Here is a 144179-nt window from a genome sequence, read left to right on the forward strand (position 1 = left end):
ACAGCATTGCTGATCGGTGGTAGCGAGTGGAACCTACTAGAGAAATCTGGCCAACCTACAATCTGAAACAGAAAAACACCCTTATAAGTCTATCGAAACACGAACTAAGGCATATAATATCTCTTATCACCGGCCACTGCCTTTTGGCCACTCACGCACGTCGGCTCGGGGTTCCTCAAAACGACCTGTGCAGATACTGCGAGGACGAAGATGAGGAAGTCTCGAGCAGGCATTTGCTGTGCATTTGACCCGGCCTAGCCAGAAGTCGACTCACTCTTCTAGGCTCTCCAACAATTGATAATTTTTCAGTACTCTCTGACCTGAAAATCGAATCTCTCATTAAATTCTCGAAACGATTTATATTTTGAACCAAAATCTATAGTCAAAATCTCGGTTAGGGGGGGAAATCATATAATATAATGAGCTCTAGGGCAACACAATGGAACCAACTTGCGGTCTATGTGGCACTCCGATGCGGGGTCACCCTTAAACCAACCAACCAACCGATAATAATAATAATGATAAAAAAATAATAAAAAATAATTAATAAAATAATTAATAAAAAATATAGTTATAACAGTAACAAAGAACAGGAATTTAGGACAGTAAAAAGAATAAAATAATTTTTTAGTATAAAAAGGATTTTTGTAAAATTAAAAATTTTAGTAGACTGATACCATAGTTTTTAGATAATAAAAAAATCAATAAAAAAGTCCATTGAAATAAAATAAAAAAGTCAGGAAAATAACTCAAAAAACTTATATTCAGTTTCTTAGCATTTGTCAAATTTAATCGATTTATATTATTTATTTATGAGAAAAATAATTATGAAAAATTATATTACGTTGTGAAAAACATTTTAGCGAAAGATTATGAGCCAATTCTTTTTTTTGTAACCGATATTTGAAACTATTGTTTTCATAATCAGCACAAATTTATCTAGCCAGCTGATCTGGCTATTCACCACTTTGGAACACTGTTGCTCTCAAATATTAATATTAAAATATGCTTAGTTCATTCTCTAATCAATACAATAATAATCTTAGTTTCAAACTTTATGCATGATTTTATAAAAATGCGAAAAGTTTTAGCAAAAATCTCACAGTTTTTGATAAAAGTGTTTGTTTTGAGTAGTAAAGTCCTCCACAATGTCAAACAAAACTAACACTTAATATTGTGTGGCGCAGAAACTTGGATGATGACAACATCCGAAGAGGCATCCCTTGAAATGTTTGAGAGAAAGATTCTGCAGAAGATTTTTGAGCCTTTGCACGTTGGTGATGGCGAGTCCCGCAGGCGATGGGACAATGAGCTGTATAAGCGCTACGTTGACATAGACTTAGCACAGCGCATACTAATCCAGCGGTTCCCGCGGGCTAGGTCATATTCGCCGAATTGATACAAATGCACCGGTTCTGAAAGTATTCGATGCGGTACCAACTGGTAGCAAAGGAAGAGGAAGGCCTCCTTTACGTAGGAAAGATCAGGTGGAGAAGGACTTGGCTTGACATGGTGTATCCAACTAGCGCCGTTTAGCACGAGAAAGAAACAACAGGCGGGCTTTATCGAGCTCGGCCAAAATCACGCCAATTCAAAGGAAGAAGGAGTTTGAAAAAAAAGTTTAGGTGTAGAATTTTATAGCCTTATAAGTTGTATCATAATAAAGTACAAGTTTGAAATTTTGATAATTTTTCCTCCTAAAAGTTTTGCGCATTTTCTTCAGTAACGAAATCACGACATTTTTTATATAATATAAAGTAAATGCAAAACGACAATTTTGAGTGACTTCGAAATTATACTTTTTGTACTAAAATTTAAGGGAGTTATAAACAGCGCATACAAATATTTCCCAAAAATTCTGATTAAAAATTTTAAGACTTTGATGATAATTCAGTAATATTTTTTTTTCATTTGCACAAATAGTGAAACTAGGTTTTATATGGCTTTCATAGGAGAATGAACTATATTTTCCCGAAAAAACAATTAAAATTTAAAAATAAATAAGTAAATAGTCAATATTTGGTACTTTTATAATAAATTCGGTAGATGACACTTGCATTAGGACAGCTAAAAAAGAGCTTCTTTACATATCAAAAAACATTTCTATTTCCCTTAAATGTTTCCTCATCCATGCCGAAGTCCCGAACCACCGTAGTTTATTACATTTAGTTAAGTTTAAAAATCCAATTCATTGCAAAAACGTGTAAGCGCTAAATGACGCTGCTGACAGCGCTACAACTCAGAGCCAACCGGCCAGCCAACCAGCCAACCAGCCAGCCGAATTGTAGCCACTAAGTACTTACTTAGCAAACCAACCGTTATTCATACATACATATGTACATACATATTTATTTTAGTATTATTGATAAACTGGTCAAGAAACGGCACCGATTGCGGTTTAACTCATGCACGTATGAACGAGTATATGACAGCGCTTGGATCCGTTTTGCCTTCAAATTCACCGGCCAGCTGCTCATTAAGTGGCTCATTATGTGAGATGTGTGTCGCGTCGCTAAATGAGCGAAAACGAGATTTTTAACGCCGACGATTACGAAATATTTCACAAGATGCTGGAAGGTAGACACACAAATGGGCTGAGAGGCAGTACGCAATTTAACGAAAGTAACAACTAAATAAGTGAACTCGCGCCGTTGCATGAGAAATTCGTGTTTTCTGGTATTGCATAATGAAAATATTTGGCAGTAAAATTATTGATTGATTGAATGGAGTTACAGAGAAGTAAGGATGCATATGTATAGATGATTCACAACTAGCTGCGGCTGTTACGTGATTTTACAAGATTAAGAAATCGGTGTTTAATGTATGGGAAAATGAAGACACTGGTGAGCAAAACTGGATATAGGTGATTTATTTTGCGGAAAAATCGCGTTGATTTTTAATGTTTCTTTCCCTTTTGCTGATCGTTTTTTGCCTTTATTCCATATAAAAATGAATTTCTTTAGGTAGAAAACACGCTGGACTGCATTTTTGTAAATTGCACTCTCGAATAATATGACCCTCATCATTTAAGATGTATTAAGAATTGATATCTATCACATGCACCAATGACAAACGCAGACAATTTCTTCGGAGGGATTTAAAGTATTTTCTTTCTATATTATAAGTTCTAGCAGATATGCGTTTCGTGCTCCTAAAGCTCTTACCTGTGTAGGCCTGTGTCCTCCAATGACAATGTGCCAATCTACCATCTCTTTTCAAGTAAGAACCGAGCCAGCCAAAGCAGTACTGGCAGATAAAAACAAATTTTCCACTCTTTTACGCTTATCTATGCGAAGAAAACAGGAAGGATAAAAAGCTCGAAAAACTTTGTCACAAAAAACTCTCAAATAGAAGAACTATGCAGAAACCGGAGTTCTAGCATAGCAGTTGATGCTAAACTTCCTCGTCACAAGAGCCCTTGAAATAACTCTTAGCAAGTGCATCTCATCTCCTTGAAATAAAAGGATTATTAGTGAAATAAGAATGTCCACACCTATGCAATAGAGGCACCAATATTTTTACTAGGCGTTATCAACATACCCATTTCTCTGAACTTCGGACAAAACTCACTATCCGCAAACAGGGGTTTGAGGGTCGGGTGGGGGCAATATTTCTATGTAGGAAGGATTGGAGCGATGAGAAAATCTGCACCCAGGCTGGCACGTCTGTCCTCACTTATGGCTCCAGGAATCAAGAGTCGGGATAGGGATTTTTTTTCAATCAGCCAATTTATCTATGTCCTTTGAATTGACGAATAAAAAAAAAATAAATAATTGGCGCGTACACTTCTGTTAGGTGTTTGGCCGAGCTCCTCCTCCTATTTGTGGTGTGCGTCTTGATGTTGGTACACAAATGGAGGGACCTAAAGTTTCAAGCCGACTCCGAACGGCAGATATTTTTATGAGGTGCTTTTTCAAGGCAGAAATACACTCGGAGGTTTGCCATTGCCTGCCGAGGGGAATACTTTTAGTGTTTATCAGTTAGAAGTCTTTGCGATCCTGCAGACATGCAAAATACGAGGGAGATACTAACATTTTTTCCTATAGTCAAGCCGCGATCAAGGCTCTGACGACGCCATGGTGCAGATCGGAACTAGTAAACACCGTAAAGAGGAGATCAAATCTCTTGGGTGTGCAGGTAACATTTTTTTGATCTGTGTTACAGAACATAGGAACATAGAAGGAAATGAAATTGCTGATGAGCTAGCCAGGAAGGGAACTGAATTGGTCTCAGAGACCTCCTACCTGGTCAGCGGCAGCCACATGACTGTTGTTAAAGGGGAATGGCACAACTTATTTCTCAGGAAACTCATGGAGTTTCATTCCTTCATGTGCTATTTCATAAATACTTTGGCCCCAATACAATAAATGGTGAACTCAAAAAGTTCTGTGAACTCCACGTTTTTCAATTTCCAAATTAGTAGGCGGGTATTTACCGGTCATTGGACGATCGGCACGCACGCAGAAAAACTAGGATTACCATTTTATCCCAATTGCAGAAGCTGTGCGGACCTTTCAGGGAAGGATAATGTTGCGCACTTTCTCTGTAAATGTTCGGGTTTGGTAGCTAGACGATTCAGGTCACTAGGGGCTCCTTTCTTCGACTGCCTGGGGAAGTGCGCCAACCTAAGTCCCATCAATCATCTGTATTGCATATCACAGGCAGTATATATCTTCCTGCTCATAATGGTTTCAAAACGGCGCTTTAGTGCTACTTGGGGGTGCCAGAGTGGTACTTCAACCATTTCACCTACCTACCTACCTTATCAACATAGTTTTTTTACAAGCAACATTTTTTTAACAAACATAGTAATTTATTCAAAGGCACAAATTTTCAATGACCAATGTTCGTAATTTTTAATTCATCAGCGCTCCTTAGCCAGTAGTCATTAACCATTAACCATTAACCCTTAAGAATTGGTAAATAGTCATTACCCAATGCTCATGTCAAAAGAAGTACTGAAGTGGACAGCATCTAAGGATCATAGGTTGGTAGTCGCTAGCAAGTGTGAGTTCGTTATTAGTCAGTAGCCTTATCTGAAGAAATATTGGTCAGTAGTCATTTTCGACTAATAAAGATCAGTGTAATAGTCCTTGGTCAATAGTCACTAGGCAAGAGATGTCGATCAGTAGTCACTAGTAGATTGTCGTCAATAAAAAAAATCAATGGTCAGTTGTAATTTCTTAGGAAATATTGATCAGTAGTCATTTCATAAGGGTCCTTAGCCACAAGTTACTAGTCATTGGTTTAATACAATTGCTTAGGCGCATATGGAAAGTAATAATTTTCCGGTAGTAAATGCTTCATTTGTCAAAGGTCATTAAGATCCTTGATAAATAGTCACAATTATCATTAGAAAATTTGTCATTAGTCAGCAGAAATTTTCAAAGAAATATTGATCAGCACTTATTACACTAGTCTACAAGGAAAAGTATCCGAAATAATTTAAACTAATATCTGCTTCTCTGTCCATGCAAAATTCGGATTGATAACTAAAATTAATTTATTAGTTTGAGTTTTCGAGATATCCTAACCTAAAAGTGCAAAAAACCCCATTTTTGCCCATATTTGAGGTTATGTAGCCTTGCAGATGTTTTCTTTCACCAAAATTAAAGGATGGCATCTTTAAATACAATCCTTCTTTTTTCAAATGGCGTTTTGTTTGCTCAAATATCATTTTTTTTCGCAGAGATATCGCATTTTGAAATTTTCATGTTTCGAAATTTTCCTACACCTGAAAATCGATTAAGATAACATAGACATGATATATTCGATTACTAATTTTCTTGAATTGAGTCTTATTTTTCTTAAAATTTTGTCTCACACCATAAGTGTGCTGACTCACCACATCCCTACACTATCTAACCTTTGGGTACCGAGTCACACACAGCCCTAACCCCTAGAAACCACCCCTATCATACCGCGAGCAGGCTAACCTACATAACCGCAAGCAGGCTTTCCCACAAACTCCAAATTTACATACTATTAATCCATATATTTCAGGCCCTCAAACCCAAGAAAATTAGTAAGCGACTATATCATGTCTATGTTATCTTAATCGATTTTCAGGTGTAGGAAAATTTCGAAACATGAAAATTTCAAAATGCGATATCTCTGCGAAAAAAAATGATATTTGAGCAAACAAAACGCCATTTGAAAAAAGAAGGATTGTATTTAAAGATGCCATCCTTTAATTTTGGTGAAAGAAAACATCTGCAAGGCTACATAACCTCAAATATGGGCAAAAATGGGGTTTTTTGCACTTTTAGGTTAGGATATCTCGAAAACTCAATATAATAGAGCAATTCTGAGGCCAGATTTGGATTCAGCGCATCATAAACCTTCGGAAATATATAGTCTGGTTTCTGGGTCTGAATGTTGGTTAAATTTTGTCGGCCTGTGTTATCTAAAGGTCATTGGGTATTAGTCTTTAAGACTGCAAATTGGTGACTAGTTAGTAGTCAAATTTCAGAAGCATTGATCAGTTTAAGGCTCAATGGTCACTAGTCATTAGTCATTAGTCATTAGTCATTAGTCGTTAGTCATTAGTCATTGGCTTATAATCATTGTGAAATGCCAGTTGACTTTAATTATTTCCTATGGCAACTGTTGGATTCGTCAACAGTTATTGGAATCCTTGATGCAAAGGCTCGCGTCAATTGTCATTATGCAGAAATCATTATTATTATTATATTATTATTTTTGACTTGTGTGAAAGAGCTTTAAGAAATAGAAGCTCTGAGGAAGTAGATTGGCGACATTGGATCAAGCAACGTAGTCAGCAAAATGCCTGAAAGTGAGGACAGCTGGGACATGGTAAAGAGATACATCGAAGGCGAAACCTCACAGACACATGCACAAGAAGACAAGCCTATAGCATGAAAGCTGGCTACAAATACGGTGGACATAGACGTGGGTGAATCAAATTGGTCCTTTATGGATGCCTTCCTCTGGAATGGCTTCCTTCTGGGCACTCCCCAAGTAATGCAGGAAGTAGTCCCGGGAAGTGTGCCTCCCTAGAAGAAGAGGAAGGATTATTTTAATGGCCACACCACTCAACGCAGTAAACGACGGTCGCTGTAAGTGCGAAGGCATTTTGAACACTATCTCACCCAGCAAAGAAAACAAAAAAAAAAGTATTATTATTTTAATTTTTTTCCTTTAACTCCTATTGGAAAATAAAGCGTCAACTACGTCTCTTCGCCAAAGCACACAGTTTTGAGCTATATATCCTTCTACGTTAAACCAAGAGAGTTAATTTCAGCTAGTGTTGAGCATCCCCAGATGGTACATGGTCTACCCTCTCCTCAGATATCTTGTTGGAAGAGCTTCCAACGTAGGGCTTGCCTAACAACATTGTCACCATTTTTCCTAAGCGTATGCCCTATGTGGCCCTGTAGTTCACCATGAAGCGGAAGAATAAATTTGTGTATATATGTCCCATCCACTTCCCACTATTTTTTCTGGTTACCTGTTTTTAGCGAGTCCGAATAGGCTATTGCATGGGTCAATAAAATTCGCAAAATACAGGAAGTGGTTGGCAAAAATTTGCAGGCACCTCGTGATTGTCGCGGTTACTTGCCATGTGGTGCAGTAAAGATTGGTCAATAAGAAGTAGCCAGAATTGCCAGAGTTTTAAAAGTCATTGGTTACAAGCCTTTAGTCGGTAATAATTAAACAATAATGAATTATTGGTAGACAAGTGGAATAGTACTGAGTTAAAATCAATGCCCAATACTCGCCACTAGAAGTCATCCATCGTCGTTGCTCAATAGTTGTTGTTCATTGCTTATTTGTCATTCAAAGAAATCTTAGACATGGACTTCCATTGTCGGTATGCCATTATTCGTTTTCAAAGTATAGGCATTTATGGCAATGGAATTCTATTCATTTACTCTGCCTCTACTTCAGACCTTTGCTCTAGACAAAAAGGAGCATTTGGTCTGACATCTAACGAAATAAATTATCTATTGAGGTCTTCTAGCTTATCTTCTCTCTTAAACTAAAATCCATTAAAGAAACAGACAGCAGGTCATGACTACACGCAGGATTTCGCATTATTGCGTCGTTTAACTATAATATTGACAGATAATATAACAATCTTTTATTTTTATTTCCAATATTTTCTCATTTCTTAGAAACATCAAAGGCAAGAAATGATTGAAAATATACCATTTAGTAGATTATGATATTTAAGTTCAGGCACAAATCCTGCGTGCAACCACGTTTATCAATCATAGGCAGCATAACAATGAACGATCGTACATACACTAGCACTTACATATAGTAATTTATTCTACCTTGCAGCCTGCGAAATCCGCAGCAACCAGCACTGGAAGCCTTGACATGATAAACGACTGAATGAGTGGCTGAATGAATGATTGTAGTGCAAAGCAGCCGAAGCCTGAAGTAGATGTTGCACTAATAAAAGCAACAACTGCAACCAGAGCAAAACGAAATGATGGGCAACAGCAGCCACTGCAACTGAAAATAGCCAGCAAAAGTGAATAAAAAATGTACTCGCTATCAGAGTCAGTAGGGAAAGTGCCAGCAACTTTACAGTGACCTTAAAATGAATATTCATATGTACCTATACATATTTACATCTACAAGTGTGTATATATTTGTATAATTGTGCGCTTGTTGCATAAAACACTGACCGCAAATATTCCTGACTTGTTGACTTTTTTCGTTGGTTTTCTTTTGCTCATACAAATGGGTCGTAGTGGTTCTAGCCAGCAGGTAGTGGTGACTGTTGCAATGCCTGCGTACCAACATGCAAATAGGGAGAACAGTATTTGCATTCCAGCAAACACACACACACATACACACATGGTATGTATGGGGAATGTACATATGTATACGTGCAAACAAACATTGTTACAAAATTACACGCCGCATACGAGTTGGTAAATACTCCGTTCAGAAAGCAGCTAAAGAACAAGAAGAAAAAGAACAAGAAGAGGGAGGTGATGGAGAAGAGCGAGAAGATGCATATACCCCTGTAGAACAGCAAATGAGGAAATAGCAGCTGCTACAGCAGCAGTATGATTGAGAAGAAGAAGGCCATTGACTTGGACGCAGTAGGCAAATGAGAGCTACTGCACTAGGACTGTTAATATTTACATGCATACCAGCAAGCACGCATACATACATACGAACATACATGGAAAACAAATCCATATATAAGCACTACACACTTCCCGAGGCTTGTATGTTTATTATTGGGCGTTAATAGGTTATTAGGGTGTCGCCTGTAGGGGGCTGTGGTGAGTTTATGAGAGTAAGCGAACGTGAGCGCATAGTCGTGGGTACGTGTGGAGCGAGCGAGAGAGAAAGGTAGACAATTGTTAATATATATTGTTCCGGGGTTGTGGAGAATGCAACCCTTAGCGTTAGAGCGCACAAAAAAGGTGAAAAGAGAGGTGAATTAAAATTGACGATAGGCGACGCTCTTTTTCGCAAAAAAGCTGGGAATGCAAAAGAGAAAGACAAATTCAATAATTATGGAAATATTTTCTGAACAAATTTGAGTGGCGTACACTTATATATGATTTCATTCGACATGAAAAAATTGAAAAATTTTAATTAAAAAAAAAAATTGTACTCAACTACTTACAATTTAAGAAAATTATTATTGGAACTTTAATTTTTAAAGCTATATTAGTAGTCCGGATATAAAGAAAATATATGCTATAATATTTTTTCTAATCTCAGAATATTTCTTCATATGACTAACTTTAAGACCGAATATCGTTGAAAATCGCTAAGCAGATCTGTAAGTGATCCAAGTATGTGTCTAAAATAGTAGTACACATTTTTTTCTGAAATATGATTCATTTGTTGTCTTGAGTTTAATAAGAAATAAATTGAAAAAGTTAAAAAAAAAATATTTTAAGTTGAATATTTTGGTATTTGGAGAAATTGAAACTATTTTTTTTATTTGATATTCTTAATTCATGTTTTTTTTTGTGGTATTTCAAGTTTCTTGGATTTAAATTAAATTAAAAATACTTAGTTTTTCTTGGACTAATAATATTGGAATATTTTTGTGATTATGTTTTTCTTTAGTAGTCAAATCTTTTTGGTCCCAAAATTGACAATAAAAATTATGGTGCATTATGCTAATGAAAAAAATTATATTGTTTTAATAAAAGTTTGTCAACTAAAAAAAAACTTGTTTTTCCTACATTTTACTACTGACGAAAAAAGGAAATATATGTAATAAAAATAAATATAAAAAAATTAAACTTTTCTTGTACTTAATATTGGAACATTTCTTAATAATTTTTTTTTTTGGAATTAATTAATTAAAAAGTTATGAATATCAGATAATAAAAAAGAAATGTTAAACCATTTTTTTTTTGAAGAAATTTATTTTTATTTAATTTGCTTGGTTTTAATATTAGAAACAACTTGTTTTTAAATTAAAGTTTTTAATAAAAAAAATTTTTTAATTTAAGTTTTCGTGGTCATAACATTGGAAATAAAAAATTACTGAAGAAAAACGAAAATGTAATGATGGACATTGATGATATGGACATTTTAGAAATGTAAAAGAAAAATACACTTTTCTTTCTTTTTAAATAATTTTTTGATTAATTTTTTCCTGAACTTAATATTGGAACATTTCTAATTATTTTTTTTTGTTTTATAATTAAGTTTTTTGGACTAATATTGGAAATATATATTTCTTCAAAATATATTTATTTTTTTAATAAGTTTTTTTAAATAAATTTGTTTTTGATTTTTCTTGGTCTTAATATTGGAAATGAAGAATGTGAACATTTTACTGCAGAAGAAAAAAAAAATCTAATTAAAATAAATTAAAAAACAATATTTTTTCTTCGACTTAGTATTAGAAAGAAAAGATATGGAAATTCTAGTAATGAAAAAATGCTTTGTTTTTAATAATTATTTATAAATATTTATTTTATTAAAATTTAATAATTTATTTTTGCTCTAATATTGAAAAGAGAAGCTATGAGCATTTTTTAATTAAAATTTTTTAATTTAATTTTTGCTTAACTTAATTGTGGAAATAAAATATATGAACATTTTAGTAATGAACAATGTTTTCTTAATAATTCTAATTAATTTTCTTTGTGGTGTAAATATTGCAGGTAAAAATTATGAAATAATAAAATTTTTTTTTTCTAGTTTTATTAGTTTTTCTTGGACAAAGTCAAATCAAATATATGGTCATTTTACTACTATAATTTTTTTTGTCAGCTATCTGGTCTTAAATTTAATTTAGAAAGTAATTCAAATCATTATTATTAATTTCTTTTTCAAAAGCATGATAAAAACCAAATTTGCTTAAAATCACATCGCTCATAAATTATCTAAGAGAAAAATGCCAGCAAAAGCTCATGCCCTCCTGAATGCCACAAGTGTTGCAATGAGCGCGAGAAAATAGTGAGAGTGCCAACTCATGGATGTTGGCAAACCAAAACACTCTTGACACGAGCAACAGCGCCAGCTGTGGCGGCAAGTGGCAAAAGTATACAGCGCAATGCTAATAATGTTTACTTCATTTTTGTTTTGTTTTTATTTATGTACTTATTTTCTTTTTTTTTGCAACAAAATTCGTAAAGCTGCAAATATCCAAAAGCAGCCAACTGTGGCAAGAGTAGAGGAGCCACATAAACATTTTACACACTAGTTGCTTAGTTGAGAAATTCACCACATGCACTAACACAAACACGTGAATTGGATAACGTAGCTCACCACTGCTGGACTGCTCGAGTGGACCGAGCAAAATCGCTCGCATAGCTGCCAGCAGCTGGTGCTTGGCATTTTTCACAAAGTATCGGGTTGTTGAGCGTTGCGGACGTGTGTTGACCTGAACGCGGGCGTCAATCGGATATTAAAGTGAAAGAAAAATAAATTCAATAAAACTTAAAAACAGCTAAGTAGCAATTTGAGGAATTGGACAAATTGAAAAAAAAATTTGTAAAAAATACGTAAAAGGAAATAAATAAATCATTAAAAGAAAATAAATAAATAAAATTATCTAAAAAATACAATAGGTGTTTAGCTAAGAACACAAAAAACAAAAACAATAACAAATATACATTCAACAAAGCGATTAGCGGCTTGGCGCTTGTGTAAGTGAAAACTTTATTAGCAGATTTACTGAATTGAATTCATTCACGCTGTTCGCTTATTCTTTGCTCGCAGCCACTGGCTGGCTGTGTGTCGTTGACAGGCCGACTGTGAAGCGCGCCATACAATGCATTACATTTTTTTTAATTTTTTTGTTAAATATTTTTGCCAAAGACCAGTTTGTGTGTAGGGGTGTGGGAATTTGTGCGGGAAAATATAAAATTTATTTTGCATATGGCCAGTGTGACACTGATTGGTATACCGCCGGCACTGCATGTGAACTTTGTGCAATTTTTGGTGATTTGATGGAAGAGAAAATTGTATTTTATACCAAATTTTTTGTAGAAGAAAAGGATTATTTTGAATTTTGGTTAACAAATTTAAGAAAACATTTACAATCAGAAGGTAGAAAGATTATCGATCTGTTAAAATTTTCAAATAAGTAAAGTATTCCAGCAGCCAGAAAAGGCTTAGTGGACTATAACAGAAATAAACTAGATTGAAATAAAAAAGGTGGAACCAGAATAAAATAAATATACCTTGAACGCTGCTGAATCCAGATCTGCTTACGCATGACTGTTACTCGATCAAAACTAATAGAATTTGAGTCTTTTCTGGTGGTGTCACAAAGCATGATGAAAGTAAATCTGAAAAAAGAGCCTAGAAAGAAGAAGGCTAAGTCTCTTAAACTGATATTAAACCGTGGTGCTGTGCCAAGAAAGTTCTTACTGGGAATGTAGAATCTTAAGATATTTAAAATTTATAAATCTCCCTGAGAACAAATAAAAAACGCTTTAGAGCATTCTCACAAGTCACTACAGACTGTAAAGGTAGGTACACAGGCTTGGAGTATTGTCTAATTCTGCGTCGCATCCATAGAGATATTATCAGTCATGGTGCTGAACTGTGATGAGGCGAGAAGAAGAGTCGAAAATCTCCTAAATCTTGGTCTGATAGGAACAAAAAAACATATAGTCAGCACATAGCCCACTACCAACTTAGGTTCTTTTAAATAATTGGGTCTCGTTGAGAAATTGTGAGTAGTAAAGGACATAACTCGAAGGGTATACCACAACTTCAGATATGTATGTCAGTGATTGTATGAATCTGTGGCTTAAATTCAATAAATAAGTTTGAGCATACAGATAGCTTTGTTTCATTTTTATGCCAGCTCCCTCCAGTAAACAATCCTAATATTATTTCTTCCATAAATCGAAATCAGAATTTACGACAGTGAATAAAAATTTTGATTATTTAAAAAAATTCAATAAAAAAAGTTCATTCTAATTTAAGTCAACTATCTACTACGGTATGTAAGATATGTAAATAATCAGGTCCGACGAGAGGGGGTGGATCGGGGACTTTTTACCCCGGGTCCGCAGTTCTCAGAGGGGCCCGGACTCGAGATTATACGTACTTATATAAATTAAACATAATTGAAAAGGACCCACATTTGCAATTTTCCCCCGGGGCCCGGATATGCTCTCTACGGCCCTGTAAATACTCAGTTATGTATTACTGAGTTGGAAACCAAATAAAACAAATTCCGGAAGCGACCATCCCCCAACAAAAAAGAGCAAACGTCAGAGTTCCGTCCTACCAAGATAAGGCTTCTCATATTATAAAAATTTGTCAGCCATTCGGAGGCGGCTTAAAACTGTGGGCCCCTCCATTTGCAAAACAACATAAAGATACACTCCACAAATAGGAAGGGGAGCTCAGCCAAACACCTTACAAAGAAGGTGCACGCCAATTATACATAACAACTCTACACACACACTAAGATAAAAATTGGAAATCAACTAAAACTAATTAAAATTAACTAAAATATTACGAGTTAATTCTGAAATAGCTGAAGTGCCTTGTCTTGCCTTTAAATTCCATTAGCTCAATTTTATTTCACACATCTCTTTTAGTGTTTGCAGCTTAAGAACCTTTTTTACGTACCTGTCCAACGAAATTCTTACTTAACCGGTTTTCACTTTGCGCTTATACACTCACCCCATTAGAAATTGGCACAATAAAACAACAAAAATAAATAAAATAAAACAAAATAACTGTAAACAAAGGCAAAACTCTTGAAAAAAGTCACGACTTGCCACTTTAAAGTCACATAAAAAGGCGCGTGCAGTAGCAACCGTGACCGTCGCCACAAAAACCAACAGAGCAACACCTACGCAATTTTACGTTATACCGCCACTCGCATTTCGAAGCGCCCACACTGTGGTAAACAATTGCCGTTAGAGTGTTAGCACCCTTGTGGCATTACTGATATTATCATATTGATTATTTTATTTTTGTTGTGTGCTTTTCGCTTAAGATTTGTTATTGTTGTACATTTACTATTACTCCCAGTAGCGCGTGCATCCACGCTTGTCACTCAACCGTCGTTCAGAAATGTATTTACTCGCATATCTACTTGTGTGTATTTAGTTAGGGAAGCGTTGGCGTGCGGTGCGTATACGTAACTTGTTGATACTCGAAAATGAGAGAAGAGACTCTAAGCCAGTAGCGTACGATTTGTGGTTTTCAAAGCGCGATAAGCGTATGTGAATATATAATAGGACTATGAATAAGTTCGTGCGGTTTTACAACAGATGGCGTAACTTGATTATTATTCCATCGATCCACATTTCCAAACATTCATTGGAGAGCTACTGTCGTAAGGCACAAACGTCAGTATAAGTTTTTTATTTGAAGCGTAAACAACAATATTTTTACCACACTTGAAAATGTCGAATTTCGTGCCAAATAATGTGTTTTTGCGGGGAATTCTTCTTCATTATTTTAATATGAAGAAAAAAGCAGCCGAAAGTCATCGTATCTTGGTGGAAGTTTATGGTGAGCATGCTCTATCTGAGCGAACGTGCCAGAAGTGGTTTGCACGCTTTAAAAGTGGTGATTTTGGCTTGGAAGACGAAGAACGCGAGGGTGCGCCGCCAAAGTTCATGGATACCGAATTGGAGGAATTGCTCGATCAAGATCCGGCTCAAACGCAAGAAGAGGTTGCAAAAACTTTGGGAGTTGATCAATCAACCATTTCCAAACGTTTAAAAGCCATGGGAATGATCCGAAAGGTAGGCCATTGGGTGCCGTATGAATTGAAGCCAAGAGACGTTGAACGCCGTTTTATGGCATGCGAACAACTGCTTCAACGGCACAAAAGAAAGGGTTTTTTGCATCGAATTGTGACTGGCGATGAAAAGTGGGTCCATTACGACAATCCAAAACGTCGGGCAACGTATGGATACCCTGGCCATGCTTCAACATCGACGTCGGCGCAGAATATTCATGGCCTGAAGGTTATGCTGTGTATCTGGTGGGACCAGCTGGGTGTTGTGTATTATGAGCTACTGAAACCGAATGAAACGATTACGGGGGATGTCTACCGACGACAATTGATGCGTTTGAGCCGAGCACTGCGAGAAAAACGGCCGCAATACGCCGATAGACACGACAAAGTTATTTTGCAACATGACAATGCTCGGCCACATGTTGCACAAGTGGTCAAAACATACTTAGAAACGCTCAAATGGGATGTCCTACCCCACCCGCCCTATAGTCCAGACCTTGCGCCATCCGATTACTATCTCTTCCGATCGATGCAACATGGCCTGGCTGACCAGCACTTCCGTAATTACGATGAAGTCAAAAAATGGATCGATTCGTGGATTGCGGCAAAACCGACCGAATTTTTCACAAAGGGAATCCGTGAATTGCCAGAAAGATGGGAAAAAGTAGTAGTAAGCGATGGACAATATTTTGAATATTAAATTTGTAACCATTTTACGTCAATAAAGTTTCAAATTTCGAAAAAAAACCGCACAAACTTATTCATAGTCCATTATATATATATATAAATGTGTGGAAGTAAAGAAAAATAAAGTATAACAAAAATAAAAATATTTATATTAAGGAATTTTAATATTTGGTAAAACAATTATTTTCGTCTTCAGAGCAGAAATATTCGGTATTGTTCATGACTTAGACAATTGTGTATATGCCAGGTATGTAATTGTGGTTACTGAATTAGGTTTGCTTAAGCGGACCGCTGTTAAAACTAATTCATTTCGTCACTACATAGACTACTTGTGGTCTTAATGCTATCCTTACATGCCTTTAAATCGGAAGCGCTCCTAGTGAGCCTGTATGAAAACTAAGTGGCAGAGCAGTAATCCAAAGTGCATTTTTCGCAGAGATAGTCATTTGAAAAGCAAGCAGAAAATGAACTCTGCGTCTCTTTATACAGTCGGTTGCATAATTATAAACGAAGAATTATCTTACTTACCTTTTTTACTTGGTGTTAGAGAAAATATTTTTACATGCATTTTTTGGGCAAAAGTGTTAAGAGAAAAAAGTTTTTAGATTATTCAAAATATCTGTTATTTTCTCACGCGCGTTATGTCTGGTATTTCAATTCTTTTTAAGAACTTTAAAAATCCGATTCGGCGTTGAATCAAGTAACTTTTGGACTAGTAGCGTGCTACGCGAGTCCAAGGATTGAAGAATGGCCTCTTTCAACTATTTCTTTGTGGAGTACAGTTTATTTTTTCCATAAATCCCTCTCGCGTTCCCCATGATATGGATCTCTCGAAAAATTGATGGCCACTCTAGAAAGGGAATAACATTGTTCAACACACCAACTCAAGGTGGCATGAGATGAATGACAGGCCGCATTATTTTGCTGGAAAACAAGATTTTCAACTGAATACACATTGAGGAATGGTAGTAATTTATTCGAAAATAAGCTCATATTCTCTTCGGGTCTAGTGCGTGTTGATGGAAAGGGGATATTGACATTTCCAAGAATACTCCCAGGCCCTCACACTATCCGATATCCACCGCAAATTTTTTTTTTTTTTTTTTTGAAAATGATCTTGGCTCTAAACGCAAAGCTCACCAATGCTTACTAAATCCATCTGGCCCATCTAAGTTAAATTTATTTTCATTAATTGGCAAAATTTGAAAAACCTATACGTTTTTGAAAAGCTATTTTATTTATTTTGGCCTACCATATTCCAAAATGATCTACATATGTAAGACTTTAAGTACTTTTCAATGCATCTACAAAATGGAGGTTAAAAAAATTGGGTGCAACATTTAATTTTTGCTGCTGAGAGGCGAAGGTCAGAAATTTATGATTTATTATATTTGCCTTTCTGAAAAGTGTCAACTTTTATCGAAGTACTAAACTTTTTTTTTTTATTTTGTTGAAAATTAAAAACAAATCGAGAGATAAAATTCAAAAAACCCGATAACTTTTTCGAAAAATTATACATATTTTCTAACAAAATTTGTCAACTTTTTTCGAAGTACTCACCTTGTTTTTTTTTTGTTTTTGAAAATTAAAAAAGTTAATTCAAAAGGTAAAATTCAAAACTTTCAAAACTTTCTCGAAGACTTACATATTTTTTCTAAAAAAATTTTTGTCGACTTTTCTCGAAGTATTGAATTTTTTTGGTTTTTTGTTGAAATTTAAAAGGAAAAATCAAAAGATCCTTAACTTTTTCGAAAAACTACACATTTTTTCCAAAAAATTTTATGGCAACTTTTCTTGAAGTACTGACATTTTTTTTATTTGTTGGAAATTTAATAAACAAAATCGAAAGATAAAAATCAGAATATCCATAACTTTTTCGAAAACTTACACATTTCTTCTAATAAATTTTTGTCAACATTTTCGAAGTACTCAAATTTTTTTTGTTGAAAATTTATAAAAAAATTCAAATATCCATTAAGTTCAAAAACCTAGTTTTTTAGTAACTCCCATACTTCATATCGTTCACCCTGTATATTATAATGAACGAAGGTTTTCCGTCTCGTTTTGTAATCAACGGAAGAACCGCTTCTTCCTATTAGTCGGCCCATTTCTCGAGATGACTTTTTTTAGAAAGCAAAGGCTAAAATGTTACCTTTTTCCAATTCTATAAGTTGTCTGCCACGCGGCATTTTAATAAAAAATAAATACTAATATAAAATGGCAATACACCTCAAATGTCTAGATTTTGCTTTTATAATTGCGTAACACTTACATTTGTTTACTATCTTCTTGCCTCCATTTAGCAGAGAAGCTATTTAGATTCACACAGTAAGGTATTAATATATCAATCCCTGGTATGGGTAGAGGCACTCAATGACACACAACGGCAGAAATTTAGATAAATGTTCTTTCCAATGCCTTGAGATAAAATGCAAAGATTATTTGTGCTTATACAAGTAATACTAAAATTTTGAGACTCTGAAACCTTAAGCGGTGGTTAAGCCTCTTTACATAAGGCACCGACAGGAACAAAAGTACGAATATAAGAGTTTCGTCAAGCAGACATTGAGGCAACAGTTTGAAGAAAAGCCTTAATTTTTTTCTATTAACAGCTCTCAGCTATAAGATTTAAGTGCACTTAAGAATCACCAGTGGTATCAGTTTTGTGATAGAATTAGTATCAACGGTTCATTGATTACCAAAAAAGATTCATATATCACTGCTTGCATTTTGCCTTCTTCTGCTGCCTCCTTCCTCTCGTTTTCTGAAATGAGGTGCGCCAATACACGGAATCGCTAGAAAGCCGTTTCCAGCCACCTGTTTTCTGACAAAGATCTCTTGCAAGCAATTAAGCTACTTTCCATTCCGTCATTCTGATTAAAGTAGAGAGATGTGGTTTCTAACCACTTTTGCAGCATGCATTTATTGCTCACACTAGCTGGAAGTGGCCGCGGCTTAAGCCAATAGGATATTTTAGCAGAAGCAGGCATTGCCGCACAAAGCGTAAGCTCAATGCTTACTCAAGTCTGTTGACGAGCTACAGTACTGGTTTATCATGTAAACCTTACCTTTCAAAATAAATAAATAAAAAAATGCATGTGCCTTGATATTTAAATTCTTCAAATATATCACTCACATATATGTATATATAAGTCATTATTTATAGGGTTGAAAAAGGAGGAAAATATGTTTAACAAATTTCTAAAAAATTAAGAAGATTGAAGATCAAAACCATCCATGTTTCATTTCTCGCTTTTTTTTCTTATCAAACTTACATTCTGTCAAAAAAGTACCCTGGGGATTTTTTAATAAACGCAAAATAATTGTTTAATCATCAAAATTTATCTTGTTGCCTTCAAAATGGGCTCCATTCGAAGCAATACACATAGCCCAATGATTAGTGCAGTCATCAAAGCACCTTTTAAATGCATTTGGAGAGATCGTCTTCAGCTCATTCAGCGAATTCTCCGTAATGGCTTCTATTGACTCAAAGTGGCGTTCGCAGAGCTGCAATTTAAGTTTTGCGAAAAGGAAAATGTCACAGGGGGCTAAATCCGTATTCACCGGTTGTTGTTTGATGATATTTGTCGAGTTTTTAGTCAAAAAAGTGTTCACAGTATGAGCCTTGTCAGACGTAGCGCTATCATGGTGCACGATCCATGAGTTTTCTTTCCACAAATTAGACCGTTTCCAACGCACATTCACTCTCACACGCCGCATAACTTCCAAACAATATTCTTTACCGTAGAACCATTTGGAAAGAATTTCGAGTGCACAACTCCACGATAATCAAAGAAAACGAGTAGCATGACTTTCATTTTTCACCGATTTTTATGTGGTGTTTTGGGTTTCGGTGGATAGCGCAATTCAGCCGCCTGTTGTCTAGTTTGCATGTCAGACTCATATACGCACACCTCGTCACTTGTTATGATGCGTTTGATAACCGTTGGGTCCGAATTCACTTGCTCAAGCATGTCTTCGGCCACCTTCTTCCGATGAATTTTTTGAAAGTATGCGCATCATGCCCAATTGATGGTGTAAAATATTGCGAATTGATTCGTGAGATACGAGCTACCTCCCTCAAACTTTAATGATAGTTTTCCAGCATAATTTCCTTTGTCAACGTTTTCATCCGTTGAAGACGTTGATGGGCGACCAAATCAGGTCAAATCTTCCATGACTTCTAGGCTCTTTGCAAAAGCCTTATAGCACTCATGGACCCTTGTATTTGATAAAGAGCACTCGCCGTAGGTTTTCTGCAACATTTTCAATGATTCGGCAAACGAAATTCCGTTCAAAAAACAGGCAAATTCTATGTTCCATATTTTTATCCATAGTGAAAATCGCAGAGCACACCTGCGGTTTACTCATATAATTAAATGCCAAAAACAAGTTAATTGACAGATCACACTCAAACTCTGTGGTACTATAGAGGGCAGTTGTATCAACATACCAGCAAAAACATTTGATCCTTTGACAACGACGATATGTTTTTTCAACAAAGCGGTGCCTATGCCTAAACAGCCTACGAGTAATTAAGTTTTTGCAAACGAAATTCGCGGAAAGAAAAATTTCACGATATTATAATTCATTTGCCACCAAAATTGGTTGATTTGATGCCTTATCTGCTGTCGGAAAATGTTTTTTAGGAGAAAAAAATTCTTGAAGTATCATCAAGAATCATTTTTTTTTTTTTAAATTTGACGTTGGCATATTTTCTTCTGCTGCGAAGTAAAACAGTAAGCATCTGTTATACTGTTGAAAATCTTCTTCTTTCTTTTGATGTGAAAGTAGGAGGGAAAGGTTGGCAGAGTACATTCTGACTGAAAACTCCCCTTATAACTTTAGTCTAGACTTCCGTATCATTCCTATACTTTCGAAGCGGCGCTAGCTACTATCAAGAAGGTAGTCATTGAGTCATTGAACTATTCAGTCCTTAAAAAGGTAAAAATATATTCTGTCAGGAGGTAGCCAAAGTCATTGCCGTTGCATTTAAATATTTCGCTACCTCAAAAAGTTCCATTATTACCCAGTTGGCTAAGCAGACATCTCATTGGGTGATTTCTTAGTGCAAAGAGAGGGTATGGGTGCCCTTATGTAATAGTTTGTAACTTTGAAATACTTCAGAACTTCATAAAAAATATGAAAAAAATAAGTAAATATAAAAATTTTGAAAAAAATGGAACAGTAAAGTTTTCTTAATACCTACTATCAATTTTTTTTGCCTGTTTGTTATGGCCGAGATTTTCTAGTTGCTCATCAAAAGTCAAACCTTTTTATTTAAAAAACAAATATTATTTTATTTCATTAAATTAGAAAAAAAACAAATATGTTCATAAGTCACTCGATTGCTGTTATTTAATTGACTTATTTTGAAATCATTTTACTTTCAGGTAAATTTATTTGATTTCAGCCAGCTGTTGCGTACTAAAAACGGAGAGGGCAATTAAACGCCGATAAAAGCAAATACAACCTACAAAACAGAAGGCCAAGTAAAAGCAAAATAACAATAAAAGAAAAACAAAACCAAAAGCAAACATAAAATACTGTAAAATAAAAACCAAATATAAAGAAACATGCGTTAAAAATTCCAAAATTACAGCTGTGCAATATCCGCATATATTGAGGAAATACCATCACTCCAACACATACACCAAAACACACTCAAGTATATGGCAGCTTAAACAGCTGTAGGCAGTCAACAATAACTCCTACGCAACGCAGAAACTACAAAGAAAAAATTGTGTGAAATTTCACAGAAAAATTTCGTTGAAATCAAAAAAAAAAAAAAAATTATAAAAATAAAAAAAGAATATTGCCAATATTCGCAATCAAATGAATTAAACAATAATAATAAAATATGCCAAAGTGATTTGTATACAATACTGTAACCAAGCGTTGCAGAGTGCGAGTAAAATGGCTAAGTAAACAAAGGTAAGGAAAATTGCGAAAAAAGTTGTGAAAAAAACAATAAAAATAAACATTGTGAGGGAAATAAAAGGAAATACATAAAAAAATCGATGGGCAATAAAATCGATTGAATAAATATAGCTGTCTGTGTGTGAGTGACGATATTTAGTGGAGGAAAGATTGCGAATAGCTGAAGGTGTGTCATAAAACCTAGTTTAAATAAAACAATTAGGAATAGCGAGCGAGAGTGTTGAAGATGTGTTGAAAGTGGCAATCTCCGTAATTAATAACTAAAAATAAATCAAAATGAAATGTTAACTGAAAAATAAATAAAAAAAAAAAACTGCTGTATATAGTTGTGAAGCAAGTTTTCAGCGTGAAGAAGTTAAAATACAGCACATTATAAAAGTCATAAAAAATCTTATAAAAGCTATGAAGTGAAAAAAAGTTTTTTTTAATCTAAAAATCTGGGTGTTGCAAAAATAAAGCTTAGAATTTAAGAAAATATACAAAAATGTTTGAAAAAAAAGAATTTTAAAAGCCAAAAAATTCTTGCGTTGAATACAAAATATTACGAAAAAAAACGCCAAAAAACAAAATAAGAAGAAACGCCATAAAATTCAACTCACCATTTTGAGAAAAAAAATCAGTTTATCGCAGCAACAAATTTAATGGATTAATAACTGACATTACGCGTACTCACAAATTCAATAAAAAAAAACCATACTCTAGTATAGCAACTTTTTAAGTTTTAAGAGCAAAGCAAACTCTTGAAACTTAAACTCAAAACTGCAATAGTAACAACCACCTTTAACACCACCTAAACACCAATTTGCCATCATGTCCGAGACGCAAGACAACAATGGCGATCAGCAGTTGCTGCAGGAGGAAGCTGGCGGTAGTGAGAATAAAATGAAGTCTCGCCTACGTAAGGGCGCACTAAAGAAGAAAAACGTATTTGCGGTTAAGGATCATTGCTTTATACCGCGTTTCTTCAAGCAGCCTACATTTTGCTCGCATTGCAAGGACTTCATATGGTGAGTTGTTAGTATGTAGAAATTGTTCAAATATAATTTAATAAGGAATAAGTTAGAAGAAACTTGAATTGAAAAAATGAACTATTGCTTACTTAGCACAAAAAAATATAAACTAATAAGTAAAATTAAGCCAGTGTAGCGATTCGGGAAATAATCGAACACTCATTTGTGTTGAAAGCTAGTTTTATGTTCATCATACGCCATGTACTACCTAGCACTTATCGACAGATAGCATACAATAACTGAACGCTTCCTAAAATTAGTATAGCGGGAACGTAAGTTCAGCCAAAAGCTAATATATAATTATATAACCCGCGTGCGCTTTAAGTTCAAGTAAGCCGCATTTCTTTACTCACTGGAAAAAATTTCATAAGAAGGTCAACTTTCGGTGACTTCAATACTAATTCTCTGGTTTCTCTTCAGTTCTTGAATAAATCTGTCACTTTTCACTAAAAACCCTACGTTAAGCCCAAACGTGCCCTTTTCTACTCTTATTTCATATAGGGTGGAACCTCACCATTGCACCATCCCGCATTCACACATCATCTGGAAGTAGGTCCCAGTGAGACCGTGCACGTATGGTTCTAAGTTGAATGGATAGGTTAGATTAGGTTAGCCTCGTTGGCAATAAGCCGCGCATAGACCTTTTGGTTCCTAGCGATACCAAATTAAATGAACATGAATACTGGAAGTAGACATCATGTGGGATGTCAGCGCTTTTGGCGAATGTAAACAGAGCTGGGAGACCCGCTTTTGGAACGTTCTCCAGACACTCAAAGTTGGATGGATATTTTCGTGGAAGAATATTCCACCTGGATCTTAAATCTAGGCTTCCATATCATTGCTATACTTTCAAAGTGGAGATAACCACTAACAAGGAGGCACTCATTTGGCTGCTCATTAATGTTATATCCTTTAAGGAGCTAATAAGTGTATTCTTATAGGCAAATTGCAGTCAAAGCTCTTACAGTTGCATCTGAGAATCTCGTTACCTCAAGAAGCTACATGACTAACCAGTTGGCTGGGCAGACATATTAATACATGTTTTCTTCGTACAGAGAGAAAGTAAGGCTACCTGTGGTCTGCTTTTAGCTAGGTGGGACTGAAGCCAGATAAGCAACCAATGGGCAAGTACACTAACATGCAGTAAAGTTGGAAAATTATTATAAAGAAAGCTTATAAAGGTCAGAATGCCGTAACTCTCTATAAGGTGAGAATCAGCTTAAAATCGAGTTCCATCTACGATGTGGAAGATAATGAAGTGGAATTATCCCGGCATCAGGTATTTCTACTGTTTCCTTTGAGCCACCCCTGAAAAGCCATTAGTTCTGGATACTAATGGCCTGTGAAATTTTTCTAATATCTAAAATCCTCCATCGTTCAAATTTGTCTTTATTCGCATACTCTTGCCCTTTCATACTCTTTCCCTTTGCTTGTAGCACAATTCACAGCTTAAAGTAATCGTTTAAGTGCACCCGTCTTCTGTAGAGGACAATCATCTCACTTAATTTAACTTAGTAAAGAGCAGCACTTTAATAAATTCTTGAAGGGGTTAAAACCTTTTAGTTTTTTAACGATCTGAGCAAATAACATAAAAGGTACAACTTTTCACACATTTTCATTATTAATCATGAACAATTGGCTGTTTTGGCAACGAGTAAAACCACCTTTGTATGTAAAGGCGATGTGGTTTTTGACTGGCTTTGCCCATTTCAATGTGCAATTTACTTCATATCAAGAATACGATATGTACGAAATTCCCTTTAGATATGACAAATTTACTTTAACGAATGGAAATTCAAATATAAATTTAGTGCTGGGTAGCCAACGTAGTTGTAGCTAAATTTGTTGGTGCTGACACTACCATTCCGAAGTGCACAGGTTCAAATCTCTTGACATGAAACCCTATTTGAGAGACACATTTGTTTCTAATAGTCATTTTTTCTAATGGCCACTCCTCTGTAGGCAATGGCAAACCTCCTTCGATTGTATTTCTGCCATAAAAACGTTGTTCCTAAAAAACTAACTGCCATTCAAAGTCGGCTTAAAATTGTAGGCCCCTCAATTTGTGGAAAAACATCAAGGCGCACACCACAAATAGGAGAAGGAGCTTGGCCAAACATGAAATAATGATGTTAGCGTCAAATATAAATATACAGATGAGGTTTCAGTGGTTTGAAAAAATTTCGAAAAATAATTCTTAAAATAATAAATATATTTTCCATTTTATGAAGCTTCCGTTTTCATTCAAAAATACTCAATAAGCCGTTTGAGAGACAATGTAAATTTAAAATCGCAATATTTTGATAACAAATCTGGTCTTGGACCCGTAATCTTTACATATTTCACAGTCATGGACTTGGGAGTAAAACAGCGCCGAATCTAAAGATCTGTAATATTGCTTAAAAGTGCTTTAACCGAGAGGTAATTTCAAACCCAGCTCTTCAGGAAATAAAAAAAAAAAAATAACTGAAAAACCCCCATGTGAAATATTTTCAAAAATATCGCTACTTGAATGATATTTGCATCCAGACTTATTTTTTTATTATTACTTCACACCTAGATTGATTCAAAGTCATAATTTAAGTCTCCTTACAGTTGTCTACATTCTAGCATAAACTCAACGATAAATGAAGTCTTTAAAATAGCTTCAGAGGAATACTAAAACAGTAGTCAAACAATCTGAGTCTTAATCCTAGGTTAAAATAAGAATTAAAGGTGATACTTAGCGTTATCGTGTGGATAACCTTAGGCAAGCGCCCGATTACATCTCCAAGTTTATCGATTTACTATACGACTTGGGTTGGCTTAAACTTCGCCCACGGCCAGAATTCTTGAAAACAGTGAGCCCCCACAAACAAACAAGCAGAAGATTAGGTGAAAAAACCGCAGTTTGCACTTAATATCCCTTCACCTTTAATATTTTGCCCTTCAGTGTCTTCAACATTTCCTCTTTTATGCGTTATTTAGGCGCTGCAGCCGCAGCTCACTGCGTAGCCGTTGGCCTTTAATAATATTATGTTATTTTCAGTATTATAAAAAATGCTTTAAGTCTATGCGGTAGCTAAAGCAGAAAACCAACGCTCGCTTGCTGATGTTTTGAAAGCCATAAAACCATAAAAATAAATAGAAAAAATATATAAAAAAAAATTAAAAAAATATTTATATTAGATAGGCCTGCACTGCCTGCGCTATCCGTGTGCTTTTGCACGTGCTTACATATTTGTTTTTGTTATTGAATGTCAACCACCAGCAATGTTGTAAACTAATATTGCAAATTGGTTTAAAACTACTGCGGTCGACAATACGTATCACCTCGTCAAACAAAAGATGATACGCTAGCTTGTGGTCTTGCCAGCTATGGTACATTGTTGTCTATCTTTCTGTTCCGCCAGCCCACACACACTCACACACACACCACCACCATATTTCATCGCTCCAAAAGTGTAGGGTAAATCGACACTGTAACCCGTCATTCAAATAAATATACACAATTCAATTTTCACGCCCAGCTGGTGGTAGTAGTCGTTCATTGCATGATGAGCAGGGCGGCTGCCTATCAGTCTGGCTAAGTATTGTGTAAAGTGAGTCAGTCACATATTTACTGTCGCCCACTTTTGCGTCGCTGGTGTTAATTGTTATTTCCTTTTGTTATTGTTACTTTTCGCATTTTGTGCCTTTATTGGCTCCATTTAAAAGGTAAAGTGGAAATACGAATAACGCAAAAAGCAATCATGAAAAAAGTGTGCGTGTGCGCGTAAGGTGAGAAAATGGGGAATGACGGATTTCGCGGAATTGTGTCAAAGTGAATGATGTTTTTGACGAGTAAAATACACAGATGCGCACACCTCCCCATCTATAGAATAATAACGTGTGGGAGTCAGTGTGTGTGTGTGTACCTTTCACAGTGTGTAATCTAAGTGCTCCCACGCGTTCTCCTCACAGCGTGAAAATAATTCATTTGATCATTCACCTACACCCTACCTCAAAACTGCGAAATAGCGCACGTGCGAAACTTGTTTCGTTATGCAGGTTGCCAGTTTTGCCATTAGCGCGAAAAATTTTAAGTATTTCCACTCAAAATTTACAGCTCATAAAGTTCAAAGTTTAATGCGCTGTAACAAATAGTTTTCTTACATAGTTGACAAAATGAGAAAAAATTAATAAAATAATTATATTTGTGGGGAAAATACTAACTACAGGTAAGATATCGATAACAGTGCTCAAAAATATATCGATTATTTTTCAGATATAAAGGGTTTTTCAATAAGGGTGGGTAGATGTTGAAATGGAATAAAATGGCGTTTGCTGTGTGGCACGTAGCGCCGTCCTGCTGGAACCACATGTCGTCTAGGTCCATATGGTTCAATATGGGCCATAAGAAATTGGAAGGGGAACCACGTCTACCGAAAAATGGGCGCAATGTTTGCGTTAATGAACACTCATTTTGATAATAAAGTTTTATCATTTGAAAGTGCTGTTCAATCGTGTAACTTGCCATGATGATTTGGCATAATCAACTGAATAATAAAAAAAAGATTTGACAGATGTCACCAAAACAAAATGGCTGCCACAGGGCGCCAAAATCTTGATCCCGAACCCTGATCTTCCTCTATGAGGAAACACCCACCCCTATGTGGCCTCCCAACAGCTCCAGAAAGGACTTGAAAAAATAACACTGGTTTCATTGAAAGAGTGGCGCATTAAGCCAAACAAAGCAAAATCGTCCCAAGTCACTTTTACACTAAATCGAAAAACTTGCTCGCCCGTTAAGCTGGCCATAAACAGAGCACAACTCCTAGCTATTTATGCCAGTTCGGAGAAAATCCCTTGTGTATGGCGGAATACTAGCCCAAATCCCAAGTAATTAAAAGTTTTCATTTTCCTGGGACTTGTTGCTAATATGTGGCGCAGTTTGGGGATTTTCTCATTTTTTTACTGACCGTCGTCGAGGAAAGTGTAAGCGGAATAAATATAAATATTAATAAAAGATTTTAGAAGAGTTTATAGTGTTTCAATGAGCCATCATTATGGCAAATAAAAAGTGAATCATTCAAAACACGTTTTTTCTTTTTCTCGTTTTTTTTTTCTTAATGCACATATAAATAACTGTAAGAGCAATCGTGTCATCCGGTTTTTTTTCGCATATTAACAGTACGTTGTTATCACCGAAATGACGGACTAGGCACAAATCGTTGGGAATTGTGCCCTGTTTACGTCCAGCTCTAAGCTTAAGGAGGTCTCTTATCACTCGGCTTCAAAAAATAGATTTTTTTTACCGCAATCGATAGATATGTTATAGGAAAATATGCCCTCAAAATTTTATAGCAGAATTCAAAGTGATTTCGGAGTTACAGGCCTGTGTACCGTCCTTCGTGTGAATATACTGTCTATCTTCTGAAAACTTTGAAACACGTTTTCTCAAAACCATATCTTTGAAAATGGCGTGTAAGTTATCGTTTCAAACGATGAAAGTTATCGTTTCAAACCGATAATCTATATAAAGATAATTAAAATGCGCAACTAACTAACTAACAAAATACAAAAAAAATTAATTTTTAGTGTTATTTAACACCTTTTTTGAAAAAAAAAATAGTTTTCAATAATTAATTGTGGTTCATTCATATTTTTGTACAAGAGTAGTCTATTATATGCGGGAAAACCTTCTGAATAAGACAATATTTTCCTTTTGTGTTTCAGGTGAAAACTACGACCGCAATCTTACACGCCGTTTTCCTAGCGCGCAACGAGAAGCTGTGCGAGATCCCTCATATGTCCGCCATTTTGTTTTTTTATTTATGTTAAAAAATTGTTTAATACTCTTCAAGCATGCCTTCAAATAAATGCAAAAGATTATTCCTGTGTGTCGCTTTTTGCGCCTCGAAAAAAAATTGAGAAAAACACCTTTTTTTGAAGTCACTGATAAGAGTCCCCCTTAATAATATTTATTATCATCCCCCAAACTAACGTCACAAAATATCTCGGCATGCGTCTCGACAGCAAACTTATATGGAAAACCTATAGTTTCACCAACGAAAGGCTCTGGGAATATAACTCAGAAACCTGTATTTGTTATTACATCGAAATCTCAAGTTTTCCTTGAAAGTAAGCTATCACTTTACTCAGCTATCTTGGCACCAATATGGACATATGGCATTCAACTTTAGGGCACCGCAGCTAATATAACTTAAACATTGAAACACTGCAAAGATTCCAAAATCCTCAGAATTACCTCAAACGCCCGTTATTATATCACAAATGCGCAAATTAATCGTGATCTGAAATTATCCACAATAATTGAAGAAATAAGAAATAATGCCACACAGCACTCGACCACAATCGCACGCAAACCCTCTTGTCACAGATATGTTTGCAAATCCCATAACCTTCACCAGACTCAAGAGAAGATCTACAAAAGACTTCATATCATAATAAATAAGTCTATATTATTATTTATTATAAATTGCATAAATGGTTACACTACTATTTCTTTAGAACACTGTAGGTATTTATACATATTTACTTTCTTGATAGACATCAGGAGAACTGCATTTTTAGATTCAAATTAGATTCACATGTCTCGGAAGAAAAGAACCAGGTTCATTTATTGTAACTACAAGGTATATTTCGCTCTGCTTTTTGCTGCATAATAATCCCACTCTAGGGCTACGACTCCAGTACTAACTCAGGTTAGTGCCGTTTGAAATTTTGCCGCAAACGCAACAAACAAAAATGAGTGAGAAGTACATGAAACGTTTCGAGACGGTATTTTTATGCACGCATTCGAAAGGGCCGAAATTATCTTACGCCGCGGCTGCAAAAGTAATTAAAAAATCAAAAAAAATTGTTGTGATGTGGAATCAGCTGTATAAGTTGTACAAAAATGTTGATGACTTTTCCGAGCGCGACTTGAAGTGGGTGACGCCAAAAGAGCAGGATAAAGTGATGGTGCAACATTTTATCCGGACCCTTCTTTGTGACTACGCCAAGCACGATCAGTTCTTGCTAAAAAGGAAAGAGATGTGAGTATCAACACCATCGAACGTCGATTGAAGGAGGCGAACATATCCTACCGTCCCACATCATCAAAACCACTGCTCTCAGAAAAACACGTTGAGAAACAACAAAACAAGAAAATGACGTCACAGTATTGAACTGGCCTTCCCAGTCCCCAGACGTCGACCCCATTGCAAATGTGTGGAGAACTATGAACAATCATCTTGCCGGAAGGCCAGTCCATGATTTAAAGCAATTCGTGCATCAAGTTCGCAAAATCTAGTCCTGTTTGTCGACGAGCTACGCAGAAAAGCTGGCTCAAAGCATGAAGAAGATGCTAGGCTATACTCGACAACAATGAAGATTACACGGGCTTATTGAGGAATTGCGACTAGTAGTTTCGTACTTACTTCAAATAAAAAAATTTTAAATATAATATCTTTTATACAGGGTGGCGCACGAATCGTGCTACAAAAACAAAACGTAATAACTTTTTTTCTAATCAATGTATTTAACTTTTTGTTTTTTTATTGTATAGATAATTCAATTTTATTTTATGTAACTAATTAGTTTTGAAAATAATAGAACGTAAATGACCTCCATGCTCATTCACGCATATGCGACACCTGATGAGAAAATTGTTCATTGCGCACTGAAGGGTTGAAGTCGGGATCGCCTCAATTATTGTTGTGATGGACTGCTTCAATTCAGTCAAATTACTTGGTTTTGCTTTATACACCTCTTGTTTGAGATAACCCCATAAAAAAAAATCTGGTGCAGTGAGGTCAGGTGACCTTGGGGGCCAGCGGAAAGTGGAATTTCTGGATATCAATTTATTTCTAAATTTTCGTTGGAGCTCCTCCATAACCGGTCTGGCTATATGTGCAGTTGCTCCATCTTGCTGGAACCAAATGCTGTTAAAAGGGATACGTCTTCGCCGCAGTTCTGGATAAAAAAACTCCTTCAACATGTTTAAATAACGGTCCCCATTTACAGTCGCTGTTACACCGTTTTCTTCGAAGAAGTATGACCCGACAATGCACCTTGATGAAACTGCGCACCACACTGTGACTCGTTCTGGGTGCAGTTCCATCTCATGAAGTATTTGCGGATTTGATTGACTCCATATACGGCAATTTTGCTTGTTTACATTGCCGTTTAGATCAAAATGGGCCTCATCAGACATAAACAAGCAATTTATGAAGTTGTTGTCTTCTTCGGCCATTTCAATAATTTTTTGGCAAAATTCCAGGCGAATAGGCAAATCCAGAGGGTTTAATTTGCTTATGATTTGAACTTTGTACGGAAACAAGTTTAAGTCTTCATGAACTATCCGCTGCAATGACCGTCTGCTAACTCCAATTTGCGCTGACAAGTTACGAGTCGAAACTCTTGGATTTGCCTGAATTGACGATGCTACAGCCGCGATTGTGCCTTCGACCCGAACATGGGGATCTCGATGGTACGGTCTGCGTGCGATGCTTCCAGATTCAGCAAACATGTTCACCAGCCTCATAATGGTCCATCTGCTCGGGGGAGTGCCGCCAAACTCCCGCCTAAATTCCCTTTGGACGGAAATGATGGACTGCAAAGCATGGTACCGCTGCACTATCCAAATCCTCTTTTCGGTATCCCAAGCCTCCATTTTTTGTAAATCTAAATACTAATCTGCAAAATAAAAAAAAAAAAAAGCCGAATACTCACACAGAAAAAAAGTTATTACGTTTTGTTTTTGTAGCCCGATTCGTGCGCCACCCTGTACTTTATGAATAATCGCGGTTCCTTTCTTCTGACACAGATTGTAGCTTCAAATGGACATCTTACAGGTAAAATATGATGCTCGATGCTGTCTGATACATTAGAAATTATTTGCTTTTATTTCCCATTGATAGTTTAAAAAAAAATATCTACACATAGACAAAATTAAATATGCGCGCTAAGTATTTGACATTTTTGAGACAATATTATAAATATCGATTATTTTATGCAAATTATCGATATTTTGCCATAGCGATATATTTTAGTAAATCGCTAATTTCTAGTAAGGGAATAGTGACATTCGTTATATCTCAGGTGTGCATTTATTTGAACACGAATATGAATAATTCATAAACATATATGGATATTTCCGTTTATCAGAATATTCTTATAAATTCAACGAAATTCTGGTGCCAGAGTAGATTTTGCTTTATTTCAAATAACTAAGACGAAAAATATCGATGTGCCTTAATGAATTCTACTACTGTCTGATACAGGATTCAATATATTCATTTCGATAATTCTTGAAAGAAATCGATATTTTGGTATATTGGTATACATCTACTATGACTAAACTTGTAATTTTGGCGTAATTCGCATTCAATGTTTGATAAAAATAATCGATTTCGTTAATTTGTAATAATATCGATATTCTTATATACTATATCGTAAGATTTTTACTGTACCCATTACTTTGGGGTAAGAGCATAATCTAAGTGATAATCGAGATGCTAAGGATGAGAAATAGAGATGTTGACAATTCTACAAAAATCGAAATTTTAATATATTTACATATTTTAGTGAGGTCTAATAACTTTTTGTATGAACTTTGTACCATATAGTAGATATCCGCAAGGATTGGAAAACTATTTATGTACTAGAAAAAGAATTTCAATAAGCATTTATGTGTATACGAATATTACGTTATTTCACACAATTTTCGATTAAACATATCGTAATCGATAACTCTACGAAAAATCAATATTTTAATATAGCGATATTGCTAAGCTACACTTACTTCCAATAACCCGGCTTGTACGATACTCAAAATATACAGGACTTAAAATGCTATGAAAATTTCAAAACCGTAAAAAACTTACATTTTTATGTATCGATATATTTTAAGCATTCCACTGTGCTCTCCATCGCAAGCTCAGTTCGTGAAGGCACTAATTTTTTCACATTCATTGCTTCTATTATTTAGCTTCACACACATATACATACAAATAACTACACATGTGCCGCCTCCATATCTATTTCTGTGTTTTGTTTCGTAAATTCCTAATATCGATTACTATTTCCCGTATGTTCGCTTTTTTGCCGTGTTTTGTCGTCGCCCTTCATCACTACCATTGTGGGTTTTTAAAAATTTTCTGTTTTGCGTTTTTTTTTGTTCTTGTTTTGGATTCCCTGAAATGCTCTATAGCTTTGCTCGCTTGCCCGATATTTCACATGTACATCGATTTTTCTTTTTCTATTTCCCAATCCACCCGCACACTCAACTGCACGATATGTACATCGAAAAATTGCACAAGGATATGTACCGCCGTTCTGTTATTCACTACCAGGCAGTTTTTAGTGCCTTTAGCATTATTTGTACAGGCACATACACACACACACATACGTATACCACAATGTGCACTTGCCTATTAGTAGACTGTAATGACTAGAGGTTTTGTGGGCGTACTTATATGTTTCGCTGAGTGGAATGTTTTTAATTTTGAAATATAGGTACCTACAAATGGCATAAATGACATATATAAATGATTTTTGGGCAGTTTGTGGGGAGAAGGAATGTAAAAAAATATATATTTGTGTATATGTGCAGCAAGAGCTAAACTCACCCAATCTTCTGAAATTTGATTGCACAGGAAATTTTCATTGAAATTTTCGCCATTCCCACAGGCTAGATTGAGTGGACTTTGCCTTCTTCCTATAGCTACTACGAAATCTTCTAAATAAGGCTCCAGCATTGACCGCCTAATGGCGGGCTATCCAATGACATAAGTTTTTGAGAGTCACAGCTAATTCTGTATTCTTCAAAGGCTTCTCAATAAATCGGATTTGATGTGGAAATTTCGCTTGTTGGCGCAACCTGACAAATGAAAATAGATTTCGACACAATTTATTTTTTCACAAAAACCAACGAATGTAACTAAACTAACATTTTCACAGAAGATTTTATTACCAAAGTGTAATTTTCGAACGAAATTGATTTCATTTCAATAATTGCTAAAGCCACTAATGTTCTTAGGTAAAAAAATCAAGTGTCAAAATTGTGAGGATATTAGATTTTGACCCTATTGAAAACCAGACTTCTTATTGAGAGCCCTTTTAGTTGGTCCAGGCTTTTCCCAAACTTGCAATAATAGCAAAACTAGCGGAGCTCGTATCATTGGACTGGATTCTTCAAGTTCTCTCTCAGATACTTTACTCGCACATTCGTCTCTTACTCTTTTACCCAGCACACCGTGTCCATATCTTTTACCAATATTTATGGCCAATATGATTGAATTATCGCTGAATAACTCTTGAAAAAATCTGATAAGGAATTTAAGTGACTTCAAAGTATCACATTTTCTTTGGTCATTCATATGGGGAGTAGTTTATATTGTAATCTGTTAGATAATTTCATGGCATTTATTTTTTGAGTATGATATCCGACATGCAGTCTGTGTCAGAAAAAAGGAACCGCGGTTATTCATGAGGTATAAAAGATTTATATTTATATTTTTTTTACTTGAAAGTATGTATAAAACTATGAGCCGCAATTACTCAATAAGCCGTGTAGTCTTCATCGTTGTTGAGTATAGCCTGGCATCTTCTTCATGAACCAGCTTTTCTGCGTAGCTCGTCGACAAACAGGACTAGATTTTGCAAACTTGATGCACGAGTTGCTTTAAATCATGGACTGGCCTTCTGGCAAGATGAGTTTTCATAACTCTCCACACATTTTCAATGGGGTTGGCGTCTGGAGACTGGGAAGGCCAGTCGAATACTGTAACGCCATTTTCTTGTTTTGTTGTTTCTCAATGTGTTTTTCTGTGAGCAGTGGTTTTGATGATGTGGGACGGTAGGATAAGTTCGCCACCTTCAGACTACGTTCGATGGTGTTGATAGTCACATCTATTCCCTTTTTAGCAAGAACTGATCGTGTTTGGCGTAGTCACAAAGAAGGGTCCGGATAAAATGTTGCACCATCACTTTATCCAGCTTTTTTGGCGTCACCCACTTCAAGTCACGCTCGGAAAAGGCATCAACATTTTTGTAGAAATTATACCGCTGATTCCACATCACAACAAATTTTTTTGATTTTTTAATTACTTTTGCAGCCGCGGCGTAAGATAATTTCGAGCCTTTCGAATGCGTGCTTAAAAATACCGCCTTGAAACGCTTCTCACTCATTTTTTTTAGCTTGCGTTTACGGGCACTAACTTGAGTTAGCACTGGCATCGTAGACCTTGAGTGAGACTATTATGCAGCAAAAAGCAGAACGAAATATATTTTAAAGTTACATGAAAAAAAAAGGTTATTTTCCTTTAACACAGATTGCATGTCCGCCGCGACTACGAGTTAAATGGTCCAACCAATCAATTCAGTTTTTGACTACTTTTTCCAATAAATCTGGCTGTATAGCGGCTTGAATATTGCCCCGCAATGCTTCAAGAGTTGCTGATTTGGTGGTATGAACCAATGATTTAACACAAAGAGTAACTCAAATGTGTTAAAACGTTCGCCCATTGGGACCAGTGAACAGAACCACTTCTGGAAAAAAAATTTTCACAAAATTGACTTTATAAAACTTCGATTGTTAAGCCTACTGTAGGGCAAGTTGTGCCATCTCATTGGAAACAAATGTCGTCAATGTTTAGCTGATAAATTTTGGAAGCAATAATTCAATCAGGAAGGCTCAATAGAGCTCGCCATTCAGCTCGCGTAACAGCAGCTCCTTCATCATTTCGAAACAAATAAGGATCGAACTTTGTGAACATATTTTTTTTGAGTTGCCAAACCTTATTGAACGGGAATATCAACACAGTACGGCATTTTCAGCTATCAAGCCATAAGTATCGATATCGATAGTTCTCATGCAACTTAAAAAACAGCCGATATTAGACACTTTGATTAGACATTCGGCATTAGGAAGCATTTGGTGGCATACTGAATTGAACGCTGGCAACTAAATCACTGATTACTGCATGAAGCATCGACTCGACATGCTTCCAAATAAACCGTTATCTTCATACTTACACCCGTAAGCACACATGGACACGTGACTCCATTATTTCTGAGGTAATTTCGTGCATCTAAAACAACTGCGCTAACCCTGAAAGTATTCGCGATACTTGCTTATGGAAAAAAAAGAGGTTGTCTGTAAAGTCGGTTTACTGACGATAGTTTAATGTGACAACGTCATAAGAAAATACTGATGGAACGGTTGCAATTTTCAAAACAAAATTTTAATTTTATTTGTTTGATAGATACTTTGTATGGATATAGAGGAGGAGGTAAATGGAATTACAATAGAATAGGTCAAGTTACATTTACAAAAACGTGAAAAATGACGAAACATTTATCAAATTCATGAAAGATATCTTCAATTTCGATTGTGCATCAGACGTTAATAAGTCAACAACACTAAGAGGCACCATCATCGATATGCCTTCTTCAAGACACTTTACACTCGAAACACTCCCTTTCATATCCTACTTTTTCTATCATCGTCCTATTCTCTACAGAGAAATGGTTCATTACCATGGACACAGGAAGAAGGCATATGCAAATACAAGTATGTGAATTTATATACAAATGCGCATATACATACATATATATGCTCACTCAAGTAGGACAGAGCCAGATGTCGAACGTTGCCGAACGCGGGGGCCGATTGTGCTCTTCGTCGTTCGTTCCGCGCTCTCGCTTGCAGTTCAAGCACATTAGCTTACATTTGCTTGCGTACGGAATAGATTCGTATATTTGATATGTCCATATGACTTGTATGCATCTTTACATATAGATTTGTTCTTTTTGAAAATTGCGCGCAATTGTATATGTATATGCATGTTTAAAAAAATAAAAAATAAATAATTGGCGCGTACACTTCTGTTAGGTGTTTGGCCGAGCTCCCCCTCCTATTTATGGTGTGCGTCTTGATGTTGTTCCACAAATGGAGGGACCTACAGTTTCAAGCCGACTCCGAACGGCAGATATTTTTATGAGGAGATTTTTCATGGCAGAAATACACTCGGAGGTTTGCCATTGCCTGCCGAGGGGCGACCGCTATTAGAAAAATGTTTTTATTAATTTTGATGTTTCACCGAGATTCGAACCAACGACCTCTCTGTGAATTCCGAATGGTAATCACGCACCAACCCATTCTGCTACGGCGGCCGCCGGGCATATATTAGTATACAACATATCTTATAAGGTATGTGGTTAATATTACCATACATTTTTTCCTTCATATATAATAATAAAATTAACACAACAGGTATTATTAACAAACTTGGTTTTACTTTAAATTCTTCAAGTAAATCAAATTAATAATAATCAATAAGAAGGCATATGCAAATACAAATACGTGAATGTATATATGTACATTTGCGCATATACATACATATATACGCTCACTTAAGTAGGAGAGAGCAAGATGTCGAGCGTTGCCGTTCGTTTGCTTTGTTCGTTCCGCGCTTTCGCTTGCAGTTCATTCAAGGTAACGGCAATGAGCAAGGTAACGACAAATGCGCAAGGTAACGACAAATGAGCAAGGTAACACTAATGAGCAAGGTAACGACACATTTTTTCGTGCGTGCAGCCCGCTAAATCGAATTATAAGACGTTATCACGTCAAAAGATAGAGTAAGAGACCTCTGGAATGGACTTGAAAGAAATCAAGCTCACTTATACTTCAGTCTTTAGTCAATAATAAAAGTTACAGGAAGTCCTTCTATTCTCAAAATTGTTCACCTTCGTTTCACTCTCATGTCTCCTTTCAATTTGTGTTTCTCAAAACCGCAAATAAAAAACGCGACATACCAGTACTGCGTATGCACACACATACGTACATATACCACCAGATATCTGTGTTAATGACAGCGGGAGGCATCTTTTATGCTGTCACGAATGTTTGTTATTTAGCCGCATAGCCACCTAGCAGCGAATAGCCGATAAATGACATAGAAACCAAACAAATTTGAAATGGCGTGCAACACAATAAAGCCATAGAAAGTAATATGCACCGAGTTGAGAATGCAAAGCAAATAATTCACATATCTACATACACGCATACATATAATACAAAAATACGATGCAAAATAAATAGGCAACACCATAGACAGTCTAATAGTTCTGGTAATTGAAGCACTTGACCCTGTGGTAAAATAACAGGTGCGAGGCCCATTACCGGTTTGATAGGGAAGCCAAGCAAGTAGTGAAATTTTGTTCTGCAGTAGAAAGTGTGAACGAAAACAGACAATGCGATAGATGAATGCCACAGTGAATACTTACATGGTGGCAAAATAATGGCAAAAGATAATATAAGTGAAATAAATTTTGGAAGAAATTACTCTGGTGAGAAAAAAAATGCAAGTGAATGACCAAGGTGGCAGAAAAGTTGGAAGAAAAGACTTTCGGTTAATCGTCGGTATTATTGCAGAACATAATCCATGGGGTCAACATATGATTACCACTGGAAGCATTGAGGACCCAATTTGCCTGTCTTGCTTAGAGAAAGCGGATTGCTTTGAGCCTTCCCGCTGTAAGTATTCTGGATTTGCTGGAGCAAGGCTGCGAATTTAAATTCCGGGAACGAGTAAAATTCGTTTTTCAAACTGGAGGATATTTCCAGATTATCCAAAGAGTTTGGAAAATTTTCAGAGGTCTAGCTACCTCTTTTTCTCTGTTCAATCCTGTCTTTTTCCTTCTGTTAATTCTCTACTTTCCTCCTTGATTATCTATCCTTTCACGTTGGCTGGGTCATGTCAAACGCTCCGGCTCTGAAAGTATTCGATGCGGTACCAGCTGGTGGTAGCAGAGGAAGAGGAAGGCCTCCTCTGCATTGGAAAGATCAGGTGGAGAAGAACTTGGCTTCACTTCGAGTGTCCAACTGGCGCCGATTAGCACGAGAAAGAAACGACTGGCGCGCTTTGTTAAACTCAGCCAAAATCGCGTAAGCGGTTATAGCGCTAACTAAGACGAAGAAGAAGAAGTCAACTATTTTTTGGCTTTATAAAAAGTTAGGATAATCTGCTATAAACCTAGTCCGAAAATTCCAATAGAGATATCATCACTCCACTGAAATTCAGTTTTTAAATCTTTGATGACATTCTTCAAAACCCTTTATTACAAAACTTCATTTAAGAGTACTCAAATTGCTGCCGATTTTGTTCAAGAAATATTTAAATTTACGAAATATTGAGACAGAAGTGGTTTGCGTTTTGACCAGATATTATTTATTAATGAGAAAAAGCACCACTCAAAACAAAAAGAGTTTCCCTTAATATTAACATCCATTTGTAATTTCACTTACAATAGGATAGAGGACTTCAAGCGTAGTCCTACCATTACCGAAAGCGATGAGTGTCCTTCTGAGACTACCTTACTTACATACTTAGCGGGCAACTACAACCAATAGTCGGTCTTGGCCGCTAGCAAACGCTATTTCTGGCGAGTTCCATCAGTACCTTTCGAAAAGAGCACCTTCTTTGCTGGAGCGTTATTGTCCATTTGCTCAACGTGACCAAACCAGCGCAGCCGCTGAATTTTAATTGGCTTCACTACGTCGATGTACTTAACTCTTAGTTCTAATACGAGTAACCACCCATCGCTGTTCGTCAATGTCCAGGACTCAGCACCATACAGCAAGAAAAAAACGCTCTCTTCTGAGATCACCACTTTAAAAAATATCCGCAATTGCGAAAAATTAATTACTTTTGAGGCAACTGCAACCATTGGCATACCCATTGAACACCTCAAGAATATTTTCTAGAAAATGTTAAGCAGTAAAAAGCAAACTTCGCGATGGGCGCCACATTCTCTCACTACGCACGCGTCTTAAAAAATTTGACAAATTTACATACATTTTTATTTCTACTTTTTTTAAATTCATTTTTTTAGAATTTTTAGAAAATGTTCAAGTTTGTAGTTTGGCATCTCATTGAATTTAGTCACTCAAGGTGTTGCTTGTTTTGTTTCATGCAGAAAAATTTCGAGCATTCGTTATAAGGAAAAGAGCTGAATATCGGCACCAAAACAAATTTCAAAACGAACGCGATTTTTGGGCCACTTATAACTTGCCCTTTGTGGAACTAAAATTTCATATCTTATACATTTTTCTGAAAAACTTTTCTGTAAAATTTTTCTAAAACTTTTATTGAAATTTAGATTAAAATTTTTGGTTTTTCTTTTTCCTTGCGCTTTGTGGGACTAAAATTTCATAGGCTATAAAACTGTGTACCCAAAATTTTTCTTTTTTTGCTATTAAACTGTTTACCCAAAAATTTCCTAAAAACTTGTATTAAAAAAATTTCTAACATTCTGGATTTTCCTTTTAAATTGTAAGTTATAATTTAATTTTGTGGCAGAATAGGCTACATTTTTATAACAAAATGTTTAAACTAAATAAAAGATATAAAAATTGTTAAAACTTTTTAATAAGGCAACAGTTTTCATATAATTTCGAGCCTTTGTAAATGATCAGGCACTTCAGCTGATCAGCTCTAATGACTGAATGCAGAGTGAAACCTTCTCAGCCAGAAATAGTTAAGTAGCATAGAATATATTTAAAGAGCGGATATGAGTGTGTATAGAAACATTTACTTATAATTAGAAGTAGCTAATCCAAAATTAGTGCAATAATTTACCTTACAAAACTTTTGACTAATTTAGCGTGAAAAGGACGAGCAATGGAAACAACAAAAAGTTGGTCAAACATACAAGAACAAACTTACAACACACAACAATAGGAGCTCCTATAACAAATAAGTTGAAAGTGTCATGAAAATGAAAACAATACCGCAATTACTAACAAAAAGTTTTTTAAGTGTTTGTTTAATACACAGAATTGACAGGCAGAGGCCGAGAATTCTGCTCTAAATTTTATATATGGAGAATAATGCTAGTAACCTTAAAGTGGTAGAATTAATTATGTTTGGCTATATAAACAGAATTATCACGAGAACAAATTAGAGTACGGAACTCAGAAGTTTTGGGTCTCTTTTTCTAATATTCCTTCTAATCTTTCTATAATAATACATGAAATGTGGCATACTTATACCTTAGCTCTCAATTCCTTGAAGTACTCTAATAGCTTTGGTTGGCTTTATGGTCCATTGTGGAATTGCTGAGTTTTCCCGCAATGCCACGCTTTTGTATTTGAAATATTTGGTATATTTAACGAACTATGTATTTTGGAATAGTATGCCTCAAAAAATATGTTTGAATATATTTGTATTCGCTCTATGCCCCCTTCAGCTTTTCTATAATACTCTATATTCAGTCCGATAGAAATATGCCCTGCCAGGTAGTTCTCCTGAAAACTCATTTATCCGACAAAGTTTTCAGGATTTATTTGTTTGAAATTTTGAAATCTGAAAAGTCGAGCCAAGAGGCACCGAAGGATTTGATAACTCCTAAAACACTCAGGCAAAAAAGTCCATTGTATTTAAAGCTCTGGAAAGTGAAAGGGTAGGTAATCAAAGAGGAAAGGAGACAAGCACCACAAGGAAATAGATAAGATAGAATAGTGAAATAGAGGTTGGTAGACCTGTGAGAATTTTCCAAACTCTCCTGTATAAATACCGACTATCATCCGAACGTCTTTTTTTACCAAGTTTTTGAAGAAAGTTTTCCGTTCGGGCTTGTCACAAAATACTTTGGAGATATGCGGCGTTCTAGACCGAACCATCGCTCCTTACGTAAAAAGTAGGTATACACATAATCGCTGGTGCCCACCAGGAACTCAGAGAGAACATAGGTTCGAATCTCGGTGAAATACCAAAATTAAGAAAAAGTGGCGGTCGGCCCTCGACAGGCAATGGTACACCTCCGAGCTGCCATGAAATATATATATATATATACATAACCACTGAACCACTTCATGATTCCTGCAGAACTGATTCCGATTATTGACTCTGATCCCTGTCGGGTAACCTCTGATCCACAGTTGGCCAACTCATCGGAGTTTTAATGGACTCCGCAGTGTCCTGGAACCCATATAAGTACAACCTTATTCCGTCTTGCAACAGAATTATGTTTCTTCTTACTTATTTGAACAATCTTTGAGGTTTTCTTCGCGTTGTTAAGAGCCTCTAGTGCAGCTTGACTGTCACGAAAGACTCCAATCTGTTTCCTGCTCCATCGTCTCTCCATTATCCATTCTGCTACTTTCAGAATGTCAAACATTTCCATTTGGAAAACAGTTGCCATTTCTCCCATAGCCTACTGATAGTTATTACTATCGCTTAAGTAACATCCGACTCCAGAATATATTTCATTCTTGGAGCCAGCGGTAAAGAAAATATCCTACAAACTTCTTTGAAAGCACTTTGGATTGTTCCATTGCACATGCAATGGAAATTTGACATCAATTTCCTTCCGAATGAAACTATGGATATAAGGTCGTCCTTAGGTGCCAAAAACAGTAGATTCTGCTCATATATCAGCTTAAAGATTTCTCTGTATACCAAAGTTCCATCATCCTGCCCGAAACCATATTTATGGACTCTACACATTGCTTTTATTGTTTTCTGTTGTATCTTGAGATCCAAGGGGATCAAATCAAGCATAGCAATTGGGACATCGCCAGAGGTTGTACTCATGGCAGCCGTAGTGCACAAACACAACATTAGGTTAGGTTAGGTTGGGCAGCCGCATCACACATAGAGGGCCCGTATTTTTTTGAAGAATTAATGGAAGATATAAAATGATTATCGTGACAATCTGAAAAATAATCCAGAAAATCTGAAAAAGTATAATTCCTATACTACATACAATTGTATATAATAGCATTAATGTGTTTTAACAACAGGAATACACTCTAAAGTTTACAGCTTCTTTGAAGATTTTTAATTTTTCATTAAAGCGAAGTTGAAGTTAAGCCCACAACCTGCAATTTACTTACCGATACGCCGTGCGCAAATACGCATAGCAAAAGCAGCTTTACAAAGCCCAGTAAAAGCAACAAAATGGTTGAATAATAACAGCATAGCGAGAACGAATTTGTAGTAAAAGCTTTTGTTGTCTGTTTGACTAAGAAATTAAACTTTCTTTTCAAAAAGGTGTCACATTTCACACTCGAAAGAGTTCTTAAAGTATTCACAATGCTTAGTGTGAAAATAATAGGATGTGGACGAAAGGGCAATATTTCATAGGCTCATGCGTGAATAACGTACAATACAAGCGAGAGAAAATAACCATAAAAAAGATAGGAAAACTCAAACAAAAAGTAAATTTATTTGGCGAAATAAATCAAAAATGTATGTACCTATGTTCCTGGAAAAAGGCAACTCTCCTGAATTTGAATCATTTCAAGTAATCATTTCCTGTTTTCCAAAGCGCATCGAACCATTAAAAAACACACACTCAAATTCATTGAAGGACACAATCCCAAATCCGGCAACAAATTATCGATTCTCTGCTTGTTATTTTTAGGTGAGTGAAAAATCTGGCATACATTGGCCAATTCAGCCAGCCAAGGTTAGTTAGTTAGTCAGTCAAGCAGGCAGTCAGGTAGATAGGCATTTAATCAATCAGGTTGTGTACGGGTATATCAAAGGAATAAAAAATAAACAAATCACTCAGCCTAGAGCAGCTTTTGATTTGCAAATTAGTGACTTATTTATATGCGAGAGAAGGTGAAGTGATTGATTGGCGACTAACCAAAGAAAACCCCCCTAAAAAGCGAAAAGAAATACTGTGTCGGATATTTTTAACTATTCTCTTTTTCTGCACAAAGATTAATGCGCAAAAGCCCGGTTTGGTTTACTGATTTTTACTTACAAAAAAGTTTAACAAATTCAAATCGGAATTACTCGCTCATTTCCAAAAGAGGAAGTTACGTGAGAAGGCCTACGGCGGGGTTGCGTGAAGTAGATGGTGAAATATTTTCCAAGTATTTAAGCTTTGAGCGATTTTACTCGATTTATAACAACTCCCTCTGTTGTGATTAACATTAATTAATCACTTTTTAAAAGCAATCCCTACATTTTGCATGCACCTGAATAGGTTTTCCTATTTTCCCAATTTAACATGAACAGCTTGTACAGTTGGGTATTACGTGCTAAGCTCAATTACCTAGCAAATTATTTGCGTATTACAAATATATAATGCAAATAATTGTGTTTAGCTTGCACAAAAACGTTAATGAACACAATTTAGAAAAAAATTATATAAAAATGTAAATAAATAATATGAAGTTTAGTAGATGAAGTGTAGAGGCTCAGAAAAAAGCGGGCAATATATAGAAAATTAAAAGGTTAGACGATATGGGCACGAATCAGCCGAAATGCAAATAGAAAATGAAGTCACACGCAGTCATGCGAGTACAACATATGAAGAAGGCAGAGCGCAGTTCAAAGCCTAGTTGAAATAGAGAATCGAGTATTACACCGAACAGATTTCAGAGGCGATTTTGATATGAAATTATATCCTAAAATAGTTTATCGAGCCCTCCACGAAGTCGACCACAATTCAGAAGTGGTGAAGCTACAAAGAAGTCAAACGTAAGTTCAAGGAAGATAAGATAAGTTCAAAAGAGATAATCCAATATAAACTCTACCTGGTTTTTAGTAATTTTAGTAAGAAAGTATTTTCCAAACTGCTGCTTCGAAATCTTAGACAAAGTCAGCTGCTGTTCCCAACTAGCCCAGCTACAAGGAATACAAGGTGAGGTTCAAAGACAAAAGGCAGCTGGCCCAAATCTCACGAAAAGTAAAGAGAGTGACAAATATTACATCCATCGAACTTATCTGGATCATTTTGGAAAGAGTACCTCACGAAGTCAATTCAAAAGTGGCCAGATATTAGACAAAGCAAAGAAAATTCAGAGGCAGAGAGTCCAGTCTTTTTTTTAACAATTTTTGCCAGACATTGCTTTCAAAATGCTACACCGACTGCTACAATTCATAAATAGCAAAAAATATAGAATTTTTATAAAACAAAAGCAGTACAAAAATGAGTCGAAGTGTAAGGGTGAGTAAAAGATTATACTTTATATGAGAGCAATTCCATATCAAGCAATCCAACTATAAGGTCAGTCCATAAGTTTGTGCGTTTTTTAAAGGTGGCTTTAAAATTAATAAAAAAGATGTTTAAAGTATTTATTAATCAGTAATATATTTTCCTTTATTATTTACAATGCCTTCCCAACATTTAGGCAAATTTTTAATTCCCTGCTCAAAAACTTGTTTGTCCTCGGAGCCAAAATACGCTTCGATATCCCTGTTTATAGCTTCTTTTGAGGAGTAGTTCTTGTTATCCATATGGGATTGAAGTCCACGGAAAAGGTGATAATCACAAAGTGCAATATCCGGAGAGTATGGTAGGTGCGGCATAAGCTCCCATCCGAGCTCGTTCAGCTTGCCTAATGCTATCCTCTCCGTGAACAGTGTTTATTTCTGCAGCAGCAGTTGTTGCATTTTTATGTGCTTCTATCCGCGATTAAAATCACTTGTTGAATGCACAATATACCAAAGAAAATATAAATAGTTCCGTTATATTCCGCGAATAATTTTTTGTATTCAAAAAACGTACAAAAGTAAAATTATGGGTCAAATACGCACGAACTTATGAACTGACCTGATATTTCAGACATTGTCGTAAACTTTTCTGAAAATTGGTTTATTTGTAGGCTGGAGTGGAGTAATAAAAAGTATACTGAAAAGCATTTGATAATTTTGTGGTTTGTTTATTGTCGACAATTATGATTTTGGATAATTTTTTTAATGAAATATCTTCGAATCTTTCTAACGTCTAATTTTAATTTTTTAAAATTAGATATAACACTTGGGCTGAAAAGTACCGGCCCTATAACAATAACTTACGAACTAATGAATAGAATATCATGAAATTTTCACAGTTGTCTTTTTAAGGTTAGTACTAACTGAAGAAGAGGGTAACGCAATAAAACTAGTGCCATGTACGTGTTAGACCCGGAGCTTTTTAGCACAGGCGTTACTTTAATTTACTAAACTATTATTTAAATTTGTTTACTTGTAGGTTTCAGTAAAATAAGAAGTAAACTCAATAAAAAAAGGAAAAGTTATAATTTTCAGTTATAGCGGCCGCCGTAGCCGAATGGGTTGGTGCGTGACTACCATTCGGAATTCACAGAGAGAACGTAGGTTCGAATCTCGGTCAAACACCAAAATTAAGAAAAAACATTTTTCTTATAGCGGCCACCCCTCGGCAGGCAATGGCAAACCTCCGAGTGTATTTCTGACATGAAAAAGTTCCAAATAAAAATTATCTGCGTTCAGAGTCGCCTTCAAACTGTTGGTTCATCCATTTGTGGAACCACATCACACGCACGCCACAAATAGGAGGAGCCAAAAAGCCAAAAAGGGTGTACGCGCCAATTATACATATACATACATATATAGTTTTCAGACTTATTCAATGTTGACATGTTTTGATTTATAGATTTGTTAAACGAAATATCTTCGGTTCTTTCTAACATTTTAATATTTCTTTTAAAATATACAATACTTAAAAAAATTGTTTTGCAAAAAATTTCAGTTTTGGGGAAAAGGTAAAAAATTGCTTTTTTTAAAAAAAAAAAATATAATTTTGGGAAAATTAAAAAAAAAACTGGAATAAATTTTAATTTGGAAAAATTTTTTTTTAACATATTCATCTTTCTAACATTTTTTTTGAAATAAAATATGCTTAAAAAAATTTTTTTGGAAAAAATTGTAATTTTGGGAAAATTAAAAAAAAAAATTGAAATAAACTTAATTTTGGAGAACAAATTTTTTTAACATTTTCAAAAAATTCCCCACTCAGAATCTCTTTTGTATATTTTCCTTTAATAGCTGAGACTATTTGCAGTAATCCCAGAATGTTTCATAGTGAAATTCCTGTAGCTTCTCGAGTTGTACTCACATTCGACTACGTACAGCAACTCACTTCAGAATACCGGTCCAGCGAAGCGCTGCCCTGCATACGATTCCAAATTACTTCCGGTAGCAAATCGATTGAAGATTCGCTATGTGCATTTAGAAGGAGAAGCATCTGCATTAGATTATAAATAAAGGAAGTAGCAATATAATCTTTCTTATAGCTAGTTAATCAATGTGTGAAACAAACCATCTTTATTCTTGAGAACTAAATATTTTCATTAAATGCCATACATACTCGGAGGTGCCAATTTAATCATGCCATTTTGTTTCTGAATACTTTCTCTGCTAAATAAAAAAAGATTTTGAGTAGCGGAAATCTTTATTTTGACCTTTACGCGCTCGATTGCTTGTCTTTTTGTATAATGCATCTGTCTGGCTCACAAGTGTCAGATGTGATTGACACGCCATTTACAAGAATTATAAATATCCCGATAGGTTGACTAATTTTGCGCCACCTTATATGTCAACTATTTTTCACTCAGATACATAATCTTTGTTACTGGCTACATTTTTCTAGGACTCTGTATGAATATGCGCAGTGTATCTGTTTCGTTACTTGCGAGCTCGACTAGACAGGAAATCTTTGAGCTTCCTGCTACTTGCAAAGAGAAGGTGGGAGCTTTTTCTGGATATCTGTTATCTGACTGTATATATTTCCACTTTGAATCAGCTATAAGCAAGGACATTTACATCTCAAATCGCAAGGTCTTTCTGGCCATGGCCAAATCGCAAGCATTCGAGGGTGTCTCTGAGTTTATTGAAATGTCAGCTCTCGACAGTGATGCAGATCTCAACTGGGCATTCTCCAAAGAAAATCCACACTGCCAGACTCAATATTATTTTGATTCAGCTAATCAGCTGTACTGCTTTTCCGAGGATGGGGTTCAAGCATTTTGGATCTCACTTTTTAGCTACTTCTGTAAGACGAGCAGCTTTTTAGCAACAACCACTCAAAATATGCACTTATTTATGAATTTTTTTTGGAAAGATGATTCATGTAAATTTATTTATCCAATTAGTATACTGTAAACTCATATTTCAAAAATATTTTCAAAAATTTTCACAAGAAAATATACAAAATTGAGCCGTTGACAGCAGATCTACGCAGACGTCTCGAAAAAAAGGCAATTTGCCGTGGACAGTTTTTCTCAGCATTGGATCATCTGAAATCAAAAAATCAAAGAGTTTTCATTAGGTAATCAATTGTCCGAGGTAACCCTGTCGAGTTTTTATTAAAAAAAAACTTGTTTTCAATTTTTTTCAACATTTGAAGCAGAAGTGCGATTTTTGACGATAAATCGCATAATATTGTTTATTGTAAAATAAATAAAAATTGAAAAAAAAAACCTCTCAGGGTTACCTCGGTAATTATGTAGAGAAAGTGTGTACAAAATTTCGGGAAGATCGGTAGAGTAGATTCAGAGAAAAAGTGTACACCGACTTGAAAAACATCGTTTTCCAGAAAATGTGTCAATGGTGTTCGACCATAGCAGGTAGCCGAGTCGGAGCGGCTAACGGTTATAATGCTCTAACTTTGTGAGTTTTGCACCGACTGACTTAAAATTTGGACACAACATTCTTGAGATTATGTACATTCATTTTCTCAAATAAACCAAAATCGATTTTTTTTTACCCTAAAAACCCTACCCGCCCCCTTAATTATAATTATTTAGTATACCGAGGAATCAAACCAGCTGCTTAGGAGGAAGCGATTGTACGTCTTCCTCCTGTAGTATGTACGAGCATAGGATTCTGTGTCTGCTGGGGCCTAATGCCTTACAGTACCATTACCTTTGTCCGATTTTTTTTTATTGGATACGCCTTTCCCGCTCGATATGTTCACAAAAACTCAGTAGCGAACTCTTGGAAGATGCAACTAGGAACTTAGGACTTGAACGGCGGCTAAAGTTGAAGAATATTGAAAACTTATTTATTGAAACATAAAAATTTTGTTGATAATGAGCTGAAAATGTGTGATGTATGAGCAATTCATACCAAGGTTCACATGAAGAAGTTCCTCCGCATAAGGAAAAAAATTGGATTTTCCACAATATTACAGATTTCCCCAAATAAATGAGCTAAAGATAGCAAAGTGGCAGTTTAAAGTGGTTAGAAAATCATGCTAATTTAAAAAGAAAACTGCTAGCAATCTTCTGCGCTTTTTGCGTTAAAAAATTTAGAGTATTGGAAGGCAATGTAAAACAGATTATGAAAGATCAACGCAAATTTTTGGTCACTTTTTGTTACCCCTTTATTATATGTACTAATATTATATAGTCTATAAAACTAGATATCCAAAAGTTTTCTTAAAATTCTTATTATAAAAGTTTGAAGTTTTGAAAAAACTTTTAAAAAAGATTGCCAATTAAGAAAATATTTCGATTTTTTTGTTTTAATTTTGTTCAAACTTGAAACTTTAAGTTATATGCTGTTTGCTGTCGTATGAATTATATTTCTCTGACACAAAAAAAGAAAATAACAATTACAAATAAGCAAATAGAAAAACAGGTCAATAAATTCTAGTCGTATAATTATTTTACGTAGTGTACGAGTATTTACATCTGTTCATCAAAATGTTTATACCTCACCAGGAATGTGTTTTCACGCATTAGAACTAACTGGCATTCACTTGCGTTTTTCTGAGTTGTGATAGAGAATTTGAAGAGTGCGCCCAAATCCATGTGAACTTAAACGCCCACACCTGTTAATCCAGTGGCTGCTAAATACTACCATAGACTACCGAGCAGCACAAACCACTGCAGGCGCAGTTGTGTTGAGCCGAATATGTATGTATGCAAATGTTTATGTGTATGCAATTCTATTTATTTTGTTTTTTGCTAGATAAGCAAAATATTTTATTTACAAATACACATACACAAACACATGCTCGCATATATGTATATTAAAAAACACCAGCCTACATAAATAAGTAAATAATAGACAGTCCCACGCAAGCGGCCACAAAGTTGGCGTACAACTTTTTCTTTTGTAAATATGTGCATGTATCTATGTATGTGGTTGGGCAACCTTACCGACACTTTGAAGATTTCAAAATGACACCAATGTATCCCTGAATATGAAGTGATGTCATATTGTTGTTTAGCGGCACCCAACAAAAGCCTTGCAATGGCGTATGAAAACTTCCCAAAGCCTTCGGGGAATTTTACCGGAGTGTAATTTTTGGCAGGATATAAATCTAGGCCGTTATGGTGGTTTAGCCCTAAGTGTCTTAAGTCACTATAATGCGCTGTTGATCAGCGTGTCGCTCAAAGTTTTGACATGCGTAGAAGTTGACGGCTGTTAATTTATGTGGCATTTGTTAATTTATGTTGTATAGTCTAAGGTGGAATTTGAAAAAAAAAAAAGCATGGATTTTTATGCCGCAGAAGTAGTTGTGGTAGAAGTAATACACACTTTGTTTGTTCATTAACTTAATAATGGACTTACATACACCCCAATCTTAAATATAAGATATTTGGCTGAACAATTTTCTTACCTTTTTAATACCACAAAGAGCTGCATTATCTAAAATATAGAAATTATTCCCTTTGAACAATTTTCAAATCTTTGCTAAACTGAAAATCCTCTATAAAACGCTGTAATGCTAATTTGCGAAATTAAAACTTTGGAAATTTGTTACTAAAAACTTTATTTTATCACTGTCTAGACAAGATTGCAAAATGTTGGTGGGCTGGTGCTGATGGGACACTATCTAACCTCTCATCACGCAGCCAAAATGGGATTAGTCCAGAGCGATGCGTGTAACACATGCAACAAAGCGAAGCTGAAGGTACTTTAAAACACTTACTTTGCCACTGCCCTGCTCTCTGTAAGACTCCTTCCTTGAAGGATGTGACTGGCAAAACGCTGACCGGCTTGCTAAAGCTCGCGAAGGCATGCATTATGAATTATATAAAATGATATTTTCGACTCCAGATACATAGCACTGGAAACACAGTGGACACTGAGCGTCTAAATGAGATCTTTTTGCAGATCAGCCAGCACTACATAACGTAACCTAATCTACCGATGTGGTCAAGTCAGGCCCTTCTATGATTAATTTATATTCTACCTGCCCTAATTACTTTTATCACATCCATACGATTTCTTTTCATACATACCCGTTGCAAAATTATAAGCACAGTGCTATTTATTAATAAAACTACCAGCGGACCCTCTGCCTGCTTCGCTAGGCATATCAAAATTAGAAATGAATAATGAACACTCGATTTAAATTCACTCTATGTGTATTTATTCTTTTTTTACAACATAAAATTAATGTTAATTTTAAACTTAAACTAACGCAAAGCCCTTTCGTAAACTACAATTTTTGTTTTGCACTGAGTTGTGGTATAAATAAACAGAACTGATGGCTTTCCTACACATATAATTGTCCGTGGAAGAAACATGGATATTCTAAGTCAATTCCGCATAATTCCAGCGATTGTCCTTGTGCTTTGTTTATTGTTTATTTCTTCGCGGGCGTGGCATTTCTAAAATAAAGCGATGAAAATATAAGTAATATAATTTTCTTTTTTCTATTGTTGAAATTAAATTTATAATTCTTTTGGCCGCATAAGTTGATTTCAAATAAGTTAAAACAAAATAATTGAAAAGTAATGAATTTAATCAAAAAAACATGAAAAACTTACAATGTGCATTACAATCGCTAACAACAACAACGAAACCACCGTTTTCTTATTTTCACTGATTATTAAAATTTTACGCACAATATATTTTATTTTTATAAGTTTTTTCCCAAAAAAAAACAACAATGAAAAACACACTTTAAAATTGTTGACCACTCACCAAATGGTTTTGATACAGCTGATTATGTTGACCTCAGTATATCCAGTAAACAAACTGTGGTGAAAGTCCTTTATAAGGAAGTTGTGGTGAAGTTTTAAGTACAACACAATTTTCTGTACGCAAGGTTGCTCTTTGGCAAAAATAAAGTAATCTTTAGAAATCATAAAAAAAAGTAGCAAATTTTAGAGTAATTTCTTAAAGAAAACCTAATAAATAAAAGTTTACTTGAATAAGTAAACACCAAAAGTATACTAAAATGACTATTTAATGCGTTGTTTGATACAAAATTATATTATTGCTCAAAACCCTCTGCGCGCTGTCGCTGTCTTTTTGTTTCTGCATCGCATCGCGGTGAATTCACGTTTTTCAGAAAGTTGGCAACAGAAGAAAATTGAAGAAAGTAAATATAATATTTTGCTCTTATTTGCTATTTTAGTTGTTAAATGCAAATGTGTTTCGGGTTCTTTTTAATGTTGTAACTACTCTTTGGCTTTGAAACTGCTTACACTCACAAAATAATCCAACTCTTTTAAACACACATACAAATATAATTATTTATTTTGGTTTTTCCACTCGTCAAAGCAGCACATAAGGTTGCAATATTTAATTAGTACCTAATACAAACTTGTTCTCTCTTAACAATGATAATATTACTATGTGAAATCAAGTAAATATGCATTTTTGTATTATATCCTGGGCATTTGTCTTCAGCGCTATACCAATTGTCGAACACTTGGAGCATGAAATTTACAGAAGTATTGTAACAGAAATCCCTGAGAGCGCTATTTTAGTTATACCTGCTTTTAGGCATTTATCTCGTAAACGTACATTTGCCCATATAAAATTGTCTACCTAAATGCATGAAAAAAGTGTTAGCATAACTTTTTCGAGTATATATACATACAGGAGGATTTATTTTTTACATTTTGCTCGTCGGCTTTCGCGTTTTCTTTTCGTGGCTTTAGACTTTCACCACAAAAAAATTACGCAAACCCATGAACAAAGTTATACTAATAGAAACCTGATCTTAATACTCGAGCTACCATCAAATTAACACATTTTATTTTTTAAAAGAATATTTATGGCGACTGTCGATCCATATTGATGGATTTCAAAAAATGTATGGATTCAACCGCTGAATAATTTCATATATTTTAAATCCATCTAAACTTTTACATTTGCGCATTTATATATATGTATTTAACATTTAATTTAAGTAAACGTTTCAATATTTGTCCAAAAACTTTGAACTTTGAAAAATACAGGCTTATTAATGGAATCAAATATATTTAACGAATTTTTATTTTATCTAAATCATAAAACGTTCCAATGAAGCTCAAAATATTTTTCCAGTTTAAAAAAAAGCAATGTGCTTTGATGCCGTGTCACGCATGCATAAAAAGGAAAGAAAAGAGAGACCAACTATTGCGTTACGAATAATACAGTCGCATACGTCACTCGACATCGATACAATGTTATTCATGCCTGTGTATATTCTATTCATTTGCGTGTATTCTCATTCCGTATAAGTAATGTCCGTATAAGGGAAACACGCAAATATTGTATTTTTCACACTTACACAACGCGCGCATACTTTTACCGATTTCTTTAAAACTTCACATAAATCATCTATGGACCAATACCAATAATCTGTGAAAGTTTGATTGAAGTCGGTGAATGCGTTAAGGCGTGAATCGGCAACTAACGAACACAAAAAACCGTCTCCATTTATATATGTAAGATAGTTCATACTACGACGAAAGCCATAGGGCAGATAATTTCAAAGTTTGTAGAATCTTCTACTACTATTTCAAATCACAAATATATCACAGAGGATGTACACAAGTATTCAAAGAGAGGCTTACATATAAACATAGCCTAAAATTATTTTATATTAAATGTAAATAAAAATTGTGGAAAGTAAATTGCCTTCACTTTCAAAATCAATTGCTTATTTACAAGAGTAAATACTCGGGGAGTATCTAGAAACGTATGTAACTGCTCGATTGTATACAGGCAATGAATAAATGCGTACATAATCATAACGCCATAGGCATAAATTGATAAACTGTAAAATATATAGGCATACATTTGGAATTCATATTTGATCCTGGCGGATAAAATTTCAATTATACCAAACTAATGAAAATTTTATCGATTTGCGAGACTAACAAAAACCCTATAATTTTTCATATTAAATAATAATGAACGCCATAATACAAGATTTCGCAAATTATTTTGTTGTTGTTCGAATTATTGTTTAAATTCCCCTTCCATTCATTATATGTAATAAACTCATTATCTATTCAAATAAATGCGTAATTACTTGTGTGTATGTGCGTAAATATGTTTGCATGGAAACATAATTCAACCGGAAATACTGCATCAAAGTATGAAAAATAAGAGATACATAAATATATTTATATTAGGCTGTATCACTCTTTGTATAAAAAATTGGCATCACTTTTTCATTGGAATTTTAAAATTTATTATATTTTAGGAGTTTTGGCAAAAATATTTCCGAAGAATTTGAAAACTTATGTGAGCTGAACCGAGTTGAAAATACTTCCAAGAATCGAAATTTTTCAATGCCGCTGATAAAATCTCTTAATATTTCTTTACTATTCGTTATACAGACTTTTAGAGTACAAACCCTTCTAACATTAAAGTGATTGTTTTAAGAAACATTTTTAAAAACCAGTTTAATCTATAAAAAACTTTATTTTTGAAAGTACTTTAAAATCGGCGCAGCTCACCTAAATCTCAATATTTTACCAAAATAATTTGGCAGTATTTCTGTAATATAAGAGGATTTATAATTCTGATGAAAAGCAATCCAAAATACACTCAAATATTAATACCTTATGTCCAGAAAGTACCGCAAATGTTTAAATAAAACAAAGCAGAGTCAAATTTTAGGCAAATTCATTTTATCTCCTTCTGAATTAACACACATATACCAACGTTTAACCCAGTCCTCCATGAACCCCTGATAGGCCGACGAAGGGCTGACCTTCAGTTCCTTCGTCGCATTCTCTTTGATTTCCTCTATCAGCTGAAATCTCCTTCCACGAAGTGGTAGCTTCAACTTGGCTAAAAATTCAGTGGCCCTGATTTTACCTACTGAAGTTAGATTGCTGTTGTTGTTGTTGAAGTGGTTGAGCATTTCTACGAAAGTAATCTTAATCAGCGAGTAGCTCCGTTTTATTACCTCTGTTCTCTTCTGATTTGTTTTTAAGTCAGACCCATTTTGTGAGATCCAGATATAATAGCCAATTTTCGTTTATGTCTAAGATTTCGTTAAATTTGTTGTAGGAAAGATAAACTAATTTGTACCGAAAGAGCGAAGTCTTGTTCTGGCTAAACCTGGACTTTCGCATAAATAGTGGAAAAGACTTTCTTCAGCCCCTACGTCTCACAGCTTCTGCAGATGTGATTGAAAGGAAGGTTGAGTCTGGCTGCATGATCCCCTAACTTCCAATATTTGCAGTATATATATGTAATTGGCACGTACATCCTTTTTGGGTATTTGACCGAGCGGCTCCTCCTATTTGTGGGGTGCGTCTTGATGTTGTTCAACAAATGGAAGGACCTATAGTTTCAAGCCGACTCGGAATGCCAAATGGTAAGCTGTTTCATGGCAGAAATACACTCGGAGGTTTGCCATTGCCTGACGAGAGGCTACCGCTATTAGAAAATACTTTTCCTTCATTTTGGTCTTTCATCGAGACTCGAACCTACGTTCTCTCTGAATTCCGAGAGTTAGTCACGCACCAACCCTTTCAGCTACGTCGGCCGCCGTAATATGTGAATTATTTGAGCAAGAGTATCTTAAGAGGTGATTCGTCCTCTGGACATGAAGTTAATTTCTTCCACCTTCCTTCAGCTAAAACATAGTAGGCAATGGATGTATCTATGGTAACGAATAGGGTAGCAACTACCACCGCTTCTGCATTTGTAGTGTTGAACCTTTTCTTGCCAGCTCGTCTGCTTTCTCATTACTCTCTATTTTCCTGTGTCCGGGAACCCATATCAGAGTAATTTGTAGCCAATGAATTTGTAGCCAAGCAATTCTCGTTCCTCTCTACACTGTGAAACTAGTTTGGATGAAACGGTATGGGAATCTAAGGCTTTGATAGCTGCTTGACTGTCTGCAAAGATAACAACTTTTGCACCAATTTCTTTCTGGTGTTTCAGTGATTTGCAGGCTTCTCTGATTCCTAGTAGTTCTGCCTGGAATACGCTGGCATAGTCAGCATGGATAAGTTGAGCGGCTCCAAATAGAAGCCAGCTCCAACGCCACAATTCATCTTAGAAGCGTCAGTGTAGATTTCGACATCGAATCTATCAATCACTTTCTCTTGCCTCTATTCGGCTTTCGGTGGAAAAGCTGAAGTTGAAGCTGAAACTGAAGTTAGATTAGTCCTAGGTAATTTTTTTAATAACTTTATTTTCTCAAAATTGGAAATATTCCTATACTTAACATTTTTCGTTATTGTTAGACTAATATGAAGAAAAATATAAAAGTTGATAATATATTAAGGCGTATAAAATTCAAGTTGAAGCGGTGTACAATTTTTTATTTTTATGTGGGGTACAAATAGGTATGCCTCTTCTACCAATATCTACGAGTGTTTGCTATTAATGGAGTAATTTTAATATATTCCGTCGAGCCAAATTTCAATACTTTAGCATAAGCGAATGCGGAGCAATTTGTATTTGATGTGGTGAAGGTCGTTCAACAGTTTTAGCTTAAGAACTAGTCGAAATTGCAGCTGGTCTGCTTCAGTTGTTCTATGATAAAAGTAATCAAACAAAAATTTATTCTAGAAGACTCGTGAAACTCCTGCAAAGAGGATGCCTGTAAGGTATGAAAATTTTGGAATCGCTTTTTTCTGCCGTGCCGAAATTCTTTCTTTTGCGATATACAAAGAGAGAGTAAAATCACATCTTAAAATACATACAAAACCAATTTTATATTAAAGGAAATTTTTAGCTAATAAACAAATTTTTAAATCACAAACACAATTTATTATTAAAAGAAACTTTTTTAGTTTGAAAACAAAAAATTCAATCACATCATAAAATTCATACAAACCCAATTTTGTAATAATAAAATTTGTTTTAGTTTTTACTAAAGCAAGAAAAACAGAAACAAATAGCGCTGAAGATAACTTCTTCACAAAAATGGGCATGATCGATAAGTCGGCTGTCGGCGCTTTTGCCTAATCGTAATGTAAAAACAAAAACAAATTAAATCTACTTCATGTGAGTGAAACTATCACCAAAAAAATAAGAAAGAAAACATTTTTTTTTATATTTAATTGCATACTGCAGATTATTTTTCTCACCATTTATATTTTATTTACTTTATTATAGGTTTTTGACGTACGAAAAAATGTATGTCAATAAAAAGTTTAGCATCTCAGCTCTAATTACTGATTGAATAACATAAAAGAATATAATTTGAGATGGTTCAAGGGGTTTCCTTCCCTCCACCATGTGGCAAAAAGTACTCTCTAGTTAAACGAAAGCTTTAACTGCTGCTTAAGCTATGAATCTAGGTTAGGTTAGACCTGGTTGATCCCGTAGATGGCATATAGACCAGTAATTGATCCATAGTAAAACCAAGTGTTAGTATGGAGAGTTTATTTTGTATTTTTTCTTTAACACACAGTTTGGATAATTTAAGTAGGCTGCTAATTTTTTTCACTGTCATACTATCTAATGTTGAAAATGAGGCACAACCTGAGCAGTTTATTCGGGGTTTGCAAGGTGCAGGGCAGTGGCAGAGTAGGTGTTTCAGAGTTTCTCTCGCATTGACTTCGTTACATATGGTGCATGTATCGTTCTGCACTAGCTGAAGTTTGGGCTGTGAACCTTAAATATCTCCAAACTCATTGCATATATTAAGCGGCTTATGTACTCTCAACACTTTGCACCTTGAAGAGTTAGAAAAATAAAAAATATTTTTTCAAAAACTCTAAACCCCAGTATCCTCTTACTAAAATAAATCGTTGGGCTAGCGCTATTGAAAACCGCCAAACTACATCTACCCTTACGCGGCTATTTTTGGTTTTGTTTTTTTTTTTTTTTTTGGTTTTTTTATGGAACCCTTTGTTTGTGTTTTTTTATTTCATTAATTATTTTCAAAACAGAGCTCATGAACCAATATCAGTCAGAGCTTCACGACTTATAAAAATTCGACAAATTTTCATCACATTTTCAAACTTTTTATTCAGAATTAAAAAGAAACAAATTGCATTACGTTGTTTTATAGTCCATTGAATTTTTGTATAATAAAATGCAAGTTTGATGTGGCTTTGAATTCTCGTTGACTTTCGTTTATTCTACTCCTGATAGTATTTCGCATTTTATTCATAAAAAAAATGTTGCTCATTGATTATATGGTGAAAACGCGCAGTCAAAAATTATCAAACGCAACGAAAATTTTAAGGCACTTCAAACTACTTTTATATACTTCAATGTTTAATTTACTTGTTTAAGCAGTTTGGGGGAAAAAATTAAAAAAAAAAATGTAATATTACAATTGAAATTTCATTTTATAAAATTCTTTTTATCTTTCAAACCAATTGCAACATTTATCTAAGCAAAAATATTACACATGGCGTATGAGTAACCTTACCCAACCACTTCAACGTCGCCTTGCAATTTTATTTTAACAGACACACTCAAGCTCACTCGGGAAAGTTTCAATATTTCATAAGGCTTCTGCTGCTTCTTCTACACAGTTGGCCAATTTTTAATAACTGTGCTCATATGAGATTTTCAACTCTCTTTTTTTCTTGTAATTTTCCCGCACTTCCACTAATATCTTTGCATCACACGTTTTTTATGCCCACTTCAACACTCGCTGACTATTTCCCTTTGAAACTCATTGCGTTGTAAAGTTTTTTCATTAAAAATGGATTTTCATTAAAAATGGATGGCTAGGGATAGACACACATACACACATATATGAGTGTTAACTGATTGGGAGTGCGATGTGAGAATGCACTGAGCGGGAGAAAAAGCAATAAACGTGTTGAACTTGAAAAATATTCTGCATATCACATACGAGTACGTACGAGCTTAAAAACACAATTGTAATAGCGTGTGTGAAAGGCAAATTGCGAATGAGTTTTTTCCACATTATTACTACAATTTGTTTCGTACGTTTTCGATTTTTTTCCATCCTTACCACTTATAGCCATTCTCACGATCCGCATGATTACCTACACGCGTGAATTGTCAATGCGTTGTAAAATTTTAAATACTCGTAAAATTGCAAATAACAACTTTTGAAATAGTCAACAATCGTTGCAGAATGAAATAAAAATGCAAGCGATGTCAATGCAAATTACAGCAATAACAATAAATATGTGTAAAGCAAAGGCGCATGAAGTGAATGTCTTTATTTATTTTCATTTTTTTTCTGTTTGTTCTTTCAAGGCCTGTAAAATATGTACGTATTGTCAACTTGCAGGCACTAAGTTTGTAAGCAGCTGTCGAAATATTCAAACAAAGGTAAATGGAACTGGGGAAAGCAAGGAAAGGCTCCTAGTTTCATCTACCTTTATTCAAATTCATTGAAAATCGTAAAAATATCTGAAATATCTAAGAATAGCTAACAAACTCTTCGAAGATGTAAGGAGTTACTAGGACATCCTCAATAGATCCAACTAAAATTTGTCTTCTTAAGCCTTCAAAAGAGGTTGAGCTCTAAGATAAAGTTTTCAATTGTTCCATTCCTTCTGTACTTCTGCACATGGAAATTGTGAATTATTTCTTTCGATCCCGAAATAGCAGATTAACCGTCGGTAAACGCCCAGAAAGCAGGTAACTGGGTGCCACATCAATTGAAGGAAAGAGATATCGAGAGATGTTTGGTGAGGTTTTCTGCATTGCATCGTCACTGGCGATGAAAAATTGATCTATTATGATAACCATAAGCGTCGAAAATATTGGAGACTGCCACGTGAATCAGGTCCATCGGCAGCGAAAAAAAATGTTCTTGCCTCAAAGGCTATGTTGTGCATCTGGTGGGATAAGATGTGTGTCTATTGTGTATCTATTATGAGCTCCTTAAACCATCTGAAGCCATCACTGGCGATCGTTACCGACTACAACTAATGCGTGTGAATAGAGTTTTCAACAAAAAAGCGGTCGAAATGGGACCGTAGATATGACAAACTGTTTTTGCTGCTTGGCAATGCCAGGCCACATGTTGCTAAATCGGTATAGAAATAATTAAAGGGACTGAATTGGGAAAACTTCTCCCACGCGCCAAACATTGCACTTTCGGATTACCATCTGATCCAATCAATGCAGTCAGCCCTTATTGGAGAACGCTTCACTTCTTACGGGAGCATCGCAAACTGGAGAAACAAAGATGGAGTAAAGTTGTAGCTTCCAATGGCACATAAGTCACATAACATCTTGTATGTTAATTGCTTAAATAATTCGTAACTTCGACTAATAACGAACGGAAACTTATTACCATACCCAATAAATTAAGTAAAAAATATTGTAAATAGTTTTGTAATAATTTTGGGAAAAATAAATGAATCTATCTGTCTATATAAAAGGTAGATTTCTGAGCAGCTATCAGTTTTTTTTTATAATTTCATTATAATTCAAATTTCTACTAACGCTTGCTGAAAACTTTCTAAGTTTTCATATGGGCCATCATTTATTCAGCATACATTTGAGAACTCCAAATCAGATGAGTACGAAAAACCCTTTAGTTCACAAAAAAAAAAACAAATATATTCACTACACTAACGAAATATAGCACAGGGACTTATTGAAAAGTTATGACAGTTCATTTATTTCTCACTTAATTTTAATATTTTTTTTTATGAAAACTATATTTAACTCTCTTACAAAAACTAGGAATATTCAACTTTCAAACTTTCTGCAAATTAAAAAAAATTAACAAATTTCCATACTTATAGCTTACTGAATTTCAACCCTCGGTTGGGCACCCGTGTGTAGCCAGATTCCCTTTTTTGACTTTGGACGTGAATTTAATATATTTATATTATGTATTAGCTAACGATTTGGCTGTCCCGGTAGCTTCCTGAAATTCAATTTTCTATCAATTTGTGGATATAACCTTTAAAACCTTTAAAAAAAGTTAGAGGGTATGTAAAGTATAAGTTCCAAATTGCTAAAAAGTAGCGTTGATTTTTGACCCTTCTTTTGCCTCTTCTTCTGTCTTCTTCTTTTTTATATAACTAGTGCTCGAAACTTTTTTATATGGCAGAAAACACCCAACACAGTTATCAAAAAATATATATTTATATACATATATATAGGTTTTTAAAACAGCTTCCAATAAAAGCACAAAACTGGACACATTTTCATTGCAAAATATTGAAAATTTACTGTGTGATAGCGTATCTTCGGAGAGGCCTCGAAAAAAACTTGTTTTGCGGTGTAGATCATAACTCGCAACAGAATCATCTGACACAAAAATATTAAAATGTTAGAAACCGATTTTTGCTTAAACCAATTGGCTAAGATTAATAGTTATGGGAAAAAGCTTTGAGGGATATTCAATTAATTACGTTAAGAAGAACTCTGGATAATATGAAATTTATTGGTCCAGTAGGTTTTGAGTTATAGCAAAAATATTATTAATGATATATAAAAAAATTATGAAATATGTTAGTTAAAATATTGACATTAAACGACAGTTAAAACAATACAATATTTTGCAATATTGGCTTAAGACAAGTTTAATCCTGATATATTTTTTATTAGGGCTGTCAACAATATAAAAAATTAAATTGTTAAAAATTGTAGTATTGGCGCCAAAATAAATCTATTTTGCTAAAACTAGACATATTTTTGAGGATTAATACTAATAATCTATAAAATTAAAAATAGCTTCAAAATAAATGCTGATCGTCATTGGAGGTATCGGATTTTAAATTGAAATAAAACAACAAAAATTCAAATTGATTGTACATTTTTTATTATTTTTGTGTATCATCGTCCACGATATTTATTTTTTAAACATAATACTTTTCAAATTTTTGCCGCAACTGCGCCGTAATTCGACCAACACCATCAACACCAATTTTGAACGACTCGCTAGAGGACTTCGGTCGGTATTTCGGGAATAACTTTAGTAATGTTGGCTTCCAATGCCTCAATCAAAGCTGGTATATCCACAAAGCATTTAGACTTTACATACGTCTACAAATAAAAGTCCAAAGATGTGATATCACACAATCTTGGTGGCCAACCCACTGGCTCAGTAAATGCATTGTTGCACGGACTGTATGGCTAATAGGACACTCCTGTAGGAACCAATTGTTGTGGAGATTGTTAGCTCCAATTTTCGGAATCAAAAAATCGTTTATAGTAGCGTGATTGAGTTCAAGATTCACTGCTGCATAGGCGCCAGCCTCATCTTTAAAAAATGTGGGCTAATTATTACTCCAGCCCATAGCTCGCACCAAACGATTGTTTTCAATGGCTGTTCTTGGATGCGATTTTGATTGAACTTCAGCACAAATATGTCAATTTTGCTTATTGACGTAGCCGATAAACTAAAAATGGGCCTCATCACACCACAAGTTGGCCCGAGCGCGCGATAAACACTTTTCACTTAGCGTCGATTTGAGTAATGTATTTGCACGACATGTAAACGTTGTTGAGGTGTAAGTCTTTCCAAGATGAAATGTAAAAGAATATTGAAAACAAATGTGCAATTAATCCAAATACATTTCTGAACAAGAAATTCGCACTGGAGTAACAGCTGCTTAAATACTCATAGCGTCGTTAAGTTTGCTCTTCTCTCTCTTCTCTTTTTGTTCCTATCTGCTAGAAATCTTTGCAGAAGACCCTGGGCAAACAAATTGGTAAATCGACAGATGCCACCTTTTCGTCGGCGTTAGAATGTAGCTGTAAGCACGAAAAAAATCTAGGCAGTTAATAAGTAATGAGATCTTCGCTAAACTTATAGGGAAATGAAGAATAATATTGATCACGACCATCAGCTTCATTCAAATCAGTAAAGGCCTCTCTAAGTCTTTCGAAAGCAAGAAAAGGTTAGGAAAAGGAAGGCTATGAAGAACATGACCATCAGCTTCATTCAAATCAGTAAAGGCCTCTCTAAGTCTTTCGAAAGCAAGAAAAGTTTAGGAAAAGAAAGACGACCCTCTGTCTTGTGATTTCTTCTCTCTGGTGTTGGATATCGAAATTCTAGCTGCCCAGCTCAACTACCACGGCGCAATAAATCGAAAGATTCATATAACTAATTATTGATTTATTTTGAAAAAAAACCTAAAAACCTAAAAACTTTCGCTTATCACATATAGAAATTAGCCTCCTCCTCTGCGCGTGTGTCATATATATATATTTCAGCACAGTCATGGAAAGTATTGTACTTTTATCAAACATAACTTTTTAGTTTAAACCATTCGGCTGAGATATTTACTTTCTGCAAATGTCGCCTTATGTGCATACCAAGGAAAGAGCATCTGTAGAAAGTTTGACTTTTTTTATTTTATAAAAGTGAATGCGGTTGGAGGTCATTAGAAGTGGTGAGAGGCAATGCGGTTCTCGCTTGTACTAACGATATTCATTTTAAAATACACATTTTCATTAATGCAGTAATCTCAATATTCCTTCTACTCAACATTTGTGTCCACAATTTCACCAAAGAAACTATCGTTTGCTTTTTTGAACATTCGAGCAGGAAAGTTCAATTTGTGTGTGAGTGTGATTTTTGAACTTCTCTGCGCGGACATGGAAATGTACCAAATGTCATTAAAGCGAAGCTATCTCAGTTATTATCTACTAAAACTACAAAGTTGGCAATACATACAAAAATGGCATATGTATATATGTATGTATGTGTGTGAGTTGTTTACATCGTTCGCATGCCATTAAGCGGAAAATCAGATTTTTAACCAGTGAAGCATGTGCAACATGCAAGTGTGGAGTACATGAATATTGGCGATATTCAAGCAAGATTTTAAGTAGATAAGGGGTAGCCATAAGTACGGAATTTAATGATTTTCTGAAAATTGCATTGGAATACGGTTACCAGCTGTCTAAAAAACATTAGAATTAATTAAATGTGGTAGATAAATAATAAACTTACAACAATATTTGTAACAAATGAAACCTGTTTGGGAATACTTCTATAAAAACATTTTTTTGCATAGGGTTGCCGTTTTTCTATATATTTATGTGTCTAAAACAAAGGTGAGGTTAGCCTGGTTGGCAATAAGCCACGCATAGACCTTTTGGTCCCTAGCGATACCAGATGGAGACTGACCTCTATGAATACCTAAAGTAGACATCATGTAGGATGTCAGCGCTTTTGGCGAATCTAAGTAGGGCTGGGAGCTCCGCTTTTGAGACGTCTTCCAGACCCTCGAACAGTGGGGCTCCCAGGCATCTTAGTCGCGTTTTTGATAATGCCGGACAAACGCACGGAAGGTGTTCTAAAGTCTCCTCAACATCCTCTCTGCATTTTCTGCATTTGTCCGTGTTAGCAATCCCTATCTTGTACGCATGTGCAGCCAATAGATTGTGACCTGTTAGCATACCTATGATAGTTCTGCATTCCTTTCTCGAGAGCGTAAGTACGAATTGAGTAAGTTTTTTGTCGTTAGTTCTACACATGAGTTTTGCTGTTTTGCATGTGGTCAGGTTAGTCCACCTAGCTTTCACTTGCCTTTTCATTGTATATTGTGTTTAGCGGTCTCGGTATGTCGTTCTCTGGTTCAAATGGTAGTCTCACAGCACTTTTTGCTATCTCATCTACTATTTCGTTCCCTATAATGCCTTTGTGAACAGGTACCCAGTAGATATGCAGCCTACTGTTTCCGGCTAGCCTTTCTATGGCCTCCCTGCTCCGTCGAACATTTTTGGACTTAATAAAATATGAGCTTATTGCTCTTATTGCTGCTTGACTATCCACGTATATATTAATTGTTGAGTTCTTTCTTGTTCTAGTGTAGGCTAGCTCCGCGGCCTTCCCCACAGCAAAAACTTCCGCTTGGAAAATACTGCTGTGGTCTGGCAGCTTGATAGACTGCCTTACTCCTAGTTTTGAGCAGTAGATGCCCGCTCCCACTCCGTCTGGAGTTTTCGAGCCGCCTGGATAGATGTGAAAGGTTCTATGGCCAGGCTTCATGCCTTTGTGCCACCCCTCCTCTTCAATTGTAGTGCGGAACCTTCTCTCCCAATTAAAGTACGGAGTCATGTAGTCCGTGCCACCTGAGCTCCACTTTCCCATTGAGCTGTGACCGAAGGTTCTGCAGGTGAATACCCCCGCAGCCATTAGCCTCCTCGCGGATTGCGCTGCCAAGTTTTCCGCCATGAGGTCAATAGGTGGCATGCTGAGTATCGTTTCCAGCGCCGCCGTTGGAGTGGTTTTCATCGCTCCTATTATGCACAGAGCAGCGAGTCGTTGAATCCTTTCCAGTGGCATTAAGTATGTCAGTTTTTTTGTCGCAGTCCATCATACTAAGGTTCCGTACAGCAATATCGGTCTGACTACTGCTGTGTAGCACCAATGCATCAGAGAGGGTGATAGACCCCAAGTAACGCCCAGCATTTTTTTAATATACAACAATCTAAAACAAAAATTAATGATATTTAACTATAGCAGCTAAAAATTATAAAACAATATTAGCTCAAAAAAAGCAAAACTGTGTGAAGAAACTTGAATTTAGGCATATATTTGTACAGGATTGCCAACAAAATAGGAAAAATTATGAATCATGGTAATCACGATACAATATTGATGCAAACCAAGAGTTTAGCTTTTAAACAAAAATATATTTGAATAGGGATGCCACCTCTTAAAAAATTAAAATATTACAATTTTTTTTTACGAAAAGTTAAATCGAGATATATTTTGAAATAAGATAAATATAAAAAATAAATAAATTGCTAAAAAATTAAATATGTTAGTAACAGTAGTGACGCCAAAATAAATCTTTTCTACTAAAGCTAGACACATTTTTGAGGATGACTACTAATAACCCATACAAATAAAAACCGTTTACAACTACTACATTACAATATTCGTAATAAATTTAACCTGCTTGAGAAAGTTTTAATAATAGCAACTTTCTAAAAAAATTAAAATTAATATGAATGTTTAATATACTCAAGAATAAGATACTATAGACGGTCGCCGTAGCCAAATTGGTTGGTGCGTGACTACCATTCGGAATTCACAGAGAGAACGTCGGTTCGAATCTCGGTAAAACACCAAACTTAAGAAAAACATTTTTCTTATAGCGGTCACCCCTCGGCAATCAATGGCAAGCCTCCGAGGGTATTTCTGCCATGAAAAAGCTCCTCATAAAAATATCTGCCGTTCGGAGTCGGCTTAAAACTGTAAGTACCTCCATTTGTGGAACAACGTCAAGACGCACGTCATAAATAGGAGAAGGAGCTCGACCAAACATTTAACATAAGTGTACGCCCCAATATTTATTATATTTCAGATTCTCTATTCAAACTAAGCTCCTTTGAGAAAACTTGATTAACCCAAATAAATTTTGTAACATGGTTGCTATCCATCTAACAGGTAATAATTTAGTTAGTAAGATATTTGAATCAAATATTTGTGGAATATGATAAGTAGATATTATATAATGCTATAAGTAGCAAACTAAAATTGTTGGAAAAATCTTTATTCTACAAATATTCCCGAATAGGGTAACCACCTTTAAAAAAAAATTAATTGAATATAATTTTAAATGATATATGAGATACACTATCAGGGTCAAATAAAACCTGTGTGAGCATACTTTAATCCGGATATAAGTTTGCATAAGGTTGCCACCTATCTGAAAAATTATAATTTAGTTAAATACTAAGATATTTGAATACGGACATCACACGAAAGGATTTTGAGGGCACACTATTGGTCCAGATATATTTTTTCACAAGGTTGCCACCTAAACTAAAAAACATAACTTAGTTAAAGAAGTATTTGTATGCGGACATCAAACGAAAGGAGTCTGAGTTCACACTATTAAGCCGATTATACTTTCGCATAAGGTTGCCTCCTGTATGAAAAGTAATAGTGAATAAAATATTTCAATACGGGCATCAAAGCTGCCTTAAAACACATGAACGCTGTAAACTTTTTGAGTAGGGTTGCCACTTTTTAGTAATACTATTTTTTTTAAGGATTTTAAAATTTTTCTTTTTTGATAGCTGACACCTGTTTGAGAAAAACTTAATGCAGATATATTTTTGAACAAAGTTAACACAGACTTAAAAAAAATAAATTTAGTTAGTAAGATATTCAAATACGGACAGAATATAAAAGATATACAATATAAAAATATTTAAATCCAAACAAAATTTTGTAGTAGAATTAGGTAAATTTTTAGCATTTTTGTAATAACAAATTTTTTTTAATGCATCTTTTTTTAGGTTCATTGTTAAAGCACAAACGTTATAGCGTACGATTTTAATTATTATATTACCAAAGTCCCGGACTAGACCAACATACGCTTTTTCGTTCATTCGCAGAAGCTTCTTGTCTCCAGTTACACCTGGTAAAATTGCTTGTATACAATTTTTGTTTTTCACACTCAATGACATTTTTGACAGATTTTCACAAAATTTTATCTAGAAATTGGGGAAAAAATTATTCAAATTATTAAAAAAAAATTATAAAAATTATAAAAAAAATTGCTCGCTAAATTTTACTATGGCTTCCTGATGTTATTTTAACCTTTTAACTACCAGTGTTGATGGATTTTTACAAAATTTCTTTCGAGAAAAAGCGAACTAAAGTATTTAGTAACGTTGTAGTTAAAATTTAGTAGGAAACCAAAAACACAAAAATGGTCGGCAAATTCTAATATTCTCCTCCTAAAGACAGGTATTAAATTCGGACTGAATTGGTAGATAATATTTTAAGTAAATTTATTGCATTTGTAAAAGGAGAAGGAAATTTTGCTCATTTCAAAAAAAATTGTGATATGGTTTGGTTGAGGCTCTAAGCAACATCCCCTGCATTAGTCCACACTTAATTAATGGTTTCATTCGATTTACCAGGCATGCCACCTACTGTAATTGCAATTGAAAATCAACACGTCAATTTCGGTTTTTCGAAATACTAACCAGCCAGAATTTTGTATCCAAACACGAGTAAAAAAAAACTGGCGATAGCCAAAGTGAGTATATTCCAACTCCTCACCTTCCTATAACTCCAACGTATGTGTGATTTCACTTCAAGCTTTTACAATTCCCAATTTGATTGGCGTTTGCAATCACCATCAGAAATACTCTTCCCAGTTGTGCTCATCAGATTCGTGCACGAATTGCTTCTCATATGGGCAGTTAAACAAGTTGTTTGTGCTAAAGTCGCCCAAGCACACAATCACTATTGTATTTGCACAGAAAATGGCAAGACTACAAATACTGAGTATTGTGGGTTTTTGTTTTTTCCTTTCCTTTTTCTATTTAACCATTAAACCAGACCGCCATATTCTGCTTGCCGCTGAAAACAATAAAAGCAAACATTCATTTAATGGAAGTTGTTTTGCTATGTTGAAAAAAGAAAAAAAAAACACAAATCACATTATCACCGAAAGCATTCACTCATTCACCTGACAACTTGAAACTTTAATTAGCCGTTAACATGTTTGCTTTCCAGGTCATAAAATATTTCCTTGTTCTATAACGAAAATTTCATATACAATTTTCGACTAAATGCAAGCTCATTTCCAACTTGTTTTTCCCAGCTTTCTAACGTGAAATTTACTTCCATTTTTTCATAAATTTCTTCCGATTTCTGTTTTTTGTTTTTGCTAATTATCCTGCACTTATCTACCACATGTGGCATGTGCCGCCCAAGGGGCACAACCGCAATAGTCAAACACGCGAGGAATTTTTTTCGTTTCTTTTTCGGTTTATGCCCCCACTAAACATGCAATATCGCTATCTACTATGCGATCAGGTTTTTTGTTCTTTTAGACTGTTTTTTTTTTGCGCCCACACATTTCGGTTAGGCTATAAAACTGTCACAGCGCCACAGAAAATCGTAAAAGAGATGAAAGGGAGCCAATGAATTACGCACAGCGCTGCTCTTAAAATCTGCTACCAAAAGCCAAGTCGTTATTACGAAATTGCTGTCCTGTAATGAGCGTTGAATCAGATCCCCCTTCCCATTTCTCTCTTACAAATATTTACTTGTGTACCCGCTTTGTGCTACCTTTCAATGCTGCACTTAAAAAGTTGCCATTGGCCTTCTTGCTACGGTACTCTTCACCACAACCTTCTTGCAATTTTATGTTGAATTAAATAGCGTTGCATATTTATAGGCGTTTTAAAAATTGAATCTTCAATTTTGTATACTTATGAAGATGTGGGTGTAGATGTGTACGCTGATGACTGTTCATATACGTGGCATTGGTATGAGAGGAAAAATTGGTGGATTTTCTTGGTGTAGCTCTTGCTTTTTTTAATCTTCCTGCTAAGGCGAAAAGCTATGTGCGCTTTATGAAGCGGAAAATATTCGAAATATACACTCAGGGTAGATCCGAGAGCATTCAAAGGAGTCAATACACAGATAATAGTGACAGGGCGGACCTATGCCTTCAACGTCTTTGTAGCAGTGAGGAAAGTTATTAGATGGAAACTTCATTTCATGTATCCCCAATCAACAAATCCATCTTACTGATCTAACCCCTAATCAAAATGCAGATACAACAGAGATAGCCAACCATTTTTGATTCCTTTGGCTAGATTTTTCTAGGTATCGCGAAGACTTTTTCTGTGCTGAAACCAAAGCGAATTCATACAAGGTGATTTGTAACACCTAATCAGCTAATTGGTTTTTATTTTTTTTTATTTTTTGCGAATCTGTATCTTGACACTCCAAGTTTGTTTACATTCTTTTTCAAATTTCTAAAATCAAAGTATCATACTACAAAAAAAAAATGAATTTAAATGTTGTTGTTTTACCGAAGTCGCCTTGTATGAATACGCGTTGGTGCCAAGAGTTATTTGCACTTTCCCATGATATTAGATCTAAACTATTACCTGGTAGGAGAATATGAAATATCAGCTCTTCCGCTGCACAGTTTCCGCCGTCTCCAAATAAGTCGGTGCGTGACGGTAGTGCACGGGTTCCAAACCCGGCAGGCAGTGACTAGCCCCTGAGTGTATTTTTGCTATGTAAAAATTCCTCATGAAAAAATTAGCTGCCGTAGGGAGGTGACATAAAACTGTAGGCCAATGCATTTGCGGAAAACAACAAGACGGGCACTACACTTAGGAGGAGGAGCTCGGACACACATCCACAAAGGGTGTAAGTGGCAATTATTTATATATAAGTATAACACCTATGGTGTTCCTTGGTGTAAGAAAAAGTTATTATTACATCGCTCAGATCTAAGTATCCGACGCCCAAAGAGTTGAAAGTAGTCAGTGACGTCTCCAATCGTTATCGCTTCATCAGTGCAAAGACCTTATGGCTCTGAGCTATGGATCTATGGACGAAGAAGATAAAAGTTCAGTCTATTATTCGTGTCTATGGTACAACGATTGCGGCCGTGAAACACTCAATAGTTTGCTCTATCTCACATCGCTTACACAAGAACGCTCAAGACTAAATTACAGCAACACAATAAAATTTTACAATTCATCGGATGAGAATTGCAAAGGGAGGATTTCTGCTGTCGCATACACGCATACTCCTTGTTCAAAACTCAGACACATCATAAGCATATCAGCAGCCATATTTTCGAACAGACTGGCGCGATTCACAAATATATTCGACACCACATCTCCCGTAAAACTTAGTTCACACCTCTCAGGAAAGGCAAAATCCTGTTATAAAATGCATAAAATGCAACAAAAATACATTCCTTTTTCGACCACCTTTTATCTTAATTTTTTGCACAAAGAAACTAATTTACAATAGCAAAAAGCAAATCCCAACTCATGCAAGCAAGTGACTCATCACCACCCAAGCTAAGTAAGCAATATTGTCAACTTCAAGGATTTCCTTCAACATCTGAATTTTCACGCTATGAATATCCTTGAAAGTACAAATCAAAGAGAATTTCTTAAATGTGCTCGCTGAAAAGGACATTTAAGCGATTAACCTTTTTTAAATGCATGGCGAAACCCCGCAGTAGCTGGAGCAAACTCAGCAAATGCTTTAATGATAGCCATCAGTTTAGCAGATATGCGAACGGATACAAACACAAAAGCTATCTGGACACAAGCACATTCAAGTAGATACTCAGGCATACATAGATATTTGAGGACTATCACAGCAAACGCTTAATTGCTAGCATTCCAATGTGCGAGGGCATAGCAAAGGGCAGGAGAAAATGCAAACAAGCAACGCCATTCATAAGCAAAAGATGCAAACAAACAAATATTTATAAAAGTGTGCATATTTGTGTGTGTGTGTTTGCAAGATAATGCCGATTGTTTTTGTTTCTACGATAGAAGTGTTGGTCGACTTGCTAAACGTCCATTAATTGCAACAACTAGCAGGATACACCCAGTCAGACCAGCCTACTCGATGAACGTTGGCTATAGAACTGAGAAACCTGAGTGACATTAGTGAGCACTTACTGGCAGGCAGCAGCAAATGATTACGAAAGCGATGACTCGAAAAATTTTCATAGCAGATTTAGTAAAAAGCAGAGAAAGTAGAGAGGAGTAAAGAGATACAAAAACAAGCAGCTATCGACGATTGCAGTATGAAAAAACAAGAATGATATAAACTTGCCCGCATGAAATCGTGATTTGCAGTGGGCAATGCTGCATGAGTGGCAACCTGGCGATACTCCACCTATGTGCACACAGTTTTGAGTGCTGCTGGTTGGTATAGACCACCTTGATGAAAATGTTCCCGGAATATATTCAGAAAATTTAAAATGCAAGTTTTTTGCTCATTCCTCAAAAGTGATATGATCGCCCTCAAAGTGCTGCGCCTCAACTGCAACGCACTTATGCCAGCGTTTGATCCAGCCCTCGAAACATTTTGGGAACTCTATTTTAGGTATAGCCATGACAGCCGTTTTCGAATTTTCCATTACTTGGTTTCGGCAATTGCAACGCGTTCCCCATAGGGATTTTTTGGTTCGATCAAATAGAAGTCAAGTGAATTCGCTCACTGTTCTATGGTATTTGTTTCGTTCTTGGATATGGATCTTGGAATTCACGGGTAATGATGGCACTCTGCGTAGGCGCGTTATCAAGTTGCCAATTCCACGAGATGCTTTCCCACAAACCCTTTCTTTTTTGGTGAGTTACTTCTCTTAAATGTCTCATAACGCCCAAATAATAGTTCCTTTAACTGTCTGACCCTCTGCCAAATATTCATGGTGTACAATGCCGTTGTAATCCATAAAAACTGTGAGCATCGCTTTCTTTTTTGACTGAAAACGATGTGTTTTTTTGGTCTCATTCATGCCTTCGGTGCTCTCCTTCACTCGCCTGATATTTGGATTAAGTATCTGGGTCCACGTCTCGTCTCCAGTAATGATGTGTTTGATGTATGTTAAGTCGATTTCAGCCTTGAAAATCATCCCTTTGGCGATATCAAGTCATGTACAACAATGTCCTGAACGCATCAATGAGCAATGTTCAAGACCTTTGCCATGTCACTGATGATAGATTTGCAGACATTTTTTTCTAACTTTTTTTCACTTCAAAGCTGTTTTCATCCGTTTTCGATGTCCATGGCCTGCCACTACATTCGTTATCCTCAATAGACTCCCCATCTCTTCTGAAACGTTCATGAAACTGATAAACGACTGTTTTCTTTAAAGTATCATTATCTCCGAAAAGGGGTTTCCAACACTTTTTAAGGTTTCGTATCATTGAAATGATTCTCATGATAAACATAGTAGTTCCGAATGCAAATCCATTTTTTAAACTGTAAAAAATTAAAAACACTGGCAGAGGTAGATTTACTCAAGACATCGTAACTTTTACAAATGTCAAGCAATAGTGATGCAATTTTGATGGGAATCTTAATCACAAATGTGGCAATCTAACAAAAACAGAAAACAGAACTCAAATCAGTCAACTTAGAGCGTCACCTTGCAGTTGTTCCGGTAACTTTTTGATCAAGGTGGAATAGTGGCGAGCATAACTGAGTGCGTGGTGTTTTTTTCAACACTTACAATGTTTTTCGAGCTACAATTTTATTTTTATTATTACTATTTTTTTTTAATCGAACTTTCAAACTGTATAAATCAAACTTTCTAATTTTATACAAAATCTAGAAAAACTCAGCAAATTTTCATCAAAATTTTATACTTTTTTAATCTGAATCTTTAGAGCATGTTCGGTACGCAGTAACGTGGCTCACGAAATTTTAGTACAAAAGTGCAAGCTTTTCTTTTAGCAGCTAAAAATCTACTGGATTTTTAATATTTTCTTGTGACGACTTTTTGCATTTCAATCCAGATAGAATGAGTTTCTTGAGGAAGAATATGCGCAAGACTATTTTTAAAACAAAAAAAGCTTAAAAAGCATCAACTCCAGCTTTTATAAATTGCAATTATTGAGTGTATGAAAAATCCGTAAGGGCCATCAGCAAAAATAAATTTCCAAAATCAAACCAATTCTTAGCCTTAAAACTTGCATCTTATTATACCAAAATTCAATGGGCAGGAAAGCTATTAGGTGTGCAACTAAGTTCTCGTTGTTTTTTTGATGAAAATACAACTTTATTCTGAAAAAATGGTTACAAGTGAATCATTGAAAGTATTGCCCATCGCTGGCTACTACTTTTCCCCATCCTTTTGGTAGATCTCGTATACCGTCGCGGTAAAACCGTTCATCTTTTGAGCCCATCCACGGATCAAGCCATTTTTTGATGTCTTCATATGAATGGAACTGCTGTTCAACTAGACCATGTGCCATCGATCGGAACAGGTGATAATCGGACGGCGCAATATCTGGAGAATATGGCGTGTGGGGTAGGATTTGCCATTTCAGTGTTTTCAGGTAGGTTTTAATGGGTTCGGCAACGTGCGCCCTAGCGTTGTCATGCTATAGAATCACTTTTTCATGCCTCTCCACGTATTGCGGCCGCTTCTCACACAGTGCTCGTCTCAATCGCATCAATTGAAGTCGATACCGATCCCCAGTGATGGTTTCACTTTGTTTTAACAGTTTATAATAAATAACACTAACTTGCTCCCAGCCAAATACATAGCACAACCTTCGCAGCGTGAATTTTCGGCCGAGGCTACGACGTAGAAGCATGACCGGGCAGTCCCCATGACTTTCTTTTCTTTGGATCCAGAACTTAGTTGCGCCCCTAATACATACTCGAATTTTTTTTTTAATTTAGATCAAAAATTCTAAAATGAAAGAGAAAATTATTGAATTTTTCCAAATTTTTTATAAAGTCTGATTTGTATTTTAAGTTAGTTTTTTTGTTTTTTTGTTTTTGTTATTCCTTGACAATATAAGTTAGGAAAAAGAAAATCATTATTTTCGCGTAAAATTCAAAACCTTATTTAAGATGTTTCGGATTATCCGATTTGGGTCAAATATGCACCGTTTTGTTGTATAATTTGTTGCCATGGTTTTAGTCCTAATTTCTTATCACTCAAAAAGTTTAAAATGAGAGAAAAATGTGGTAATCGCTTGGTGCTAGGTGCGGACTATAAGGGCTATATGCATTGATACTTTCCAATCAAGCTCCCGGAGTTTTTGGCGAGTCACTACAGACGTGTGTGGTCTTGGGTTGCCCTAATGAAATACAACATCTCTTCTGTTGGTCAATTCTGCCTGTTTCTGGTCAATCGCTAGTTTCAAAGGATCCAGTTGTTGATAAATTTTCTTGATCCAAATTTAGAGATCTAAATTTCTCATAATAAATTATTCCTTTCAAATTGCACTACAACTTCCTGGCCATTAGTCCTGGTTTGGCCACCGTTAAAGCTGATTCATCACGTTTTGACCACGATCGTTTTCTCACAGTATTGTCGCATGTGAACATTTCTCATCCCCAGTCACCGTCCGTTTAAGACATAGGTCGATTTTATTCCGTTTGGCCAAGGCTTCGCAGATAGAATTAATTCCACCATTTATTTTTTTTTTTGTTTGTTAATTAGTGTGGCACCGAAACGTCGAGCTTCTGATAGTTCTAAAAATAACTAAGGATCTGCTATAAAAACACATCTCTCGGCACATACAATCGCTCCTTGTCGGTGCATAGCATTTGAAAAAAGCTACAAAAAAAATTTAAATTTTAAAAATTATTGTAAATATTAAAGCAAAATCATCAAGCACTTAATTTTGCTCACCACTGTAAATATACGTGTGTATATGTATGCCATTTTATGTGCATGTGTGCGCTCACTTATTTGTGTGAGTTAACTGATTTTGCTGCTCTGTTGGCCAATGTTTGCTCGCATCGTTTTATGTCGCTGTGTGAACATCAAATTACAGCGTTTAACTGTAAAATGGTTTCGGTGTCCTTTGACAGCCTGCGAAAAGGATGTTGAGCAGCCCTTACCTTCAGCATTATTTCACAGAGTTTTTTGTAATGTTTTTTTTTTTTTTGGTTTTTAAAATTCTCTTTTCATTCACTTCTTCTAAGACGATATGCGCTTCGGTTAGTCCTTTTCATCTGCTTGTATATTCTTCGCGCGCCACATTTTTCTATCCTTTTTATACGTTTACTTAGTGCTCAAACTAGGTTAACCGAATCACAGGGTGTGATAAAGGATAAATTCGTGCCGATTGTGGCGAAATGGTGTTGAGGGCGGCTAAAAATATTATTGTGGGACGAACAAAAGCTAACAACCACCGAGAGTCTAAGGAAATTACAGCGTTTACATAGGAAGACGCAGCAAATAATCGTCGAATTTTTTTTTATATTTCCCGAACACAGATACCGACAAGCAATGAGTGCTTAAATAGCGAAAAGCATGAAATTCCTTGGAAATAAAAAGAATAAAAATAAACCAGAAAATAAGTAAAACTGAAGAGGAAATAAAAGAAGGCCCAAAAGTATTCATACAAACAAAAAAAAAAAACAAAAACAAAAATCGAATTAGAAACAAAAAAGTTCAAATCTAGATGGAATCGAAGTTTTTGCAATAATTTACTTAATGAAAGTTAAGTAGATAGATGAACTTTGCGTACAGCAGAGAATAAGGTACACTGCGACCTAGATACAATTTTGTAGCCTAACAACAATTCCCTGCACTTCCCAAACTTTGAATCCCCAGCTACCTTCATACAACCTAACGAAGAGGGATTAGCTTAAGGTGAGTGCGGAATCAGTTGCTAAGCAGAAAAATGAGGTTGAAATATAAACGACCCACACCTGTTTGTTATTTTGGTATATTTTTGTATGGCCATTGAGTGCTAAAACTCCAAAAAGTATTTATTTGAACTGAATAGATCGAGGCTGGTCAGTGCTTCAAGGGCGCAGTTCACTAAAATGTGGCTCAGTGGCTAAGCAAAGCTAAAGTAATCTGCTAGATTACAACCTCTTTATGCATGTAAAGCTATGAAATTAAGCCAGATAACAGATGCCAAGTCCTCTACTAGTATCACAAGCCCGATGAGAATTGCAGATAAGTGAGCAAATACATGAAATAGCACCGCTGGTTTTACCATTTACAAAAAAAATTACACCTCAGCTCAAAAACTTTGGAAAGGGACTTGCCAAATTCCAAGTATTGGGTTGGCGCTTTTATATTTTCTTTTATTTTACAACGATTTGGTTGCTGTTTGGCAAAGGGCAAGCATTCAATCAATAGAACTCCTTCTGTCCTACAAAACTACGTTAATTGTATTTTTGAGTTACTTAATTTTTTATTCATTTTGAGGCTTAGATATGCAACACCCAGCTGGTCAGCATTTCGCTCGCCATCGAACTGCACGCGGTTATAAACAGCGCTTTGTGTACCGAATCATCTCGGGAGATGAGAAATGATGCCTACACATCAAAGAAAGAAGTGGGTGGCTCCAGAAGCTACGCCAAGGCCAAGAGTTAAGCTACAATAGAAAATCAAAATATATGTTAGGTGGGTCTGAGAGAGCAAGGTGCACTGGGAAATCCTCGAAAGAATGTCATGGTCAAGAAGGAGCTCTACATTGCCGCGCCAACACCGCGTGAATTAGGTTATTCGGGTGAAAGACCTGATTGACATGGTCAAACCACACTGCTTCACGACAACGCACAAGTCGTCAAAAGCCGCACTCCAAGAGCTGGAATGGGAGGTTCTTCATCATCTGCCTTATTCTCCAGACCTTGCACCGACCGATTACCATCTTTTCCACTCCCTGTCAAACCATATGAAGGGCGTTACCTTTGGTAACAAAGAAGTCCTTAAAAACTGGCTCGACAAATTCTCTACCACCAGACCAGACGATTTTTGGCGAAACGGCATCAATAAATTGGTCGTGAGGTGGGAAGAGGTTGTACACAGTAAACTTATTGATGTAATTATGGTTTTTTGTTTAAATAAAAGTCTGCGGTAAAAATGCTACGAACTTATTTCCCCAACCCAATAAGTCAGCTCTCTATCAAGACTGTTTGCGCAGACTGTCCGCAGCCTCGAAGTTGATTCCTCAGAAATTTTAAGAGCATTTTTTCTCATTCGGAGAAGTGCTGAATGGTTTTGGATTTTATGTTGTTCCATCATTTTTTATGCCACCGAAACAGCAAGGGGTTTTTTATAAGAGTATTTTTCGTACCTGAAAGATATTCAAAGCTTTTCCATTGCCTGCCGAAGGGCGACCGCTATTAGAAAAATACTTTTTCATCGCTTTTTGATTCATGCCCTCATTTCAAACCTGGGCTCTACCTATAGGTATGCAGGCACGAACTCACTCGGCTACTGTGGCTGCCACTTTAGGTTAGGCTAACTTAGCCATTTGTTCTTTAAAACGCGTTCACTCAGTATACATAGAAGCCTATCACTAATATCCTCAATCCACACCAATTGGTGGAGCAAGTCGGTACCTAAACTGTCCAGATCCTTGATTAAGTGAACCCCTAAAAATATGAAGTGCATTCATTGAAGTTCGAGGCATTCGCATAGAATACTTAGATACTGAACAACACACCATCTTTACTTCTGCAGTAGTTGTGATTCGTGGCTTCCAACCAGGTGGCCAATAGTCCGAAGACTCGTTAGTATTCCCGCAAGAAGTTATGTATTGTTCAGTAAGCTGCATTTCTTTCATTTATCGACTTTTAGCAAAATAAATTTAATAGCTTACAGCTGTATGCTTGGCTGTTAGTAGCCGCCCTAGTCGTCTTATCTACTTTGAGGAACAGAGAACCAAACGAAACTTGCATGGTTTGACTCAATACCTAAAGCTCTGCCTTAGGTCTCGTCTCGCGCACTCATCCGCTTCCTCATTTCACCAAACACCGATTTGTTCCGGAAGGCAATTCATATTGACGATGTACTTTCGACGAAATTTATCGACCAACTTGGCTTGATTGCAGTCTGACTGTTTTGAGACTAGGCAAGTCTACAAGGCCTACAAAGAAAGCACCTTATTAAGGAAAGTGGTGCCTCCTCTCTATCGACTTTACCGACATGTGAATAGTATGGATCTTGGCATGCAAAACACTGCCGCTGTCTGGAAGTCTGTAAACTTCTCCCGATGGCTTGCTGAGAGCAGACGTAACTATACAAGGGGCAAACAGCGTAGCCTTTCAATAAACTATTTCATAAATGATGTGAAAATTGCGGATTTGTGCTAAGTTAACAAAAAGCTAAGAGATTATAAAATTCACTATTCCTAAGAGGTCCACCATACAAAATTTTGACAGCTTCACTCTTTTAATTGCTAGAGTAAGACACAGACGCACAATACCTTCAAAAGTTGCATGAAAATCAAAATAAAATCGATAGTCTGTCTCGGTATACAGGTCTAGCCAGTGCATTGAAAACTCTGTCAATTGGGACTAATGAGGTCTACACTTGGCAATCTTAAAGCAGCTCTTATTAGTTTAATAATATAAAACTTCTAAGAAAACTATGGAAAGCTGTTTAATTTTGCTTCACTCACTTACCGCATATTTTAGGCAACCAAAGTCATCATCCTTAGCAGAGTCCCTTGGCGGGTATAGGCTATGTAGCGAGTATGTGAAAATATCTTAGAAATGGTGGAGGCAAAATGAAAATGCCAATCGATAATGAGCTCATAATACATACATTCATGTATACAAAATATTACTGTCCACACATACATACACTCGCACACACATGCATGCCAAAATCTGCTTATTTCATTTGCCATTTGCAAAATCACATTAATCACTGCAACTGAACAGCTGTAACGGTCATTAATTTGTAGACTTTCCCACCATACAAGGGTGCTAAACGATGGAGATGAGACGGCAATAAATATTTGCAAATGTAAAAAAAAAAAAAAATATATAGATAGGAATATAAAAATTTATTCATGTAGGTATGTGCTGATAAGAGGCATTTATTTAAGGTAGTCGCTAGACAATGGGCACTTATTTTTGGAGTGCTGTGTACAACGCATCCTGTTCTCGCTTGAGAAGACTCAAACTGAAATTTTCAGAGAAATATTTTTGTAGAACGTTTTAACCCTCCATCGACCACAGAAATGTACTATTTTTAAAATGTCCAAAAATAGGGGTCAGAATGACCTACACAGGTAAGAAATATTGCGCAGAAATGTTCGACAAAAATATGCGCCATTAAATTTTATTATATACTTTCAAAAACAATATTCGTAGGAAATGTAGTTAAACAAGAAATTTTTCAATTTTTTTGTGGCCAAATGAGGAAATCCCAAATGCACTGTTAGTATAAGAAAAATGGCGGCCGCCGTGGCCGAATGGGGTGGTGAGTGATTTGGAATTTAGAGAGAGAACGTCAGTTCGCATCTCAATGTAAGATCAAAAATTAAGAAAAAGTGTTTCTAATAGCGGTCGCCCCTCGGCAGGCAATGGCGAACCTTCGAGTGCATTTCTGCCATGAAAAAGCTCCCCATAAAAAAATATCGGTCGTTCGGAGTCGGCTTGAACCTGTAGGTCCCTCCATTTGTGAAACAACATCAAGACGCATACCACAAATAAGAGGAGGAGCTCGGCCAAACACCGAAACAGGGTGTACGCGCCAATTATACATATATATAAGAAACATTTTGACGTTTAGGAACAAAATACCAGCTGTTTCAATATTCTACAGCTATACCTCTTTCAACACTGCAATACCGCATTCATATCTTTTTCCTTCGTCGCTTTTTGTCACCCAGTGTATTCACACGAAAACTGACTAGACAAGAACTTCCCTCCTAACTTGCACACTTACTAGGGTATAAGCTTACTTATTTACATAGCGATTTGCCTTGCAATTGCTTAGGGGCATTGAAAATCAATAATTTGCTGGTCGCCACTGCTTATAGTTATTTCTTTGTTGTCTTTATATTTTCTGCGCCATTTATTATATTCTCACTTACACTTGCCTAAAGCATTTTTTCTTACACACACAGCAGGCGAGCAGACGGAAATTCTTTGATGGGGGTTTTTTGTATATGCATACTTACCATACTTACATATATGTACATACTAATGTAGTTTCGATAAGGAAAAACCTCTTGAAATATATCAACGCGTCTCCCAAATCCATGTAATATACCATCTGGAGGAAATTTCATTAGGTCAGGACGGCCATAAAGTCTTGCAATGGCTATTTTACTATCTCATATAAAATACATTTAGATATCAAGCACTGAGGTTTCACTCTTGATTCTTTAGTTCAATATCCCGTTTTTACTTTCGAAAATAACATACAAGTTTCCATAATTTGAACGCGTTATTCTATCAGGTAGGTATCCGAGGTTAAAATTATAAATCTGTCTACTTGAAAAACGGCGCTTTAGTGCTACTTGAGGAATGCCAGACTGGCACTTCAACCATTTCACCTACCTACTTGACAAATATCAAAGAAGGCAGGAAAAAAGGTACCGCCAATGAATTATTTACTACCGACATTAAGGGCGTCACTTTGGAAAACCCTTAGAAGGCTTATGTGGGTACCTAGTCACAGAGATATGGCAGGAAACTGCGAGGTGGATAAACTAGCCAGACATGGAAACTGTGAAGTAGTTTCCCGCTAAATGAGGAGGTCGAGATCCCGTTAACTACCTGCGCATGGCTCCTGAAACCTGCTCTTCGGGTCAACTCAGCTAGGGCTGGGAAAGTACATAAATATGTACCGTCGCGAAATCATTCAAGCCACGTGTAGATCGGAGGTATTCGAAGGATCTTTTAAAGTTAGCAAAATCCCAGCTCATGAATTTGAAGGGTGGACGGGGGGCTTTTTACCTCGGGCCCGGAATTCTCAGAGGGGCCCGAACTCGAGAGTAATTCGAATTATATGAATTAGACATAATTGGAAAGGGCCCGGATATGCTCTCTGCTTACAGGACATTGTCCGCAACGTATGCAAGCTGTGGGACTACTGTACTTCGAGTCCTATTTGCGTCAGCTGTATGGAGGATGAGATGGAATTACCTCAGCAAATTCTCGTAAGCTGTATTGCTCTTGCGGGACTGATATTTAGTAATGCTGGTTCTCATTTCTTTGCTATGCCCGCTGATATATCAGACCTTGATACGAACCACTTGATGAACTACATTAGCAGCATGAAGCGCTTAACACAGCCTTAACTCATTCTGCCATATTAATTGCCTCTTCCTTATTTATTTTGCAACCATTAAGCCTTATTTAATCTAACCTAGGTATTTGTGTGACCTTTACATTCCGTCACTCACTTTGCATCAGTAAAATCTGTCGGAGATAAGTAATGTTTCGAGCTGGTAAACCAGTTTATAGTGCCAACTTTTTCACGCATCTGTGTGTTTAGTAATTTTAGTAAGCATTTTTACTTAAGCTGCCAAAAACTTCAGTTCAGAGAGGGTCCCAAAAAATCAGGAGTAGATCAAAATGTAAGGATATTAAAAATAATTTTTGTATGTGGAAATTACTCGAACTTGACCTGAGAGGGCCACGAAAACTTGCTATAAAATTCAATGATATTCCTACGTTTTTGCAGCGCAGACTTGGCCTTTCCCCCAAAGCTTCTTCAGACTTATGAACGATTTTCCGTATTTGGTGATCGAATATTTTCTCTACACCCAAGTTGAGAGGAAGGTTTTAATCGTTTTTTTTAAATGGTCATCCTTTGTTGGGAACAACGTATGACTTTTTTGGCTTGGAGGGATTACAGTTTAGCAAGTTTTCTAGTGGCTGATACATGCATAGATATATGGTCGTTATCAGCTTGGTTACTGAATTATTTTAGTTAATTTTTATTTATTTATTTATTTTAATACTCTACAGTATAAATTACCTTACAGACTAGACACAAAAGTAAAGAAAAGCAAACCAAATTTGGCAACTATAACATTAGGAATCAAGATAAATACAATATTAAGTAACTCAATTTATATTTTTTACCAAATTAAATCTGGATAAAGCAAAATCAAGCAGATAATGAATTATAGTTTCGAAATGCATGAGCGACAGGTGCATTACTCGCAAATTTAGTCCTGAAGTTTTCGCCATAAAAAAGGTAAACAGTGCGAAAACTTATTTCGGGAATATTAAAGCTTTTCCGCTCAAGTAGATCTGGATAGTCGACGATGCCATTAACAACACTGAAAATGAATGAAAGTGGAAGGATAGACCTTATTTTTCAACAGGTTTTAAATTAAGTAGGTTTAGCCGAGAAATGAAGGATGAGGCACGCGACTGAAATCGTAGGGAACCTGTCTGCTTAAGAAAAAAGTTTAGAACGCGCCGTGAATAGCAGTTTATAGGTATAGGGATCGGAAAATTCAGATATTGAAGGAGGTGCTAAAAATGTACTGACGCCTCGAAAATGAAATGAAATGTTAAACGAAAACATTTTTTAATATTTAAAGATAGATGTGACCTTCTGCACCACCGATGAAGCTTCTGAGCATCCGTTGAATCCTTAACAGATAAGAAAATTTTTAAATCATCTCCGAAGAGCAAGGAAATAGAAAAAGTAAAACATTTGCTTATGTCATTGAAAAAAGTGGCAAAGAGAAGTGACCCTTAGATGCTCCTTCAGGAGACACCATAAAGTGGTTCGAATAAATTCAATTTTTAACACACGCTCTCTGTTCGTCAAACTTGGAAAACTTGGAAACTCTCCAATTGCACCAAAGGGGTATTGTGAAGGATTCATTTCTTAAACGAATTGATCTCTACTGTCCTCCCTTCATATCAAAACGGCGCTTTAATGCTACTTGGGGAGGGCCAGGCTAGTACTTCAACCATTTCACCCACCTATCCTCTCTTCAGGTAGTAGTCTGGTCAAATACTAATTTTTTATAGATATTTTTTAGGAATTTTTTTTAAGCAAATAAAATGCGATCGTTTTGATTTTATAGTATGTTATTATTGACATCAAATAGTATACAAAAACAATTTTTTTTTTACATATTTTTTTGCCACCAAAGTAAGCGCCTTACAAAAAGATAGGTGGCTTGCCAACAGGGTTTTGGCTCTTCAGGGCATCTGAAACGAAAAAGTTAAACTGATTATTTTTCTGTAGGCTTGTCACTCGGGCAGGTGCTACCATGGGAAAATTTTTTGAACAATACCAAAATGGCGTACTTTTTTCAAAAATGTTTCAATTTTATTTGACCAGACTAGTACCTTCATATTCACGCACCAAAGGCCCATCTAGTCTAGTTGAACTTTATTTTCGTAACTAACTAACAGACTAACAGAGCCCTACGGATTTGCTAATGAAACCTCCTCAATATCTGATTCCTGCAAATAATTCACCATCCAATTTTGTCTTGAATACCTTTTTTACTAAATAAAAACAATTATTCTGAGTGATAGAAATCTTTATTTTGACCTTTACAAGCTCCATTGCTTGTCGGTTTGTATATTGCAGCTGTATAATTAACAACCACGTATAAGTGACGTACAACGTCACTCACACTGAGGGTGATTAATTTTGTGCCACCTTGTATGCATAAAATCTCCGTTAAATTGGCTTTTCAACACTTGCCCTAGCATAAGTCCTAGCATTACGAAGAGATTGTAGGATCAAATTCTGTTAATAATGCATCTTCCGCCTGTTCCTGTAAATTTCTTATCCGCCGATCTGCACTAGCACTTAATGGCGACAAAATCAAGACCAATACAGTTGAGCAGCAACAAAGCAGACCCTACAGGTGGTCTCCTTAGCATTGCCTTCATTAGAAGCCACGTAATGAAGGCAATGCGCCACCTTGCACCACTCCTTGTCTTGCAGCCTGAAATAGTGTTAAATGGTAAGATTTGACCTCAAAACCCATTACTTGTCTCTGCATGCTGTACACACACACCCTCATAGATACACTTCAGCATTTACTGTCAGCATTTACTAATGTACTGTTTATTTGTAGTTTGAATTAACTATAAATTTACTTGACAATCATTTTGTAGCTGGAGCGACAATTGGCTATTCAACAATATTTTTTTTCTCTATTTGTTTCTGGTGCTTGGTTTCTTACCACTCTTATATGCTACCTCCTTTCCTTCACTTATAATTCTCTCTTCATATCTTCCTTCTTCATTCAGTTCTACGTTCGTGCTCTACGCATTGCTTATCTGATTATCTGTCGCTTGGGTTGTGATGCTGTAATTCATGTCTTAAACTCGAAGCCGTTTAGTCGCCGAGTAGACTAAGGGTGGCGATCTGTCCGACTGCTATTTGGGCATCTCTGTATCTGATTATTTAGCTGTCAAGTTGGCTTTTGTGGTGATAAGTAAATACAGCTGGACACGCGCACACGCATAGATACATAGTTCATTCGAACAAGGGTACTCGCTTGCAGAAGTTTAATTCAACGTAAATCAGAGACGATAGTTAATGTAATACTAACTGCTTGTACTTGCATTAGTGTGAGTATTTATAAGGTCTGCTGGTTTGGCTTATTTTGCTTTGCTTCGCTAGCTATAAAGGGTGTTAGGTGTTAAACAGGAGAAATGATTAACGGTTTTTTATGGCCGGAATTGGATGGCATTGATCTGGACAACGTTTATTTTCAACAAGACGGCGCTACGCGCCACACAAGCAACGAAATCATTGATCTTTTACGGGAAAAGTTTCCGGACCGTGTTATCTCTCGAAGGGGTGATCACACTTGGCTACCGAGATTTTAACACCTTGTGACTTTTTTCTTTGCGACCACGTGAAGAGAAAGCTAGAATGCTTAGAAATTCTTCAGTCCACCGAGGAATGGGGTGGAGCCGCCAAACTTACAGACGAAGAAATTATCAGAATCGTAATCACGCCAACAGCCCAGGGTCGATTTAAGACCTCAAAGATGGAATTGGTGAGGCTATCGAGGATATAGGGCAGCCACTTTCCAATTCGGTTATGGAAAATTTCATGAAAAGGATATTTTCCTGTAAACGTGGTCCTGGTGGTCATTTGCCTGATGTTATTTTAGACTATTAACGGCATACCTTCCTCTTTATAATGAAATAAACATCCGATCATTCATATTAATTAAAAAATGGCATTTTTCTTTGAATATCAAAATAACACCTCTTATTGGAAAACCATAGGTTATATACTTACTCTGTATTATATGAAAAGATGATTTGCGAAGGCCTCAAAATAGTTCCGGGATATAAGGCGAACTAATCAGTCATTGGCGTTCTCGTTTCTTGAAATTCCGCTGGTAGCCTACACAGTACTAAGATGGTTTCCCTTGCTGAAGGGTGTACAAAAATAGGCAGGATTTTTGTGTCATCTGTACTCTAATGTGCATATCTAGGACTAAAAGTTGGGGAGATTAGAAGCTTGCTAAACAAAGAAAATTCATGTGGCATTTAAGTAAAAAATCCGGCATTCTTGCAATCCATTAAATCCCTTAAAATTACCTTATGGTTATTTATTTTCTAGTAATGTCTCATCAGCTATTCCTAGAAGTAGCTCCCATGAAGCTTTTGCTACTTCTAGAAGTATGTATATGAAGAGCAGTCAATATTAGAAAGGCATCCTTTCTGCAGTTGAGCAAATGCCACAAGCTCGTCTTTGAAGTTTACTTTCATATGTTAAATTCGGAGAGATGACCGTATCGTAACGCCTCACAAGCTTTCAGTTCTGTCCCCGTTTCTTACGAAAAAGTCATCTTCTGACGCATATTCTGTGGAGCTGTATTTATAGTTTTATAGAGCTGGTGCGGCCCTTTATTCCTCCCTGAAACCATTTGAAATAATAATAATATCGAGTTGGTAAAACAAACTGAGTTCCCTATCAAGCTTTATGCTCAGATACTTGTGATGTTCTGTGTGTATAAGCAATGGTCTTCTCGATTGAAACCCTGTCTCGATAGACTATTTCACTTCAAAGGTGTCTTAGTCGGAGCTGCAAACCGAAGGTCAGTTCAACTCAGTTCTACCCAAATTGTGTGAGAAAATATAAAAGATCCATTTGTTCCCTTTTACAACAGAGCGTATTTTTGGGTATAGCAAAGTGTGCTGAAAGCAAAAACTGAAGAAAAAGAGAAAATATATTAGTTGGAAAGGTTGGGTCCTAATGGAACTCATTCTTTGAGTTTCCCATACTCAAGTCATGTGATAACAGTTAATGGCAGGACCCCTAAAAAGTCTGGACGTATGTAGATTGTTACAGATAATTTGAGCAGCTTTCAACTATCGAAAAATAGAGAAGTGAAGGATTTACTGGAATATGAAGCTACTCAAAAGAAGAACAGGCTTAGCTAAACTACTACATACTAAACCACATTTTTGTGAAGCAATGATGAAGAAGAAGAAAAAGTCTATAGAGGCACACATTCTGTTATGTGTTGACCATGAGAAGACCCGCTTGGGCGATAAATCAAAGAACGTTGTTTGTCCTACTACAAGGAGGGAAAAGGAGAGGACGCAGGAAATGAAAGCATTGAAGTGGGGATTGAATTGAAGTGGCATGAGAAAAAGCCCGAACGATGACTAATTAAGGTTGTGCTAACCACTACGCACTGCTGATGAAATTCATCAGGAAGGTTATATCTAAACCTACTATATCCGCAAGTCTAATTTATTAACTTATTACCCTTGGTTGATGGTTAGTAATTATCCTTATCGATGACAAATCTCGCATTGGTAAGGCTAGAGCCCCCTTTGGATGGTGTCTTCTGCGGGGCGCAATAACAACATCAGCGTTAACACAAAAATGAAAATTTTAAAATCCAACGTAATATCGGTTCTACTTTATTCTAGCAGTACATGGAAAGTGACCAAGTCCGTCAGTACGAACCTTCAGGCTTTTATAAATCGCTGCCTGAGGAACATCTTCCCTTTTTTTTGCCCAAAACAATTTCAAACTCAGATGTACTGAAAAAGGCGCAAAGGGAGCCGATCCAAATGTTCATACAACGCCAAAAATGGAGATGGATTGCATCACACGATGCATGCGTTGCACGAAAGACATTGAAGTGGGACCCTCTCACGAAACTTGGAGACGAACGGTTGAAAGGGAAGCTGGAAACATCGAAAAGAGCTGGAACCAATTAAAGTACTTTGCCAAAAATCGCACAAGATAGCACACAGTCGTGGTTGATGCCCTATATCCAGCGAGTGATTAAGGACCTGAAGAATTAACCTTAGATTTGCATGGATGCCAAGGGGCCACCAACAAAATTCCAGAGCTGAATACTTTTCCGCAGACTTGAATAGGCTAAGTGACATCTAGTTGAATGGATTGGTAGAACTTGACAACAGTGTGAAAGGGTATTTTGAATAAGAGAGAAACCTATTATTTACTGGATATTGCAAAGGACTTTCGTAATAACCGAGTGACTTCTTCATACAGTCTCATATACACCGCATAGCCTCTCTCGGCGATTTCTTAAACAGTTGTGTTCTAATAACAATGAGAGCTTTACCTAGGTTCCTAGTAGAGAATGGCCTTTCCTGGTATTTAAAAAATTGTATTTTTCTATACTAAAATCCACCAACAGAACTAAATTTTTCTTATTTTGTCAGTGAACTGAGCTTTTCGGTCTCTCCACATTTTGTTGATTTCGTAATCAATAAATTTTGCTGTCGACTATTTTTCGAGGAATACCGCATTTGTTCGCACATACATACAAATATCAGTATATATGTGAAATCAAGTCTATGCTGTAATATTATCTCAGATGTTTTTGTGTGCACAATTGAATTTCGGTATTATCCCCTAACTGCTCTGTTAACAGGATGAAAATTTATCGATTCGAGTATTAGCTCATGTGCGTGACATGCACACATACCCACATGCACTTACACTGTTTATCATTGTGTGTGTGTGTGATATGCTACTTTCATTGTATGAATACATATATATCCATTAATACATACAAACATATGCATGTGCGTACATACTTAGTTAAGTACCCACTTAAGTGTATCTGCTTGTTCAACTGCCAATTACAATTGTGTGTTTGTTTTTATGCCATGCACACACATACATACATACATACATCGAATGTTCATATATATGAGCGTATTTGTACGCCATTTAAGTGCACTTGCCGATTTCCCATGTTCAATTACACAGAAAAGTATGCATTTTACGCGTTTGTGTTTTATTTAATTTTCAATTTTTTATACAAAAGCGCACTCAAGCAAACCTAAGTAAGCATTTATATTCATAAATTCATACTTTTGCGGGTGTGTGTGTTTAAAAAGCCTTCAGCTGTCACTTTGTATTTATATCAACGTATCCACTTTTACATTTTTACATAAATATTTCATTAATATTTTTGCAACGAAAACTTACACCTCAAAGCACACAGACTTATACCTCCACCAACACACGTACAAGCGCGCTGGCCTCATTTTAAGTAGCTAATTGAGCGGCAATGATGGCATTAAATGAATATCCGTACGAGTTGGTTAATTAACTGAATGAAATTTAATTTCTTGTGAAAAATTCAGGTACTCACATAAATTTAATCTGGATCAACTATCGTTGAATGCAAATGCAATTTTGAAAATTATCCAAATTTTCTTTTTGTCTTTTTTTTCTTATTTAATTACTGAAATGATGAATAAATGTACGAGGGGTGCCTTTTATATTTCGGATTTTCGCAACCCCGGTGTTGCAATCTGGCAACTGACAGCTGTATCGCAAAGTTTGACATTTTTTGGCTTTTCCGTACTCAGAACGTTTTGAAATACCACCTCTATTTGTGTTGTTTACAGTAACTTAAAAGATTCATCTCGGTCCAAAAATGGAACTAAATGGTGAACATTTTCGTGCGATTATTTTTGACAACTTTCGACGTGGATTAACTCAGCAACATTGCATGGATGAACTTAATTCATTTTTTGGCGATGAAGCTCCATCAAGGACCAGTGTTTATCGATGGTATGGTGAATTCAATCGTGGTCGTAGTTCACTCCAAGACGAATTTCGTGAAGGTCGTCCAAAATCAGTTGTTGTTCCGAAAACCATTGATGCTATGCGCGAACTGATATTGCAAGATCGTCATGTGACCTATCGTGAGATTGAGACAATTTTAGGCATTAGTGGAACCAGCACACATTCAATATTGCATAAACATTTGACTGTCAAAAAAATTTGTTCGCGTTGGATCTCACACAATTTGTCAATCGCTCAAAAAAAGGCTCGTGTCGATTGGTCGAAAGAAATGCTCAAAAAATACGATCGCGGGGCTTCGAAACACGTCTATGACATCGTGACAGGTGATGAATCATGGATTTACGCGTATGAGCCCGAAAGTAAACAGTAGTCGACTGTATGGGTGTTTCAAGATGAGCCAAATTCAACAAAAGTTGTTCGCGCACGAAGCACTTCCAAGCTAATGGTCGCCTGTTTTTTCGGAAAAACTGGACATGTCGCAACCGTACCACTAGAACAACGCAGAACAGTAAATTCTGAGTGGTACTTGTACACAACCATTTGTTTGCCAGTTGTCTTCCATGAAATTAGGAAAACCAATCGCCAAAGACGGATCACTCTTCACCAGGACAATGCGAGTTCTCACACATCGGCTCCAGCAACTGCATTTTTGAGCACTCAAAACATCGAATTAATGGGTCATCCGCCGTATAGTCCTGACTTGGCACCGAATGACTTCTTTTTATTCCCGTACGTAAAAAGCAAACTGAGAGGTCAATGTTTTTCGACACCTGAAGAAGCAGTTGCTGCATTCAGAATGCATGTTCTGGAGGTACCTCATTCAGAGTGGCAAAAGTGCTTCGACAATTGGTTCAAACGCATGTAAAAGTGAATAGATCTTCATGGAGAATATTTTGAAAAACAATAAAGTGATTTTCGATGATTAAAATTTGTTTTTGGTCTCTAATCCCGACATATCAAAGGCACCCCTCGTATGTTACGTAATGATGCATTTAAAAGTTAACATAAAAAATTAATTTAAAAACTTAACAGATTAAAAATAAAGTTTTTGGCATGCCTTATTGGCACAACCTTTTTATAATTTTGGTTACACAATTTTCAGCTTTTTAAAATAATTTTATGAGTAAAATGTAATTTTTTCAATTACAAAGGCATTAATATAAAGAAACTAAATAAACTGAAACGCAGAAAGCGCTAGAAATATTAATGAAAATTTCAATGAAAAAAATTTTAATTTAATTTAATTTAATATATGGAAAATAACAATAAATTATTATCTTACAATAAAAAAAGGAGCACTGGCTGCCAGGGCTTACGGCTCAAAAAAAAAATTTTACATAGTGAAAAATGTCCAGGCTCCTGGTAACTTGTTAGCTATTAAGAAAAAGACACGTTGTTTAACGTTGGGCGGTTCACGATTTATTGAATGGAATAACAAAAATAGCATAAGGTTACAGTATAATATTGGAAAGTGATAACGGATAAACATAGTGGAGAATTAGGGTTGTACTTAACATAGTACATAATCTTACATATACATTAGGATCGCACTTAACATATTATAGTACGAGTATATGATCTTACATACTCCGGCTCAGCCATAATTCACACCATTTTTGAAAAAAAGGTACAACTAAACAATGTCATTAAATTATATATCTATACTGCTCAATAACTTTTTACAACACTTTTCATGTTTGATTTTACTTAAACTTTTCGTAAAACCATCTGCTACATTATCTGTAGTGGAAACATATTTAATTTTTAATTCTTTTAGACTACATTGTTCCCTAATATAGTGAAACTTAATATCTATATGTTTGCTCCTTTTCTAAGTTGACTCGTTCTTCGCCAGAAATGCAGCTCCTTGATTGTCACAGTAGATGCCCGTTGGGAACCGAACGTACCGCTTGAATCCTAATTCTCTTAGTAAATTTCGTTGAAACATAACTTCTTTCGCCGCTTGACACATAGAAATGTATGCAGCTTCAGTTGAGATTAAAGCTATTACATGTTGTTTCTTAGATTCCCATTGTATCGGCCCATTTCCAAACATAAACACAAAAGCACTGCATGATTTTCTATCTGAAGCATCAGATGCCCAATCGGAATCTGAGTAACATACAAACTCATCAGAATTAGAATATCGCAAACTCATGTTAACAGTGTGTTTTAAATAACGTAAAATATGCTGCGCCACAAGAAAGTGCTCATGGTGAGCATGGCTGCAAAACTGCGACAGCTTCGAAACAGCAAACGAAATATCAGGCCTTGAAATAATTGACAAAGTTAAGGCACCCATTAACGACTGAAACTTTTTAGTATAGTCTCCGACACAGTTAAGATTCGGGCATTTCTGTAATACACACCCACTAGGAATCGGTGTGACTGCAGATTTACAATCTGACATACCCCATTCCTCGATTTCGATGTACAACTTTTGATGAATTTTAATTTCACCCCGACTTCCATCTCTTTCGATTTGTATTCCAAGGTAGTGCTGTATTGGACCTCTATCTACGGCTTGTACGATTTCATTCAATTTATTTAAAATGTTCTTAATTGATTCTCTCGAACTACTAGCAACTATTAAATCATCGACGTAGACGACTATTATATTGATACCTTTTAGACTTATTTTTTAAAAATCGCAGCAGTCTGACTTCGACCGATTAAATCCCATTTTCATTAATATATCATTTATTTTTTCTGACCAATCTCTGCCGGCCTGCGTTAAGCCATAAATCGACTTTTTCAAACGACAAACGCTTTGCAGATTTTCTTCTTATTTTTTAGAAAAAATTCAATTGTATATTATTTTATGTAACGCAACTGCAAGCAATTATAACACCATAATTAAAAAAAAGTCGCTAAAAGTGTAAATAAACTTTCTACCTATAAAAGTTTTTTTTTTCATAAAAATAAAAAAAAATATCTACCGTTCGGAGTCGGCTTCAAACTGTAGGTCCCTCCATTTGTGGAACAACATCAAGACGCACGCCACAAGTACGAGGAGGAGCTCAGCCAAACACCCAACAAGGGTGTGCGCGCCAATTATATTAGGTATATAAAACTTTTTTTCATAATAATGAAATTTATTTTTATATAGTTATTTTTTTAAATAAAAATTGTATGGTAGAGTATTTCCTTATAATTATTTTTTAAGAAGCTAGTAAAAATTGAACTAAAATTTATTTTTACAAAATTAACTTTTTCATAAAAAATTACATAGCATATTATTTTATGTAAAGAAATTTTAATTATGAATTTACAAAAAAATTTAGTAAAATTCATTTTCATAAAAGATTTTTTTTCAATAAAAACTGTATGGCAGCGTATTTTACTACAAAGTAACTGCAACAAATGATAACCAGTTTAATTTAAGATGTTATTAAAAATTTTCATAAAACTTATTCTTATAAAAGTGACTTTTTTAATAAAAACTTCAGTGTAATTTTTTCTACAATAAATAAAAATTTTTATTAATAAAAGCAATTTTTATTTCATACAAATTTCATGGCTTAGTATTTTATATAAAAATATTTTAATTAAGAATTTATAAATAATTTTAATATTTTTTTTTCTATTTCCAAGCCTAGTTTTTCATACTAAAGTAGCTGAGCAGAGGCTATTCCAACATGAAAGAGATCACGTAAAATCATCTAAAAATAACAGAATAAATTAAAGTCCCAACCGTTTAACAAAACATGTAAAAATCCGCTAAACTTTCATAAAAATTTCGAAAATGAAGATTTTTATATTTTCCAAAATTTTTTGACTCACACAATTTTGTCTTCCACTATGTTCTAATATCATATGGCACAATTGTGAAGTGACTGTTGCTAGCAATCGAGAAGAAATTAGGTTTACTGCTAACTGTCTTGCGCGTTTTCTCCATAAAACGCAGACGTATGACAATATGCCAAACACCAAAAATGCTTAAAGAAACGATTCTCAGTGACTCACTATTTTATTTATTTTTTTTTCAAAGACCAATGCATTTTTTTCACTTTGCGCTTAGCTTCTTTACAACACCAACAATTTTGCTTCACATAATTTTTTTCTGGCTTCAATACGTGTGGAAGGACATTTGCCTATTACTGTATAGAAAACGTGTGAGTATGCTCCTTTGGATCACGTTTCGCAATTGCCACTGACCAAATTATCCAGTGAAACGCTTGCCATTTTTGTTGCGGTTACCATTGTTATAACTGCCGCCACAAATATTTACGGACGCCAATGCTAAACGAGAGGAATGTAAATTTGTGCACACGTTTCAGCAAGCGGCAATGCTAACTAACACAGATGCACATAATTGTTATGTATTTTACACAGAATACAAACTTTGAAACTAAAATTGCTGGAGAGAGCTGAGCATAGAAATATTTTGGATTCAACTGAATGCTATACAAGTACATATAAATATTTAATATAGATATACTTATATACAACATATACATACAAACACCTCCATGTGTACATCTATTCTTCTGTGTTAGTCCATATGATTATTTGCCTTACCCCACATTTTGCCTATCACTTTCATAGTGCCTGTCCAGTAACTGGCGAGAATGCTAAGACATATTTTGCGACTTCACAGCCAGACGCCTTATCTAAAGACACTATTCTCCGGCATTCCTTGCATAGTAGACATACTTCTATGTTCTATCCATACAACAGAGCTAAGTGCCGACCAATCACTTGTTCACTCATTGTGCAGCTCATTATGCACTGCAATTATTTCTTCTACTTTTTTCCTTAACTTTCTTCAACTACTTCCCCCTGCAGCTTTTCTCCTGCCCCAGCATTGAATTATCATTAGCAAATGTGGTTTATGAGCTTGGAATGGGAAGGTGACAGTGCATAGAGAAAAAGAGTGCGAATGCTTGTTTTCTTTCACTCACTTCATGCTAATGGATCTGGCTGACAGTGCAAATACATCCAACACCCGCATTTCAATGATTTCAAGTACGTGCCAGTAACATTAAGTTGCACAAATGAAGCGCTTTTGTGTAGTTATTGGAGGCATTAATATAATTCAGGGCCAAATGGAAAACGTAACTGTGGCTACAAGGAATACTGAAGCGACTAAAAGTGGAGGGATATAAAATAAGCAGATAAGCAGGAATGTGGGAGAATCGAGCAAGTGGAGCAGAGTAAACATACTTATAATACAAATAGCCTGTTGGAAGGAGCGATAATAATGAAGCAAAGTGGCGCATATATTTGCCTGGAAATTTGCCGACAATGCCGCTACTGATTCTGGTGCCCTCTTGAGAATATCATGGAACTTCTTCTGGAAGGAAAAGCAAGTGATGAGAGCGTTCATTGTATGACTCTATGACAGTCGGTGCTGCGTAACCGGAACGACCCTAATTTATATCCGGCCAAGGATACTCCTCGTATATGCATGGGGAATGTTTATGCTGCTACAACAAGAACAGCATTCATTGTACAGACCAATAAGTAAAACCACTCTCAGCTGGTTGTCAAAAAAATGCCCACGGCTGAGATCATCTGCTCTTTAATATAACAGGGATGCATAAGAAATGAATACATTTCATGGAAAATCATATCTAAATGTCTAAAAAATACTACAACTTCTGGTAGTTCTCAATGAAAAGCATAGCTAAGAAGTATATTAAAAATATTTGTTAATGTAAATTTTTCAAGTAAAAGACATTATTTTGCATTTTTTTTTTTATTACTTTTAATGTTGTCATAAAAATTCTAATATGGCATAGCAACCGCGTCAATGCGCTCAAGAAAAAATACCAAGCACTCATACCATCGCACACTTGGCTGCATATCAAACTCACACCAAGGGTGCCTGCCAGGAATAGAAAACTAGGAAAAAGAAGAAAGTTTTTATTTGTATTCTTGAATAATGGCAAAGAGCGAGTCCATGCCAAGTATTTTGGAATTTTGTTAATAATTATTATTTTAGTAATAGAATTATATTTAAAAAATATTGACAAGAGTTAATAATTTGAAAATTTCTTATTTATTTTCAGTTTATTTCAACATTTCTATGAATTTTTGATTTTAGGATAAAATATACTTTAAAACTTTTTTGAGAAAAAAGTTAATATATGTATTTTTTTGTTCAAAATTTTTAATATCTTAGACTTTGCTGAGTAATCTTTCCCAGTTTCATAATTGGAAAACGTGCAGAAAATCTGTTCGAAATACCGCTCTAGCGAGGTGTTGAGTAAAGTTTCACAATAATTTTAAACAAAAAAAATTAAATAAAAAAATATGCACATTTGAAAAATACAGTGTTTTGAATACATATAAAATTTCTAAAAATTATAAATTAAAAAATGTTACAAATTTTGAAAAATGTATATTAATATTAAAAAAATATATAAAATTTAGAGTAGAGTAGGGTTTTCAATAAGTATAAAATGTTGAAACAATATATATTAAAATTTTGAATAAATATAAAAGTTTGAAGAACATATAACCTTTGAAAAATTCTAAGCTTTTGAAAAAGAATAAAATTAAAAAGAAATGTAAAGCTTTACAAAAATATAAAATATACAAAAATATACCATATAATTCGGTAAAAATATAAAATTTTTAAACAAAAAGAGTTTTAAATAAATAGAAATTTAAAAAAAATATTGAATTTAAAAATATATTGTATATAATATATAACTTTGAAAAATGTAAATCTTGAAAATATATAAAATTTGAAAAAAAAATTAAAAAATAAAAAATTTTGAAAGAATATAAACAGTTTTGAATAAATTCTACCGCTACTGAAGCAGCTGACGGTTGGTTTCGTCATCCATTGGATGGCGTCTGCCTTCAGTATTAAAATCAGTCGGCATGAAATGATGCGGTCAAAATGACCCCTACCTTTCAATTTTTTTACAAGTTCACCTGTTCAGCTGACGTGTTTCCCCCCCTCTACCCCGCAGCTGACTATTTTTTTTTATTCTACTAAATGTCAATAATACATGAAAAAAATTTTAACCGGTATAAAATGAGTTGTTAAAAATTTTTTTTCGACACGTTTCGCAGCCTCGTACGCACGTACCCATCGCTACTGGACCAGGTGACGGTTGGTTTCGTCATCCCATGGATGGCGTCTGCCTTCAGTATTAAAATCAGTCGGCATGAAATGATGAGATCAAAATGACCAGCGGCTCCCGAACTAGAAACAAATGGTAATCAGAAGGAGCTATGTCTGGGCGGGTGAGGTAGAATTTCCCATCCGGAATTTTCCAAATAATTTTTGACCGGTACTGCAACACGTGGCCGAGCATTGTCATGATGGAAAATCAATTTCTCGTGTCTGGTCGCCCATTCTGGCCGTTATTCGGCTATTGCTTGCTTCAAACGTATCAATTGTTGCCTGTATAGCTCTCCCGTGATAGTCTGACCCGATTTTAACAGGTCATAGTACAGCAAACCCTTCTGATCCCACCAAATACAGAGCATTACCTTAAAACCATGAATATTCGGCTTTGGTGCTGATTTGCCTGGTTGGCCTGGCTTCACATATGATCTTTCACGCTTTTGGTTGCCGTAATGAATCCACTTTTCATCGCCAGTGGCAATATGATGCAAAAACGATTTCTTTTGTTGGCGATTAAGCAGCATTTCAGACATGCATCGTCTCTCAACGTCTCACGGCTTCAATTCGTGTGGCACCCAATTTCCTTGCTTGTGTATCCGGCTGCTTTTAAACGTTTAGAGATGGCTTGTTGAGTGACTTCCAATGTTTTTCCAAGTTCTTCTTGAGTTTGACATGGATCTTGATCGAGTAATGCCTCCAATTCTTGTTTTCAAAGTTTTTTTATGGACCTGATCGCCTTTGCCTTCTGTGTCAAAATCACCACTTTTAAATCGTGCAAACCACCCTGACATATTCAGGATAAGCTTCTGAGAGTAAACGATGTGCTTCTGTTGCACTTTTCTTTAAATTGAAGAACAAAAGCAAACCTTCCCGCTAATGCTGTTTTGTTGGAACGTAATTTGACATTTTGACTGTAATGAAGAAAATTTGTGTGTTTTTGATTTTTTGGCGTGCTTTAACATAGAATAGCTGTCAATGTCAAAATATTAACTACATAAATAGATATGAGGTTAGTAACAAATACGAAATTAATTAGTTGTACACGCGATAAAATATTGAACATTGTGAATAATTATAAAATTTTAAATAAATCTAAAATTTTAAAATAAATTACATTTTTAAAACACATACAATTCTGAAACAATATGGAATTGAAAAAATATGAAATTTGAAAAAATCTAATGTTTTGAAAGAATATAAAGAGTTCTAAATAAATATAAAAGTTTGAAAAATCTAAAATTTTGAAGAAATATAAGATTGATGGTTTTGAGAAAATATAAAATTTACTAAAATATATAATTTTAAAAAAAAAAAAAAAAAAATTATGAAAATATATAAAATCTTTAAAAATAATAAAGAGTTTTGAAAAATATAAAATTAAAAAAAATATATAATTTTGAAAAAATAGTAAGAGTTTTGAGTTAATATAAAATCCTGAAAAAATACAAATTTTGAAAAGATCTAGCAATTTAAAAAAATATGGATTTGGATGGATGGATGGATTTTGAAAAACATATATTAATTTTGAAATAACATAAAAGTAAAAAAAAAATCATTTTTAAAAAGTCTGTATTCTAATAACTTTAAATTTTGTTTAGTTATTAGAAGAACCAAAGTTATTTCATGGTGATTTCTCTTTCAGTTGTATCCAATATAGCTTCACGTATAAGTTTTTCGAACATTGGAAAGGAGAGATTTCTTGCATGCATTTCACTTGGAGGGATCTTGTATGTACTCGTAAAAGCTAATTGAGAGTTTTGGAATGTTAGCCTACGAAGTTTCTATGATTTTCAATTTCAATCCTTCCTCTTTAGCTCGAAAATAGAGTTCAAATCGAAATATGAGATCTAATTTTTATTACATATCTGTTGTAATGCTTCTCAGTTACTACAAACTTTGAATAGTTATATCTATTAGGTGCGCAACTAAGTTCTTTTTCTTGTGTACAGAGCGGCTACTGCTGAGTGTTCGCATTTACTGGGGATGCAATTATAGTGACTCCTGTGCAGCCGAACTACGGCAACTTTCTTACAAACGTTTCTACAATCTTCTTTTCCACAAAATTATAAATGCATTTATTGCATTAATTTTTAAATTTTATATTAATTTTTCATAAAAGTGGAAGCAAATTCTAGATCAGTGTTTTATTTGGATTTATTTTGAACTAGTGACGAACTAGTCGCAAAAAACTGGTTCGCACTTTTGGAAATATTATTAAAGCCAAACCAAAAACTCCTCTAACGCCTTTTTAACAGATTTGTATTGTATCAAAGAATTGAGACTTGAAGCAATGCGTGCTGCCTTTTTGCATTGCAAATTTTGTAGCAATCTTTTAGGCGCATAATTTTTCATTGAATTCGTTTCGTTGTGATCGCAGCGTAAATCATTTTAAATATTAATAAGCTATGCGGATATGAAGAATGGAATGCAATGAACTGAAAAATAAATGAATAGAAAAGTAGAGATAAAATATATAAGAAACAAAAAACAAAGAACCCCAATAAAAGCACTTCTGCTTTGGGTCACATATAGCAATAGAGCATGAAGGTGAAGAAGATGTGTGAAAAGGAAAGATATTTTTACTAATAAATGAATTTTTCTATGTAAAATGCCTTTTCTATATTTTTGCTTTAGTATTTTCTTTTATTTTTATTATTATTTTTTTTTCTATGAAAAATGCCTTTACTATTTTTATAATTTTTTTTTTTCACCTTGCAGCCTTCAAAACATTAAAATGCTTTTATTTTTAGAATCCACATACTTACTGTGTAAATAATATACATATGTACATATATGTGTATATACTGGTTTTTGCAATAACATGAAAACTTACTCTGTCTGTACGTATATACTTATACATTTTTATTGCCTCGCCATAAATTTGTTCAATGCTGACTTTGCGTGCCAGCAAGTAAAAGCACATATTTTGCTTATCACAAAACTAACAATTAAAATAATTGCCAGCAGTCATATATTTTTTCGCTAGCATATGCCATAGTGGGTGTGTGTTTGCTTTGCAAAAAAAAATCGCAATTCATGTCATTAATTAACGGCGATTGCGCATAATTTATTAAAAACAAAACCGGAAGTGCTAGGTGAGGCAGACTGAGACCAGAGTGGAGTGGGTCGGGACGAATGAGGTAGCGTGTAATGAGTTAAGAGATATGCAAACATGCATTGAATTTAAAGCAAAAAAAGAAAACAATTAGTGCAAAATACGGCTGAAGGAGCGCCTGTAAGTAGGCTATTTTAAGTAAGTCACAGCACTAATCGTTAATGTAATGCGAAAAATTTTAAAGGTAGAGTATTTTGTTTTTTATTAAAAAAATTTCAAATGGCTGGAAATGAAAAGAGGTTTCAAAAAGAAAATATAAATGTTGAAAATTTTTATAAAAATTGTATCAAACATAATTTTATTGAAACTGAAGAGTGACTCTGTGTCAAGTGATGCAGGTGTTGAAGAAATTGTCGTGAAAGTTTGGAAAAATTAGTTTATTTGTAGGTATGAGTATAAAAAATTATATATATATAAAAGTAAGCTGAAAAAATTTTAAATTTTTCTTTGAATTTTTGGTAATTATTTGAAATTTTACGATTTATGCAATATTGAAAAATTTTGTGTAGTGCTTTTCAAAACGAAATATCTTCACTTCTTTTTATAAATTTGTTTACTTTTTGGGACATAAACATATTAAAAAAAAAACAAAAATTTAATTTTTTTGTTAAAAACTTTTTTTGTAATTTTTGAAAATCAGTATAAGGGTATCCTAAAATATTGAAAATACAAACACAAGAAAAAAAAGAGGAAAATCGGAAGGCAAAAATGAAAGTTTTGCTTAAATTTTCTACACCAAAAACAAAAAATTCCTTTGCAACAAAAAGTTTCTTAAAACGTATATTTTGCCGAAAAAATTAAATAAAAATGATAAAACTCGTAAGAAGAACTCTCATAAAAGATCACAGGTATGTATGTATGTATATATACACTTTCGAGCCTCCAATTATTTGTTGAAAAAATGAAATAAAAAAAGCAGGAAAGGAGTTTTTTCAAAAATGGCAAAAATAAAGGTTTTGTTTAAATTTTTAACAAAAAAAAGTTTTTCTTTTCAACAAAAAATTGTGTATATGGTATGTTTTTCTCAAAACAATTAAAAAAACATTTTTTGTAGCATTTTAAAAGAACCATCAAAAGGTTCACGCAAAGCCTTAGGCTAGCAGGTTCAAGCTTCCAATAATTTAGGGAGAGCTGAAGTTTGGAGAGTGTCACGTTCTAGTTTTTGTTTTAACCCTTTCGGTACGGAAAGCCGCTAACGGAAATACAAATTATTTTATATGTTTAATAGTTGCAATGGGTGAAATAAAAGTGTTTTGTGCCATCAAAATTGTATTCGGTTAAAAAACCGCCCCTTTATATGTCCCCTCAGTATTTTTATGGACGCATTTGTCCCGTTTAGTATTTTATGATCCAATATCGTTTTATATAAAAGTTTGTTTTATTATGAATTCAACATATATTTAGTTTCAGTAAAGTGAAAAGAAGAAAACAATGAGCAAGTAATACACTATAAAAAAATTGGTTTTTACTTATGGTAAGGAGCAAACAAGAATACTGGTGGGACACATAAGTCCCACCAGGATAAAAATGCCAGTAATTTTTTATATATAACACAAAAACTTTTACTTACTTACCTCAATATAATAATAGAGCACTAGCACAATAAATAAATATATTTTCAGTAAACTTTGAAGAAACCACGAAAAATCGCAAAAAACCTACCACTTGCAAAATTCGCGTCCACTTTTGCGTTTGTTTTTTGACTAATGAGCACGTGTTTACCATTTAACTTCAAATAACGGAAGGAAATACCGTTAAGAATGGCATTAACTACGAAATGGGATAAATAAAGTCCATTAAATTCGCTTAATTTCCAGGCTAGGTATCTTCAAACATGTGCCGGGACATATAAGTCCCGTTCGGACCGAAAGGGTTAAGTGTCCTTTTCTTTGGACTTTCATCATAGAGTTCATTCACAAACCCTATAAGAAAGAGTCATGCATCTCTCTGACTGCTTTTGTTTTTTGTTGACTGGTATTCTAAATTTTGAAAATTTAAAAAATATTATTGTACATTACAAAAAATATAAATTTTGAAATTATATAAAATTTGAGAAAATTGCGATACTCTAAAAATGAGCAGAGAACTTCATAGACTGTTCATTTCTTTTCTCTTGGTACTTAGAACTATGCTACCTACCATGAGATCTATTCGACTACGCTACTGGGTGGAAAACATTGAGCAGCGATTCTGCATATTGACCTTTGAATGCTCCGCAGGAGGGATCTGGATCACGAGTTTCACCAGGCAATCAGCTGTTTCGTTACTTTCAACTCCCTCATGCTTCTCAACAGATCACAAATGCTGCTTTTTTATAGCGGCCCCAAAAGTTGAAGAGAATTTTGCAGACGCCAACAAGCTCCGAAGTTCTTTATATTCATTTAGGGCCTTTATAGCAACTTAACTATATGACACTAATCGTATTTGTATTTCGAAAATCTCTGCTCAGAATATGACTGGATAAGTATACACTGGCAGGCTTTTGTGGAGCCTCGGTTCAATATAGCTGCAGCAATTCCTCCATATTCGTCCCTGTCAAGAACTATGAGCTGCTACCGATTTTTGTGAAATAATATCCGGGCATTTTATGAGAATAGTTTGAGAATCCTGTTGAGACTACCAAGTCAACAATTTTCGGGCTACGTGTATAAAACCAGCGCAGAGATCCCAAAAACCGCTTTTAAATTCAAATCGAGGGGTCGAAATACCTGTCTTGACATCAAGAGCAGCAGTTGAGTGAATACACAAAACCACTGTGATGACAAAACAGACCAAAGGGTGGAGTTTATCGAAAACAAGAACGAAACTTACTTACTTAGTGTTTGTATACCAGAACAATAATGATTGTATCCCCATTATAAATGACTTTCATGTCCAATTGTGCCTATGTAATATTCCTAAAATTTTTTCAAGAATCTGTTGAAAAAATGTGCAGCTTTGTTGGTAGTCATTGTATGTTCTGGTGTAATTTTTTATCCAAGACTAACCTAGGAATTCCTTTTGTCAGAACTGAAATTTGGTTTCTCTCTAAATGTATTTGAAACAAGGAAACTTTCTTCATCTTTTTTAATGCAACCCATGTAATAGGTTTATCTACACTCCTTTTCTAGCACACCAATTTTCAGTTAAATTTAATGCTGATTGAAGTCTTGTAAAAATTGTGCAACTAGGACAGTACGCAATATATAAACTTTCCAATAAAATTTAGAGAATCATAATCCGGAGAAGAATACATATTTTGTATCACATAATTCTACCTCTAAAACTGCAGGCATATAAAATTTCAAGTATATCTTATTTCTGCAAGAGCTTTTCTTTAATTTAACGCGCGGAAAGCAACGAATCATTCATACATTTTATCTGTACCCTGAGTCTATAATATTAAAAATACGTGCACATGTACATATATTTATATATATTTTCACACTTACATATCTGTTCCATTCACTAATATTTCATGTTTTCTGTTTCTCTTTTCAGGTAAGTCTGCAATTCAGTTCAACCGTAAAGTAACAATTTTAAAATTGAATCAAAATGCATTTTTATAACTGCGTGGTAAGCTCGATGGCATATGTAGTGGGGCTTGTACTTATTCATGGAGGTACTTAATTACATAGCAAATACATAACATAAATTTTCAATTATATTTTTAAATATACAGGTATTTTCTTAGTGTATGTACTTGAATATAGGATGGAGAAGAGGGCAATGAAAATTATATTTAAATTTTAATACAAGTTTTTGCGTTTTTAGATATTTATGTTTTATAATTCAAGTTAAAGAAACTTGAAAACTATTAGTTATTTTCTAGAAATCCAAAATTTGTGCATGCGCCGGAATATCACCTCAGCTACCTTTCGACTTTTCAGCTTCCCGCTCCGCCTCCTTGAAATCCTCGCCTTTTGGTAAATTCATTTTTTGTCATATCAACTTCTTTTTTCGGTTCGGGCCTGGACCGTGTTGTCCATTTTGGCTCTTCTATTTATCTGAAACACAAAAACCAAAAAAATATTAAACAGTATGACTGTAGTTATGTTCCGTACTATACTAAAAAAATTAACCAACTGACGCCGTTTTAAATTTTACACTCTGAAAATCTGGTTTTTTCTTCAGTTGTTTAATCAAAAAAATACGAAATAATTTAAATAATTATATGATTCTACAACGGGCGATAGCCAACATATTAAAATTTCAGACAATTCTGTTGAACAGTTGTTTTTTTTTTGTTTTTTTTTTGACAACACCAGGCCGAGAAACGTAGTTTTGAGATAGTTGAGTTTACAGTTTTGGCCATTTAAATGCGCCCAATGGTGCTGCAATACTGTATATTCTTAAAAGCCTGTACTTTCACCTTCAGAGCTTGGGTTAAGCCGCATGAGAATGTACGCCGTCAAAGGTACTCCTCAAGGCGGAGTACTTCCACCCCTTCTCTGGAATCTCGCTGTAAACAGTTTGCTTCGAAATCTCGAAAAAGCAGGCTGCAAGGTTGTAGTCTATGCAGATGATATTGCTCTCTGCGTGTCAGGCAAACACCTGAATACTCTTACTGAGCTCATGCAACGCTCAATCAATATTCTGTCAAAATGGTGCACCGAATGCGGACTAAATGCGAATCCAGCAAAGACAGATCTTGTTCTCTTCAATAGGAAACAACAATCTCCTCCACTGCAAACAATTACTTTAAAAGGGGAATCATTACTCCTATCTGATTCAGCTAAATATCTAGGAGTTATTCTTGATAGGAAGTTGAGCTGGAAATTGAACATCGAAAACAGATGTAAAAAAGCTTTCATAGCTCTTTATACTTGTAAGAAAGCTATAGGCAAAACCTGGGGCTTTTCACCTCGGATCATTTATTGGATATATACTTCGTTCATCAAACCGATACTCTTCTACGGTGTGGTTGTATGGTGGACAGCACTCGAAAAACGGTGCAGAGTAGCCACAATAGATCGAGTCCAAAGAACAGCCTGCCTCCTGATAACAGGATGCTTAAAGGCTCTAAACACGTTGCTTCACTTGTTCCCTATCGATCTGGCTGGCAAAGCGATTGCAGCGAAAGCAGCGACACGCATGAATGCTATATCGAAATGGAATAAGTATCTTGGCCATTCGACCATACTGAACAGGAACCCTGTTATCTCTTCCGACATAGACTATCATGTATGTCCTCCATCACCACCCTTGCTATTCTCCTGTTCACTCCCAACCAGGGAAGAATGGAACACAAATCTTACCGAAATCGATAGCCCTCTGATTATAAATACAGATGGTTCAAAACAAGACGGCAAAGTGGAATTTGGAATATTTTCCAATTCCCCTCACATCAATCTATCATTTAGATTACCCGACTACTGTAGCGTATTCCAAGCGGAAGTATGCGCTATCTGGTATGCTGCGAAAACTCTCTTAGAAAATAGAATATCACTAGAGGATATCCGCTTTTTCACCGACAGTCAAGCGGCCGTTCGAGCACTCAGCTCCTCTTATACCCACTCAGATGTGGTTCGATCCTGTCTCTTATCTCTTAACGAGAGAAGTGTTCAGAATTCCGTCCAAGTTATCTGGATACCGGGCCACAGTGGATTCGGAGGTAACTGCAAAGCTGCAATCAAATGTTAGTTGATCGACAATTTCACAGCATTGCTGATCGGAAGCGGCGAGTGGAAACTACTTGCGTTACGACCAGACAAATCTGGCCATCCTACAATCTGAAACAGACAAAAACCCTTATAAGTCTTTCGAAACACGAACTAAGGCATATAATATCTCTTATCACAGGCCACTGCCTTTTGGGCACTCACGCACGTCGGCTCAGGGTTCCTCAAAACGACCTGTATAGATACTGCGAGGACGAAGATGAGGTAGTATCGAGCAGGCATTTGCTGTGCAGTTGTCCCGGCCTAGTCAGAAGTCTACTCGCTCTTCTAGGCTCTCCAACAATTGACAATCTTTCAGTACTCTCGGACGTGAAAATCGAATCTCTTATTAAATTCTCGAAACGAATTAATATCTTGGATAAAAATCTATAGTAAAAATCTCGGTTAGGTGGGGAAGTCATACAATATAATGAGCTCTGGGGCAACACAACGGACCCAACTTGCGGTCTATGTGGCACTCCGATGCGGGGTCTCCCTTAAACCAACCAACCCATACTTTCAATATATAAAAAAAATATTTTTGAAAATTCTAGACCACCGGGACCACTTAAAGTCTAACACTGACATTTCCGGACGTTTAATGGGAAAATTCGACTCTGCTCAACCGGTTGAGGTCCCCATGATTAAAAATGTATACCACCGGTATCCAGGTGGTTTTAAATCTTTAATTTTGGAGACCACTAAAGTTTATAATAATAAATTTATAATATAATAAATTTTTATAATACCAAAAACACAAATTTCAGAAATTGAAAATTGCTTGGAATAAATTTTCGATTAGAGCCCTGAATGCTATATTATATACAGTCTTCTAATAGCAAATAATGACCCTGAAAGAACCTTATAATTTATTTGAATCCAATTACTTGAGAAAATTTCTTCACGCCGTTTTTCTACCGCCATTATGGATTTCTAAAAATTCAGTTCTTAATCAGCAAAACTTCACAATTTTTTAAAACAGTATTGTCATATTGATCAAATATTTCAGTGCAGCAAATCATAAAATTTTGGGCGGTCGCCGTAGTCAAATGGGTGGGTGCGTAATTACCATTCGGAATTCACAGAAGGAACGTTAGTTCGAATCTCGGTGAAACCAAAATTAATAAAAAAAAATATTTTTCTAATAGCGGTCGGCCCTCGGCAGGCAATGGCAAACCTCCGAGTGTATTTCTGCCATGAAAAAGCTCTGCCGTTCGGAGTCGGTTTGAAACTGTAGGTCTCTCCATTTGTGGAACAACATCAAGACGCACACCACAAATAGGAGGAGGAGCTCGGCCAAACACCTAACTGAAGTGTATGCGCCAATAATTATTAATATTTTTTTTTTTTTTTAACTCATAAAATTTCAATAAATATTTAACATCTTGTTCAACATTTTTTAGAGTTTGCGGAGCCATTAAAATATTAAGTCTGACACATAGAACGAAATAAAAGATATGAGCTACCATTATTTTTTTACTCATCAACAGAGTTTTCAGAATAGCAAATAGAGCCAACAAATTTATGCAAAAATTTAAAAGCAGAGAAAATTTATAAACAAACAGCAAACATCAAAAATCTCTAATAATTCACAAGAGAAAACTCGAAAGGAACAAAAAACAATATCACGAGCTCATGCAAATATTGGCACGTGTGTGCGTGGGTGCTGTTAGCCAATGTTTGTTTATTTTCATGCTTCTGTTGCAGCTTATTTGCTCTCACTCAGTTTGGCAAGTGCACTGGTGTGAATGTGTGCGTGAAGTTATTATACCCAGTAGACAATAAGACTTGAAGTAAAGGTACATTTGAGAATGGCCTGCCTTCAAATCACTTTTTAGGAAGTGGCAAGCATTTGAAAATAATTTGATATTGACTTGAGAAAGAACTACAGCGAAAACTTTTAAGAAGCAGCTGTGTGGGCAAAAGCAAAAATGCGAATACGAAGATTTGGAAGCATTACACAACGAATACTCATGCAGAATGCCAGAAGAGTTTGAATGCATCTTTGGGAGTGGTACAACCAGCTGTTTCCAAGAATCTGAACAAAGTTGGACTCACGCAAAAGACAGAAAAATGTGTGTCATGTGAGTTGAAGCCTGATTTAACTTTCAAAACTGCCTCTTGAATCCAAACAACAGAAACTTTTCTGCATCGAACGGCAAATGGTAACCAAAAAGTTGATGCCCTATGGAAAAACATAGCTCAGAAAATTATATGTGAAGGCCCTCAGGACACATTGGCTCTCAAGCCGAGTGTTATTGATGGAAATATTCAAGATATTGTGTGGTTTATGGAAGCATAATGTCTCTTTGGAATGAGCTTTGGCAAACAGAATATATTTAAAACTATGAGCGCGTCATTCTCTATCATGATAATGTCCGGTTTCGTGTTGATACACCGGGATCTCGTATCACAACCAACTTATAATGCTCTTTCATGAATTGACTTAATTGAGATTGCAAAAAATTTGCTTCATTCCATCTTAGCCTTGTAAGTTTTCCTTTTTCACGATATCCACAAATAATAAGAGAGATGGGAAACATTATACATTCTGATAATTGGCGCTTCTACCCTTTATTGGGTATTCGTCCGATCTTCTCCTCCTATTTGGGAGCGCGCGATATTTTTCTAGTCATGTTTTTGATTTTCCAGTTTTATAGTGCAGATTGTTTTCTATGAGGTGTTTTTTCTTGAGATAAATACTCACAAAGATTTTCCTTTCCCTCCTAAAGGGCGAACGAACTTTCTTTATTATTTGGTGCTCCGTTCCCGGGGTTTCGAGCCCGTGTACTTCAGAATAATAGTCACGCATCAACCCATTCGACTACGGTGATGGCTAGGATGAAGGGGGATGCTTTAGATAAAGCCATATTCTCACCGATGTGTGATTGGAATACAGCCACAATTTTGCACAAAAAAAACTTTATTTTCAAGTAGTGCAGTCAACCAACACTTTCATATTTAATTTTATTTAATTGTTTTTTTTTTTTTAATTTATTAGCAATTTTTTAGTAGGATAATATTTTAGTCAGAAATTTTTTCTATATTTGAAAAACTCAAGTGTCGTACGAACGAAGTGTCAAGTTCAACAACTGTATCGTTTGGTGGACTCATCCTATTACGTAAACTTGTTTCTTTTATTAAAAAGAAAAAAAAAATTTGAAAAAGTTTTTGTCTAAAAACAATTCGTTTCTAAAATTTTTTTGTTTGCATAAAGTAAATAAATAAATATTTTTTTATTATAAATTGAATAAAACATAGGCAATTATTTCAGTATTCGAACTTGATTGAAAAACTCAAGTGTCGTAGGGTACGCCTAAAAATCACTGAAATGAACTGAGGCTTAAATTTCAACAACTGGATTGTTTGGTGGACTTATCCTATTACGTAAACTTGTTTCTTTTATTAAAAAGAAAAAAAAAATTTTAAAAAGTTTTTGTCTAAAAACAATTCGTTTCTAAAATTTTTTTGTTTGCATAAAGTAAATAAATAAATATTTTTTTTATTATAAATTGAATAAAACATAGACAATTATTTCAGTATTAAAACTCGATTGTTTGTGGCCGCCCTAACCGAATGGGTTGGTGCGTGACTACCATTCGAAATCAAGAGAGAGCATTGGTTCGACGCTCAGTGAAACACCAAAATTAAGAAAAAGTTTTTTCTAACAGCGGTCGCTCCTCGGCAGGCAATGGCAAACCTCCGAGTGTATTTCTGCCATGCAAAAGCACCTCATACAAAACAATTTGCCGTTCGGAGTAGGCCTGAAGCTGTGGAACCTGACGCACGCCACATATAGGAGGAGGAGCTCAGCCAAACACCAAAAAAGGATGTACGAGCCAATTATATGTATATACATATATGTATTACATTTTTTTAATTTTTTTTTTATTTTTCCTAAACAAACATTTTTTTTTACTTTTTTTCTAAAAACATTTTTTTTAATATTTTCTACAATTTTTTTTTCTAAAAATAAAAAATTATAAGTTTCTAAAAATACAAATTAAATTAAATTACGAAATTAAAAAAAAAATTGTTAATTCTTTCTGAAATTTTTTTTTAAATTTTTTCCAAATTTTTTTTTTTTTATTTTTTTTAATTTTTTTTTCTTAACAAAAAAAGGAAGTTTTTTCTGAAAATAAATACGATATAATAAATTTTTTTCTAAAAATAAAAAAAAAAAAAAAATTTTTTTAGTCAAATTAAAAAACAAAATTTAGAAAAAACTGAAAAAAATTTTGTAGAAAAAATTAAAAAACATTTTTTTTTTAATTAAAAAATTTTTTTTTGTAATATAAAATAATATATGAATAAGTTCGTGCGGTTTTTTTCGAAATTTGAAACTTTATTGACGTAAAATGGTTACAAATTTAATATTCAAAATATTGTCCATCGCTTACTACTACTTTTTCCCATCTTTCTGGCAATTCACGGATTCCCTTTGTGAAAAATTCGGTCGGTTTTGCCGCAATCCACGAATCGATCCATTTTTTGACTTCATCGTAATTACGGAAGTGCTGGTCAGCCAGGCCATGTTGCATCGATCGGAAGAGATAGTAATCGGATGGCGCAAGGTCTGGACTATACGGCGGGTGGGGTAGGACATCCCATTTGAGCGTTTCTAAGTATGTTTTGACCACTTGTGCAACATGTGGCCGAGCATTGTCATGTTGCAAAATAACTTTGTCGTGTCTATCGGCGTATTGCGGCCGTTTTTCTCGCAGTGCTCGGCTCAAACGCATCAATTGTCGTCGGTAGACATCCCCCGTAATCGTTTCATTCGGTTTCAGTAGCTCATAATACACAACACCCAGCTGGTCCCACCAGATACACAGCATAACCTTCAGGCCATGAATATTCTGCGCCGACGTCGATGTTGAAGCATGGCCAGGGTATCCATACGTTGCCCGACGTTTTGGATTGTCGTAATGGACCCACTTTTCATCGCCAGTCACAATTCGATGCAAAAAACCCTTTCTTTTGTGCCGTTGAAGCAGTTGTTCGCATGCCATAAAACGGCGTTCAACGTCTCTTGGCTTCAATTCATACGGCACCCAATGGCCTACCTTTCGGATCATTCCCATGGCTTTTAAACGTTTGGAAATGGTTGATTGATCAACTCCCAAAGTTTTTGCAACCTCTTCTTGCGTTTGAGCCGGATCTTGATCGAGCAATTCCTCCAATTCGGTATCCATGAACTTTGGCGGCGCACCCTCGCGTTCTTCGTCTTCCAAGCCAAAATCACCACTTTTAAAGCGTGCAAACCACTTCTGGCACGTTCGCTCAGATAGAGCATGCTCACCATAAACTTCCACCAAGATACGATGACTTTCGGCTGCTTTTTTCTTCATATTAAAATAATGAAGAAGAATTCCCCGCAAAAACACATTATTTGGCACGAAATTCGACATTTTCAAGTGTGGTAAAAATATTGTTGTTTACGCTTCAAATAAAAAACTTATACTGACGTTTGTGCCTTACGACAGTAGCTCTCCAATGAATGTTTGGAAATGTGGATCGATGGAATAATAATCAAGTTACGCCATCTGTTGTAAAACCGCACGAACTTATTCATAGTCCTATTATAAATTGTTTAAAACATGGGAAATTATTAAGGTATTCAAAAGATTCGACTCAAGGTTGGAGCGTTAAATGCATAAAAGGAGTGTGTAAAAATGAGAGCCAATTCGGATGTATAGAATTTCGGGGGCGCGTATTGCACTACGAAGAACAGTGGTTTCGAGAAAAACGTCTTTTTTTACGTTTTTGTATTAACATACCGATTAACTAACTAAGGAAGTATCAACACTTCTTAAATATGTACAACCAGGCCCGACGAAAGGGGGGGGGATCGGGTACTTTTCCCCCGGGCCCGGAGTTTTCAGAGGGGCCCGGACTCGAGGGTAATTCCAAGAAATATCCTGCTTGAAAAAATATAGTAAATAATACTTCTACCAGTGTTCCGTCACAGACTTTTTTTGGTGTCACCATATCGAATGTTATGATCACGATTACGAAAAATAAATATAATATGGTGATACAAAAGTGTATATTATTGAGCTCTTATTAAAATGGAACATTTTATGCTACTGATTTATAAGGTAATTAATAATTATAGAGATGATTAGATTAAATTTAGATAGTTGTATTTTAAATGAAGACCAATTTTGAAACGTAGTTAGCAAGGAAACTCGACTTCGATGATATTATAAGAGCTTTTGCCTCAGCTAAAGCAAGAAAAGCAAAATTCTAAGGTGTATTTGACTTTCACAGTAGTTAAAAAACAAGATTTCATTTTCTGAAGTACGATACCCGTTCCGTAATAGATATTAAATATTTTATGTTTTTTAAATTGAAGAAATTCCAATACAGAATACAACCCACTTTTGAAATTCCCACTCATTGGAAAGTAAAAAATATACAATATATCAAATTTAAAAATCACATTTCATTTCAAAACTTTCGAATTGTGTTCGCTTGGCGCTCTAAATGTGCACACACTCCCACATATATGCACATACAAAAATGTCACATATTCGCTTCCATTGTCATAGCTAATATTGAGGTTGTTGTTGTTTCTAGGTGTTATGGCATTTCACATCATTTTTGCTTCGCTTCTGCTCCCGTGTGCATTTTACGGCTGGTATTCTTGTGACACTCAGCAATGCGCGTTTTTCTATGTATGCACATAAAATATACACGCATACTTAAACATATGTGGGTGTGCGTTGTTTATTTGCGCACGTGAGTTCTCATTTGTTTCGTTTTTCACATTTTCGCTCAAATATACAGCATTGGAAAATTCATCAAAAATCAACAGCTAGAACTAATGTACGTATATGTGTGCATAAGTGTGGGTGCATATTCGGGATTGTGTGTGGACATTTAGATGAATGTGTGTGTATAGTAAAACCCCTGCAAAGTAGAAGCGCGTATGGGGGATTGAAAGCTTGCAAATTTGCTAGTCCCTCTGGTGTTTACGAATAAATTTATTGATAATGTTCAGGTGCGTGCGTTTGTGTGTGTCTATGGTGGGATCTGGTGTTGGTAAAAGTTTGAAGTTGGTAAACAGTGAGTGAAGTTGGCAGATTTTCGAATCATCCTGATGTGCCATCATTCAACACTGCGCTGAGTTTAATAGTAAAAAGTATGAGGATTCCGGATTTCAAGATTTTGTGAAAAATCAAATTTTGCTTGAAGTAAGTTTTTAAATCTTAAAGAAATTTATCTACTTTTTAGTTTATTGTCTGGGCTCTTTTTGAGGTACTATCCATTTAGCCTTAACCCTTCCATCCTACTTAAGACGATTTCTTCATTCTAAACGTAATTTGCCTATTGTGTGTCAGTATTCGCTTCCACATAAACATTGCCGAGAATTCATGATATTGTAAAAACGCAGCAGATCGCCGGCAAAAAAAAATTCAGAAACTTGAAGCTTGCATTTTATTATAGGAGAATGAACTATATTTTCATAAATAAATTATTCAAATAAAAAACAGTGAAAACAAAAAATGCCAATACTTTTGAATAAGTCCTAGAGCTTTAGTGCCTAGTCCGCTGCTTGTGAGCTGTGGCAAATTGTTTCGTCAGTTCAGTGACACTTAACATGCCAAGATCACGGTGAAGCTCACTGTTTCGTATGTAGTAGGGCGCATTAACTATATTTCGAAGAACCTCTTTTTGCAGGCATGGAATGGAAGTTATGTACTTTTTGCTTGCACATTCCCAGAATTGGATGCCATAGATCCAGACAGGCTTTAAAATTTGTTTATAGATAAGACATTTGTTGAAAGTTGATCCTTTATTAAGTAATGTAGTTTTCGAGTTTCAAATCGAACTCGTCACGTTTTTTTACGCTATAAAATAAATTAAAAAACCAGTACAAAAAAGTTTTTTATTTTTTTTTATTTGGTTTTTTTTTTATTTATTTATTTTTTTTCTTTAATTTTTACACTTTCCAGCGCAGCTTTGCATTGAGTGTAACACCTAAGTATTTGGCTTCATTGATGGTTGGGATTGTCGATTCATCCATAAAGATTGGCTTATATTCTCATTTTCTATACTTCAGAGAAAAAACTTGTTTAGTTTAATCCTCACCTTTTAGCCCCAGGAGGCAATCTTGAACCTTAGTAGCAGCCCCTTGAATTGTATCGTGCACCAATTTCATACTGGTTTGCCGATGGTAGGACTTGTGTGTAGAGGCGATACAGCAGTGGTCCCAAAATGCTCGCTTGTAGGAAGTGCGCATTAATTTTTTATTAAGCAAAATAAGCATTTTCGTATCTAACGCAAAAGTACCTGCCCTCGCGATGTGACCAAATCACCTCGCAGACTTATGCCTTGTACTTTTATTTAATTAAAAAAAAAATGTGAGAAAATAATACAAATTTAAGAACCATTTTCCTTTTGCTCGATATGACCACAATTTGCCTTGACTGTGGCCTTCAGATGACCCAGAAAAGAATCGCAAGCTGCCCGAATGTGACTTCTAGATATTTTTGCCCCCTCGTGGTCAATGATTTTCAGTACCTCGGGACTGGTGAAGTCTCGACTAATTCGGACCTTACTCTCCAAAATGACCCAAAGAGAATAATCCATCGGATTCGCGTCTGACGAATTTGAGAGTTGTTGTGTGGAGGTTATGAAGTTCGGAACGTTGCTTTTTAGCCATTCTTGGTTCACTCGAGCTTTGTGAGGCGGTTCTGAGTCCTGTTGAAACGTCCATGGTCCGCCAACGGAATGTTTGTCTGCTCACGGCTTCAAAGCAACCTACAGAATACTTTCCCGATAATATTTCGCATTTACTTTGACGCCAGGCTCGATGAAAACGATTGGAGAGCGCCCATCTGCGGTTACAGCGGCCCAAAGCATTACCTGTGGCGGTTCAAATTCTCGTATGAAAGATCGGTCAAATAAACTCTATCGTTTTGGGAGTTTACGAATTGCTCAATGTGAAAAATTTTCTCTCCAGAGGACACACTGTTCGGAAATTGACCGCTTCCGGCCAAGCCAAGCAACTCCTTCGCTATCTCAAGTCTGACTTGTTGCTGCTTTGATGTGAGATCATGCGCCTTTTGGATTGTGTAAGGCTTGACTTTGAGATCCTTTTTCAGTATGTGGCGGATGCTACGGTCAGATATTTTCAGTTCCTTCGCCATTTAATTGGCACTTCGTCGGGGATTTCGCTCAAGTCGCTTCTTCACTTTTGAACCATTTCACGTGACGTTGCAGTCTTTTGATGACCATCTCCATGACATTTCGCGATGCAACGAGTAATGGTGCGATAAACAGATTTTACAGCCAAATATATTATAATGCAATCACACTTTCACGTTTGAAATCAATTACTGATTCTCGTAGAATTTGGTCGATTGCTTAGTAGTTTTTTTTTGAAACCAAAATGGTGAAAGGAAATCGAGTTGCTCTTTGCAATAAGTGGCAGTTTGACGTTACTGGCAGCAGCGATATTGGCCTATGTGACTTCGTTAGGAGATTTTCCAGGCGCGGGTATCATTATAACTTCCGTGAATTTCCAGTGTAGTGGAAAGCTCAAGCTCAAGCATTTATTAATTAAGCTGGTCAACTAAATTATGCAGTTCATTGAAATATTTCGTAACACTTCGGCGGCTATTAAATCAAAACCAGCAGACTTTTTCAACTTCATTTTATTGATGTCTTTGCCAACTTCTTTAGCTAAAGCTGGAGAAATGTTAGCATCGCATTCATGCAAACTTTTTGTTGCTTCGATTACGTCGTAGTTGCCATTTCGGCTAAAGATTTTCTCAAGATGCTCAGAAAATATTTGCGCGTTTTGCTCGTTTGAATATCTGTGCACATGTTCGAGTTTTTGACCTTCCACCTCGCTGGTGCTATTGTTTTAAGTATCTTAGATTGAACCCCTTATATAATGTGGAGCAGATAAAGCTCGAGAGCTGTATAGCTAGCATCCATATTGGTTTTATAATGAAATTGTATGATGGGTCTTGTAGTCTAATTTGAGTGCAAATTTCCGGCGCATTTACAAAAGTAAATTCCAAGTTTTCAAGTTAAACGTATTTCTTGGTTTACGTAATGATGGCTGCTGATTACTTCTTCGCACCAGGTAGCATAGGGAAGGTACTCGTCACTAAGAAATTCACATTGAGTTAGTTAAAATGAAGCATGAGGACCAAGAAACAACAAGAACGGGCAATGCAGCATAGCACGCCTCCTTTTGATGTTTTAGCATCGCACTTTTGGTAATTAAATTTTCCATAGTTCATCAAACCCCACTAATAGTTTGAAGTTGGTTCATGCTTCTCTTCGTAATCACCAAGCGTTAATTTTCTATAAACTCCTCATAAACTTTCAATCTGTATTTGCTCTTACAACAACAACTATTAACTAATTATTAAGTAATTGCAGCTTAAATCATCTGAACTGTCAAAAGCAGAACAGGCCACTCACTCAATCACTGCCTACTTCGCTGACACTAATCTGCCAATAAATTATTATGAGTAGTATTCGGAAATGTAATTGACATTAAGAAATTGCCCGATTAAGGAACTTTCTTACTAACACACACATACATAGATGCATATATTCAATCACTGTTGGGCGCACTTACACGCATACAAGAACGTTTACTATTAATTAAATTCATATATCCACAAATCAGTGTGAGGCTATTGTTAATGACTGCTGGAATCAAGAAGTTTGGTATACTTCGAGAGAAATCTGTTCGAGAAAAATTAATAAATGAATAGAGACTGGTTACTAAGTGCCGCAGTTTGTCTTGTTTTATTCCCTAATGAATTTACTCAATAATATCTGCTCCCAAGTACTCTATAATTTATAGGCAAACAGTGGTTCATAGGTCGGCGAAAAGTGTAAAGAAGAAAATTGACTGATTTATATTCTATCTGCGTACTCCTATGATTGAGAAGCTTACAAACTAAGATGTGAAGATTTCCTATGGAAAATGACGTCCATTCGTAGAGTAAAAATATACTTATAAAATATGCTAAAATATAGAAAACAAAACAAATTCAGAATAAGAAAGTATTCAATAAGTCACAGAAATCAAAGTTATTTTCCAACTGGATATTAAAAAATGTGAATTTAATTTTGGTTATGAAATTTCAGGCGCTGGTAAGAGTGAAAAACAGTTTAAAAATTACAACAATTTAACTTTTTATGGCTTAAAAATTGTTTAGGGTCTGAAAATAATACCTGGTAAGTTCAATAGTACAATAGAAAAACGTTTTTTGAAGGCTCACAGCGCACATATAAACGAGTGCCCAAAAATCAATTTTAACAAATTAACTCTTTTATCCAAGGAAAGGGCTAATGCAGTAAAATGCAGTTTGATATTCAAAGAAAAATGCTATTTTTTAATATAAATTATCGGATGTTGATTTCATTATAAAGAATTTTTCTTTTATATATATAAACCCCTTATTCAATTTTTGACTCAAAGCAAACTCAACGACCTTGTGAGGCACTCTAAAGTTGCTGGACTCAAAGTCAATGTAAAGAGAACAAAATGTTTGGCAATAAATACAAATGACCCGTCCGTCAATATTGGTGAGAACAACATTGACAAAACTGAATGCCTTTGAATATGTTGGAATCCAATTCATGGCTTGTATGGGGAATGCAAAAGAGATGTTTTCACAAGGCTGTGTGACTGTCCAAAGAAATCAGCGTGAATAGCAAACTTCGAATCTTTCATTCAAATGTTAAATTTGTCCTTCTGTATGCTTGTGAAACATGGTGGAACATCCTGCGCATTTGCTGGTCAGACAATTGGATATCGAACGCCAGCTAACACTGACGATGCCAACAAAAACCATTCGCGCAAGATATCAGAGAGCGCGTGAGGAAGTGGCTCGATCATACACTACGCAAGGGAGGCACGGATATCAACAGGCAAGCACTAGACTGGAATCCCCAGGGTCAGCAAAACCAAGGCAGACCTAAGGGTTTATCGAAAGTGAAATAAAAATTGTGAAAAAACCCGAATGTGGCAGCAAGTAAAACCAAAATCAGGAAACAGAACGGAGTAGAAAGCTTTTGCTTTGGTCCTATGCGCCGCAACGGAGCTCGAGGAACTATGATGATGATGAGGTGGTTCTATTTGCTCTACCGCGCCACATATTTAGGTTTTTCTGGTAAAAATCTGATGAAACCAAAAAAAGCTACTTTATACAAATTTAAAACCCACGCACTTCCGTGGAGCTAATAGACCACAAAATCTTCAGCAGTAGACTTGTATACTGCCTGAAATTATTGTAGAGTATTCACAAACTTTGCCTATTTACAGAATATTTTTTTTATGTTTTTCGAATCTCAAATATTTTTTTTATAAAAGTATGGGTTTTTTAAATCTGCAAAACCTGTAAAATGCAGATTTTTGGTAAGCAGTAACAAAATTTCAAACAAAAAAACCGTAAAAAATGCCTTTATTGGGTCGCCAATAATGGGCTTCTGACTTCGGTCTTACGTATCCCGCGATATTTGTCATTTATTTGAAAGTCAATATTATTTTCCTAAATATACTGGCGGTCATCTGATGAATTATTTTCTTTTCCTAGCATCATAGCCGTATTTCATTATTATTGTTAAGTTATATTGGTTTAGTCTGTTATTGAGTAGTTGCAAAAATTTTGATGATGAAATTTTCATGTTAAAATCATTGGGGTTTCATATAATAACATTAAAATACTATTAAAAGTCCTTAGTTTTACTCTGTACTACTTATTGGCTTGAAATGAGAAACAAAGATTCAGATAGATGGTGAGATGATGAAAAAGCACTCTCACTTTGCCAGAAAATATAAACCTCCACCCTTTCGACTTCCCAAATTAAACCGCCACGTTCTCCCGCTCTCATCGGAAGTTGGGTATCTGGGAGTGACACTTGACTCAAAACTCCATTGGAAGCTACACATTGAAAATCGGGTAAAGAAGGCCAGTATAGCCTTCTACTTCTGCAAATCTAATTTCGGTAATAAACGGGGACTGACGACACAGGTCGTGCTGTGGATGTACAAGGCAGTGGTTCTACCAATTTTAGCGTATGGGTGCTTAGTTTGGTGGAAATCTCTTCGGAATGGACATAATAACACTAAACTGGGGAGGGTGCAAAGGACTGCATGCATTGGTATCACCGCAGCATGTAGAACTTGCCCCAGTGCTGCCCTGAATGTCCTTTTGCACTTACTTCCTATCGACACTTTTCCCGCATTTCCATCGCAAGCAGGTTAAAGGAGATTGGCCTATGGGGGCAATCTCTCAAGGAACATGGCAGCATTTTCGGGCAGCTAACACCATATTTCTCCGAAATTCCGCAACAAGAGTTTGAGGGTCGTGCTAGGGCAATCCTTCCAAATAGGCACGATTGGATCGAGGGGAAAATCTGCACCAAAGCTTGCACCTCTGCCTTCCCCGACGGTTCCAAGATGGAATCGGGAGTCGGAGCAATGGTTTTCTCTAAATCAGACAATTTATCTATTTTCTTTAAACTGTGTTTAGCGGTCGGCACACACGCGGAAAAGCTAGGGTTACCGTTTAACCTCCATTGCAAAATCCGTGGGGACCTTTCAGAGAAGGAGACTGCAGAGCTTTTTCTATGTAAATGGCCGGGTTTGGCAGCTAGACGACTAAGCTCACTGGGCGCTCCTTTCTTCAACAGCCTGGGGCAGTGCGCCAACCTAAGTACAGCCAATCTCCTCCACTATAACATTAGCTCTGGCTGGCTTTAGATATCTGCCTGTTGGGGGTCTCAAAACGGCGCTTTAGTGCTACTTAAGGTGTGCCAGACCGGCACTTCAACCATTTCACCTACCTACCTACCTACTCTCCATTTGTTTCCATAAGCAGAAGCATATACAAGCTGGCACGAAATTAATCATCCCATTTTGTTTTTTAATAACTTTTTTGCTAAATAACAAACTGATTTTGAGTATTTTCATCACTCTGTTTTGACCTTTTCACGCTTCAGTGCTTACTGTTTGTATACTAGAGCTGTATAGTTCACAAGTGTCAAATATGAGTGGCGTATGATGATATTTACAAAAATCACACTTTTTCCGGTAGGATGATTAATTTTGTGCCATCATGTAAATGCAGTATAAATAGACTGATTGTTTTTTCGGTCCTCTACTTTACTTTCGATACTTTCAGAGATATCCCTTTCTTCATAGAGGAGCAGAAAAAGTATATAAATATCAATACCGACACCTTGACACAGAATAATAAGAAAAAGTTATCTTTTCATGTTTCCCAATGCAGCGAAAGACTCGCTGAAAAAAATGTTGTATTGTTTCGCAAGCTGCCAAAACAAGTCTTGAAATTCTTTGGCCGCTGGAGTGATATTACTGAATAGCTTCGAAATATATCACACTTACTTTCACATAAATGGCCGCCACTCATGTGCACTCAAGTGCTTATAGATTATACTAATCACAGCAACTACACGCTTACAAAAATACCGAGACAGAAAAACTAATCAATTACTTTGTTTCTATTTTTTTTGATTTTTTTTTTTTCTTCATTACTTCAATGCCTGCCTCAGTAGACTGTTTTGCTTTCGATTTCTGTTTCATAGCTTTTTTTTTATTCTTCTTCTCTTACTACATAAACTTTCCAAGATGCTACAAGCTGTTACATATTTTATATCCGCTTTTTGTGCTCTCTTTGTTATCTTCGCCTCCTTAATATGAAAATGACACATGCTGTTTTCTTTTAATCTGTGTGTGTTTGTATGTGTGTGTGTATAACTTCAAGTAGTTTGCCCACTCAGGCGTATGAGTGTTGTCATTAATAAGCAGATATGTATGTATGTATATGTATATGTGTGAATCAGTATGTGACTGCCGTGAATGGTTAATATTGAATAATTCATTGGATGAGAGGAAATGTGTTATGTGTGCGTTTATGTGAATCGGCTTAATGTTTGGCACTGAAAGCATTAAGCTTTAATTTTCTTTAAACAATATTAGAAAGGAAAAGTCATTTAAAAAGAAGATTTCGAGTGAATTAAAATCATGTACACGACTATTCGCATGGCCTAATGTTTTTACAAAATTTTAAAAACGTTTATTTTTACAATTTCTCATTTCTATTTTAACCAATAATTGCACATTTCAAATAATAAACTTTTCAATTTCCACATCATGTCATAAATATTAGGTTTGATGAAAATATTGAAAGAAAATATACTTCAGATGGTATTTTTCGCTCGAATCTTATACAGCTTGCTTCTCTTCGGCATAACAATATGCAGCAGCTAACACGAAGACAAGAATGCGATATAGCAATCACGAAAGACGATGAGCTGTCGGATATTGGAACACCTGTCAATTTATTCCTACAGCTTAATACTTTTTTTATGCAGTGCATTTTAGTTTCCCAATTTGTTCTCAAGTTGATGTGAATTATTTGAAAAATTTGGTTTGAAACTACAATTCCCATTCATATTGTCTCTGATAAACTAAATAAAATAAAATTTAATTTCGTGAAATATTTTAACACAATATTTCTTAGTCGTGGGGGTAATTTTGACCTTCATGAGGAGTCATCTCAGCGAAAATAATGTGCTATAACGTCCAATAGTGCAGAAATCTGGACTAGTTCTGTTAGCTGGCATTGGCTTGGAAGGAATTCGTATAAAACTTATTTATCATCAATATTATCTTCAAGAGTATTTATTTAAACTGAATTACACATTCTTGTGGAGCATTTTAACCCAACATTTCCTACCCGTGTGCATCATTCTGAATTTATTTTTAAAAATCTGAAAAACACTTTTTATGTTCTTGAAGTGGCACTCAAGGAATAATATGCTTTGCGTCCCAATAGAGGCAAATCGGCCAAATCATGGCTGCAACTGCACTAAATCGTTATTTGAAAAATATAATCGATCACCGCCGCGGCCGCCATATCTGCCGTTCGGAGTCGGCTTGAAACTGTAGGTCCCTCCGTTTGTGGAACAACATCAAGACGCACGCCACAAATAGGAGGAGGAGCTCGGTCAAATACCCAAAAAGGGTATACGCGCCAATTATAAAGGGTGGTTAAGCTTTAAGGGCCGATGTGGAACTTGAGTAAAATACAATTTTTTTAAGACATTATTGTCATTTCTCTTTATTATGATAATATCAGTATAATTCAATTACGTATAAAACAAAATATTGGCCAAATGGCTGCCGCGGACTCGGCGGCACACCTCCATCCGATGGTCCAAATTTTCGATGACGCTGGGGCATAATTGAGGTTCTATGCCGTTCATGTGCCGAATTATCTCATCCTTTAGCTCTTGAATTGTTGCTGGCTTATCGGCGTACACCTTTTCTTACAAATAGCCTCAAAGAAAGAAGTCCAACGGTGTCAAATCACATGACATTGGCGGCCAATTGACATCGCCGCGACGTGAGATTATTCGGCCAACAATGTTTCGCGCAAAAGAGCCGTTGCACAGTGGTTCCGCCATAGGACATTGGATGAAAATAGTCATGTTAAAATTATCCAACAATATTTAGCTAAATTTTAGTTCATTAGTCATAGTAACTTAGAGTACAAAAGAAATTTCAACTGCACAAACAATTCACTAATAATTCTGCCTCCAAAGTAAGAGAATTTGAAAAGGGATAGTTAGCGTGGTCTCCGCTCCGTACTTACGCAGTTCCGGGAAGTGTTATTTTTCTAAGAATTACTGTGTTTATGACCTGTTGTACAATGGAAATTCAAGTTGAAGGTATGTAAAACATGTTGAACGTTTTCTTATCTTTTTTAATTATTATTTGATGGGTTTTCAGACCGTACGAAATACGTACTTTAAAATTTCCCATTTTTTTTTTTTTATAAGAAGTTTGTAAAGTTTTAACTAAGTTCGCACGAATTCGCACAAATGAAACATACATTAAAATATTCTTACGTATGTCCTCTTTAAGGAAAAATAGTTTCCAGCTGCGATGACCTGCGACTGCGTTTGATATAGGGTCTAATCTGTACCTATGTGACTCATCTACGAGTAAATGTTAGATTTGTGGTGCGACACCTAAAGAAATGAATGACTTAGAAAAGTGTAGAAATAAACAAGTAAACTCCAGTAGATTTGAATTTTGTTTATTACCCCTGCATTCTTGGATTAGATTTTTTGAATACTTTATGCATGTTTCTTATAGAATCGAATTTAAAAGGTGGCAAGCACGTTCATCTTAGGAAAAAGCACTTTTAGCTAAGAGAAAGGAATTTGTTCAGAGGGAGTTTAGAGAACAATTAGGCTTGATAGTTGACAAACCGCGAAGTGGAAGAAGTGGCACCTCTAATGATGAAAATATAGCACGAAAATTTTTCCTTCATTCAACCATATCATCCGAAATCACAGGAATAGACAAACACGTTATAGACAGATGTAGTTATCTCCTACAATGTCTTTCATCTGGTTTTAAAATTAATTCGAATAAATTCAAAATATACGCACTAGACACTGCTAAAATTCTAGTTAGTAAATATTCATGGTATAATTTACCTGCATCAGTTCATAAAGTGCTCATTCATGGGTCGGAGGTAATCGATCATTGTTTATTATCAATTGGAGAATTATCAGAGGAGGCAGCTGAATCATGTAATAAATTAGTGAAACAATTCAGACGTGACAATACCAGAAAGCACTCAAGAACTGTAACTAACACGGATCTTTTACACAGGCTTCTTCTTAATTCCGATCCATTTATATCTAGTCTACGAAAATTACCATGTAAAAAGAAATCTATGATGTCAAGAGAAGTGTTAGATTTACTGAGTTAAAAGTTTTGTATTTCTAAGTACATTAACTTTTTGGAAAGTGAATATTTTATTATTTTCATAAATAAGAATAAGTTAACTCATCCTTTCGGAATTTAATGTTTTCTTCTATTACTGTTTATAATTTAAGATTTATGCAAAACCTTAAACGGAACAAAAAAATTTTATGTAAAAAATGTGTGTACCTAATTTTCTTTTGACTTTTTATATTAATTATATATTACTTTATTATATATTATTATTATTATATCTTATATATATTCTTATTATATATATATTACTTTTTATATGTCTTAATGTTTTTTTAACAAATAAAAACATTTATCAACTTAAAAACGTATTATCACGCCAAAAGTTCCTATGACCGCTCTTTCTACGCAGCGGGACCACTGTGCGTTGTTTCGTTAGCTGTGTGACAAGTGGCACCGTTCTGTTGAAACCACATATCGTCCACATCCATATCTTCCAATTCGGGCCATAAAAAGTTCGTTATCATCTCACGATAGCGAACACTATTCACAGTAACTGCCTGACCGGCCTCATTTTGTAAACCGCACCAAACAGTCACTTTTTGTGGGTGCATTGGTTTGTCGGAAGTCACTCGTGGATTATCATTTGCCCAAATGTGGCAATTCTGCTTATTGACGAATCCACTGAGGTGAAAATGTGCCTCATCACTAAAGATGATTTTCTTCGAAAATTGGTCATTCACTGTTGCCATTTCCTGCCACCATTATGACGGTTGCTCGATGGTGTATCTTTCCATGGTTCAAATTGAGTTAGCCTGAAATTGAAAAATATATAATGAAATGCTGAAAAAACTTAACGTTTAGGTATGGTTCACATTCAACATCGGCCCTTCAAATTTAACCACCCTTTATATATTTATATATATAATCGTTGGCATCGCTCGATTAAGCAACTTGTCAAAGTGCGTCTTGTATTTACGACGCATGAAAAGCAATTCCATCCAGTGGAAAGTCATCCAAGTACTTTAGATATGTTAGCCGACTCTCCTAAAAGCAGCTTTATTTGTAGGCTTGAATATGAATTAAACTATGAAAACATATGTAAAAATACTTTGTAATATTAAATGTTGAACATTTTGAAAACGAGTTTTTAAAGTGTAATCATCAGTTTTTTTAACTTTTCTATAATTTTTTTTTTAATTGTTAAGGATGAAATATACTCCAGTTTCGTTTTTTTCTTAAACACAATATGGTAACACTTCGTTCAAAGTTTATGGGGAAAACATTGTTTTTCTCATTTTTGAAAAATGATCCACTCAGATATTTCTACTATTTTTGTTTCAAAAATGACAAAAACGAACATTTTTACCAAAAATTTTACTAATTTGCTTGAAACGAAAAAAAAAACAAATTTTCAACGAGAAATTTAAAAAAAAATTAATAAACAATTTTAACAAAACATTTTAACAAAAATTTTTTTACGCAAAATGTTAACAAAACATTTTTTTTGATTTTTTTGAACAAAAAATTTAAAAACAATGTTTTTTTTCAACGAAAAATTAAAAAAAAAAATTTTTTGACACAATTTTCTTTAGCAACAACATGTTAATTTTTTGTTCAATGTTTTCAGAGAAAACATTTTCTCTGAGATGATCGTTTTTCAAAAATGACAAAACCGAACATTTTTATTCAAAGTTTTGCAAACAAATTATTTTTACTTTTTCTTTAAACAAAACAAACATTTTTTAAGCAAAACTTTTTAAGTACTTTTTATCCCAAAATATTTCAAAATATATATAAAAATTTTGAACATTATTTTATAGTTTATTTTTTTATTTTTTGTTTATTTGCTTATATAAAAGAGAAACAATTATAACTACAATAATAAAAAAAATTTGAATTAAAATATAACACATTATATATAAAAATTGTAAAAATAATTTTAAAACTTCTTTTAGTTATTTATTTATTTATATGAAAGAGAAACAATTATAAATAATTGCTACGCAAGGGTCGTCGGTTTGTAACTCTTAATATAGACTATAAATTCAGTATAAAAATGTAGATATAAATATTTTATAATACAGTCTTATTATTTTGTATTATATTTTAAAAAACTGTACCAAATTTTCAACATTAAATAGATTTGAAAATTATTACCTTTTCTTCCAAAAATATAAAATTTTATAATTTTTTTTTTTTCATTCATTTTAATAATTTTTTTTTCCAAAAAATTTTCTGTTTACTTCTAATTAAACTCAAGCCTACAAATATTCCCGTTTTTAGAAGCATTGACAATAATTCCCAAAGTGTTTGGGTCACTTGACATGAATCGCTCACCAACCGCTATGAATTCTCGATATCTATATGTTACTCATACGCCCGGGTGCCTACAAAAATTCTCTGAAATATGTTAGTTATTAAAAAAATGCTGCCGATATATTTTTAAATACTTGTTAAGCTGCTTGTACAGCACACATTCAATTTACCATACGCTATATGACTAAGAAAAACAGCGCAGGTTCGTATAGTTCACGTTGCCAACGAAGTAAATTCTTTTCAATTTTATTTTAATTTTTTATATATTTTTATTTATTTAAATTTTTAACTCAATTTGCTTTATATTTATTTCTGTGCACCTTACCGGTATTTTTTCCCACATTTTTTCATTGCATGTGCACATTTCTCCACATAGTTTTTACGTCAGCTATCTTTTCTCATCATCCTCATCGTTCCATTAAGCGACTTGTTGCGAACGAAAAGTAGTTAAAATAAAAGAAACCAAAATGTGGCGATAAAAACGTGCCAACGAAACACACTTTCAGCATGTGCTCGATTTAATTAGTCCACTTTTACACCCACTCACACACACAAATTGAAATTTTCGTTTCACTTAACTGTCATTTATATTTGCTTTTTAGGGAAATTTTATACCGCCAGCACTGAGCGATGGCCACTCACAAAATTTGCGCGCTTGCTCCATTATTCGCTAATGAAAGAAATAAAAATAAAAATAAGTAAATAAATAATATAATAATAATAAAGGTATAAGAGTACGTATATAAAACATATATATCAGTGCAAAAAAAATAGAATAATAAGAAAATACATTTGTTCCTGTTGAAATGGATAATGTATCACAAATCTGGCATCACCCATATTACTTAGACTTAAATGTCATTTATGTCAATTCATTAAATACACATTTTTTCTTTTTTCCTGGTTGTTCAAATAAAGAACACGTTCGAACAAGACTCTGCGATATTTTTAATAGGTTATGGGCCCAGCACGCTTCCACTGCGCCTGGATAGTTCCCATTTAACCACAACTGCGAAACAAAGAAAAGATCTTCACAACAGAAGAAAATAGAAATCCATAGAAACGAAAAAAAAAAGTGAAGTGTAAACTGAAAAATGAGTTTTTCGGCAATTAATATTGAACGTCTGAATAGAGAAAATTTTGATACCTGGAAAATACAGGTTGAGGCCATTTTAATAAAAAATGGGACGTGGAAATACGTGAATGGCAGCTGTATAAAACCAGAAGCGCCACCCGAAGCAGTGAACGAATGGATAGATAGCGATGCCAAAGCAAGGTCAGATTTGGTATTATCAATCTCTCCAACCGAATTACAGCAAATTAAACAATGTCGTACATCGAAGGATATTTGGGATAAACTGCATTCGGTATATCAATCCCGCGGACCAGCACGTCAAGCAATGTTGCTCAAATCGCTCATATTGCACAAAATGACACCCGGTGATGATATGCACGAACATTTGCGAAAATTTTTCGACATTGTTGATAAGCTTGTAGAAATGGATATGGTCGTCATAGATGAACTATTGACCATCCTGCTATTGTATAGCATTCCTAACGAATACGAAACGTTCAGAATTGCAATTGAGACGCAAGAAAAACTACCGAAACTAGAAATGCTGAAAGTGAAATTATTAGAGGAGTTCGAAGCACGGAAACGACATGAAGAAGCAGATCCCGAAGACGTATTGTATGCGAATAGACGTAACTTAAATAAAAGCAGAGGTCGACCACCAAACACAGCAAGGGAAGATCAACAGAAACAATCTTTCAAATACGCTTGTCACACATGCGGAAAGTTAGGCCACAAAGCAAGAGATTGTAAATCCAAAAATTTCAAGTACAGAAAGCCACAACAGAGGCAAGAACAAAACCATTCGTCGTACAAAGTTGAAGAAATCGTTTTAGGTGCAAGCAGCGTAAATATGAGTGGCAGATGGTGTCTAGATTCAGGGGCATCGTCGCACATGTGTGCATTGCGTGAAAAATTTCGACATTTTAAAACCTTAAACGGCAAAACGTTAGCGTTAGCGAATGAGAGCTTTACGAAAATAGAAGGGCGCGGAATAGTGGAAATCAAATCGAATACCGGTTGTAATGTTACACTTAACGAAACATTGTATGTGCCGGACCTCCGAACAAATTTGTTGTCAGTGCCAAAAATGACTCAGCATGGTCTTGACGTGACATTTACCGGAAATAAAGCTATTGTAAAAAATGCTTCGACAGGCGCAAGAATCTTCGTTGCGGAGCGGAAAGAGAATCTTTATTACGTTGAAGAACCCTTTGAATTTACAGCCATCGCCAACATGAAACCAACATCACTTCAAGATTGGCACGAAGCTTTTGGCCATTTAAACGAGAAAGATCTAAAGGCAGTTATTGACAAGAAAAAAGTTATTGGAATAAACGCAAATACGAAAACAAACTTAACTTCATGCAGTACTTGTATTCAGGGAAAGCAGACACAGAAACCATTTCAGAAGTCGACTCGTGAAGCCATGGATGTTTTAGAGTTAGTACACAGTGACGTATGCGGGCCGATGAAAACGCAATCTTTTGCTGGCTCACGTTACTTTCTCACATTCATTGATGACAAGAGTCGATGGTGCGAAATTTACTTTCTAAAACATAAAAGCGAAGTTTTAGAAAAATTCAAAGAATATAAACGTTTAATGGAAAATCAATCTGGTAAGAAAATTAAATGTCTGCGAAGTGACAATGGAACTGAATACACAAGCAATGCTATGAGAAGTTTCCTCAAAGCCGAAGGTATACGACAAGAGTTTACTATCGAATACACTCCACAGCAAAATGGAGTGGCCGAACGGAAAAACCGAACCATCGTAGAAATGGCCAGATGCATGCTCATACAATCGGGCCTTCCTCCAGCATATTGGGCAGAAGCTATCAATACCGCAAACTATTTACGCAATCGCTGTCCATCACAAAGTTTAAATGGTGAAGTTCCCTACCAAATATGGATGGGAAGGACTCCACATGTCAGCTATTTACAAAAGTTCGGCTGCACAGCGTACATGTTAGACAAAAGTGCAAGTAAGTGTAAATTCAATTCGAAGTCCATAAAATGCATATTTGTAGGTTATTGCGACACGTCGAAGGGTTACCGCCTTTGGGACCCCGTAGCCAGAAAAATACGTCGAAGTAGAGACGTCGTGTTTGTCCCGCAACAGAATATAGACACATACGAAGAATTTTTAACGAAAGACATCGAAATACATTCGCAGTTAGAACAAACGAAAGAAAAGGCACCGGTAAATTTTCCCGAAAACCAACAACAACAACCCCAAACAACTGGAGATTTGGGCGTTCAAGCGCCACGAGCTCTTAAACGAGGTAGAGGCCGCCGAAAGAAAATTAAGATTAAGTCCCGCGGTAGACCACGGTTAGAATACAATATGGTACCAGTTTTCGAAATGTCATCAAGCGACGAAAATTCTACCAGTGATCCGGAAGCGGTTCTCGAAGATGAACATCACAGTACAGCATTAGCCCATAGTACCGACCCAGAAACCAGTAAAGAAGCCCTCTCAAGTCCTGAAGCAACCGAATGGAAGAAAGCCATGATAAAAGAATACCGAACGCTTATGTCAAATAATACTTGGGAAATCGTAGATCGACCGGTTGGGAAGAAGATTGTCCAATCTAAGTGGGCTTTTCGAACTAAATACAAATCAGATGGCAGTGTTGACACCAGAAAAGCTAGACTGGTAGCAAAAGGATTCACTCAAAGGGCTGGAATTGATTATAATGAAACCTTTGCACCTGTCGCTAGGCTAAACTCCATACGGCTGCTAATGGCTTTTTCAGCAGAAATGGGTTTAGAGGTTCACCAGCTCGATTTTGTAAGCGCATATTTAAACGGAACTATAGAAAACGAAATATACATGACTTTGCCCAGCGATTTGCATGAGGTATTGAGCAATGCTGAGGCATCTCAATACACGAAAGACAACGCCTGTTTATTGAAAAAAGCAATCTATGGCTTAAAGCAGTCGGGTAGATTGTGGTACCAAAAGCTAGATCAGAAGCTACAAAATATGAACATGACAGCATCGAAATGTGATCCGTGTTTATATATGTACAGAAGCAAAAGCACTATTGCTCTTATTGCCATATATGTTGACGATATAATCGTAGCGTCGAACAACAAGCAAAAATTAGAAGAAATAAAAAATGAACTGGCATCTACTTTTGAAATGAAGTATTTAGGCCCGATAAAGTTTTGCCTCGGGATTGAATTTAATCAATGTATAAACACAAAAACTATTACAATGTGTCAATCGAAATACGTAAGCCAATTACTGAAAAAATTTAACATGGAAGAATGCAAACCGGTCGCCACACCTGCAAACGCAAGCATAAAGCTGTCTAAGGCAATGTCTCCGAAAACCGAAGAAGAACGTAATTCTGCAAGCAAACTGCCATTCCAGAATCTAGTTGGCTCACTAATGTACTTGGCTGTTTCAACAAGGCCAGACATCGCACACATCGTAAGCGTATTGAGTCAATTTAACACCAACTACGGAAGTGCACACTCGGTGGCAGCAAAGCGAGTATTGTGCTATTTAAAAGGTACACCGAATCTTGGAATGACTTTCACTTCAACCAAAAACAGCACCTTAGAAGGATTCGCCGATGCCGATTGGGGGTCAAATATTGACGACAGAAGATCATATACCGGGTTCACATTTAAATTAGTGAACGGAGCAATAACGGTAAGCTAAGCAAAAATCCGATTTTCCATAACCGCACCAAACACGTCGATATACGTCATCACTTTGTCCGTGAAGCTGTTGAAAGAAAAGACATTATTATAAAATATGTTAGCACTGAAGAGATGCCAGCGGACGTTTTGACAAAAAGTTTGTCAGCAACCAAGCACATTCATTGTATACAAAATCTCGGAATGAAACTGATTTAAGGTTAATAATAGGACTATGAATAAGTTCGTGCGGTTTTACAACAGATGGCGTAACTTGATTATTATTCCATCGATCCACATTTCCAAACATTCATTGGAGAGCTACTGTCGTAAGGCACAAACGTCAGTATAAGTTTTTTATTTGAAGCGTAAACAACAATATTTTTACCACACTTGAAAATGTCGAATTTCGTGCCAAATAATGTGTTTTTGCGGGGAATTCTTCTTCATTATTTTAATATGAAGAAAAAAGCAGCCGAAAGTCATCGTATCTTGGTGGAAGTTTATGGTGAGCATGCTCTATCTGAGCGAACGTGCCAGAAGTGGTTTGCACGCTTTAAAAGTGGTGATTTTGGCTTGGAAGACGAAGAACGCGAGGGTGCGCCGCCAAAGTTCATGGATACCGAATTGGAGGAATTGCTCGATCAAGATCCGGCTCAAACGCAAGAAGAGGTTGCAAAAACTTTGGGAGTTGATCAATCAACCATTTCCAAACGTTTAAAAGCCATGGGAATGATCCGAAAGGTAGGCCATTGGGTGCCGTATGAATTGAAGCCAAGAGACGTTGAACGCCGTTTTATGGCATGCGAACAACTGCTTCAACGGCACAAAAGAAAGGGTTTTTTGCATCGAATTGTGACTGGCGATGAAAAGTGGGTCCATTACGACAATCCAAAACGTCGGGCAACGTATGGATACCCTGGCCATGCTTCAACATCGACGTCGGCGCAGAATATTCATGGCCTGAAGGTTATGCTGTGTATCTGGTGGGACCAGCTGGGTGTTGTGTATTATGAGCTACTGAAACCGAATGAAACGATTACGGGGGATGTCTACCGACGACAATTGATGCGTTTGAGCCGAGCACTGCGAGAAAAACGGCCGCAATACGCCGATAGACACGACAAAGTTATTTTGCAACATGACAATGCTCGGCCACATGTTGCACAAGTGGTCAAAACATACTTAGAAACGCTCAAATGGGATGTCCTACCCCACCCGCCGTATAGTCCAGACCTTGCGCCATCCGATTACTATCTCTTCCGATCGATGCAACATGGCCTGGCTGACCAGCACTTCCGTAATTACGATGAAGTCAAAAAATGGATCGATTCGTGGATTGCGGCAAAACCGACCGAATTTTTCACAAAGGGAATCCGTGAATTGCCAGAAAGATGGGGGAAAGTAGTAGTAAGCGATGGACAATATTTTGAATATTAAATTTGTAACCATTTTACGTCAATAAAGTTTCAAATTTCGAAAAAAACCGCACGAACTTATTCATAGTCCTATTATTTCGGGAATATGTACTTAATTTAATTACTAATTTAACACACTTGAGTATTTATAAAATAAATTTGTAAGCGATGTCAGATTTGAGGGAAAGTGTTGAAATGGATAATGTATCACAAATCTGGCATCACCCATATTACTTAGACTTAAATGTCATTTATGTCAATTCATTAAATACACATTTTTTCTTCACTTCCTGGTTGTTCAAATAAAGAACACGTTCGAACAAGACTCTGCGATATTTTTAATAAATTTAGTGAATAAAGGTCTTTAATACGGACATCAAAGCTGCCTTAAAACACATGAACGCTGTAAACTTTTTGAGTAGGGTTGCCACTTTTTAGCAATAATATTTTTTTTAAGGATTTTAAAATTTTTCTTTTTTGATAGCTGAAACCTGTTTGAGAAAAATTTAATGCAGGTATATTTTTGAACAAAGTTAACACAGACCTAAAAAATATGAATTTAGTTACTAAGATATTCACATACGGACAGGATATAAAAGATATACAATCCACAAATATTTAAATGCAGCAAAATTTTGTGGTAGAATTGGGTAAATTTTTGGCATTTTTGCAATAACAAATTTTTTTTAATGTATCTTTTTAGGTTCATTGTTAAAGCACAAACGTTATAACGTACGATTTTAATTATTTTATTACCAAAGTCTCGGACTAGACCAACATACACTTTTTCGTTCATTCGCAGAAGCTTCTTGTCTTCAGTTACACCTGGTAAAATTTCTTGTATACAATTTTTCTTTTTCACACTCAATGACATTTATGACAGATTTTCACAAAATTTTATTTAGAAATTGGGGAAAAAATTATTCAAATTATTAAAAAAAAATTATAAAAATTATAAAAAAATTGCTCGCTAAATTTTACTATGGCTTCCTGAAGTTATTTTAACCTTTTAACTACCTGTGTTAATGGACTTTTACAAAATTTCTTTCGAGAAAAAGCTAACTAAAGTATTTAGTAACGTTGTAGTTAAAATTTAGTACGAAACCAAACACACAAAAATGGTCGCCAAATTTTAATATGGGCTCCTAAAGGCAGGAATTAAATTAGGACTGAATTGGTAGATAATATTTTAAGTAAATTTATTGCATTTGTAAAAGGAGAAGGAAATTTTGCTCATTTCAAAAAAAATTGTGATTTGGTTTGGTTGAGGCTCCAAGGAACACTCCTTGCATTAGTCCACACTTAATTAATGGTTTCATTCGATTTACCAGGCATGCCACCTACTGTAATTGCAATTGAAAATTGGCATGTTAACCAGCCAGAACTGCGTATCCACACACGAGTAAATAAAACACTGGTTACAGCCAAAGTGAGTATATTCCAACTCCTCACCTTCCTATAACTCCAACGTATATGTGATTTCACTTCTAGATTTTACAATTCCCAATTTGATTGGCGTTTGCAATCACCATCAGAAATACTCATCCCAGTTGTGCTCATCAGATTCGTACACGAATTGCTTCTCATATGGGCAGTTAAACAAGTTGCTTGTGCTAAAGTCGCCCAAGCACACAACCACTGTTGTATTTGCACAGAAAATGGCAAGACTACAAATACTGAGTATTGTGGGTTTTTGTTTTTGTTTTTGTTTTTTCTTTTCCTTTTTCTATTTAACCATTAAACCAGACCGAGCCACAGCCAGCCGGTGTCCGCTATATTCTGCTTGCCGCTGAAAACAATAAAAGCAAACATTCATTTAATGGAAGTTGTTTTGCTATGTTGAAAAAAGAAAAAAAAAGACAAATCACATTATCACCGAAAGCGTTCACCCATTCACCTGACAACTTGAAACTTTAATTAGCCGTTAACATGTTTGCTTTCCGGGTCATAAAATATTTCCTTGTTCTATAACGAAAATTTCATATCCAACTTGTTTTTCCCAGCCTTCTAACGTGAAATTTACTTCCATTTTTTTCATAAATTTCTTACGATTTTTGTTTTTTTTTGCTAATTATCCTGCACTTATCTACCACATGTGGCATGTGCCGCCCAAGGGCCGTCAAACATACGATTCGTTTCTTTTTCGGTTTATGCCCCACTAAACATGCAATGTCGCTATCTACTATGCGACCAGGTTTTTTGTTTTTTTGTACTTTTAGTCTATTTTTTTTTTTGCGCCCACACATTTCGGTTAGGCTATAAAACTGTCACAGCGCCACAGAAAATCGTAAAAGAGATGAAAGGGAGCCAATGAATTACGCACAGCGCTGCTCTTAAAATCTGCTACCAAAAGCCAAGTCGTTATTACGAAATTGCTGTCCTATAATAAGCGTTGAATCAGATCCCTCTTCCCATTCCTCTCTTACAAATATTTACTTGTGTAACCGCTTTGTGCTACCTTTCAATGCTGCACTTAAAAAGTTGCCGTTGGCCTTCTTGCTGCGGTACTCTTCAACACAACCTTCTTGCAATTTTATGTTGAATTAAATAGCGTTGCATATTTATAGGCGTTTTAAAAATTGAATCTTCAATTTTGTATACTTATGAAGATGTGGGTGTAGATGTGTACGCTGATGGCTGTTCATATACGTGGCATTGGTATGAGAGGAAAAATTGGTGGATTTTCTTGGTGTAGCTCTTGCTTTTTTTTATCTTCCTGCTAATGCGAAGAGCTAAGTGCGCTTTATGAAGCGGAAAATATTCGTAATATACACCCAGACCAGATGCAAGAGCATTCAAAGGAGTGCATAACCAAATAATAGTGACGGGGCGACATATGCCTTCAACGTCTTTGTAGCAGTGAGGAAAGTTATTAGATGGAAACTTCATTTCATGTATCCCCAATCAACAAATCCATCTTAATAATCTAACCCCTAATCAAAATGCAGATACAACAGAGATAGCTAACCATTTGAAATATCCTTTGGCTAGATTTTTCTAGGTATCGCGAAAACTTTTTCTGTGCTCACACCAATGCGAATTAATACAAGCTGATTTCGGTAGACCAGCTAATTGGTTTCTTTTTTTTTTTTTTTGTTTTTTTGCGAATCTGTATCTTGACACTCCAAGTTTGTTTACATTCTTTTTGAAATTTTTAAAATCAATAATCGCAAAAAATAAAAATGATTTAAATGTTGTTGTTTTACTGAAGTCACCTTGTATGAATACGCGTTGGTGCCAAGAGTTATTTGCACTTTCCCATGACATTAGGTCTAAACTATTACCTGGTAAGAGAATGTGAAATGTCAGCTCTTCTGCAGCACAGTTTCCGCCGTAACCAAATAGCTTGGTGCGTGACGATAGTACACGGATTCGAAACCCGGCAGGCAGTGACTAGCCCCTGAGTGTATTTTTGCTATGTAAAAATTCCTCATGAAAAAATTAGCTGCCGTAGGGAGGTGACATAAAACTGTAGGCCAATGCATTTGCGGAAAACAACAAGACGGGCACTACACTTAGGAGGAGGAGCTCGGACACACATCCACAAAGGGTGTAAGTGGCAATTATTTATATATAAGTATAACACCTATGGTGTTCCTTGGTGTAAGAAAAAGTTATTATTACATCGCTCAGATCTAAGTATCCGACGCCCAAAGAGTTGAAAGTAGTCAGTGACGTCTCCAATCGTTATCGCTTCATCAGTGCAAAGACCTTATGGCTCTGAGCTATGGATCTATGGACGAAGAAGATAAAAGTTCAGTCTATTATTCGTGTCTATGGTACAACGATTGCGGCCGTGAAACACTCAATAGTTTGCTCTATCTCACATCGCTTACACAAGAACGCTCAAGACTAAATTACAGCAACACAATAAAATTTTACAATTCATCGGATGAGAATTGCAAAGGGAGGATTTCTGCTGTCGCATACACGCATACTCCTTGTTCAAAACTCAGACACATCATAAGCATATCAGCAGCCATATTTTCGAACAGACTGGCGCGATTCACAAATATATTCGACACCACATCTCCCGTAAAACTTAGTTCACACCTCTCAGGAAAGGCAAAATCCTGTTATAAAATGCATAAAATGCAACAAAAATACATTCCTTTTTCGACCACCTTTTATCTTAATTTTTTGCACAAAGAAACTAATTTACAATAGCAAAAAGCAAATTCCAACTCATGCAAGCAAATGACTCATCACCACCCAACCTAAGCAAGTAATATTGTCAACTTCAAGGATTTCCTTCAACATCTGAATTTTCACGCTATGAATATCCTTGAAAGTACAAATCAAAGGGAATTTCTTAAATGTGCTCGCTGAAAAGGACATTTAAGCGATTAACCTTTTTAAATGCATGGCGAAACTTCGCAGTAGCTGGAGCAAACTTAGCAAATGCTTTAATGATAGCCATCAGTTTAGCAGATATGCGGACGGATACAAACACAAAAGATATCTGGTCACAAGCACATTCAACTCACATATTCAGGCATACATAGATATTTGAGGACTATCACAGCAAACGCTTAATTGCTAGCATTCCAATGTGCGAGGGCATAGCAAAGGGCAGGAGAAAATACAAACAAGCAAACACTTTCATAAACAAAAGATGCAAACAAACAAAAATTTATAAAAGTGTGCATATTTGTGTATTTGTGTGGATGTGTGTGAAAGATAATGTCGATTGTTTTTGCTTCTACCATAGAAGTGTAGGTCGACTTGCTAAACGTCCATTAATTGCAACAACTAGCAGGATACACCCAGTCAGACCAGCCTACTCGACGAACGTTGACTATAGAACTGAGAAACCTGAGTGACATTAGTGAGCACTTACTGGCAGACAGCAGCAAATGATTACGAAAGCGAAAAAATTTTCATAGCAGATTTAGTAAAAAGCAGAGAAAGTAGAGAGGAGTAAAGAGACAGAAAAACAAGCAGCTATCGACGATTGCAGTATGAAAAAACAAGAATGATATAAACTTGCCCGCATGAAATCGTGGACTGCTGTGGGCAATGCTGCATGAGTGGCAACATGGCGATACCCCACCTTTTTGTACACAGTTTTGAGTACTGCTGGTTGGTATAGACCACCTTGATGAAAATGTTCCCGGAATATATTCAGAAAATTTAAAATGCCAGTGCCTTGCTTATTCCTCAAAAGTGATATGATCGGTCTCAAAGTGCTGCGCCTCAACTGCAACGCACTTATGCCAGGGATTGATCGACCCTTGAAACATTTCGGGAACTCTATTTTAGGTATAGCCATGATAGCCGTTTTCGAATTTTCCATTACTTGGTTTCGGCAATTACAACGCGTTCCCCATAGTGACTTTTTGATTCGATCAAATAGAAGTCAAGTGAATTCGCTCACGGTTGTATGGTGTTCGTTTCGTTTTTAATCAAAAATTCACGGATAATGATGGCACTCTGCGAGGGTGCGTTACCAAGTTGCCAATTCCACGAGATGCTTTCCCACAAACCCTTTCTTTTTTGGCAAATTACTTCACTTAAACGTCTCATAACGCCCAAATAATAGTTCCTTTAACTGTCTGACCCTCTGCCAAATATTCATGGTGTACAATGCCGTTGTAATCCATAAAAACTGTGAGCATCGGTTCCTTTTTTGACTAAAAACGACGTGTTTTTTTGGTCTCATTCATGCATTCGGTGCTTTCATTTACCTCAATGTCCTGAACGTATCCATCAGCAATGTTCAAGACCTCTGCCATGTCACTGATGATTGATTTGCAGAATTTTTTTTTTAACTTTTTTCACTTCAAAGCTGTTTTCATCCGTTTTCGATGTCCATGGCCTGCCCCTACATTCGTTATCCTCAATAGACTCCCCATCTCTTCTGAAACGTTCATGAAACTCGTAAGCGACTGTTTTCTTTAAAGTATCATTATCTCCGAAAAGGGGTTTCCAACACTTTTTAAGGTTTCGTATCATTGAAATGATTCTCATGATAAACATAGTAGTTCCGAATGCAAATCCATTTTTTAAACTGTACAAAATTAAAAACACTGGCAGAGGTAGATTTATTCAAGACGTCGTAACTTTTACAAATGTCAAGCAATAGTGATAAAATTTTGGTGGGAATCTTAATCAGAAATGTGGCAATCTAACGAAAACAGAACAACAGAACTCAAATCAGTCGACTTAGAGCGTCACCTTGCAGTTGCTCCGGAAACTTTTTGATCAAGGTGGAACAGTGGCGAGCATAACTGAGTGCGTGGGGTTTTTTTCAATACTTACAATGTTTTTCGAGCTACAATTTTCTTTTTATTATTACTACAATATTTTTTTTTTAATCGAACTTTCAAACTTTATAAATCAAACTTTCTAATTTTATACAAAATCTAGAAAAACTCAGCAAATTTTCATCAAAATTTTATACTTTTTTAATCTGAATCTTTAGAGCATGTTCAGGTACGCAGTAACGTGGCTCATGAAATTTTAGTAAAAAATTGCAAGCTTTTCTTTTAGCAGCTAAAAATCTACTGGATTTTTAATATTTTTTTGTGACGACTTTTTGCATTTTATTCGAGATAGAATGAGTTTCTTGAGGAATAATATGCGCAAGCCTATTTGTAAAACAAAAAAAGCTTAAAAACCATCAACTCCAGCTTTTATAAATTGCAATTATTGAGTGTATAAAAAACCCATAAGGGCCATCAGCAAAAATAAATTTCCAAAATCAAACCTTCTTAGCCTTAAAACTTGCATCTTATTATACCAATACTCAATGGGCAAGAAAGCTATTAGGTGCGCAACTAAGTTCTCGCTGTTTTTTGATGAAAATATAACTTTATTTGGAAAAAATGGTTACAAGTGAATCATTGAAAGTATTCCCCATCGCTGGCTACTACTTTCCCCCATCCTTCTGGTAGATCTCGTATACCGTCGCGGTAAAACTGTTCATCTGTTCTGAGGCTATCCACGGTTCAGGCCATTTTTGATGTCTTCATATGAATGGAACTGCTGGTCAACTAGACCATGTGCCATCGATCGGAACAGGTTATAATCGGACGGCGCATTATCTGGAGAATATGGCGGGTGGGGTAGGATTTCCCATTTCAGTGTTTTCAGGTAGGTTTTAATGGGTTTGGGAACATGCGGCCAAGCATTGTCATGCTGTAGAATAACTTTTTCTTGCCCCTCCGCGTATTGCGGCCGCTTCTCACACAGTGCTCGTGTCAATCGCATCAATTGAAGTCGATACCGATCCCTAGTGATGGTTTCGCTTGGTTTTAACAGTTCATAATAAATAACACCAACTTGGACCCACTAAATACATAGCACAACCTTCGCAGCGTGAATTTTCAGCCGAGGCGACGACGTAGAACCATATCCGGGCAGTCCCCATGAATTTCTTTTCTTTGGATCCAGAACTGAGTTGCGCCCCTAATACATACTCGAATTTTTTTTTTTAATTTAGATCAAAAATTCTAAAATGAAAGAGAAAATTATTGAATTTTTCCATATTTTTTATAAAGTTTGATTTGTATTTTTAGTTATTTTTTTGTTTTTTTTTTTGTTTTTGTTATTCCTTGACAATATAAGTTGGGAAACAGAAAATCATTATTTTCGCGTAAAATTCAAAACCTTATTTAAGATGTTTCGGATTATCTGATTTGGGTCAAATATGCACCGTTTTGTTGAATAATTTGTTGCCATGGTTTTAGTCCTAATTTCTTATCACTCAAAAAGTTTTACAATGAGAGAAAAAGGGGGTAATCGCTTGGTGCTAGGTGCGGACTATAAGGGCTATATGCATTGATACTTTCCAATCAAGCTCCCGGAGTTTTTGGCGAGTCACTACAGACGTGTGTGGTCTTGGGTTGCCCTAATGAAACACAACACCTCTTCTGTTGGTTAATTCTGCCTGTTTCTGATCAATCGCTAGTTTCAAAGGATCCAGTTGTTGATAAATTTTCTTGATCCAAATTTAGAGATCTAAATTTCTCATAATAAATTATTCCTTTCCAATTGCAATACAACTTCCTGGTCATTAGTCCTGGTTTGGCCACCGTTAAAGCTGATTCATCACGTTTTGACCACGATCGTTTTCTCACAGTGTTGTCGCATGTGAACATTTCTCATCCCCAGTCACCGTCCGTTTAAGAGATGGGTCGATTTTATTCCGTTTGGCCAAGGCTTCGCAGATAGAATTAATTTCACCATTTATTTTTTTTTTTTTTTTTTTTTTTGTTAATTAGAGTAGAACCCAAACGTCGAGCTTCTGATAGTTCTAAAAATAACTAAGGATCTGCTATAAAAACACATCTCTCGGCACATACAATCGCTCCTTGTCGGTGCATAGCATTTGAAAAAAGCTACAAAAAAAATTTAAATTTTAAAAATTATTGTAAATATTAAAGAAAAAATCATCAAGCACTTAATTTTGCTCACCACTGTAAATATACGTGTGTATATGTATGCCATTTTATGTGCATGTGTGCGCTCACTTATTTGTGTGAGTTAACTGATTTTGCTGCTCTGTTGGCCAATGTTTGCTCGCATCGTTTTATGTCGCTGTGTGAACATCAAATTACAGCGTTTAACTGTAAAATGGTTTCGGTGTCCTTTGACAGCCTGCGAAAAGGATGTTGAGCAGCCCTTACCTTCAGCATTATTTCACAGAGTTTTTTGTAATGTTTTTTTTTTTTTTTTGGTTTTTGAAATTCTCTTTTCATTCACTTCTTCTTAGACGATATGCGCTTCGGTTAGTCCTTTTCATCTGCTTGTATATTCTTCGCGCGCCACATTTTTCTATCCTTTTATACGTTTACTTAGTGCTCAAACTAGGTTAACCGAATCACAGGGTGTGATAAAGGATAAATTCGTGCCGATTGTGGCGAAATGGTGTTGAGGGCGGCTAAAAATATTATTGTGGGACAAGCAAAAGCTATTGTAACAACCACCGAGAGTCTAAGGAAATTACAGCGTAGGAAGACGCAGCAAATAATCGGCGAAATTTTTTTTATATTTCCCAAACACAGATACCGACAAGCAATGAGTGCTTAAATAGCGAAAAGCATGAAATTCCTTGGAAATAAAAAGAATAAAAATAAACCAGAAAATAAGTTAAACTGAAGTGGAAATAAAAGAAGGTCCAAAAGCATTCATAGCTGCTCAACTCATGCAAAAAGTTTAAGCGTACAAACAAAAAAAAAACAAAACAAAAATCGAATTAAAAACAAAAAAGTTCAAATCTAGATGGAATCGAAGTTTTTGTAATAATTTACTTAATGAAAGTTAAGTAGATAGATAAACTTTGCGTACAGCAGAAAATAAGGTACACTACGACCTAGATACAATTTTGTAGCCTAACAACAAGTCCCTGCACATCCCAAACTTTGAATCCCCAGCTACCTTCATACAACCTAACGAAGAGGGATTAGCTTAAGGTGAGTGCGGAATCAGTTGCTAAGCAGAAAAATGAGGTTGAAATATAAACGACCCACACCTGTTTGTTATTTTGGTATATTTTTGTATGGCCATTGAGTGCTAAAACTCCAAAAAGTATTTATTTGAACTGAATAGATCGAGCCTGGTCAGTGCTTCAAGGGCGCAGCTCACTAAAATGTGGCTCAGTGGCTAAGCAAAGCTAAAGTAATCTGCTAGATTACCACCTCTTTGTGCATTTAAAGCTATGAAATTAAGCCATATAACAGATGCCAAGTCATCTACTAGTATCACAAGCCCGATGAGAATTGCAGATAAGTGAGCAAATACATGAAATAGCACCGCTGGTTTTACCATTTACAGAAAAAATTACACCTCCGCTCAAAAACTTTGGAAAGGGAATTGCTTAATTCCAAGTATTGGGTTGGCGTTTTTAAATTTTCTTTTATTTTACAACGATTTGTTTGCTGTTTGGCAAAGGGTAAGTATTCAATCGATAGAACTCCTTCTGCCATACAAAACTACGTTAATGGTATTTTTGAGTTATTTAATTTTTTATTCGTTTTGAGGCTTAGATATGCAATACCCAGCAGGTAAAAATCAACATTTTCGACACTTGCTCTTCTTTGCCTTTCAAAGCAAAAGGCCAAAAGCGGCCGAAGCAGCCCGGAGCATTTCCGACGTGTATGGAGAAGGTATCATAGGTGAGTCTACAACATGGAAATGGTTTGCAAAGTTAAAAGTGATGACTTTGACATCGCTGACTAGTCCCGCAGCGGAACGACTTCTGAATTTGTTGAAGAACGTCTCAAATCAGTTTTGAAGGGAAAATAAGCTGCGATCATAAAACGATTCCCAATCACCTTCATTCAATGGGGCTTACCGAAAAATTGGGAGCCTGGGTGTCTTACGAGCTCAACGAAAAAAGGAAAGAAATTCGCTTCAAATTGCTGATCAGCATTTCGCTCGCCATCGAACTGCACGCGGTCATAAACAGCGCTTTTTGTACCGAATCATCACGGGAGATGAGAAATGGTGCCTTTACATCAAAGAAAGAAGTGGGTGGCTCCAGAAGATACGCCAAAGCCAAGAGTCAAGCTAGAAAATCAAAATATATGTTAGGTGGGTCTGAGAGAGCATGGTGCACTGGGAAATACTCGAAAAGAATATCACGGTCAACAAGGAGCTCTACATTGCCGCGCCAACACCGCGTGAATTAGGCTATTCGGGTGAAAATACCTGATTGACAGGGTCAAACCATACTGCTCCACGACAGCGCACAAGTCGTGAAAGCCGCACTCCAAGAGCTGGAATGGGAGGTTCTTCATCATCTGCCTTATTCTCCGGATCTTGCACCGACCGATTACCATCTTTTCCACTCCCTGTCAAACCATATGAAGCGCGTTACCATCGATAACAACGAAGTCCTTAAAAACTGGCTCAACAAATTCTCTAACACCAGACCAGACGATTTTTGGCGGAACGGCATCAATAAATTGGTCGAGAGGTGGGAAGAGGTTGTACACAGTAAACTTATTGATGTATTTATTGTTTTTTGTTTAAATAAAAGTCTTCGATTAAAACGCTACTAACTTATTTCCCCAACCCAATAAGTCGGCTCTCTATCAAGACTGTTTGCGCAGTCTGTCAGCAGCCTCGAATTTGATTCCTCAGAAATTTTAAGAACATTTTTTGTCATTCGGAGAAGTGCTGAATGGTTTTGGATTTTATGTTGTTCCATCATTTTTTATGCCACCGAAACAGCAAGGGGTTTTTTATAAGAGTATTTTTCGTACCTGAAAGATATTCAAAGCTTTTCCATTGCCTGCCGAAGGGCGACCGCTATTAGAAAAATACTTTTTCATCGCTTTTTGATTCATGCCCTCATTTCAAACCTGGGCTCTACCTAAAGGTATGCAGGCACGAACTCACTCGGCTACTGTGGCTGCCACTTTAGGTTAGGCTAACTTAGCCATTTGTTCTTTAAAACGCGTTCACTCAGTATACATAGAAGCCTATCACTAATATCCTCAATCCACACCAATTGGTGGAGCAAGTCGGTACCTAAACTGTCCAGATCCTTGATTAAGTGAACCCCTAAAAATATGAAGTGCATTCATTGAAGTTCGAGGCATTCGCATAGAATACTTAGATACTGAACACCACACCATCTTTACTTCTGCAGTAGTTGTGATTCGTGGCTTCCAACCAGGTGGCCAATAGTCCGAAGACTCGTTAGTATTCCCGCAAGAAGTTATGTATTGTTCAGTAAGCTGCATTTCTTTCATTTATCGACTTTTAGCAAAATAAATTTAATAGCTTACAGCTGTATGCTTGGCTGTTAGTAGCCGCCCTAGTCGTCTTATCTACTTTGAGGAACAGAGAACCAAACGAAACTTGCATGGTTTGACTCAATACCTAAAGCTCTGCCTTAGGTCTCGTCTCGCGCACTCATCCGCTTCCTCATTTCACCAAACACCGATTTGTTCCGGAAGGCAATTCATATTGACGATGTACTTTCGACGAAATTTATCGACCAACTTGGCTTGATTGCAGTCTGACTGTTTTGAGACTAGGCAAGTCTACAAGGCCTACAAAGAAAGCACCTTATTAAGGAAAGTGGTGCCTCCTCTCTATCGACTTTACCGACATGTGAATAGTATGGATCTTGGCATGCAAAACACTGCCGCTGTCTGGAAGTCTGTAAACTTCTCCCGATGGCTTGCTGAGAGCAGACGTAACTATACAAGGGGCAAACAGCGTAGCCTTTCAATAAACTATTTCATAAATGATGTGAAAATTGCGGATTTGTGCTAAGTTAACAAAAAGCTAAGAGATTATAAAATTCACTATTCCTAAGAGGTCCACCATACAAAATTTTGACAGCTTCACTCTTTTAATTGCTAGAGTAAGACACAGACGCACAATACCTTCAAAAGTTGCATGAAAATCAAAATAAAATCGATAGTCTGTCTCGGTATACAGGTCTAGCCAGTGCATTGAAAACTCTGTCGATTGGGACTATTGAGGTCTGCACTCAGCAATCTTAAAGCAGCTCTTATTAGTTTAATGAAACTTCTAAGAAAACTATGGAAAGCTGTTTAATTTTGCCCGACTCATTTACCGCATATTTTAGGCAGCCAAAATCATCATCCTTAGCAGAGTCCCTTGGCGGGTATAGGCTATGTAGCGAGTATGTGAAAATATCTTAGAAATGGTGGAGGCAAAATGAAAATGCCAATCGATAATGAGCTCATAATACATACATTCATGTATACAAAATATTACTGTCCACACATACATACACTCGCACACACATGCATGCCAAAATCTGCTTATTTCATTTGCCATTTGCAAAATCACATTAATCACTGCAACTGAACAGCTGTAACGGTCATTAATTTGTAGACTTTCCCACCATACAAGGGTGCTAAACGATGGAGATGAGACGGCAATAAATATTTGCAAATGTAAAAAAAAAAAAAAAAATATATAGATAGGAATATAAAAATTTATTCATGTAGGTATGTGCTGATAAGAGGCATTTATTTAAGGTAGTCGCTAGACAATGGGCACTTATTTTTGGAGTGCTGTGTACAACGCATCCTGTTCTCGCTTGAGAAGACTCAAACTGAAATTTTCAGAGAAATATTTTTGTAGAACGTTTTAACCCTCCATCGACCACAGAAATGTACTATTTTTAAAATGTCCAAAAATAGGGGTCAGAATGACCTACACAGGTAAGAAATATTGCGCAGAAATGTTCGACAAAAATATGCGCCATTAAATTTTATTATATACTTTCA

The 144179-nt window shown here is 35.7% G+C and overlaps 1 protein-coding gene across 1 annotated transcript; it reads left to right on the top strand.

Annotated features, from left to right (window-relative positions):
* The first annotated feature begins 11780 nt into the window (after positions 1–11780).
* On the top strand, positions 11781–103270 carry LOC128866847 (protein kinase C, brain isozyme-like). The gene is made up of 3 exons (XM_054107860.1): positions 11781–12110; positions 21262–22815; positions 102580–103270. The coding sequence occupies exons 2-3, from the start codon at positions 22619–22621 to the stop codon at positions 102581–102583; spliced, it is 201 nt and encodes a 66-aa protein (XP_053963835.1). The 5' UTR covers positions 11781–12110; positions 21262–22618; the 3' UTR covers positions 102584–103270.
* Positions 103271–144179: the final 40909 nt, after the last annotated feature.

Source organism: Anastrepha ludens, chromosome 6 (assembly GCF_028408465.1).
Source record: "Anastrepha ludens isolate Willacy chromosome 6, idAnaLude1.1, whole genome shotgun sequence".
Taxonomy (NCBI): Eukaryota; Metazoa; Arthropoda; class Insecta; order Diptera; family Tephritidae; genus Anastrepha; species Anastrepha ludens.

Excerpts from the sequence above, each read along its gene's own strand:
- LOC128866847 (XM_054107860.1), top strand. The coding sequence starts at position 22,619 with ATGTCCGAGACGCAAGACAACAATGGCGATCAGCAGTTGCTGCAGGAG.